The sequence below is a fragment of the Oncorhynchus kisutch genome, linkage group LG18 (assembly GCF_002021735.2).
Source record: "Oncorhynchus kisutch isolate 150728-3 linkage group LG18, Okis_V2, whole genome shotgun sequence".
Classification (NCBI taxonomy): Eukaryota; Metazoa; Chordata; class Actinopteri; order Salmoniformes; family Salmonidae; genus Oncorhynchus; species Oncorhynchus kisutch.
The window spans coordinates 62,566,270-62,710,448 of NC_034191.2; the positions used below are offsets into that span (position 1 = coordinate 62,566,270).

At 42.3% G+C, this 144,179-nt stretch overlaps 3 protein-coding genes across 15 annotated transcripts in view; 2 read left to right on the top strand and 1 right to left on the bottom strand.

Moving 5' to 3' along the window:
- Nucleotides 1-4,985, bottom strand: part of col11a1a (collagen, type XI, alpha 1a) — an 89,168-nt gene extending 84,183 nt beyond the window's left edge. For 2 of the 5 annotated variants that reach the window (XM_031796442.1, XM_031796441.1), the window contains exon 1: nt 4,485-4,863. In XM_031796442.1, the coding sequence (XP_031652302.1) occupies nt 4,485-4,599 (115 nt within the window). In that variant the 5' untranslated portion in view covers nt 4,600-4,863. Of the gene's footprint in view, nt 1-4,484 lie in introns of all 5 variants that reach the window. The other 3 variants (XM_031796444.1, XM_031796443.1, XM_031796445.1) reach the window with 2 other exon arrangements.
- A 29,389-nt stretch (nt 4,986-34,374) lies between these two features.
- Nucleotides 34,375-49,009, top strand: rnpc3 (RNA-binding region (RNP1, RRM) containing 3). Of its 9 annotated transcripts, none has more exons than XM_031796446.1 (16): nt 34,375-34,485; nt 36,358-36,517; nt 38,760-38,807; nt 38,908-39,017; nt 39,109-39,198; nt 40,287-40,398; nt 43,102-43,170; nt 43,488-43,627; nt 43,976-44,101; nt 44,628-44,788; nt 46,516-46,695; nt 47,178-47,272; nt 47,439-47,497; nt 47,665-47,797; nt 48,034-48,109; nt 48,336-49,009. In XM_031796446.1, the coding sequence occupies exons 2-15, from the start codon at nt 36,362-36,364 to the stop codon at nt 48,103-48,105; spliced, it is 1,551 nt and encodes a 516-aa protein (XP_031652306.1). In that variant the 5' UTR covers nt 34,375-34,485; nt 36,358-36,361; the 3' UTR covers nt 48,106-48,109; nt 48,336-49,009. The 9 variants fall into 9 exon arrangements, with proteins under 9 accessions (XP_031652306.1, XP_031652308.1, XP_020364663.1 ...); XM_031796448.1 differs by having other exon boundaries at nt 48,885-49,009; XM_020509074.2 differs by having other exon boundaries at nt 46,519-46,695.
- A 283-nt stretch (nt 49,010-49,292) lies between these two features.
- LOC109909964 (pancreatic alpha-amylase) lies at nt 49,293-73,133 on the top strand. Its single transcript, XM_020509071.2, has 12 exons — nt 49,293-49,431; nt 59,078-59,359; nt 61,379-61,576; nt 62,131-62,277; nt 69,238-69,444; nt 69,613-69,843; nt 70,570-70,703; nt 71,057-71,179; nt 71,257-71,356; nt 71,536-71,657; nt 72,003-72,128; nt 72,374-73,133. The coding sequence occupies exons 2-12, from the start codon at nt 59,354-59,356 to the stop codon at nt 72,564-72,566; spliced, it is 1,587 nt and encodes a 528-aa protein (XP_020364660.1). The 5' UTR covers nt 49,293-49,431; nt 59,078-59,353; the 3' UTR covers nt 72,567-73,133.
- Nucleotides 73,134-144,179: the final 71,046 nt, after the last annotated feature.

Below are 144,179 nucleotides of genomic sequence, written 5' to 3' on the forward strand. Positions count from 1 at the left end.
AACTGAACTGAAGAGCTCTTTGTGAGTGAGTTTTATTCCAAGAGAGCACCTCTCTCTCTCTCAGTCAGCTCTAACTGTCTCAAGGCCTCATATATTCCAGATGGGTGGTAATTTGGCCAGTGGGCGACCCCCTCACCCAGGTGCCAAAAAAACGTCAATACACCCGAATCCATTAAAACACCAAATGAGTGTGTGAAGTCTCTAAAACCACCCATCTGATGAGCTGGTGTGAGTTTGCTCATGGCCGCTGTGCAAATAAGGACACATATCTCCCAGTCCAAATCCCTAGGTGGCACGGGAAGGAAAGGGGCCCTACATAATCCGAAGGGGAAAAGGGCCAACTCATAGTATCCACATACAGGGGCCTCCACTGTTGCTCAGTTATTGGCTGTTCAAAAAGATCTACCAGTGGAGGCTGCTGAGGAGAGGACGGTTCATTATAATGTCTGGAACGGAGCAAATGGAATGGAATGTATTTGATACTACTGCACCTATTCCACTCAGCCATTACCACGACCCGTCCTCCCCAATTAAGGTGCCACCAACCTCCTGTGAGACCTACGGTGTGCTAATTGATGAGGTTGGGGGGGGGGGGGGGAGAGCTAGGCAACATTAGCATAAAATATACATGGGTTGCAGGTTTTCATGTTACCTCACTTGTCAAGTTAACACATGCATATTCATGCAGATGTATAGACAAGACAACAGTGTGTTTCTGGCAGTTCTACAAAGACTAAAACATAGTTCTGGGAACAGAGGCCAAAAAATGTGCTCTTCGGGTCTTTTTTCATCACAAAACATGCCAGATCATCAGTCAGATATGAGGAGCATGTAAGAAGGATATATTATGTTCCAGACTTTGTTGTTTTTGGGAGGTGAAATTGGCTGGTAAAAAGAGAATACCTTTTCACCTGCTGCTCCCTGAGACTCAAATAATGTATTCAGACAGAATATCTCTCCCTCTACCCCTACTCTCTCGCTCTCCCTCTCCTCTCTCACTCTCCCTCTCTCACTCTACCCCTACTCTCTCGCTCTCCCTCTCCTCTCTCGCTCTCCCTCTCTCACTCTACCCCTACTCTCTCCCCTATTGGACTTCCACACTCCAGGCTCAAACAACACTGCTTTATGCTGGTGTGTCATACCAAGGAAAATTCACTGAAAACGATCCATGTTTCAAAGTGTGTGTTTGTTCTGCTCTCTTTAACTCTTTTAATTCCACTGCATAAATATCAAAACTGAATATCACCTTGCGGACTTCTACTTCAAAAATACCCCCAAAAGTCTAAATATATAGCCTAATTACAAGGCATGGCTTATACAGTCCAAACAACATGTAATCATGTCGAATCAAAATCACCATCATGAGGTAAAGGGGGAGTGATCATGATGAACGACATAAATAATCCCCATCAATATCCCCAACAGGCCAATGTAAATCAAACTAGTCATGGATGAGACAGTCGGCTTGAAACTACCTACAACAAATAGAACAAAAGTCCCCTTCACTTTAGACCTGATTGTCCATGTTTCCTTACCCTTCAGAGAGAGAGAGAGACAGAGAGAGAGAGAGAGAGAGAGAGAGAGAGAGAGAGAGAGAGAATAAAGCCTTTTGAATTGAATTGAAAGAGAGAGATGTGTTTCTGAGGGCAGAGATCAGGGTAGAGTAGAGTAGAGTGGGTTTTGAGGGTTCTGTTTGTCTGCAGGAATGCACCAGAGAGGAGCCCATGCCCCAGGGGCTGTGAAAACGTGTCTGTACACTGCTAGCTCAGAGAAGGCACCCTTCAGAAACAGCCTAATGCTCCATAAACACCAGCAGAGAAACTCACAAAGACATAAAACACATACTGTATATACAGTAGGCTATAGGACAGAAAAATTGATGGAAGTGAATAGTAAATAGCGACTTATATGGGTTTCAACCATGACGAGTTCTGTGTAGGCCTTGTTCTGCTCTGGACGGCCATTAGCAAATATTGAAATACTGAATGGGGGCGACGCATATACATGAACAAATATAATACATTGACTGTTCCCAGAAGTACAATCATCAGAATGCAAGTAAGAAGAGCCATAAGAATGAAAAAGACCAATGTCATCAACGGTTTAGATTCAGTCTGATAAATCCCTCTTGATGAAATATCTACAATAGCATAACGCTATAATAAAGTGTGTAGCCTAAGTAAAAGAAAGATGCATGTATCCTAGAGAAGTAGTTTAATTATAAAGAGGTCTATGATGTTGAAGACCTAGAGTCAGTGACTCACTCACCCCCCACTATGGGAGTAAGACTGGACTGTATGCTGCTGGCCTATATACTATTGGCCGGCCCTTTGAAGCCTCTAAAATAATAGGGAAGTGCAACGAGAACCATCATCAAATAACTGCACAGCACTTAGACTGGAAACATTCCCACCATGGAGGGAGTGCGCACCGCTCCGAGCTCAGACAACACGGCCTTGTCTCCCCAAACCAAACATGCAAGTGCAAAATTCAGGGGGAAATGTTGGCCACGAAGTTGCACAAGCCCCTCCAGTCTCTCGCTGGTCTTCAGTGCGGACTAGGGCAGTGTGGAGAAAGGGTCCTCCTTTTGGCAAGTCAGTGATGTGCTGCTTGACCACTCTGAATCTATCAGAAAGTCCACGGGCACGGACAGCACAGGGGCAGACTGGGACCAAAAATCGGCTCACACATTTCTAACACATTTTTTCCCTCAAAGCTCCCATTATTAGCCAGATAATGATAATTCTGTGCAAAAATCTGAAGTTAGACAGGCCGGCCCACTGGGCTACAAATAGACCAGCCCATCTGGTATTTGAAATACCAGTTGGCCAGTCCGCTCCTGGGCCACCATACACCATGACCCGAAATAATGCCAGTAAATTTGCAGTGCCAGGTAAAAATGCGAATAAATAAAGTCTAGTTAAATAATGAACAATCTCCTTATTACTAATGAAAATGTAGCCATGACACACCCTTCCCCAGTGGATGAGTCTCAAGGGTCTGCCACACTGCACAACTCCCCAATGTCACTGATCAATCCATGCCAATATTCAATATCATTTCATTGTTAAAAATGGATTCCAGCTTGCAATGACCACACTTTCAGAAATAGATGCATTGTCTAGGCTACAGGGGGTTAAGAGAGACAGGTAGAGTAGCGGTTGGGCTAGTAACCAAAAGATTGCTGGTTTGAATCCCCAAGCCTACTAAGTGAAAAATCTGTTGATGTGCTCTTGAGTAAGGCACTTAACCCTAATTGCTCCTGTAAGTCGAAGAGCGTCTGGTAAACTGTATGGAAATCAGGGCCCAGTTTTTCAAAAGTTACGAATCTGGATTTCGCCTATCAGGTAGGATTAAATGCATAGAAATATAATGAATAGAATGGGGGTCCCCATTCAAGTCAATGACTCATCCATTCTATTCATTCTTTCTATGCATTTAATCCTATATGATAGGCGAAATCCACCTAGATAATTATTGAAAAACTGGGTCCACATGAAATAGAATTCAATACCTAGGCTATAATGTGCGCAGTATAACGGATCTAAATGGACCATTACTGTTTTAATTTATTATAAAACAGTAATGTGACCATTGACAATAACTAATAAGGACTATATTAAATGATACCGGGTGCTTTAGAGAGATTCGGATAGCCTACCCCGGATTTAGGTCTTGAAATTTCCCGTGCCCCGGAGCCATGAATAAAATTGACAGACACCTCTCCTCTGGCTGCATAATTATTTAACAAACTGTGAGGCTGCAATCTCAAGCCGTGCGGAATTCCACACACACCTAACGGACCACTAATTCTAACGAGTTTTTTTTTCAGCATAAATCTCTAAAGCTGTCTCTAAATGGGGTGCTAGACAAATTATTTAACGGCTCCTTCGCAACGAAACTAAGCGAAGTACCTGAAAAGAAAAGCATGTGCACCGAATAAACTTTGTGCATAATAATTGTGCGATATGAGATAACTGTTTCAACTTTATGGTGGATATAAAAGCTATTTGATCATGCATAAAACTGTCGTGGAAAAACAATTAGAGGGTATATTAGCTACAATGCATTTCAATTAATGTAAAATAACAAAAATCGTCATAACCCTTTGAAACACTTGACATAGTGATAACTACATCTATTTGGAACCAATGTCAATAGTATGCAACGTATATTTGGGTCAATATCTTTGAACTTAAATGTTCAATAAAATATGTGATTCGCTTTACTTTGGTTCAATTGTAACTTGCCTTGAGTTAATTGGTAGCTATACATCCACAGATCGTTTGACGGAATCATATAGCGTCAATCTCTTTCCTACCTTTCTTCTCACATCTGTTTGCGTTGCTCATTGAAAATACAGTTGCCAAAACCCGACCCTTTTGTTTTCCCTGATCTCTCCATCATGTTTTCTGACCAGACCCACGTTTTCTGCCGCGGTTGACTTTTACACGCACTTTTTTGGATCCTAAAAGTATTCTTACCTGCTCTGACATGTGTAGCCTGCAGAACCAGGGTTAAAGTGATGAATGCGGTTACAGTGGAATCCATAATCCACCTTTTCGTTTTCCACCTTGTGGACCACCTTTGCATCTCCATGGTCGGCGCCCACAAAAGTGAACAAAACTTGGGCGACTTCAACTGATTTTAAATTACTTCCCTTCCACAATCCCAAATGTGATGGATAATTACACTAAACAGCCATAAGTAAGTGTTTAGCCTCTTCTCTCAGCCACTCCAGGCCCCTGTACGGTCTTCTTTTCCAGTGCCCAGCCTTCTGACTGAAGGTATTTGGGCTTTAATCAAAACTCCCAGAGAGCACTCGATACCCTAGGAGCCACACCGACAGGAGGGCTGGGCAAGCACCACAAACCAAACCCACGGTTACAGCGAAATGACAAGGGGAAAAGCCCCCGATTAGCAAATCACGGGGCTAGAAATTCTCATTGGGATCCACCCATCAGTTTTGCAAAGCTGATGTGAATTCTTCCCTGAGCGCTCGTCCACGTATATATATATTTTAAATAAATGGTAAGATTAAAAAAAAAACGGCTTCGACTTTCTGGAAATGTCCCGGGAATTAACGGAATGCCATTGGGGTGAGAGAGAATTAGACATGTGAGCAATTCTCAGTGTTGGACAGTGTCTTGTGTGTCTGCCCTGTCCCACATAGAATATTGTTCTGCTCTGGTCACCTGCTGCCGTTAGTGTTGGTTGTGTTCACATAGGAGACAATATTAGTTTATTAGAGCAAACAAAGTCATATTTTAAGATTGAGATCACTTTATTAACCCAACCCCTCAGAAAGACACATGTATATACACTTACATATATCGTTTTTTTGGAGAGGTGTGGGGGGCTGCCACAGGATTTGATACAAGCAACCCACTGGTTGCCACCTCACTTTATTATATTATTACATATTTTCTGTGGATTTAAGCATCACATCATGCATGAGCAATGCATGTCATTGATTCATTTTCACTCTTGTTCTCCATGTAAAACCTTGACAGACTGAATCATATTCTCCAGAAATATCAGACTTTTCTCTTTTCAGGAGAGTTCCAGAAATCCTACTGGGCTGGTCAATTATAGCTGACTGAGGGAGAGGTAGAAAGAGAGAGACAGAGACATCGAGAGAGCAAGGGAGAGAGAGAGGGAGAGAGACAGAGAGGGGGGGGGAGCTAGTGAGTGAGAGAGAGAAAGAGAGAGAGCGAGTGAATGAAAGAAAGAGAGAGACAGAGAAAGAGAGAGAGAGAGCTGTCAGATAGTGTTGCTTCTCACCTGACATCCCCCACTGAGACCTTTCATCTGATCCAGTTGGCCAGCTGCTCACATGACCTCACAGGAAGGGCACAGGCAGGTTACATATCCCCTACCCCCAGCCTCACTCCAGCCCAACTTATACCCCATACCCCCGGCCTCACTCCAGCCCAACTTATACCCCCAGCCTCACTCCAGCCCAACTCCATATGCCTCTACCTCCTACCTCCAGCCCCACTCCTCCCAAATGCATAGCCACAGTCTCAGGATGAGCAAGGGAAACGTCCTCTGACAGAATGCTACTTTTTAGGTCTTGTCTGGTCAATATTGTCTATTCTCCATTGACTCCATAAGATCTGATGCAACCAGGCACACTCTATCATGGACAGGTACCTATTAACAAGTCTGGCCAGTCGGAAGCAGGGTGTGTGTATACCCACTACAACGCTCTGTCTCTTGGCTGGCCTCAAAACAGTAAGACAAGGACCCAGACCAGATCACATCTGTCAACATGCTTGTGTTGTCTATCCTGAGATACACAGCTGCATCCTAGATGGCACCATATCCCCTGTATAGTGCACTACTTTCTACCAGGGCCCGTAAGGAATACGGTGCCATTAGAACATAGACACATAGTCTTTGGGTTGATCCTGAGACTAGCCAATATCCTAGCCAAGTAGTATCAGACGGACTGTCAGGCCTCTTCACAGACAGACAGACACAGATCTGGGTAATGGTCTTGTGGTGGATTGGTGTCCAGCCAGTACAGGGAGAGCTGCCCAGAACATCATGCTTCTCCACGGTTCAGAGACCACAGGCCTGAGACAATGTATGCATCCCAAATGGCCCCCTATTCCCTATTTAGTGGACTACTTTTGCCCAGAGCCCAATGGGCGTCTATGTAGGGAATAGGGGGCCATTATTAGATGAAGCCAATAGCATGGAACTGGGTAGCACAGTTGGAGGATTCATGCAAGTGATTGTTTGGTGTATTCAATAATGCAAGGCTATCAACCATTTTACCATTGGCTTATTGTCACGCCCTGACCTTAGTTATCTTTGTTTTCTTTATTATTTTGGTTAGGTCAGGGTGTGACGAGGGTGGTATGTGTGGTTTTGTCTTGTCTAGCGTTTTTTGTATATCTATGGGGTTTTGGTTTGTCTAGGTAAATGTAGGTCTATGGTGGCCTGAATTGGTTCCCAATCAGAGGCAGCTGTTTATCGGTGTCTCTGATTGGGGATCCTATTTAGGTTGCCATTTTCCATTTTGGTTTTGTGGGTTATTGTCAATGTGTAGTTGCATGTCAGCACTAGTTGTTTATAGCGGCACGTTTGTTTTTGTTAGTTTGTTTAAGTGTTCTTCGTTAAATAAAAGAAGAATCTATTCACGCTGCGCCTTGGTCTCCTCGTTATGTCGAATGTGACAGAATAACCCACCAAACAAGGACCAGGCAGCGTGAAAAGGAGGAACAGCGCTTAATGGGGAAATGGACTTAGGAGGAGATATTAGATGGAGCAGGACCCTGGACACAGCCAGGGGAGTATTCGTCGTCCTAAGGAGGCAGCGAAAGCGGAACAGCGATACTACGAGGAGAAATACCGGAGGAAGAGGAACAGCGACAATATGAAAGTACACGGCTAGCACGGAAGCCCCAATAATGTTTTTTTGGGGGGGCACACAAGGAGATTGCATGAGTCAGGTTGGAGACCTGAGCCTACTCGTGCTTACTGTGGGGAGCGTGTAACTGGTCAAGCATCGTGTTATGTGGTAGAGCGCACAGTGTCTCCAGTGCGCTATTCTAGCCCGGTGTGCTCTATTCCAGCTCCTCGCATTTTTCGTGCTAGAATGGGCATCCAGCCAGGAAGGAGGGTGCCGGCTCAACGCTCCTGGTCTCCAGTATACCTCCTTGGACCAGGAAATCCTGCGCCGGCTATGCGTACTGTGTCTCTGGTGAGTCTGCACAGCCCAGTGTGTCCTGTGCCAGTGCTCTGCATTTGCAGGGCGAAAATAAACATCCAGCCAGGACGGGTTGTGTCAGCTCTACACTCCAGCCATCCAGTGCGCCTCCACAGTCCAGTACGTCCTGTTCCTCCTCCCCGCACTCGCCCTGAGGTGTGTGTCACCAGCCCGGTACCACCAGTGTCGGCAGTCCAGAGCGCCTCGGCAGTCCAGAGCATCCGGCGACAGTACCCAGTCCAGAGCGTCCGGCGTTAGTACCAAGTCCAGATTGTCTGGCAACAGTACCCAGTCCAGAGCGTCTGGCGACAGTACCCAGTTCAGAGCGTCCGGCGACAGCACACAGACCGGAACCTCCGGCGACGGGCCACAGTCCGGAACCTCCGGCGACGGGCCACGGTCCGGAACCTCCGGCGACGGGCCACGGCCCGGGGTCTCCGGCCACGGGCCACGGTCCGGGGTCTCCGGCGACGGGCCACGGTCCGGGGTCTCCGGCGACGGGCCACGGTCCGGGGTCTCCGGCGACGGGCCACGGTCCGGGGTCTCCGGCGACGGGCCACGGTCCGGGGTCTCCGGCGACGGGCCACGGTCCGGGGTCTCCGGCGACGGGCCACGGTCCGGGGTCTCCGGCGACGGGCCACGGTCCGGGGTCTCCGGCGACGGGCCACGGTCCGGGGTCTCCGGCGACGGGCCACGGTCCGGGGTCTCCGGCGACGGGCCACGGTCCAGAACATCCGGCGATGATCCACGTAGCGAGGGTCCCCAGCCCGGGGCTACGGCGAGGAGCCGCAGTCCAGAGCCTCCGTCGATGATCCACGTGTCAGTGTAACAAAAGCGGACTCAGCGTAAAGAAGGGGGGCGGCATCCAGAACCAAAGCCGTCACCAAGGTTAGTTGCCCACCCAGACCCTCCCATATAGGTTTAGGTTTGCGGCCGGGAGTCCGCACCTTTGGGGGGGGGGGGGGGTGGTACTGTCACGCCCTGACCTTAGTTATCTGTGTTTTCTTTATTATTTGGTTAGGTCAGGGTGTGACAAGGGTGGTTTTTGCATTGTCTAGGGGGTTTTGTATGTTTATAGGGTTTGCCTAGTCTAGGTGTTTTTATGTCTATGGTTACCGAGATTGGTTCTCAATCAGAGGAAGCTGTTTATCGTTGTCTCTGATTGTGGACCATATTTAGGTAGCCATATTCCTTGGATAGTTGGTGGGTTGTTATTCTATGTTTAGTTGCCTGTTCTGCACTAGCCATATTACTTCACGGTTCGTTTAATTTAGTTCTGTTCAGTGTTCTCTCTTTATTAAAGAGTTATGTTCACTTACCACGCTGCGCCTTGGTCTCCTCTTTATGACGACCGTGACACTTATAGAATAACCAACTCCTCCATATCAATATTAGACACGTGGCACTGTCTTGCTTGTTTCCTTCTTAAAGATAAAACAAGGGAAATAATGGAGTCACACTTTATCTGGATAATCCCGTGTAGATGGTCATACTATCAGCAAAATATTTGTTGATAAGCAACTGCTTGCTAAGGTTATGGTTAGGTTTAGAATAAGGGTTAGGGAAAGGGTTAAGTCTAGGGCTAGTGGATAGTTAGTTGAAATGTTATTGAACATCTACAAACCATTTACAACCCCTCTACTTGGGACTATCAAAACAAAGAAAAATATGGAAAATAACCTGATACATTGGGTAAAAGTTTGTGAAATTGGGTTACGATTTGGGTATTCACAATGTTGGATGTGAATGACACATTTTTTAAAAGTCCAGTTGGACTGGAGATTATCAACAAAGCAAATACATTTGACTTGGTGTTCATGACCTAGTTGGTCACATATGGTCTATTTATGGCTGAATATTATGAATGACACAGAAAACAAAGCAGCTTTTCCACAGGAATGTGAGTTTTGGATTTAAACAGATTCCCTGTTTTGTTTTTTTACTCAAGTGTTTCGACTATGGGACCTACTGCCCCTGTCACACCAAACATGTGGTAGTGGGCCTGTCTATCTCTCTATGGACCTCTAGACCAGGTAAAATACCATAGAATAAAAGGCTATTAATGTGATTGTCTCTATGGTAGTATGTAATTCCTGTATGTATAGTAATGGTTTACATTGTATCATTTAGTGGGGTTGTTGGTACCTTGCAAGATGTTATTACAAGGTTATAGGACACAGCTTTTTATTATGTTAGTATACAGTATTTCACATTAAAATAAACACAGATCCTTGGTTGGGTACTTTCTAAATGTAATCTGTTACAGTTACTAGTTACCTGTCCACAATTGTAGTAACATAACTTTTGGATTACCACTGGCTGTCCACTGGTTTCAAAAACAATAATTGATGGGCATCTTAAACTTCTTGAATTCAACCATTATTGAGTTCAAATATACATTTAGATTTGTGAACAGCCATCCACAACAACCACAAACCTTAAGGCGCAAATAACTAAATGAGAGAGCAGCAGTGTGATTCACATCAATACGCTACGTATATATCAATAATAAGAGTACACCACTGCTGTCATTCTTACCGCCAAGCGTTTATTCAATTTGAATAATCTTTTGATGCCGACGGCAGTTGCACCAGTGGAGTACATAGTTTGGACTGTAGTTCGGCTCTTTTCCCTCGATCCATCAAACATATTTGGTGTGTCATCATAGTGGTCTCTGATTTATGGTCAGACACGCTCAGGAGGAAGAAAATTTAAATTTGCGCCTTTTTTCATTGCTGATTTGAATGTCATTGAAAACAGAAGTGTCAAATATTTTATTTCGACAAACATGCTTTCTGAATTTAAAAGTAATCCTTGAAGTAATCAACTCGTTTTTCAAAAGTATTTAATCGGATTACAGTATTTTTGCGTGTAATGTAACGTAACGGATCACAGTTACTGTTTTTGTAATACCTTACATGTAACGGATTACATGTAATCCGTTACTCCCCAACCCTGCATAGATTTTATATGATCCCTGTAATCTGAAGTTTTGATGGTGGCTGTATTTTGGTACTGTCTTATTTTGAGTTGGTTGTATTTACATGCACACAGTAAGATCTTAAGCACCGCTACTTGAAAAAAAGTTGTCTGTATATAAAAACAATACTACAAAAACGTAATTCAGGTTTATAATGTCTGCCATGTGATTTAGCATGCAAACTGCCTGCCAATTTATGACACAACTACAGTATAATTATTCTAAAATTAGTATACGGAAACGATACATAAGAATCCTGCCAAGTCTGTCTGTCTCTCTGCGTCTCTCTCTCTCTGTCTGTCTGTGTCTCTCTCTTTGTCTGTCTGTCTGCGAAAATCAGGAGAGAAAAAAGCATAATTTTAGGATCCACCTGGTATGTTTTTAAGTGTTTCAGTCGAAATGATGTTCAAAATGTAGACATTGGAACCTTTTCAAGAAGATATATGGTTACTCAGGTCTTCATCCCCGTCTTTAAACAAATAGAGTATACCGACGCCCTTAGGCAAATATTTAACTTTGTCTCCTTTCTCTGAAGTATTATTAATATACACACATGTTCCTGCACATATATATAAAAATAATAATAATAACGGTCACACTTTAAATAAAGAGACTTTCACTGCAGAACTTTATAAACAATATATCGTGGTTCCGAACATGCTTTATGTTTCCTGTTACACCGCAAGTGACTGTATAAATGACATGTAATCTGATTACAAAAATCTAATAGTAATCAGTTATGTTACCAGCAAAAATATTGTAATCACTTTGTTCCATCTGAGCATTCTAACCACACTTTAGAGACCTCAATGCTGACACACCAAATGTGTCTGATGGATCCTTTTTGTCTTCTTCTAATGCCTCTGAAAGGGAAATAAATAAATAACTGAAACTAATCAGATTACTTTACTGAGTTTGGATAATCCTTAAATTAAATTACTGATTACAATTTTGTACAGGTAACTAGTAACTGTAGCAGATTACATTTAGAAAGTAACCTACCCAATGCTGAAAGTGAATTACAAATCACCTACAAAGAATACAAACCCTATAATTATTTACCTAAATAGAATGTAACTTTTACTCAAATAAATGCTCCTTTAGATATGAATATCACCAGGGAGCGCAAACAAGGGAGTTCAAATATATTCCCCCTTATAGTAGGGAGGACGGCAATATTTTAGGGCTGTTGACACTTTCACCTTTGAACTCAGAGTCAAAACTTGTGTTTTTTAGAACCTGGAAGAGCAGAGTCACTGTCACTGCTTAAAACGGACCCTACGAGGACTAATGACAACAGCACCAATTGAAAGATTGAAAGATAATTGACTTCAACTGTGGCACCATGTTCCAAACATTTCCTGGCAACAAATTAGCGAACAGCGGCCATAACACTAGTATCTACCTAGCCTTTTGAAGAGTACATAGTTTGATGGTGAATTCTGCCAGTTGGAGACTAGGTTGGTTGGTTGCACAGCATCCGTTTAAAAAGCTCATTAAGCCGAGAATGGCTCTTTTTATTCAACGTGTGTATGTTTGACCTGGTGTGGTATCGTAAGAGAAGCGCTTTTCACAGGCACACTCAAGCTAGCCACCCGCCACTGTCCGTCAGTGTTTAAACACACACGGCTGGGCTGAGGCTCCAAGGAGCATAAAGGGCTCTTTCTCTAACAGACACACAGTGGCCTGAATACAGGGAGGGGAATTCAGTTCAACTTCAGCTACACTGTCTGTCTGTCTGTTACTTGTATTTCCCTTCATATTCACTGCTGAAACATATGTTTTAATATCTATATTTCACTAAAAAGAAAACAGCAGTGTTAATATTCTCAACGGCAGGTTTCAGAAGTGTTTAAGGGTTCTACGACTCTTCAGGAGATTTCTACAAGGTGAAATGTCTCCATTGATGTCATTGAGTTTAATCTGCCACTGACTACCTTGTAGTTTCATTGTGGTCTACCATGCTAAACACCAGACTGAGCATTTGGTTAAAGCCTACATCCATTTTGAGACTGCACATATAGGCATATAACATGCAATTGTCTCAAATTTGAGTCAGAGAAGGGAGTGCTGCTAACTTTATATAAGTAAATGCACACAATTATGACACACGTCTGTATAATATGTTGAACTGGGAAAACAGAGGGATGGATGCATACAACTGGTGTTTGTCATGTAAATAGCCTTCCAGCCACATTGGTTTATTGTCTTGCCAATACAGGCACTCTAAACTGAATTCCTGTTAGTCAACATCAAGACATGGATTAGAGACACTAGGAGCTGAGAGAAAGAAAGCTTGACACGACCACATCGGTCTTGGGTTTTGGCTGACCAAAGTTCATATTTCCTTTAAGATTATTTTTCTTTTCAATCCTTTTATCGAAACGTGCAAGTGCATCATTGATTGAGCTCCACCCTTAATTGTTCTTTTAGGAATTGGGTACTAATTGGTAGCCTAAATAACAATGTGGTTCAAACGCTTTCATCATTCCTGAACACTTGTGGGCTCTCTCCCTTTATAGAATATATAATAAATATAATAAGAAAGTAATCTTGATCGTAAAACAGTACTGTAGCTAGATACAGCACTTCCACAATGTCAACCTCTCTACTTCAAAGATGGGCGCCCACTGTGCTGTTCAGCATGTGTGTTCTAATCTGAAGCAGACTCGTATAGAAGCCAGAGACTGTGTCCCAACTCACACTCTATTCATTATATAGTCCACTACTGTTAACCAGAAGCCTCTGGTGCACTAAATTTGGAAAATGGATGAAGACAGGGTCTGTGTGTGAGGAGAGAGGGGAGGGGAGCAGATGTTTGAAACTGGGAAGAGCATCTAGTGTCAGACATGCAGTCCATGCCGCAATGCCTTAGACAGGAATGTCATTCTGTCTGAGCACATCAATGCCGGGGGCATCTACTGCGATGGGATGGCCACACTAGACACAAATACCATCCTGGGCTTTATAGGATCTACAATGAGAGACTCTGGCTTCTGAAATACTACTGTCTCTGTCTGTGACAGTCCTGTATAAAAGTGATGTATATATTTGAATTCAAAGGTGATATGACGTGCATTCTGAGGGAATAATGTCAGTTTCAGAACAATATGTGAAGTTGGGGTGAATTTCATATTCAGTTTACTTTTTCTTCCAGTTATAAGGCATATTTGATGAGCCAGTCCATCTTGGAGAAAAAGGGGATTCCTCTGGCTGTTTCACCTTGGTCTTAAAATGACGCTCTTTGGTTCCAGGCTTAGCTGGCCTCTGCCTTGTAAAGAGAGGGGGTGCCCAATTTCAAGTCCTCATAAACATCAAATGGCCAAGCAGGGGGAATCCCAGTTCTCAAAGTAAATGATATGGTCAGATAACGACCAGAAGGGTTCATGTAGAGTCAATGGGTGTTTAAACAGTCAATCAGAACTATTACTGTGGAGGGTGGGTGATAACCATACTGCCTCACCAATTTCCCTCACTCCACGAAACAGTTAAAACACTCTAAAACCTAAAGGCTTCATTAGCACTGAGCCAATAGAAGTGGAGCTTGAGGTAGAGCTGTCAGGTCGCACCACTCGGTTAGGGCGGAACTGCAATAACCAACAAGAAAAAAAGTGAAGCTGGGGTTTGCTGGAGATTTGGTATGCAGGCTGGTCCCTACCTACTAAAACCAGATGAAGAAGCCATACAGCTACATATATAGTGCATTACTAAATACAGCCCTGAGTTTCCATGGTAAAGGTTGTTTGTCAGCAGCACAGAAGTTGTGTGTGTGTGTGTGTGTGTGTGTGTGTGTGTGTGTGTGTGTGTGTGTGTGTATACGTGGCTGGACTGAGGTTGGTTGCCATAATCTCCTCAACTCAACCTGGCCCAGTTGTCGTCATAGAGCTCATGAGACCACCAGGGAGCCAAAAAGGGGTGGTGAGTTGGTCGTTGGGCATACAGAGGTCACTGCAAAATGATCCCAGATGGGCTACTACTGACCACAGGGGTTGACGGTGTGGAAAACAGGGAGCACCCCGGGAGGGTGGCTGGATAGATGACCCACTGTGAGTTGCAGGTGGGTGGTCTGGTCTGGTCTGGGCAGAGGGTGGGCATTGGAGGGGTGGGGTAGGTGGAACTAATATACTCCCAAACTAGCTGACAGAGCAGTGAAGGCTCCATCTGTCAAGACCCCATAGTAGTTGATATATGATACCGTCACTGGAAGGTATGCCAAGCAACCACAGCATGGGTGTGGTCTTACTTCAATAGACCCATTGGTATCACCCTGCAGTGGAAATGGAACAGCAATGGGAAGATCTACAAATGATTGGAACTGCAATGGGCAGATCTACAAATGATTGGAACTGCAATGGGCAGTCGCTGGTGAATCAGCACTTTTATGTATTGAAAACTCAAGCGATTGAGCTTTTAATTGAGGAAGGTTATAGCTAGCCTGAGTTACCATAGAAGCACGCACGCACACACACTCACCCTCTCACACACACACGCTCGCATGCACACACACACACACACACACACTGTATTATTTCATATTGTTTTACAGAATCACTTTTTAAATTTTTATTATTAGTGAGTATTAAAACATACAATCTACCTGCAGTCATCTAGCAGACTCCCATCCAGAGCGACCCACAGAAGCAACCAGGGTCAAGCGCCCCGTCCAAGGGCATGTCGACAGATCTCCCACCAAGTGAAAACGGGGACCCAAACCAGTGACCTATCGGCCACCGCCCCAAGCTCCCACCCGCCAGATCCCCTCCACAGTTCCCAGAGAGCTGCCCCTCAACCATCTGAGACCCTCTGATGAGAAAATGAAATAAAACAGAAAAGAACAAATGAAAAACAACAGACAACAAAACTCTAAACAGCAAGGCCAACTGGATATGTTTGACTGCATGTGTGGCACTATTTACATGTGTGTATGTGTGTGTGCGTTGGTGTGTGTGCACGTGTGTGCGTTTGAATGCGTGCATACGGACGTAAACAGTGTTGCCCCTCAGTGTCATTCAAACAGACTTTTGTTTGTTTATTTTGACTTTACTTTTTTTTTAATCCCCTTGGCTTGTGATGAATGTGTAATGGTTGAAACATTAAGCACTTAGAAGGAGAGGTGAACAAACCCTTTAAAACAAAACCTAATGTACCGTTTTACACATCCCAGCTGATGAGAGTCGGCTGAAGTCTGCTTGTCTCTCACTGTTTATTTGAATCACTTCCTCAGTAAACAGACGTGGACCACCCATTGTATTCCCATCTGGACAACGCTTGTGCTTCTATATTTATGTCTTACCAGAAACACACAGCCTTTTACGAGTAACTTAAAGAAACACCAAAATAAACAGAACAAGATCTATTTCACCTCTAATTTAGATCATATATGTAGAGACAGACATCATTTATGGAGAGACTCTCATTAAACTCTTTCTGAAGTATTGGAAATAAGTATACCAAATCAAATTCAATATTTGTCAAATAGTCCGAATACAACAGGTCCAGTAGATCATACAGTGAAATGCTTACTTACAAGCTCTTTCCCAACAATACAGAGTGAAAATAAGAATGAAGCTATATATAGGGAGTACCAGTACAATATCAATGTGCAGGGTTAGAGTAGAGTGACTAGACATCGGGATAGATATAATAAGATAGTAGCAGCAGCGTATAAGATGAGTGTATGTGTACATATGTGTGAGAGTGTGTGTGTGTGTGTGTGTGTGTGTGTGAGGGTACATGTGTGACGTCAGTACACGTGTCTGTGTGTGTGCATAATGTGTGTGTGTGTGTGTGTGTCAGTGTAAGTGTGTGTGAGTGTGTGGGTAGAGTCCTGTGAGTGTGCAAATAGTCCGTGTATATAGTCTGGGTAGAAATTTGATGAACTATTCATCAGTCTTATGGGTCGGGGATAGAAGCTGTCTTGGAGCCTGTTGGTCCGAGACCCTATTCTTCGGTACCGCTTGCCGGAGAACATTCCACTGCTTGGGATGCTGAAGTCTTTTCCAGGCCTTCCTCTAACAGCACCTGATATAAAGGTCCTGGATGGTTCAACCTCACGCATGCATACAGCACGTTCTAATGAATGTCTTCTGTGGATGACGGGCCAGACATTACACAACCAATAATGGTGAAGATTTCATAGATTAACAGTTGCAGTCTTTTGCTTGAGAACACACAAGTCAAACAACTAAACTTATTTTAGCGGGGTAACTAATCTTTTTAATAACGTTGAAAGCACTTCATTTTTTACAGTGACCAGGGAAGAGATGGGCATTTCTCACTGGAAGCAGACCACTTATTTAGGCCCTGTCCTTACCAAGATATTCCAGGCGTTCCAGGTTCAACCCCTCCCTGTTCCTCTCCTACCCCATTGTTCCCCCTCTCCCTCCCTGTCCGTCTCCTATCCCATTGTTCCTCCTCTCCCTCCCTGTCCCTCTCCTACCCCATTGTTCCTCCTCTCCCTCCCTGTCCTTCTCCTACCCCATTGTTCCTCCTCTCCCTCCCTGTCTCTCTCCTACCCCATTGTTCCTCCTCTCCCGCCCTGTCCCTTTCCTACCCCATTGTTCCTCCTCCCCCTCCCTGTCCCTCTCCTACCCCATTGTTCCTCCTCTCCATCCCTGTCCCTCTCCTACCCCATTGTTCTTCCTCTCCCTCCCTGTCCCTCTCCTACCCCATTGTTCCTCATCTCCCTCCCTGTCCCTCTCCTACCCCATTGTTCCTCCTCTCCCTCCCTGTCCCTGTCCTACCCCATTGTTCCTCCTCTCCCTCCCTGTCCCTCTCCTATCCCATTGTTCCTCCTCTCCCTCCCTGTCCCTCTCCTACCCCATTATCCCTCCTCTCCCTCCCTGTCCCTCTCCTATCCCATTGTTCCTCCTCTCCCTCCCTCCCTGTCCCTCTCCTATCCCATTGTGCCTCCTCTCCCTCCCTGTCCCTCTCCTATCCCATTGTTCCTCCTCTCCCTCCCTGTCCCTTTCCAATCCCATTGTTCCTCCTCTCCCTCCCTGTCCCTTTCCTATCCCATTGTTCCTCCTCTCCCTCCCTGTCCCTCTCCTATCCCATTGTTCCTCCTCTCCCTCCCTGTCCCTCTCCTACCCCATTGTTCCTCCTCTCCCTCCCTGTCCTTCTCCTACCCCATTGTTCCTCCTCTCCCTCCCTGTCCCTCTCCTACCCCATTGTTCCTCCTCTCCCTCCCTGTCCCTCTCCTATCCCATTGTTCTTCCTCTCCCTCCCTCTCCTCTTACTGTGCCTCTCCTTTTACTGTCCCTCTCATCATTCTTCTTCTCCCACACCTCTCCCACCCCGACCCTCTCCCACCCCATCGTTCTTCCTCTCCCACCCCGGCCCTCTCCTCTACCAACAGAGGCTTCTTTCATACCTCCCTCCTCCTAATGAACCCCTCCTGTACATCCTGTACCAGCACACAGTGCTGCATGTCTATGGAGCTGCACTAGAATACCAGCAGCAGGGTCGGGCCGCAGTGGAGAAGATGAAAAGCTTCAAGTTCATCTGCGTTCACATCACTGACAATCTTAAATGGTCCAACCACACAGACAGTGTGGGGAAGAAGGCACAACATTCCCTCTTCAACCTTTAGGAGGCTGAAGAAATTTGGCTTGGCCCTAAGACCCTCACAAACTTTTACAGATGGACCATTGGGAGCATCCTGTTGGGCTGTATCACCGCCTGGTACAGCAACTGCAAAGTCTGCAGGGCTCTCCATAGGGTGGTTCATTCTGCCCAACGTATCACTTGGGGCACACTGCCTGCCCTCCAAGACATCTACAGCACCCGGTGTCACAGGAAGGCCAAGAAGATCATCAATGACGAGGTCAGTACAGGTGCATCAAAGCTGGGACCGAGAGACAGCTTCTATCTCAAGGCCATCAAACTGTTAAATAGTTACCACTAGGCCAGACTCCACCAAGTACTGTGCCCTGAACTTTATTCACTGTCACTAGCCGGCTACCACCCGCTTACTCTACCATACACTGTAGAGGGTGCTGCCCTATCTATGTAGTCATAGAACACCGGTCACATTAATAATGTTTACATACTGTTTTACCCACTTCATATGTACAGTATATACTTTAATCTAGTCAAGGCCATCCTATTCAACTATTGCTGTACATATACTATTCTACCCCACGTATTCTTCTGATATATTACATATTCTATCTGCTAAACATCTGCTAAAAATGTGTTTGCGACCAATACAATTTGATTTGATTTGATTTTTTATATGGATGTCAGTCTATAACGCTGGGTTTATGGACACTGTAAGGGGTGTCTGTTAAGACATTGAATCAAAATGATAGGGTGTGAGTGAGAGGCATGCACACTGGAATTTTTTTTATGCATGTTTGTTAAGGGGCTCCACCGACAACCGGTTTTGACTAGATGGGATAAAGCTTTTGTCAGATTTTACTTTTTGTAGCAGGTTAGGAGAACTTACAAAGCAGGTTAGGATAATTAAAGTAGCAGATTATGATAATTAGGTTAAGGTTATTAAAAGGGTTAGGGTTAACGAAAATGTAACAACAACAACAAAAAAATCTGTTTTTGACATTAATTTGACAAAAGCTGATTCCCTTATAGAAATGACTTTGACAACCCTATAACTACTGTATGATCTGCGGGCCTACAAAAGAGGATGATCTGGATGATCTAGATTCATGAATTGGTTGTCTCAACAGTATCACTGCACTGGACCTAGCTCTTGGTTCTTCTCTCTTGGTTATTCTCCTAGAGTGGGGATTAAACAACTGTGAATAGGAATGCTGACATTCCCCCCAGCTTAGGTCGGCCTTCCCTTCTTGCAGCTAGCTAGCGTACCAAACCCCTTTGTAAATTAAAACACATCCTGGGGGCTGGGAGGTGCCCCTTCTCCCTTTTTTCACACTTTTGAAATATGTAAGGGTAGACTTAGTCATATGTCTTGTTTGTGGTAGACCACAAGATCCCATTAATTTGAATGACGTTTCAAACGATGAATCACTTGATTTGGAAGGAATTTACACACAGAAGAATGATGTAATTGTTTTTTGGTCACCTCTGTATCGCTAGTATTTTAGTGTTGTTTCTTTTAAGTGCATATGGGAACACCCATTGCTTTCAGCCCTGTCCAAACCCCCTTTAGCAAGTAAGCGCTCTCATTTCTTCAGAGAAACCATAATGTATATGCTTCCACATACATTTCTATTTCAGCTAAAGTACTGGTAATCCTGCTTTGGCTGCAGTACTCTCTGCCCTGTCTTCTCGCTTGCAGACGCTTTTGATGTTTATTTTTTCCACCTCGCCCAATCCACTGGTTAAAGCCATGCTGCCCTTTCTCAAGTACCAATTATCTCTGTCTAATACTGGGCCCCTCCCAGAGATATGTGGGGATCATATGGAACCATGGAACCATACAGAGCCGGCCACAGTCATAAGCGACATAGGCGGTTGCCTAGGGCCTTAGGCCTCTAGGGGGTCCCCGACCAATAACACATATCTATCTATATACAGTACATGACCAAAAGTATGTGGAAACCTGCTCATCAAACATCTCATTCCAAAATCATGGGCATTAATATGGAGTTGGTCCCCCTTTGCTGCTACATCATCCTCCACTCTTCTGGGAAGGCTTTCCACTAGATGTTGGAACATTGCTGCGGGGACTTCCATTCAGCCACAAGAGCATTAGTGAGGAAGGGCACTGATGTTGGGCGATTAGGCCTGGCTCACAGTCGGCATTCCAATTCATCCCAAAGGTGCTAGATGGGATTGAGGTCAGGACTCTGTGCAGGCCAGTAAAGTTCTTCCACACCGATCTCGACAAACCATTTCTGTATGGACCTCGCATTGTGCATAGGGGCATTGCCATGATGAAACATGAAAGGGCCTTCCCCAAACTGTTGCTACAAATTTGGAAGCACAGGATCGTCAGGCATGTCATTGTATGCTGTTGAGTTAAGATTTCCCTTCACCGGAACTAAGGGGCCGAGCCCGAACCATGAAAAACAGCCTCAGACCTTTATTCCTCATCCACCAAACTTTACAGTTGGTACTATGCATTGGGGCAGGTAACGTTCTCCTGGCATCCGCCAAACCCAGATTTGTCCGTCAGACTGCCAGATGGTGAAGTGTGATTCATCACTCCAGAGAACGCATTTCAACTGTTCCTGAGTCCAATGGCGGTGAGCTTCACACCACTCCACCTGACTCTTGGTATTGCACATGGTGATCTTAGGCTTGTGTGCGGCTGCTCGGCCATGGAAACCCATTTCATGAAGCTCCCGACGAACAGTTCTTGTTCTGACATTGCTTCCAGAGGCAGTTTGGAACTCGGTAGTGAGTGTTGCAACCGAGGACAGATGATTTTGACACACTATGCACTTCAGCACATTCTGTGAGCTTGTGTGGCCTACCACTTCACAGCTGAACCGTTGTTGCTCCTAGATGTTTCCACTTTACAATAACAGCACTTACGGTTGACCAGATCCCCGAGCTGAGAAGGTAAAAATCTGTCGTTCTGCCCCTGAACAGGCAGTTAACCCACTGTTCCTAGGCCGTTATTGAAAATAAGAATTTGTTCTTAACTGACTTGCCTAGTAAAATAAAGGTAAAATAAAAATAAATAAAGATTGTTTCAACAGATTGTAAATTAAAGATGAACATTTTTGCTAAGAGTATTATTATATAATATTGATCAATTGACTATGACTTTTCAGATCACCCAGCTGTGCTATTTGCAGATTTAATTCCAGGTTAATGTTGAAATTCCTCCGCCATTTCTGAACCAGTACCAAAACAAATGATGGAATGATCCTGTCTCTTTGCAGAAAAATCTGCAAAGGTGGGATGGTTGTATCCCCCATATATATAACATTCTATTGGATGCAATAATTTGTCAAATAATAATTTAAATTGAAAAATGTAAAGTTTGAATTTGCAGTTGTTTTGTGTATCAATTCATACACCATGGGGTCTCAATTTGCTGTTGATAGGTAGAATACGGGCCTCCTGAGAGACGCAGCAGGTCCACAAAATGCTAGGCCCTGGAACCATACATCTGGACCACAACAGGGGTCTCCTCCAACACTTGGCAGGGGTCAAGGCATATGACTCCTGGGTTGTGTTGGGTGACATGGACTGTTTTCTTAAAATGAAATGTTAATGTAACCCCTCTCTACCCTTTCCCATTAGATTATACACGGACTGGACCCTCATTGGATTCCATTTTCACCCCTCCTTTTCTGAGCAGATATATTAGATCTCTATGGTAAACTTTGTCTAGTCAGCTCTGCCCTCAATCTGCTAACATTTACAGACGCTCGGCAGGGAACTCAACAAGTTCAAAAAGAGAAAAATATCTGGTGTTAAAACAACCAAAACCCTGCAACGTCATGTAAGCATACTAAATGCATCACCATACCATGAGATGGTATCAGTAAAAAAAGGACTCCACATAAGCAGACCATTCAACTCATTAAATTATTCTTTACACCAGTTCCCAGCTTTACACAACTTCCCATAACCATGCTTATCTAGAACATATTCTGGAATATTTAAGTATCGGTGACAGGCCTTTTCTGACATCTATTACCTATAGGCCACATCATGTCCCAAATATAGAACTGTTTTGTTTTAATAGGATTGGTTAGAAGTGGAGAACATGTTAACTTAAACATATTTCTCTGTACTGTCAAAATAAATATTGCCATCATCTTGGGTGAAAAGTTAACTTCCAGACACTGCATTTGACAGTTTGAAGCTGGTCCTCTTTGTAAATGATATCTAATGTGGACAGGAGTTGGACATGCAGAGGCTTGACGCTCACATATTTCATGAACTTTGAGAGTAGAGTACCCTACAATTCCACTTTTCTCCTGCTACGGGGCTGAAAACAGATGACATCACAGTTGATGTAGATTTCAGTGAAGTTTCTCTTTCCTGGAGCGAGGAGGTGAGGTATGGGAGGACCGATCCATCTTGACGAAATAGTTACTTTCCTATTGACTATTCTCTGTTACAGCAATCAGTATAGATAAAATAAAAAATACAAATGAAGTATTACGTCGTTACTGTATTGGAACCTTCATGTGTTCTCTTTCAGCATAAGCTTGTCTTTCTTGGGGTAACAGCAGAACAAGAAGCCTGAACTTTAAAATAACGATCGGTCACATATTTTTAATCCCCCTTCACTGTACAAGAGTCAGTCAGTCAGAGCCAACAGGAGCTTCATTTTTAGGAGGGATATACTGAAGGGAATGAGAGAAACATGTACGGAAGTACTATAATTACGCAGACAGTTGAATACATTTCAGAGACACTGTGCTCCGGCTTGCTGTTTGCGGTCTAGGCCAGGTTAATGTAAAGCACGTTATGACAACTGTTGAGGTAAAAAAATAAAAAAAACAATTGACCGATTGATTGACTGTATCTACAGGTTATCAAAATGAGCACCAATGTTATTGGATCCGCCTCAGGCAGAAAACATTTGGAGGGGGGGGGGGAAGCGGAATAAACATGCACCTACTTCTCTTTCTTTATTAAAACTCGGTTCTGATCAAAAGTTTCTCTTTGCCACTAATTGTTGATTACAGATCTAGGGGTAATATGAGGGTGCCTCAGAGTGCAACCAGCCATTATCTGACTGGCAGAATGCCTGACCATGCCAGGTAGGCTTGTGGCTCCACATGAAAGGCAGGTGATACACTGTCATACACTTCATTGTATACAGCAGACTGTGTTACATTTAAAGACATGTTGGGTAATGATGACACAATAAACCTTATTCCTGCGGGGTATTCTAACACTTTTTAAATCTCACGCTGACATTTATGTAATGACAATTGTTCACTGCAGCGGGAGGTAGAATTTGATGGCGATTAAAAACAGGGAAGACTAGGGGCAAATAGTCACCTGGAAGTTAAGAGGAAAGAACACGCAGGGCAAGCTGAAACGTGTGTCTTATCTAACCATACACCTGCAGAAGTGAAGGTCTCTTTTTTTGTAAATAATAATTTTTCTGTCCATTTGCTTTTTGGCAGCACACTCAATCACAACACGGGGCTTGTGGTGGAAGGTGGAAGTGAGCCCTGGCGCTGGTGCTGGAGGCAACGAGGGGGGCATTGCTGGGATGACACAGCCCAGACATGGCAGAGCAGGTCTGGGCAATACAGAGACAGGCAGCAGTCTGATGCTGGAGGTAGTGAACCAACCAACATGAAGTGGAAGCCTTGATCCTTGACCCCAACATGTTTCACCTACAGGCTGGGAGGTCAAAGGCTCTAGAGACAGCTGCACACCAACAGAGACGCTGCAGCACCATGATAACACTACGCTGGTTGAAATAATGTAGTCCCTGCAGCATAGAGGTAGTTCTAACAACCCCCTTCAGAGTGAAAGAACAATTCTGGTGACTCCTGGTGACTATGCACAATCATTAAAACAATCCTGGTGACTATGCAATTACAGTGACCATGTTTAGACAAAATTGTGATTTCTGAAAACCATTATTGCACTAATTTTGGGAGCGTTTGGAGGGCAACGATGTGATTATGCTGCACAGAGAGAGTACCTCCCTATTACTGCTGTTAAAGAGCTGTGTCTTTCTTCCAGGCATTCCAAACAAGGATTGAAACAATCTCCCAGTGACAATGTTCATATTTAAGCTACTCCTATTCTCCACATTTTCCGTGTTTGCCAGACACCATCAAAACTTTGATTCGTTTCACTCACAATGTGAGTAAAACTCAGATTTTACTCAACTAAGACAACTTGGGCATGTTGGTTTGTGTCTGAACTGCGCCTAGCCATTGCCTTGACATGCTGAGAGAGAGAGAGAGAGAGAGAGAGAGAGAGGTGTATAGGCTACATCACTCAATTTGACAATGCACTATGAGGTAAGATTTAGCAGCTCAAGGCCAAAAACACCCTCCTTTGAAGCTTAGGTACCAGGTATGTAAGTCAGTAGCCTCGCAAGAGCCTTAGCTTGTGCCAACCAGAATGGCTAATAGGAGTCTATCTACTGTAACATGAGGCAGCTTGAAGTACACCATCTGGACAGGAGGTCCCATTTGTACAGACTTTGGTATGACTCAGCCAGGATAGCCACTCTCACCACTATTCCACTCACCTCAGTAACACTGCATGTCAAATAAAACAATTGACTAGCAGCAGTCCTTTCACTGTTTATTTCTGTTTCAGGTGTTTGGATACACTTGCCAGTATGAAGGATGGAGTGAATTGATCCTCTTGGTAAAATAGGGTTGGGTGGCATAATCCCATAGCAGAGCAGCATGCAGGAAGAAAGAACAGTGTTAATGCTTTTCTTCCTCAAGGGGAGAGACTAAATGGCCTGAGCAGATTAGTTCAACAAGCCCACTGAGACTGCTGCCGTTCTCCTCTGCGCTCAGTACGCTGCTGGAGATGGGTTCTCTTCTTCTTCATCTTCATCTTCTTCTCTGATAATGAAAACAACTTCTCCAAATAACGGAGACATTTATTTGTGTTGAGATCAGCCTACTTCTGATAGCCTTTGTAAAAAAGTACCTTGGAGGATTTTGCTATACATTAGGCATATAGGCTACTATACATGAAAATCCTGTTCTGGCAATTGGCTCCTAGACATACAATTCAGGGCTTCCCCAAGTACAATCTCAATGACACTTAACAACGATGGCCACTTTTCTTGGGAAAAACCCTGTATCATATAACAACTAAATCACAGGTAGACTAGCATCATGATACAACTACAGCAGTTTGCTTATTGTGTCGCATTTGGAGAGGGCTAGATCCTTTTTCTCAGGGGATTCACCTGTGCTAAAGAATAGTGTTTTACAGTGCATTACAGCAACCTCTGAGTAAATGTCACTCATTATCGTTCATGCCTATGTGGCAGATGGAGACTCTAGGTGAGCAGTACAGAGAGTCCATTGTAGCCCGTGTCAGGAGCAGCCTTCATGACTGGGTCCTTGTTGTAAGAGAAAATACTGATTCCATGTGAGGGCCGAAAATGCACCTCAAAATAGAGGTCCGTGGAGAGGCTCTATACCATGTCCCAACCTTACCCCCACCATGCCAAGAAGGCTGCCTTTCTCTATGCACACACTCAAACAAAAAACGACATAATGTACCATATATGCCTGATAAGATAAACCTTAAAGGCCAGACTTGGCCAATGAGTGATTAGGTTACCTTTCAAGTGAGATTCACTGAGAAAAATTGGCAATAGAAAGGATCCTTTTTTTGTTAACCAGGTAAGTTGAATGAGAACACATTGTCATTTACAGCAACCACCTGGGGAATAGTTACAGGGGAGAGGCAATGAATGAGCCAATTGGAAACGATGATTAGGTCACCATGATGGTATGAGGGCAAGATTGGGAATTTAGCCAGGACACCAGGGTTAACAGCCCTGTTCCCCAGGCACCGAAGACATTGATGTCAATTATGACAGCACTCCACACCTCTCTGATTCAGAGGGGTTGGGTTAAATGCAGAAGATAGATTTCAGTTGAATAACTGACAAAGTATCCCCCTTTCCCTACACTTACGCCATGCCATGGGACCTTTGGTGACCACAGAGAGTCAGAACACTCGTTTAACATCCCATCCAAAAGACAGCACCCAACACAGGATAATGTCCTAAATCACTGCCTTGGGACATACAATTTTATTATTTTTTAGACCAGAGGAAAGAGCGCCTCCTACTGTCTCTGCAACACCACTTCCAGCAACATCTGTTCTCCCATCCAGGGACCAAACAGAACCAACCCTGTTTAGCGTCAGAAGCGAGCCAGCAGTGGGATGCAGGATGGTATTCTTCTGGTGGTAGGCTGCTGGATACAAATGATCATAATTATAAATGTTTTTTTTTTCTTGTTTCTTGTTGAGGTAGCTAAGTTAGACCTAGTTAGATTAGCAATGTTAGACCCTTTAAACTATGTCTATGTTGCTATTGGGAGACATATTTTACTGTCGTGCTTCAACATGCTGAAACTATTTGATAGCCTGAACATCTATTTGTTGTTTTCAAAAAGTACCTTATGTTTGTTTTGAACTTCTCTTCTTACAGGCAATGATAAACTCTGATACAATGCAGCAAGATCCCTTGGACAAATCCTGGGTCTTTTTTCTACTGTAATGTGTTGGTATGAAACCATAACTCCACATCTCAGGTCTCTGTGGTCTCCCCAGACTGAGCCAACATGTGTCAAACAAGGACTTCATGAGTTGATTAGAGAGGCAGTGTCTGAAAATGTCAATGTCTGGCACGAAGGCCTACGCTTGTCATCTCACAATGTTGTGACGTATTTAGTCCGTACTATTGGGGGCCTCATATAGAGCTTTACTATCAAGAGGGTGTGGTCCAAAATTTGCTTAGATTTGTTTCTGTTCTTGGATGACATAATTGGATCTAACTACCCATTTATGTATTAACATGTTAACTCAAAACATTAGGGAGTGAATTTTGGCCATTCCTAACAAATATATATATTTTTCTTCCTATCCTTCCTTGTCAATACCATGGCCGTGTAGAATGTCACCAGGAATGACACCTGGTGGGCACTACTTTATACCTCACCCACAGGGTCGCTTAGTGACCAAATAAAAGGAACTCAGTCTGAGATTTTAGGAACTCAGTTGGGGTCTAAACTTACTGTTGAGAGTTAGAATAGTAGAATAAACAAGGTGCCAGCTATCTAAACTTGTGCCCAGGGGCCCTGATCCCCAGGGGGCCTCCATTGATTTTGTTAGTGACTCATACTCAGATACGCTATATATACAAATGTATGTTGACACCCCTTCAAATTAGTGGATTCGGCAATTTCAGCCACACCTGTTGCTGACAGGTGTATACAATCGAGCACACTGCCATGCAATCTCCATAGACACACATTGGCAGCAGAATGGGCTTACTGAAGAACTCAGTGACTATTAACATGGCACCGTCATAGGATGCCACCTTTCCAACAAGTCAGTTTGTCTACTTTCTGCCCTGCTAGACCTGCCCCAGTCAACTGTGCTGTTATTGTGAAGTGTAAAAGTCTAGGAGCAACAACGGCTCAGCTGCAAAGTGGTAGACCACACAAGCTCACAGAATGGGACTGCCGATCTCTGAAGCGCGTAGCGCGCAAAAATTCTCTGTCCTCGGTTGTAACATTCACTACTGAGTTCCAATCTGCCTCTGGAAGCAACATCAGCACAATAACTGTTAATCTGGAGTTTCATGAAATGGGTTTCCATGGCCGAGCAGTCGCACACAAAACAAAAATCACCATTCGTAATGCTAAGCGTCGGCTGGAGTGGTGTAAAGCTCACCGCCACTGGGACTCTGGAGCAGTGGAAATCCGTTTTCTGGACTGATGAATCACGCTTCACCATCTGGCCGTCCAACAGACAAATCTGGGTTTGACGAATGCCAGCAGAACGCTACCTGCCCGAATCCATAGTGCCAACTGTAAAATTTGGTGAAGAACGAATAATGGTCTGGGGCTGTTTTTCATGGTTTGGGCTCGGCTCCTTAGTTCCAGTGAATATTTTTTTTATGCTGAAACATACAATGACATTCTATATGATTCGGTGCTTCCAACTTTATGGCAACAGTTTGGGGAAGGACCTTTCCTGTTTCACAGATGTTCGACGAGCAGGTGTCTACATACTTTAGGTCATGTAGTGTATACAAACATGGCATAAGTAATCGTAAATTGTGTAGAATTGCAGCAAATTTGCTTTGAAATTGCAATATTTTCTCTGCGTCCCAAAATGATGGTCAGGGCCCCAAAAAGTCTAGGGCCGGCCACGCTCCAAAGGGAGAATATACCGGAAGAACACAAGATTTAGGTTGCTTCATCATTGATTATCACTAAGGCCCCTTGAATACACAAGGAGGATATGGGCCTAACATGGATAACATCTAGGACTGGACTTTGTCTGTCTGCAGTCAGTCATCTATACTGGCTTCCAGTGTAGTTAGTGCGTGTAGCCAGGCTAAGAGACATGAAATCAGGAATACAGAGATTCCAGCACAGAAACCACAATCTCATTCAAATAAATGAAGATGAAATAAATACCGGGACACTATCAATTTGTATATGACTGTTAGCCTCAGTACAAAATGTCATAATCCTCTTCCTGGTCGAAGCAGTGTAGGCCACCTTTCCCGGTTCAGTTCTGTTGTTGAAAGCAGATTGAAGAGAGCAAAGAAGGGATGAAAAAAAGAAACCCTTTTAAAAAAGTCCTGCCTGGCGTAGATTTTTTTTCCATCAAAAGAAGTGAAGCACATCTGCATGGCACATTACCGTGGAAAACCATTGGAGCAGGAGAGTTCATATCCTCTGGACATGCTTCTCATTATGCTCTCTGAGATTAACTAAATGTGTGAAAACACAGATATGGCCCTGTTTTGCCCCATTTAATAACAAGCAACCCATGTAATAGTATGTCATTATTAAATATTGGTTGTGATCCTACAAATACCTTCATTGTGTGTGGATAACTCAGCTAGGCTGCATCTTGTAAGCACCCTATTTCCTATAGAGTGCACTTTTGACCAGCAGGATAAGCTAAAAAAAATATTTAAATCTTAAATTACCAAAAAAAAGACTAGTTTCATGCATAAAGGTCTTATCGTGTTAAATCAACACAAATACAAACCAACCCTGTGAACACCATGGAAACTGCACTCCCAGTTCCCCACTTCCTGTCCAGGCTAATGAAAGGACAATGTATCATGGATAGAAACTTCAGTTTCCATAAAGGCCATTATAAACACACTGTCTGGCCCCTACTTACCTGAGGGTACTCTCTCCCCTACCTAGATCCAGTTCTCCCATAATGAAAGACCTCACTCTGAGGCTGGGGATGACCTGGTTTACTGTTTGGGTCTGGGCTGAGGTTGCTGCACCAACGACCTGCTGAAGGAGCACTCAGGGAGCTTGAACAAACAGTACGACCCAGGCCAAGCTCAGAAATATGGAACCTTCAACCTTTGGAATATGGAACCTATTTTAATATCTCTCTCTCTCTCTGCAACTGGATATTGAACTTCCTGACTCCCCAGGTGGTGAGGGTGGGCAACATTTCTTCCCCCATGCTGACTCTCAATGCGGGGGCCCGACAGGGGTGTGCGTTTAGTCCCCTCTTGTACTACCTGTTCACCCACGACTGCGTGGCCACGCACGACTCCAACACCATCATCAAGTTTCCTGACGACATGGCGGTGGTAGGCCTGATCACCGGTGAGGATGAGCCTACAGGGAGGTCAGTGATCTGGCATGGCACTACTTGGTGCCAGGGTGGTGCGTTCAGCCCAGTATATCACTGGGGCCGAGCTCCCTGCCATCCAGGACCTCTATAACAGGCAGTGTGAATGGAAGGCTCAGAAAAGACCACCCAAGCCATAGACTGTCCTCTCTGTTTCCGAAAGGCAAGCGGTACCGGAGTGTCAAGTCTGATACCAACATGCTCCTGAACAGCTTCTATTGCCAAGCCATAAGACTGCTAAATAGCTAACAAAATGGCTACATGGACTATATGCATTGACCCTTAGATTTTTATTTTAGACTCTACACACACACACACACACACTTAATTTGCTCACACAAACATAACAAGCACACACATTCATACGGACTCTCCACACACGCACACACACTCAGGCATAATCATAATATACACTGCTGCTACTCTGTTTATCATATCTCCCGATGCCTACCCTACCCCTATACATACTGTATCTACTCCTACTACAGTAAAGGTGCTATCTTAGAAAATGTTCTATCTAAAACCATAAAGTGTTCTTCGTCTCTCCCCATAGGAGAACCCTTTCTAAGAGTGTACCACTCCAGTATCCCTGCACATTGTAAATATGGTACTGGCACTGATCCTGGAACTAGCTTACATACTTTCTTGTGTTATTTTGTTTTTACTTTACTTTCCTTTATAGTATAATATTTTTTTACTACTGATACTGACTACAGCATTGTTGAGAAAGAGTTTGCAAGAAAAGCATTTCAGTGTACTTATGCACATGACAATAAAACTTGAAACTTGAATCAGGAACCTTCTCAGAGGACTTCTAACCTGCTGGTCCCAGATCAGTTTGAGCTGTCTTACCAACTCCTAAGGTCGCTGTGTGAGAATTACAGCACGAACAGATCTGCAACCAGCAGGCTTGTGGATCTCTCCTGAAGTTCCCACCCACTGTTAAGAAAGTGACTGAGAGATGTCAGATCTGAAACATCTGCTCCACAAAGCTCTAAAACGTAAAAGTGGGCAACTACAGTTCACCCCTCAAAGAAGAAACAATGTGACATTTTCTGAAATAATGATGCAATATACTTTTTGCAGGTGGACATGTATTTCCGTGTACATATATCTCCAATCATCGGGTTCAAGTCTAAGGACGCAGAGCTGAAGCCTTGATGGCTTTTAAAACATGTATTGTATATAATGACCAGCAGTCATGTTAGAAGACGTTGAATGTTTTGGGATTTGAGGTTTTCCTTCAACCAGAAACAGGAGTCTTGGTTTAGAGCTGTCCTATATATTACTGCATGTGGAATGTGCTCCTTAAACGTTGTGTGGATTCAGACTTACACATGAACTGCATCCTGGCTAATACGCTGATTCCCAGTCTCTTGTCCCCCACACTCCAATGGATGTTTATTACTGGCAAACATCTCCAACTTTGTCTGGTCTCCCAGTGGAGAACGTTGAGAAACCATGGTCTGTCTCTTTGGGGAGAGGAAGAAGAGGATGAACCAGTGTCATTGAACACACCAAGACCTTGCCAAATACTGAAGAACATGGCTTTTCTACTTAGGTCCTAGACAGCAGGCCCAAATCTTTACTGTTGGCTACTGTCATATACAGCTAAGAAAGTATTTCTCAACGTGACCAGCTTACTAATAGAGTTGAAGTTGGAAGTTGGCATACACCTTAGCCAAATAAATTTAAACTCCGTTTTTCACAATTCCTGACATTTAATCGTAGTCTTAGGTCAGTTAGGATCACCACTTTATTTCAAGAATGTGAAATGTCAGAATAATAGAAGAGGGAATGATTTATTTCAGCTTTTATTTCATTCTTCACATTACTAGTAGGTCAGAAGTTTACATACACTCAATTAGTATTTGGTAGCATTGCCTTTAAATTGTTTAACTTGGGTCAAACATTTCGGGTAGCCTTCTACATGCTTCCCACAATAAATTGGGTGAATTTTGGCCCATTCCTCCTGACAGAGCTGGTGTAACCGAGTCAGGTTTGTAGGCCTCCTTGCTCGCACACGCTTTTTCAGTTCAGCGCACAAATTTTCTATGGGATTGAGGTTACGGCTTTGTGATGACCACTACCATACCTTGACTTTCTTGTCGTTAAGCCATTTTGCCACAACTTTGGGAGTATGCTTGGGGTCATTGTCCATTTGGAAGACCCATTTGCGACCAAACTAATATCTTGAGATGTTGCTTCAAAATATCCACATCGTTTTCCTACCTCATGAAGCCATCTATTTTGTGAAGAGCACGAGTCCCTCCTGCAGCAAAGCACCCCCACAACATGATGCTGCCACCCCCGTGCTTCACGGTTGTAGATGGTGTTCTTCGGCTTGCAAGCCTGCCCCTTTTTCCTCCAAGCATAATCATGGTCATTATGGCCAAAAGGTTATATTTTTGTTTCATCAGACCAGAGGACATTTCTCAAAGAAGTACGATCTTTGTCCCAATGCAACCTGTAGTCTGGCTTTTTTAATGGTGGTTTTGGAGCAGCCCTTCAGGTTATTACTGTGGATATAGATACTTTTGTACCTGTTTCCTCCAGCATCTTCACAAGATCCTTTGCTGTTGTTTTGGGATTGAATTGCACTTTTTGCACCAAAGTACGTTAATCTCTAGGAGACAGAATGTGTCTCCTTCCTGAGCGGTATGACGGCTGCGTGGTCCCATGGTGTGCATACTTGTGTACTATTGTTTGTACAGATGAACGTGGTACCTTCAGGCATTTGGAAAATGCTCCCAATGATGAACCAGACTTGTGGAAGTCTACAATTTATTTTCTGAGGGCTTGGCTGATTTCTTTTGATTTTCCCATGATGTCAAGCAAAGAGGCACTGAGTTTGAAGGTAGGCCTTGAAATACATTCACAGGTACACCTCCAATTGACTCACATTATGTCAAATAGCCCACCAGAAGCTTCTAAAGCCATGACATAATTTTCTGGAATTTTCCAAGCTGTTTAAAGGCACAGTCAACTTTGAGTATGTAAACTTCTGACTCACTGGAATTGTGATACAGTAAATTGTCTGTAAACAATTGTTGGAAAAATTACTTGTGTCATGCACAAAGTAGATGTCCTAACCAACTTGCCAAAACTATAGTTTGTTAACAAGAAATTTGTGGAGTGGTTGAAAAACCATGTTTAACGACTCCAACCTAAGTGTATGTAAACTTCCAACTTCAACTGTACATTTACACTGCATCTGTCAGTTTCATGTATGATTTGAGACAAAATGATTTTAATTTTCTACTGTAAAGTGATATTGCTCTAATCACTGTAAATATATTTTACAAATAAATCCTTGATGGTCACTGTGAGAATGTCTCTCTCTCAATTCAATTCAATTCAAGGGCTTTATCTCTTGGTCATGCTATCTCTCTCTCTCTATCTCCTCTCCCTCACTCTCTATCTTTGTCTCCTTCTCTATCTCCCTCTCCCATAAAATTCCACCCAACCTCTACCAGGGGCTTGGGCTGAGTGCGTAGTCCTGGGATGGGAAAAAAGTATACCGTTCCTCCCCTCACCTGTGAAATTTCAGAGGGAGCCAGGGTGAAAGGGGGCATTGTTTCCCCCCTAGAGGAATGCCCCGTGTTGTCCTCAAATAAAGGCTTCATTTGCACAGGAATTTGGAAGCTCCTTGAGACTTGAGAACATAGAGGAGATCTTGGATTAATGTCCTCTGGTGGGACTGGTCACTAACTGGTCAGTGGGTTGTGTAACTGTAGATTTATATGCCCTAATTTGCAATGAGATATGAGTATGTGACAGTAAGGAACTTCTGTGATGATGTTATCTGATGAGTTATTTTTCGTCATATTCCAGATGACATTATCATACATTATAACATCCCAGATAGTAACCAACTGTTTGAGAGGCATTTTCAAAACTGTCTCTAGAAGCTTGCCTCTATGAAAGATGAAGTGTGACACAGGAAACTAGTTTGGCCTGGAATGAATGAGTGACAGAAGTTGACCATTTTACTTGGCCAAATGCCAACTATACAGGCCCCTGAGAGAGAGAGCCACTGCGGACAATACACTGTGGTACTTAGGACAACTGGGGTAGTTGAGGAAATATATATTAATACTGGATTCATTGTCTTGTCTACAAGAGTTTCAGGGGTTGTTGTTCCTCATTACCCAGACCAACTAAGTAATAACATTTACTTTCAGTTGTCTGTGTCTTCTTAGTAGTATCTCTAGACAATCAAAGACAAATAAAACGGTGAGTATACCTACAATACTGTGATGTGCTTTGTGCAATGGGTTTCAAACTAAAACCTCGAATTTCTCATAGTTCATCAACTTTAGGGACCTGACTATTTTATTGATAATGTTGACCTCTACTGGTGAAAGGAAAGCGATACACTCAAGTAAATAATCCTAGTGATGGACATCCTGCTTAACCAACAGACTTTGAACGCTTGGTAGGCGGTCAAATATGTAAACATCCAATCATCGATCATTTTGGGCGGAAGTGGTTCGCATGCGCTCCTGGCTGCAAGAAAACCTATATTAGCTAGCAGGTATGTGGCAAAAACAGTTCTTTAAATTCATAAATGTATTTCATTACAATGAGCTACTCATTGAATGACTTGTTGTAATGTTATAGCAACATGTACGACATTAAATGGTGGAGAATGTGAATTAAACGCTAGTTACAAATATCAGCTTGTCTAGCTGATGCAGGTCCAATAGCTATCTAGCTAGCTACCTACTGTACTTGCCTCGGAGTCTGAATTGAGTTAATCGACAAAATGTTAGGTCTGTGTCTGGACGCTGTGGGATATTAGCTATCAGAAAGGAATAACCAAATAAATCTTTGATATGTTGGATATCATACCGGTGTGGGTTTTGTTTGGCAGGCCGGGAGGATTTCAGAGGATGAACTAGCTGGTTTCATTTCGCTGATCAATGTATAGGTAACGTTAACGGGTGGGGATAATTTGTGGAACGCTCGAACAGGAATCTGTTGCAAAAACGTCGTAAATAACAAGGCTGCCAACAAACAATGCATACAAAGTTGTATAGCGCAGAATAAGATACCCGGTAACGTAGGCCGTGGGCTTTTTAATTACGTTTTTCACTCCCAACGTATATTCCGAAAAATGTTTGTCCTCACTCTGGTAGTCTATGGACAAACGTTAAGAATAAGCGACGTGGTTAGTTGATGCCTATTCTGCAGCTAGTTAGCTAGGTGACTTGGTCATGCTACTTTGTATGCGTTGTTTGTTGGCAGCCTTGTACTTTACGAAGTTTTTGGAACAGATTCCCGTTGGAACGTTCCACAAATTATACCCTGACAAGATAATGTTAACGCTTGAGTAAATGTGGAATACAAGGTCTATTGAAAGCAGGTTCGTCCAAACAGGTGTGGTTATTTAGTTGTTTAAAGGAAAATTCAATTTAAGATCTATAACTTTAAGAATACAGTTGGTATGATGCATTTTGCATCATATGATGCTGCGTTTTCAAATACAATTGTATTGGTCGCATACACATATGATGCTGCGTTTTGCGTCATATTATGCTGAAACGTCATTCCAGCTGTATTTCTGTTTTTGAAAGCTATATCTCTTGAATGCTGACATGCAAAACATTTTGGGACTATATCAACAATGGACTAATGAACGAATACCAAACGGTAGTTTATGGGTCGAGTTTTCATTTAAGCAATTAACATACATCATGCTTAGGGTCATGTATTAAAATGCTGTACAGGTCATTATTTTGGTCATTCGTTTTTGCTACCATGGCTATGCCCCCCCCCATCCACAGGTCACTGAATGGTTTGATTAGCATGAAAACGATGTAAACCATATGCCATGATGATCTCAGTCACCAAATCTCAACCCAAATGAACACTTCTGGGAGATTCTTGAGATGTGCCTGAGATGGCGTTTTCCAACAAAACACCAAATGATGGAATTTCTTGTGGAAGAATAGTGTCGCATCCCTCCAATAAGAGTCCCAGACATTTGTAGAGTTTATGCCTAGGCACATTGAATCTTTTCTGGCTCGTGGCCCAACACCATATTAATAACACACTTTATGTTGGCGTTTCCTCTATTTTGACAGTTAACTGTACACAACAGCAACTAGCTAGCCAGCACAGGTTAGTCTCTCAATAATGTAGGTTATTTCCCAGCCTTGTCATTGATTCTTCTTTATCTGCACTCTGATCTGGAACACAGGGTAGGTAAAAGCCCAGTTCCTATAAATCACTACAGATAAAGTAATCGAGACAAGAGGTTCACACCATTGCAGATGCATACTTGCAAGCCACCATGTTGCATTCATCCCTCCCTCAACCGTAACATTAAGTCTCGTAGCTTTCTTTTTCTATCCCCAGGTAATGTTACCGGGTTAGTCAACATATTCTGATCTGTCTCTGACAGCGCTATGGCGGGTGAGGACGAGGAGTTGGTCCAGTCGAGGAAAAGTAGAACTCTGATCATCCGCCATCTCCCTGCTGACCTGTCCAGGGATGAGAAGCAGGATCTACTCAAGTACTTTGGTGCCGTGGGAGTCAGAGTGTTCTCTGATAAAGGAGTACTGGTAGGTCAGACCATGTAGCCCACTGCCGTATCTTCAGTCTTAGGTGGCTACTGTCTTAAAACAGTAGATTTTTCACCATAACACCATCATGACAACAAAACATGACATCAAAAAACACAATCCAATAGCACATTTAATACATCACTGAAGCTGGAGACTCATATCTCCCTCACTAACTTTAAGCACCAGCTGTCAGCAGCTCACAGATCACTGCACCTGTACATAGCCCATCCAACTGCCTCATCCCCCATACTGTTATTTATTTGATTTATTTTTCTCCTTTGCACCCCTGTATCTCTACTTGCACACTCATCTTCTGCATATCTATCACTCCAGTGTTTAATTGCTATATTGTAATTATCTCACCACTATGGCCTATTTATTGCCTTACCTCCCTTACCTCATTTGCACACACTGTATATAGGCCTTTCTATTGTATTATTGACTGCATGTTTGTTTATCCCATGTGTAACTGTGTTGTTCTTTGTGTCGCACTGCTTTGCTTTATCTTGGCCAGGTCGCAGTTGTAAATGAGAACTTGTTCTCAACTAGCCTACCTGGTTAAATAAAGGTGGAAAAAAAAACTTTATTTTTTATTTTACAACAATTGTACATTAATTCAAAACCGCTGGGCCTCGATGGACCACCTTCAAGCTAATGAGCACTCATTCTGACTGCAGCATTCTAACAGTGTAATTTATATATGTCATAGCCTATAAGTGCAAAGTGGCCTTAATAAATAGTGAAACTCGGCACAAATGTAATAATTGCATTATAATTAATGTGTCGATATGATGGCAGTCAAAAATAGTCAATTGTCAGCTACGTGCTTGTATTGTGTACATCTTCAGGCAATGGCATCATTTGGATTTCATTTAGCTGTTATCCCTTGTCCTAACAGTTGACACAAATTTCGTAACTTTCACTTCCTTGACACACTTTGACATACTTTTGTTTGGTTGTAGTGCATAATAGTCTCCGGTTTTCTCTTTGTGTTCCCGTTCATTCTTCGGCACGTTTGTGCCGGGGTGCCTTATGCACAGCGGGAAGGAGCTTGCCTCTCACTTTGTTCATGGTGCCGGCCAGACTTGTTTCCTCTGCAAGCAACTTGTTCGCCAATGACAGTGAAGTTAAGAAATTGTCCATGGTGACATGGACTCCGACATTCGCTCACCTGCTGCCCGATGTAGATATTTTCACAGATATTGAAAGCCGTTCAGCATTTACAATTCCGCCTACTATAACCTGTGTAGCCTACTCCAAGTATGGCCAGAGTAGACTGATAAGACTGCTTTTATTTAGTGGACTGAAGTAGGGTACATACCATTTTAAGATTAGAATGGATTAGTACAATAATTGGTGATGACATAATTATGCATCGTTCGCTTCCCCTCGCTCATCAACTCACCCATTCTCCCCTTTTCTCCCCATCATACTGGAGAATGCATTTCCACTTCTCCATAGTCCAATGGCGGTGAGCTTACACTACTCCAGCTGACTGTTGGCATTGTGCATGGTGATCTTAGGCTCCCGACGAACAGTTCTTGTCCTGGCGTTGCTTCCAGAGGCAGTTTGGAACTCGGTAGTGAGTGTTGCAACTGAGGACAAACGTGTGGCCTACCACTACGCGGCTGAGCGTAGTGGTAGGCGTTGTTTCTCCTAGACATTTCCACTTGACAATAACAGCGCTAACAGTTGACCGGAGCAGCTCTAGAAGGGCAGAAATTTGATGAACTGACTTGTTGGAAAGGTGGCATCCTATGATGTGCCACGTTGAAAGTCACTGAGCTCTTCCGTAAGGCTATTCTACTGTCAGTGTTTGTCTATGGAGATTGCATGGCGGTGTGCTCGATGCTATACACCTGTTAGCAACGGGTGTGGCTGAAATAACCAAATCCACTCATTTGAAGGAGTGTCCACATACTTTTGTGTGAAATTAATTTTGGTATAGTTTAGATTCAGTTTTGAGGCAATTATTGGTGTGATTATCAGAGAAGGAGAGGCAGTGGGGAAAACAATACAAAAAAATGACTTGTCGTCCTCCTCAAACTGGTTCTGGCTCTATTTCTTTTTATGATATTAAGATTTTAGCACCAACGGTGTGTTTAGACTTATTTAGGAAAAGTCAAGGGTGGATATTGACTTAAATGGCAGAGTAATAAATAACTACAAAATCATGAACAGTCACAATGACTGCTTTAGCGGTTCCCGTGCTAATGCAATTCAATCCTTATACCTCCAGAGACACACAGCCTTTGCAACATTTGCGAGTGAAAAGTCTGCAGCAAAGGTAGGCTAATTGTTTCTGTCTTCAGTAGCAGTTAATTATTATATTACATGATGTAAATTAGTGTTCTAGTAAAACCTGTATTCTCTCCCCTGTCCTGCAGGCTCTGAGCAGGCTTCACCAGCTACAGATCCTCAACCATACCCTGGTGGTGGAGTTTGCCAAAGACCAGGAACATGTGACAGTGCTGAAAGACCCACCTGTGTCAGACAGGTAATTTACTTCAACTAGGTGAGGCAGTCAAATACGTTCAGTTGTAAAGCAAAACTTGTCTAGTGTGTATTAACCCCTTTATTTTTCTCAGTGCAACAGATGGCAAAGATGTGAAGAAGAAAAAGGAAGTGACACAACCGAGTATACCACTAATAGAGACTGGCACTGCACCCAAACTCGGGTAATTGTGTGCGTGCATGTGTGTGTCTTGAGACTGATGCTGTGTGTGTGCGTGCATGTGTGTGTCTTGAGACTGATGCTGTGTGTGTGTGTGTGTGCTGCCTGGGGGGAGACTGACTAAGACTCGGCCGGAATCTCCAATGAGGAGCTGTCAGCATTCTCATGTCCAATTATAACCCCAGGTCTCAGGTCTGTGGCTGAGCACATCAGCAATGGCAGGTCAGGTCTGTGGCTTGGTGCTCGGCAGTGACATCAGCAGTGGCAGGCCATCTGCCGCTGCCAGTTGGTGGCACCAGGTGGCCTTTGATAAAGACACTCAGGGCTGAGGTGTAAGGTGTCATGCCACTATGAGAAGTCACCTATCCTACACATCACACACATTGGAGGTTGATTTGTCTGTCAGTTATTTGAGGGTATGTGCATAATCGTTGTTGGATGAAATGCATGTGTACAGTCATTTTTTGTAATTCCTTGGCTTTGAAGCTCCAGTAAGCCTACAGCAAGACTTGCAGCAAGTTGTGCTTTAGGGACGGTTTCTCAGTCCTATACTGAAAGTGTTTTTTAGTCCAGGAATAGGCTTATTCCAGGAAAGCGGCCCAATGAGTTCATGTTCCCTGCACATTCAGTTTCAAAGTATAATTTTTAATGCAGGTAATGGCTTTTTAAAATTAAAAGCCCCCCATATCCTGAGTGTAAATAGACTTTGAATTGAATGAGTTTCAGCCTCTATGGCTGGCCCAGCACAGAACAGGGCCTAGCCTAAGCTCGGACCTTAGTCATTACACGAGAACAGACCTTGAATAGATGCTGAGATGGCATACTGTTCCCAACGTCCCTGAAGAGGAAGTGTGATATTGAGTGTATTTCAGGCGCATGCTGTGCAGGTTGTTAAGGAGAAAGGCAGCCAAAGCCCGCTACTAAACCTCGGTTGCCTGCTTACGTATTTATGCGGCCCCATTATTTAGACATATTGGTTCTGGTATTATTTTTGCGTGTTAGGAGACCATACGTTTGTAGGTAGCGCTTGACATGTTTTATGTGCTAATTATTCTCTTTCCTGTTGCCTTTTTTGTCCCTCATTTGCTGCAGGTTGAAATTTCAATCAAATCCCAGTCTGAAATATTTATATCCACCTCCTTCGAATGGGATTCTGACAAACATAACACATGCCCTTCTGAGCGTACCAAACTTTTACGTTCAGGTGAGTACATCCTGCAAAGTGACTCCTTCTGTGTTGGGTTATTTCGGAAATCATGCTGGGAAATGTATTTATTCAAATATATATTATTCCTCATATCTCTGCTTTTATCTATTCCACAGTTGGATGTCCTTCTTTTAACCTTAGAGAAAAACAATTGTGTTAACAAAATAACATTTATATATTGTTATAAGAGGTCCAAGTTGACTTAGAACATTAAAAAAAAACGTTATCCCTTGTGTGTTTTTTTGACCACATCCAACACACTTTAAAGATCTAACAGAAAACATTTGCCTTGGAAATTACAATTGAGGGTGCGTTGCAAATTTTAATATTAAGACTAAGTGGGAGGCATGAGTAAAGGGTTTAACATTTGCCTCCATGCTGCTGGGCTGCCCTTCTTACTCTGTGGGAACTATTCACATTTGCAGTAGCTCATAATGGTCTCTTGGTGGCGCTAGTGTGTTGTGGAAGAGCAGGCCATTGTCCTAACAATGCAGGCACTCTCCTCAATCAGTACCTCACCCACTATATAGTTCCATGGGTAAATGTTGCAGACATATGCTCTCCTTGCAATCTGTGTTGCATATGGAGCTGAGGTCACAATGACAGTGTGTTTGTGTTGCTAGCATAGATGTCAAAACCAGTAGCTGGTGATAATGCTGCTTAGAGGTCGACCGATTATGACTTTTCAATGCCAGTACCGATTATTGGAGGGCCAAAAAATGCCGATACCGATTAATCTGACCATTTTTTAAAATATGTATGTTTGCATGTGTAATAATGACAATTACAATAATACTGAATGAACACTTTTATTTTAACTTAATATAATACATAAATAAAATCAATTTAGTCTCAAATAAATAGTGAAACATATTCAATTTGGTTTAAATAATGCAAAAACAGGGTTGGAGAAAAAAGTAAAAGTGCAATATCTGTCATGTAAAAAAGCTAACATTTAAGTTCCTTGCTCAGAACATGAGTCTTCAATATTCCCAGTTAAGACATTTTAGGTTGTAGTTTATTATAGGACTATTTCTCTCTATACCATTTCTATTTCATATACCTTTGACTATTGGATGTTCTATTGGATGCACTTTAGTATTGCCAGCCTAATCTCGGGAGTTGATAGGCTTGAAGTCATAAACAGGGCTGTGCTTCAAGCATTGTTAAGAGCTGCTGTTTGAATGAATGCTTGTGAGCCTGCTGCTGCCTTCCACCACTCAGTCAGACTGCTATATCAAATCATATACTTAATTATAGGATAATAAACACACAGAAAAATGAGCCTTTGGTCATTAATATGGTCAAATCAGGAAACTTTCATTTTGAAAACAAAATGCTTATTCTTTCAGTGAAATACGGAACCGTTCCGTATTTTATTGAACAGGTGGCAGCCCTAAGTCTAAATTTTGCTGTTACATTGCACAACCTTCAATGTTATGTCATAATTATGTACAATTCTGGCAAATGAATTACAGTTTTTGTTAGGAATAAATGGCCGTTCAACAGTTCGCAACAAGCCAGGCGGCCCAAACTGCTGCATATACCCTGACTCTGCTTGCACTGAACGCATGAGAAGTGACACCATTTCCCTAGTTAATATTGCCTGCTAACTTGAATTTCTTTTAACTACATATGCAGGTTTAAAGATTATACGTGTATCGATTTTAAGAAAGGCATTGATGTTTATGGTTAGGTACATTATTGCAACGATTGTGCTTTTTTCGCGAATATGCTTTTGTTAAATCATCACCCGTTTGGCGTAGTTGAAGTAGGCTGCGATTCGATGATAAATTAACAGGCACTGCATTGATTATATGCAACACAGAACAAGCTAGTTAACCTAGTAATATCATCAACCACATGTAGTTAACTAGTGATTATGGGAAGATTGTTTTTTTATAAGGTAAGTTTAATGCTAGCTAGCAACTTACCTTGGCTCCTTGCTGCCACAAGGTTCTTTTGATGCTGCACTCGCGTAACCGGTGGTCAGCCTGCCCACGCAGTCTCCTCGTGGATTGCAATGTAATCGGCCATAATCGGCATTCCAAAAAGGCAGACTACCGATTGTTATGAAAACTTGAAATCGACCCTAATTAATTGTCCATGCCGATTAATCGGTCGACCTCTAGTGCTGATGTCATCCACGTATTCCTATTGAAAACTCCCATTGGCGCATGAAGCCAGAAGTATTTCAATTTGAATTGTGCCATATCTAGCAAAGGATCATGGTCGATGTAATTGTTTCATCCTGACAGAGATTCAACTATAGTCTCCTCGAAGCCTACTCACTCACCCGTGATTTGTTTGTGTCAGCATGTATGACGACAAATGTAGTAGTCAGAATGGATCACTGTTTCATAAAATATTAAAATTTGTACTGAATGTTCAAATAATTCACTGTGGGGATTGAACTCGATCATAATAAACAAACTTTAAAATCCAAAACGGCAGCCCAAATTTTTGGGGGGGCCGATCTGGCGATCATAATTTACGCATTAGCCGCCTAGCAGAGTTTGTGACTTCGCGCTCCAGACCGGACACTGGGGGCCTGGTTGCTAGTGTATGTTTGTGATATTAGCACAGTCACGCCAATCCGCCCAGACGTTTTACAATAAATCATTTGATTCAGAGCTAAGCCTTTAAGAAGTGGAGCATTGTAGTCTGGGTGCTACAGTACAGAGTGTTGTCATCCAATAGGTCCTTCACCTGATGAACAAGATGAACCTACCGTCTCCGTTCGGCCCCATCACAGCAAGACCTCCGATGGTGAGATTACCGGATCACACTCCAACACACAGATTAGTAGATTATATACTAGCTTCATTTCATATTCTAGAACACAGATTAATAATCTATAGATTGTTCAATAGCTAGATTACGGGAACCATACTCCGAAAGATCCAGATTATTGTCACAACTAGACTGTCCAATACCTGTATATTATACACTAGTTAGATTTCAAACCCATCTGTGGATGTAGACTAGTGTTACAACTTTGTGTGTGATTGTATGAAAGATTGTGTACTGTAGCAGGTCTTGTAAATTCAGGCCTCAATGAATATACTCTCTCTTTCTACCCTTAGTATGAGATGCATCCTGCCCCCCCTCCACCAATGCCGCCCCCCTATCCTCCCCACTACCCCCCCTTACCAGCAGATGAGATAGACCTCTCCAGCGCGGAGGGGTCTGAGTATGAGAGTGGAGATGACGAGGACAAAGAGAGGTGAGGGACCAATCACACAACTTTATTGGCGATTGATTGAAATTTCAACCAATAAAGTCAGTTTAGAGGCTGCCCCCGTCAATGCATTTTGGTCTCAAGCCAAATGATTACAAGAGAGATGAGATTTTGGTGTTTTTGTGTTGTACCTGTGTTTTTTTTCTTCGCCGCTAGGAATTTGCTCGAGCATATCCAAATGGGTTGTTGCAATGAATGTTGAGTCACATTATTCTGACAATATTTCACAGTATACCACTATTTCCCCTGTGCCATTTCTAGAGCAGTCATCATTTGCACAGTGGCATGAATGTCTAGGCTGCCTTTATTTTCTTTTGTTGATTTCTTCTCCAGGATGATTCGCCTGATGGGTCTGGTCAACCAAGCATGCAAGAGACCTCTGAGAACTAAAGTGTCCTCCAAGAGAAAGAAACCCAAGTTCAAGGACCTTCTCTTTGTCCCCAAGCCCGAATCTCAGAGGTACCCAGCCGCTCATGCACATCAACCCTCTCCCCTTTCTTCTTAATCTATTCTCAACTTTAAAATATGCAGTTTTCTGTTTGAAATGTACAGGGTTGTCTGTCTGAAGGGCCAGACAACACAACTAGCTGTGAAGGATTTATCCGCCTTCCAGACATTTCTCACTCGTAATAGTCCGCCAATGTGGCTTTGACTGCATATTGGATATCTGCCTGCACCTTGTGTAACCCCAAAACAGATCAGACCACAAACTCAGTTTGAAGAGAGTAGAAATACAACAAATGCACCCTAAAATGTTCCCTAAGTCTACTCAGTGGCCTGGGAAATATCAAGCTGACCAGAAAAAAAGATAAACTAGCTAGATTCACAGATAAATACAGTTTACTGTGCCCATTGCCAGACCCTGGTGTTTAGTGGGGTATGTTAGCTTTCTTGTACCAGACCCTGGTGTTTAGTGGGGTATGTTAGCTTTCTTGTACCAGACCCTGGTGTTTAGTGGGGTATTTTAGCTTTCTTGTGGTCTCAGTGCTCCAGGGCCCATCTTGCAGCCATCAGATGTGTTTGAGCAGCCCCAGCCCTGCGGACAGAAGAAGATTGAGTTCCACATTTCAGCAGACGTGTCAGCCATACTGGAAGGAGGAGGAGGCAACTCCACCCAGCCACAGGAGCCCACTAAGGAGGCTGAAGGTAGGGCCTTCGACTCGGACTCGCCACAGGGCCAGGCTGCACAGCTCTGGGAAACACACCAACTACCTACAGTTTCAGTAGTCTAAGGTTACATCCAAAATGGCACCCTATTTCCTATATAGTGCACTACATTTGGCTTTGGTCAAAAAGAGTGCACTATATAGGGAATAGGGTGCCATTTCAAAATGAATCCATAAGTCATTTACAGTACCAGTCAAAAATTTGGACACCTACTCAAGAGTTTTTCTATATTCTTTATTGTAGAATAATAGTAGTAAATGTAGCCACCCTTTGCCTTGATGACAGCTTTGAATACTCTTGGCATTCTCTCAACCAGCTTCATGAGGTATTCATTTAAATTAACAGGTGTGCCTTGTTAAAAGTTCATTTCCGCATCATTTAGCAGACACTCTTATCCAGGCAGTAACCGAAAGGTTGCTGGTTCCAATCCACGAGCTGACTAGATGAAGAATCTGTCAATGTGCCCTTGAGCAAGGCACTTAGCCCTAGGAGCAATTAGGGCTAAGTGCCTTGCTCAAGGGCACATTGACAGATTCTTCATCTAGTCAGCTCGGGGATTGGAACCAGCAACCTTTCGGTTACTGCCCCAATGCTCTTAACCGCTAGGGTACCTGCTACCCCTAGATGAAGCTTCTATTCCTTGAGACTTGGAAGAACAATTCCAAGGGGGAATTTAACATGTCAACTTAAAAAATTGAGAAGATAATATTATAGGCCACACAAAGGTTATAATACAGCTTTAGCATATTTTAGCACATTTTGAATGGTAATAATGAGTACTCATAGAATTATGTAAAAGGAATTTTAATTGGAACATCTGTGATTCCATGTTTACAATACATGGATTAATTTCAATCAGTTGCCGCACCCCTAGAGGAATCACAGGATATGCTGTATTATATTTCAAGGCTTCTATAGAATGCACTATAGAATTATCAAAGCAGGAAGGTGTTTCACTATCAGGATTAAAGAAATGTCATCTTTTGGCACTGTTGTCGTCACCTGCCACCCTGACTGGCTGTCTCATCTTGTCTTATCTTCCGTCTCTTATAAGCTACCCTCTTCCCATGAATCCACTCTCGTCCCAACTCCCGAGAAATAAAACGTATCTAAACAAATCCAGGGCAAAAGATTGTCTAACGCATAGAAGACAAACTGTGGCAGGTTGGTTTTTGGATTAGTCTTGTTTTGGGGCACTGATAAACAACCCGTTTTAAATTATGTGAAAGGGGTTGTGGTGTGATGAGGAGGATCATTTGGAAAAAATGATCTAGTTCTCTACTGAGAACGTATCAGAACAGCCCTGGCGTTCCGCCGTGGTGGGCGAGCACACGCAAGCTGGATGTGTGTGACAAGTTTCCAGAGGATTTGTATAAGCTCGCTGCTCTTCATCATTGTGTGTGTGTGTGTGTGTGTGTGTGCGCGCGCACACCTCCGAGTTAACCTCCAGGCTACAGTTCCAAAATACTTTTTTCCTCAGCCTCAAGTGAAAGTTCCATGGAGCAGTGCCTGCTGAATGCTCTGTTTTAAAACTGCCCGCATAGCAGTAGCAGTCAACCAATGCTTTAACAAACATATCATTTATTGCAGCTTGTCCACTCATTACAGTAGACTGGTTCAGCCTAAACACATACGATTTCCAATGTGTTTATTACATAAGCCAAATTTAACATGACATTTGAGACTAAATATATTATTTGTCCCAGTAGCAGCTGAGGAGATGCAGGCCACCACCACTACAGAGGAGGATCCAGGGGAGGGCTTTGGGAAGATCTACCCTGCCGCCCAGGCCTCCCAACTGGAGGAGGACAGTGATGAGGACGAGGATGTCCCCTCTGATGTCATCTCCAGGAAGGAACTGGATAAGGGACGGCTGTCCAGAGACGGTACACTTACCTACCAGATCACTAGTCTGTTACTACAGCATTTGATCAACAGACAGAGACAGTACACTTCACCCAGACCACTACACCACTCTGTCTGGGTAGCTCAGACGCCACTCTAACCATTTCAAAGTTTGAAAGGGCACCATTACTTGAAAAGTCTGAGAGAAATGTGTAGTGTCTGGATTTGTAACTGTTGTGAAGCGTTGTTGGCAATGGGTCTGCCAGGCTGGCTGTTTGGTTCCAGCTCACTTGTTTATAAAGATCAAATGGAAAAGAAAATGGGGGTGTTGAGATCAAACATGCCTTTTTAATGTAGCAATGTGTTCTGACTGTAGGGAGTGACTCAATGTTTGGCCTTGAATTGAAATAAGGTTTGAATTGCCATCAGATTGGCAGAGGCACCCCCGTGGTCTTCTGTAGCTGTGTTTATTGAAGTAGGACTGGGGTTGACTGGGTTCTTCTCTTACCTCCTTTTAAACCAGAGATAAAAAGGATGTCTGTGTATAAAAATTATGAACCTGGAGAGCCGACCAGCAGACTTTACGTGAAGAATATAGCCAAGTCAGTAGAAGAGAAAGTAGGTACCTTTATACTATAGAGTTGACAAACTTTCAATATGTATGTTTAGTTTACACACATTTGCTTCTCGTCTTCTGCTTCTACCGTCTAATTGCATCAAATCATGTACAATGTGGTGTTAAGATGACTATGTTGATGGTAGCTGTTTGTTCTCCATATTGCAGGATCTGAAATACATCTATGGGCGATACATCGACGTTTCATCTGAGGCAGAGAGAAATATGTATGTATGAAGACATTTCTTGCAGTGTACGGCGCTTCAAATCACAATCAAATATTTAGGTTATCTTCATGAGAATGAACTGCGTCACTTCTCTCCCCCAGGTTTGACATAGGGAATGTGTAGACTAGGTATCAGTGAGAATAACCTCTCCCTTGTCTCTGCCTAAGGTTTGACATAGTGCTGATGAAGGAGGGTCGTATGAAGGGCCAGGCATTCGTTGGTCTCCCAAGTGAGAGGAGTGCAGAGAAGGCCCTGAGAGACACCAACGGTTACGTCCTCTATGACAAGCCCCTCGTCGTCGTATCCTTTACTTCTAATCACTTATAAAACAGACAAATATATACTTTCAACAATCATTAAGAATATACTTGTTTAGTTCATTTAAAACATGTAATCACAACAGTTTTAACAGTTTATAAAGCTAGGTTGGTTTTGAAATTCTTCAGAGATGCATATTACGCTTAGTGGATCACAGTTTGTGTGATGCTTCCTGTACAATATTTGAACTCTTTCAGACCTTAACTCAGACCTTCCAGTCGTTTGCCAGGTCTGCCAGACCTAAAGCGGACACCCCGGACCCCAAGAAAGGACCCAAACGAACCCGATGAACAGGTGAGAAGGGTTCTTCTGCTCTTCTAGGTCCAAATTACGTTGTCTCACCGACTTTTGAAAAAGAGAAATGGAACTCTTGAAATATAACTCCTGTGTTGATTCAAAGATAGCTTGAACTTCTCAGATTAGGCCTATTTATTTGTGAAATTATAATAGTTCTGTATCTAAAACATGATCCCTATATTTATCTAAAACACTATCTGTATCTTTAAATTTTTTGTTGAAGATATTGATGTCAAGTTGAAGTTACATGGTGATAGTGTGGCCCAGCAGTCAGTACCATTCGTATCCTTCTGATTCTGTCATATCCTTTCCAAAGCACATCATACCATCACAATACCTGTGTTTTCCTCCTCTTTGGTACACATTAGACCCATAGACAACCATGCCGTTTGGAAATGATCTTGTAGTTGAAACGCCAAACATTAAGCATAGCTCTAATATCCAGTGAAATCAAGTAGTTTTATAATGATAGGTTACAACCTAACTGCCTAACATACATTTTTTTTAAAGAAATCACAGTATACAGGCTTATGGGTTTTTCTTTTCTGATGGGACATAATACACACCTGTTTGTATCCTTCCAACATGCACACACACTGATTCTTGCATAAATTGTAGCGCCTGGAGTCAGTGTTATTTATCTGAAATGTTCTTCTCCCCTGATAATAAAAAAATATCTATGTATATATGTTGCTGTGAGATGTAGTATTTTTTATCTGTGAAAATCAATATTCAATATTTGACATCTCCCCTGTTTGGTTCTGAACTACAGGTGATGGAATCCTCTGCCAACTGAAGACAACACGTTAGGAATATAATTTCTTCAGGTTTTAAAAAAAATAAAATATTTTTTATATATGTATTGTCTGTCTATAAATGCCTTCTAGTCCACTGTAAGGTCTATGTGTTTTCTTTCATACATGTTACATAATCACATAATGTCAAAGTTGCCTAATTAGAACATATAGATATGAATTTACACAGTTTTGTATTATTGGTGAACTATCTGTAGGGTCACAGGAATTTTTAACCTCAGAGAAAGTGAGAACTGAACAGGAGAGAGAGTAGGTAAATATAGACAGTGAAAGCAATTTGAAATCTGAATTGGCTGTGAGCTGCAGCAACAGATGGTGGTGTCAACGCTGTAGACTAGAGTAACACACTCCTGACGAGATGAGACAAACAAACAAGCAAACAAACACGGACTGTGAAAGATGCTGGTAGGCAAGAGACTGAGTCCGTCAACGTGGCTGTACCCTGCTGGCTGTACTCTGGATTCATGATGATTGGGGATTGCGCAAAGTGCACACTGGAGGAAGGTGAGCATTGTAATTAAAACAGATATTGTTTATTATTAAAATCACGTTTCTTGTATTGTCAGTTCCATGCACCGAGGTAAAGTGTTTCGATATTCGACGGATATTCGCTCTTTCAAACCTCAATAGCTTTCAAACCACTTGAGCCACAGACTCCAAATAAGTGTCATGATTTTGGAAAAATTGCGCACAACATTGCACAGGACTTATTTTCACGAATTAGACATTCATGTTCTAATAAACGTGTGGAAATGTGAGCAGCGTCTTGTATTCCTAGTTGAATTAGTTAGGGCGCGTGAACAAACTTTTTTACATTCAAATTTCAATAGCTCCTAGGTCGTGTGACTTCAAACAAGGTTCAGAATGTCCACTCAGTGGGTCTACACATTGCACACTGATGTTTGTCTACTTTCATCTCATGCTATTAGACTTAAATCTGTAAGCTTTGCAGGCCTTCATTTTACATGGGTGTTTAAAAAAAAACTTAAGTCAACAAATGTTCCATCCTCACAATAACTATTTTTCACATGGACACTAAAAACATATGCAAATGACTGTATGTGGAATGGATCAAGGACAGGAGAGGTGTTCAGAGGTGCTTAAAGGAAGGTGCACAGGTAGGCCTCATGAAAAACACTTTCATATGCTCTTTTTAATCACGGTAATAGGCAGTGATTTGTCAGTCACAGTGAGCTTGAAAACGTGAAATAACCTTTTATAGCATCACTTTCATATACTGTACATTAAGACAAATCCTTCTACTTGAGTATTAGAACGCAGTTGACAACCTGATAATGACTTGATATTTGAGTGCATTCACAAGCCACAACTTACAAAATGCAATATTGCATTTGAGGGTTTGTTTTTCTGATGGAAATAGTTATTTGATCCATGGCCTACTATTTCTAACTGGGGAAATATATTCCTACTTCTTTTGTGAGTAAAATCCTTTTTCCAAAATTGATTTAGGTACATTTTTGTGAAGAGGTATGAGGGTTGTGATATGGGTCATTTAATAGTAATATAATTTAAGGGATCAATACATTTCTATATTGCTTCCCCAGTATCTGCATGAACCATCAGGCCAAGTGTTTTTGGTTGACCCTGCTGGACAGAAAGAGAAGGGGGAATCGGAACACACTGCATTCCAAATCAGGTCTTAGTTATTCCATTGTACTGGATCTAATACATATTTGCATTTACATTCATAAGTGTAATACTTTTTTATGACATACTGTGAAAAACGATTGGCTGTTGGCTCTGTCACTTTCAGACATGCACAGAGCAGACTTGAACCACAGGGGTTCTCTGTAAAGAGAGAGTAATCCAAAAGGCACAGACACACCCCTTGATTTTCAATTGGCACAGTTGACCTGTATGTATTCTCTCCTGATTGGCTCGGTGGTGCACAGTCTGGCAGTCTGACTAAAGTGCCAGAGGTATGAGGAGAGACATCCTCCTTTGGATTTATGGGAACAAATATTTCCTGACACTTTGGATCATATTCTTGGACAGTTAGAAGACAAAATGCATCAATGCAAAAAAAATATGTATTACTAATTACTGTCAATGAGTAACCTCAACCTTGTGGGTCTATGGGTTTTTGGGCCAATAAAGTGCCAACTCAATTCTACCACTGACTAGTCTCTCATGCCCCTATGAACGGGGACTCAGGGCAATAGTTTTTAATCTAAACCTGACCTTATATACTGGGGTACACTAACCCCTAATTGGGGCTCTTTTCTTGACACACAGTAGCAGTTTACCAGATAAGTCAAGAAGAACAAAAAGTAGATTGTTGTAAGGGTGTATTACATCCTGTGCTGGCTCCATTGTCAAATCCATTCTGGATTCTGAGTGGTAAAATCATAGCTGAAAAATGCCTTTATGTATGTGTATACATTTTCCGCCAAACAGAACTGCCAAAGGGGGTGGAGTTGTAATCTACTGCAGAAACAGCCTGCAGAGTTCTGTCATGCTATCCAAGTCTGTGCCCAAACAGTTTGAGCTTCTAATTTTAAAAATCCACCTTTCTAGAAATAAGTCTCTCATTTTTGCCGCTTTGTACAGACCCTCCTCAGCCCCCAGCTGCGCCCTGGACACCATATGTGAATGAATTGCCCCCCATTTATCTTCAGAGTTTGTAATGTTAGGTGACCTAAACTGGGACATGCTTAACACCTCGGCCGTCCTACAATCTAAACTAGATGCCCTAAATCTCACCCAAATTATCATGGAACCTACCAAGTACAACCCTAAATCCGTATACTCAGGTACCCTCATAGATACCATACTGACCAACCTGTCCTCTAAATACACCTCTGCTGTCTTCAACCAGGATCTCAGCGATCACTGCCTCATTGCCTGCGTCAGTAATGGGTCCGCGGTCAAACGATCACCCCTCATCACAGTCAAACGCTCCCTAAAACACTTCAGCGAGCAGGCCTTTCTACTCGACCTGGCCCGGGTATCCTGGAAAGATATTGACCTCATTCCGTCAGTAGAGAATGCCTGGTTATTCTTTAAAAGTGCTTTCCTCACCATCAAAAAATGTAGAACCAGGAACAGATATAGCCCTTGGTTCACTCCAGACCTGACTGCCCTTGACCAGCACAAAAACATCCTGTGGCGTACTCCATTAGCATCGAATATCCCCCGAGATATGCAACTTTTCAGGGAAGTTAGGAACCAATATACACAGGCAGTTAGGAAAGCTAAGGATAGCTTTTTCAAACAGAAATTTACATCCTGTAGCACAAACTCCAAAAAGTTCTGGGACACTGTAAAGTCCATGGAGAAGGAGGAGGCTAGGAAACACTGTCACCATCGATAAATCTACGATTATCGAGAATTTCAATAAGCATTTTTCTAAGGCTGGGCTTGGTTTCCACCTGGCTACCCCTACCCCGGTCAACAGCTCTGCACCCCTCACAGCAACTTGCCCAAACCTCCCCCATTTCTCCTTCACCCAAATCCAGATAGCTGATGTTCTGAAAGAGCTGCAAAATCTGGACCCCTACAAATCAGCTGGGCTAGATAATCTGGACTCTCACTTTCCAAAATTATCCGCCGCAATTGTTGCAACCCCTATTACTATCCTGTTCAACCTCTCTTTCGTATCGTCTGAAATCCCCAAAGACCCAAACTGTTACAAACCTATATCTATCCTACCCTGCCTTTCTAAGGTCTTCGAAAGCCAAGTTAACAAACAGATCACCGACCATTTAGAATCCCACCGTACCTTCTCCGCTATGCAATCTGGTTACTAAGCTGGTTATGCGTGCACCTCAGCCACACTCAAGGTCTTAAACGATATCATAATCGCCATCAACAAAAGACAATACTGTGCAGCCGTATCCATCGACCTGGCCAAGGCTTTCGACTCTGTCAATCACAGCATTCTTATCGGCAGACTGAACAGCCTTGGTATCTCAAATGACTGTCTCGCCTGGTTCACCAACTACTTCTCAGAGTTCAGTGTGTCAAATGGGAAGGCCTGTTATCTGGACCTCTGGCAGTCTCTATGGGGATGCCACAGGATTAAATTCTCGGGCCGACTCTCTTCTCTGTATACATCAATAATTTAGCTCTTGCGGCAGGTGATTCTCTGATCCACCTCTATGCAAACGACACCATTCTGTATACTTCTGGCCCTTCTTTGGACACTGTGTTCACTCACCTGCAAACGAGCTTCAATGCCATACACCTCTCCTTCCGTGGCCTCCAACTGCTCTTAAATGCAAGTAAAACTAAATGCATGCTCTTCAACCGATCGCTGCCCGCATCTGCCCACCCGCATAGCATCACTACTCTGGACGGTTCTGACTTAGAATATGTGGACAACTACAAATACCTAGGTGTCTGATTAGACTGTAAACTCTCCTTCCAGACTCATATTAAGCATCTCCAATCCAAAATTAAATCTAGAATCGGATTCCTATTTCGCAACAAGGCATCCTTCACTCATGCTGCCAAACATATCCTCGTAAAACTGACGATCCTTGACTTTGGCGATGTCATTTAGAAAATTGCCTCCAACACTCAAATTGGATGCAGTCTATCACAGTGCCATCCGTTTCATCAACAAAGGCCCATATATTACCCACCCATCGCTTCATATTCGTCACCAAACCCACTGGCTCCAGGTCATCTATAAATCAAATCAAATCAAATGTATTTATATAGCCCTTCGTACATCAGCTGATATCTCAAAGTGCTGTACAGATACCCAGCCTAAAACCCCAAACAGCAAGCAATGCAGGTGTTGAATCACGGTGGCTAGGAAAATCTCCCTAGAAAGGTCTAAACCTAAGAAGAAAGAAACCTAGAGAGGAACCAGGCTATGAGGGGTGGCCAGTCCTCTTCTGGCTGTGCCGGGTGGAGATTATAACAGAACATGGACAAGATGTTCAAATGTTCATAAATGTCCAGCATGGTCAAATAATAATAATCACAGTAGTTGTCGAGGGTGCAGCAAGTCAGCACCTCAGGAGTAAATGTCAGTTGGCTTTTCATAGCCGATCATTAAGAGTATCTCTACCACTCCTGCTGTCTCTAGAGAGTTGAAAACAGCAGGTCTGGGACAGGTAGCACGTCCGGTGAACAGGTCAAGATTCCATAGCCGCAGGCAGAACAGTTGAAACTGGAGCAGCAGCAAGGCCAGGTGGACTGGAGACAGCAAGGAATCATCATGCCAGGTAGTCCTGAGGCATGGTCCTAGGGCTCAGGTCCTCCGAGAGAAAGAGAGAATTAGAGAGAGCATACTTAAATTCACACAGGACACCGGATAAGACAGGAGAAGTACTCCAGATATAACAAACTGACCCTAGCCCCCTGACACATAAACTACTGCAGCATAAATACTGGAGGCTGAGACAGGAGGGGTCAGGAGACACTGTGGCACCATCCGACAGGGCCAAAGAGGAAGGATATAAGTCCTTGTTAGGTAAAGCCCCGCCTTATCTCAGCTCACTGGTCACCATAGCATCAGCACCCACCCAAAGCACGTGCTCCAGCAGGGGTATATTTCACTGGTCACCCCAAAAGCCAATTCCTCCTTTTTTCCGCCTTTCCTTCCAGATCTCTGCTGCCAATGACTTGAACGAATTGAAAAAAATCACTGAAGCTGGAGACTCATATCTCCCTCACTATCCTTAAGCATCAGCTGTCAGAGCAGCTTACAGATCATTGCACCTGTACATAGCCCATCTGTAAATAGCATATCCAACTACCTCATCCCCATATTGTTGTTTATTTTATTTGTATACTCTCTTCTGCACATCTCACTCCAGTGTGTATTTACGAAATTGTAATTATTTCGCCACTACGGCCTATTTATTGCCTTACCTCCCTAATCTTACTTAATTTGCACACACTGTATATAGACTTTTGTATTGTGTTATTGACTGTACATTTGTTTATTGCATGTGTAACTCTGTGTTGTTGTTTGTGTCACATTGCTTTGCTTTATCTTGGCCAGGTCGCAGTTGTAAATGAGAGCTTGTTCTCAACTGGCCGACCTGGTTAAATAAAGGTGAAATAAAAAAATACTGTATGTGGGAATGTCTTATGTCCGTCCTACATGTAGTGTTGGTACATGGGATATTCCTCAACTGCATATATCATAAATTTATATTGTAAATAGAACTATTATGTTCAACAACTGACATTTTCAGATATTATTTTGACAAACACACTTTGGTGCTTACAATTTGTTCTCTATTTTCATAGATTTGGTGGGCACTGTCATCTGTGATCTTTGTGATATGACTTTCTTTAAGCACGCACTGATGAAACTGTCACTTAATATTTTTTTCTTAAAATCTACAAACGCTCTACAGTCGTGGCCAAACGTTTTGAGAATGACACAAATATTAATTTGCTGCTTCATTGTCTTCAGATATTTTGTCAGATATTACTGAAGTATAATTACAAGCATTTCATAAGTGTCAAAGGCTTTTATTGACAATTACATGAAGTTGATGCAAAGAGTCAATATTTGCAGTGTTGACCCTTCTTTTTCAAGACCTCTGCAATCCGCCCTGGCATGCTGTCAATTAACTTCTGGGCCATGTCCTGATTGATGGCAGCCCATTCTTGCATAATCATTGCTTGGAGTTTGTCAGAATTTGTGGGTTTTTGTTTGTCCTCCAGCCTCTTGAGGATTGACCACACATTCTCAATGAGATTAAGGTCTGGGGAGTTTCCTGGCCATGGACCAAAATATCGATGTTTTGTTCCCCGAGCCACTTAGTTATCACTTTTGCCTTATGGCAAGGTGCTCCATCATGCTGGAAAAGACATTGTTCGTCACCAAACTGTTCCTGGATGGTTGGGAGAAGTTGCTCTCGGGGGACATGTTGGTCCATTCTTTATTCATAGCTGTGTTCTTAGGCAAAATTGTGAGTGAGCCTACTCCCTTGGCTGAGAAGCAACCCCACACATGAATGGTCTCAGGATGCTTTACTGTTGGCATGACACAGGACTGATAGTAGCACTCACCTTGTCTTCTCCGGACAAGCTTTTTTCTGGATGACCCAAACAATCGGAAAGGGGATTCAGAGAAAATGACAGTACCCCGGTCTTCAGCAGTCCAATCCCCGTACCTTTTGCAGAATATCAGTCTGTCCCTAATGTTTTTCCTGGAGAGAAGTGGCTTCTTTGCTGCCCTTCTTGACACCAGGCCATCCTCCAAAAGTCTTTGCCTCACTGTGCGTGCAGATGCACTCACACCTGCCTGCTGCCATTCCTGAGCAAGCTCTGTACTGGTGGTGCCCCGATTCCACAGCTGAATCAACTTTAGGAGACAGTCCTGGCGCTTGCTGGACTTTCTTGGGCGCCCTGAAGCCTTCTTCACAACAATTGAACCGCTCTCCTTGAAGTTCTTGATGATCCGATAAATGGTTGATTTAGGTGCAATCTTACTGGCAATCTTAATATCCTTGCCTGTGAAGTCCTTTTTGTGCAAAGCAATGATGGCAGCACGTGTTTCCTTGCAGGTAACCATGATTGACAGAGGAAAAACAATAATTCCAAGCACCATCCTCCTTTTGAAGCTTGCAGTCTGTAATTCGAACTCAATCAGCATGGCAGAGTGATCTCCAGCCTTGTCCTCGTCAACACTCACACCTGTGTTAACGAGAGAATCACTGACATGATGTCCTTTTGTGGCAGGGCTGAAATGCAGTGGAAATGTTTTGGGGGATTCAGTTCATTTGCATGGCAAAGAGGGACTTTGCAATTAATTGCAATTCATCTGATCACTCTTCATAATATTCTGGAGTATATGCAAATTGCCATCATACAAACTGAGGCAGCAGACTTTGTGAAAATTAATATTTGTGTCATTTTCAAAACTTTTGGCCATGACTGTAAATGTATTCACTCTGTGATTGGGTTGGATCCTATATGCTACTTTTATTGTCCTGTAAATGGTTCAGTGCCTATAATTTAGGCTGTGTGTGGAATGGGGCATACAGGAAATGTCCTCTACTAATAAATTACTACTAGATTATAGTGATATGGAAAACAGCATACAAATTCGGCTTGTGTATTCATTTGCTTATAACTAATCATAATTCCATTATTTTTACATAAAAAAGAGAATACTTCAAAATGAGAAGATCCTGCCATGGAAAAGACGACTGGGCGGACATAAAGTGTAAAGGAGGGGAAATAACTCCCACCATGCAGCAGGACACCTTCAGCTGTGTGGTCTTTGTAATGCAGGTTTGATAGTTATATTTTCAGTAATGAATGGTTAGCTGTTATGTGACAATTAGGTCAAAAACTCTATTGCTCTGAACTTCTCCAACATCCCCTCCCAAATTGATATGGAACCTTCAAAAACACATGGAGCAACTGCGAAAAGAAATGGCTGAGGATATACAAAAAATGTCTGGTATGTAATGATATTTAATTCAAAGTAAATGTAAATTCTTTATTTTTATGTAGTTGTGTGGGACAGCCATATGTTCACTTCATGACTATGATTTCAGAGTTCAACAAAGCCAACAACTGCTTCATGTGTGCCACTGATAAAGAACATGGATGTGGCCCAAAGACTGACTGGGTTAGTAATTTTATTTAACATGTTTATAATATTTTGACAACAGCGACAGCATGTAAGACAATTTATGATATAACACAATGGATGGCTAATTTGTCATACTGCATTGATATTTGATATTATTTACAATGTGTTACACTTTGTTTTGTTTTGATTGAATGTTTTGCATGCCAACGGTGGTTCCATGTGCTGTGCCTAGGAATGAAGACAAAAGAGTTCAACAGAGTAAAGAACACAAACTGGAAGTGCAGTCTTTGTTGTTGAAAATGTATGCTATACCCCATCCACACTGAAGAGGCTCTGACATGTACATCAACCAGGGATAAAGAGAAAGTTAACACGGTGAAATGTTTCATACTTAATTGAAGTTAAGTGTCTGTTGACATGTTGGAAAAGCTTAAAGGTCTACAATTTGTTTAATTTGTCAATATTATATTTGTATTAATTGATTTACTGGCCACCATTACTGTGGTTACATGTTCAGTATATGTATTGACCAGTAAACCCACTGCAGCCTACCTCACCAGCTCACTCTCCATCCCTGTTCAGTATATGTATTGACCAGCCTACCTCACCAGCTCACTCTCCATCCCTGCTTTGGACAATTAATAGCATGACTCTCGTACTTTGCCCTTTTCCTTTATGGTTGATATTAACGACGAAATGAGATATTATCTGTCTCTCTCCTATTGTTAAATACTGTGGAAAAATACAAATAAATATGAAAATAAGTACTTAGAACTACCAATTATTGTAGATAAATATTAAAGAAAAGGGCAAACACAACACTGGACTGAACCCCCTAATTGTCAAACTAATAATAATGTACAACAATATAGAAGATACATGACCAGAGGTTATGCAATATGGGTGTATATCCACTGCATGCTTCTTAGGTGTGTAATTGACATGACCAAGGAGCTATTGCAATTTTGAAACTATGAAAAATGTGCGTTACACTGTATGATTTTACAGTACACAAACAAGAGTGTGCAATATAGAAGGGCAGTCAGCGGACATTAGGTCACATGACCAAGGAGCTATTGAAATTCTAAATGTTGAAAAATTCATGTAAAACCACGTGAGATGAAAATGGACAAACTAAAGGGTGTGCAATGTGTAGGGCCACTGAGTGGACATTCTGAACCTTGTTTAAAGTCACCAGGTCACATGACCAAGGAGCTATTGAAATTCTACATTTACATTTTTGGGGTGTAAAACCATGTGAGATAAAAGTGGGCAAGGGTAGACAAGGGTAGACAGTGGACATTCTGAACCTTGTTTGAAGTCACTAGGTCACATGACCAAGGAGCTATTGAAATTCTACATTTTGAAAAATTATTTTAAATTCTTGTGAGATTGAAAATGGACAAACTAAAGGGTGTGCAATGTGCGTCTATGCCATCGGGTTAGCTACAACCAGTGTTGAAAGTGTTTGGAGTAATGGTTTAAAAGCTATTGAAATTTGAAAAATGTAATTTGTCACTATGTTGACGGTCCCTAACTGTTGTTGGTGGACGTGAGGAAAGCTACAGGCGAATATCCCACCTGAAACTGTTTTTACCTCTGTGTTCCATGCAGATAATCAGTCATCCATTCATATCTTAAGCACCTATATATGGTATTCGCAATGTATGGTAGCGTTTGCATGACTTGCAACTACTGGTAGAGATACTGACCCGGGTATCTTGGTTACTGCCCTGCCCAACGAGGGTGCCTGATCTGTGGGCTTCAGAAGAGGAACAGCTCCCTGCTTTAAGGGCCTGTTATAAACAAACCCCTTCAAATGCTGCACAGACTGGCTGTGTTGTCTGAGAAGCAGCTTGCAACTGGACTGCATGGATCTGATGAGCAAACATGAAGGTGAGCCATTTAGAACTATAGGCTACTGCAGATGTGGTATTGAATGAGATACTAACACACTAGTTAGAAATATCTGGTGTGACAGGCCTTTACCACTGCCAAAAATTGTGAACAGACCAACTAGTATCCTTTGCAAATGAATGATTATTTTTCTTGATTTGATGTTTTCTATTGCATTGACACATTTGTTCAATCATTCCCATGTAATTGGTTGTAGGACTTATATTCGTGTTCGTGGGGTTTCCTTATCTCACGTTGAGGTTTCACTACAGGCCTTATGGCTGCAGCAACTTTGTCTGTAAAATGTCCCAATTTTGACTAAACGTAATATTTGCAAGACAAGGTGGGATCTTTTTTTGTCGCTGAAATGGATTATGCGACAATTGCGGTGGCAACGCTTTTGTGCGGATTTGTTCATATAAAAACCATCACGCGATGTTTCATGTTACCACCACGTGGAAAAAACATGCAGCGTTTATAGACAGATGGAATACATTATGAACTTTATAACTTATTTCGTGACTTAATTTATGGTGGTTAGGTGCACGGCAATGAGCTTCATTCACATTTCCACTAAATATCGAGGGTGGGCTATTTGAATTATGCTGGTGACATCGGTGCTTGGCTACCAATAATAAAATAGAAGTGATGGCTGATGGCGATATTGAGTCGTTTCATTTGATTGTCCAAGTGAATGCATGCAGATGGCTATACACTTTTATCCGCTGTGGATCGGTTCGTGAATAAACAGTTTTCATTCAGGCTCCAAAGACATATATTTCCTCCTAAATTCGATTGAATGAAAAGGCGGAAAAATACGGAAAATATGACTACTTGGTGATACAACATTTTCCACCAGCATGTGGAAAATGCCTAGTCCCGGATATTACGTTCAGTCAATCAGGTTGCTGAAGTCTGTTGTTTACCCCTGGCTGAACTAGGGAAGCATTAGCCATAGCACGGTGATGGAAAATTGTGCTTTATAAAGAACGTATGCATATTTCCCTTTTTTTTTAAATATATTTTTGTCTTCTCGCCATTAAATCGAGTTAAGGAGGTAATCGTCATCTTTGCAGCCTGAATAGAGAATGGTTTATGTACAAACCGGTCCACAGGGGAAACGAGTGTATAGCTCATATGCATGCATTCCCTTTGTACAGTAAGATAAGACAACTTAATATCGCTATCTGCCAGCCTTTTTATCTATATCAGTTTTTGTGACAAAACCATTGGTAGAGTTGAAAATGGAAATCAATTTAACTTAGATTTTTTTTATTGCATACATGGGAACTTAACCACAAAAGTGTGTATGTATTTATTTTAATGTTTTTTTGTAATTATTATAATAAAAAAATTTTTTTATTGCTCTTACTGCACCTGGTATTCCCATGTGGTCATCGTACCAGTACTATCATATTTTTTTTACCCGTTTTCTCCCCGAATTTGATCCCTTGGCTCATCTCTGTAACTCCTCAATGGGCTCGGGAGAGGCGAAGGTCGAGCCATGTGTCCATCGAAACATGACCCACCTGGTCGCCTACTTCTTATCACACTGCTCGCTTGACCAGGATGTCAGCCGCACCAATGTGTCGGAGGAAACACAGTTCAACTGACGACCGGAGTCAGCTTGCAGGTGCCGGCCCTGTCACAAGGAGTCGCTAGAGCATGATGTGCCAACAAAAGCCCCACCGGTCAAACCATTCACTACCCCGGACAGCACTGGGCCAATTGTTCGCAGACCAATGGGGCTCCCGGTCACAGCCGGTTGTGCGGTGCAGTGCTTTTGACCGCTGCGCCACCCAGGACCAAAAGTTTTTTTTTAAATGTATACTGCATTATCACTCACAGCCTTTTATACACAACAAGTCAGTGTTGATGAACACACCTCTGGAGGGAACATTTGCATATAGTTTTTATACAGATTTTAGAATATTCACATGAAAATCTCTTTCGCCAGTTGGATGGAAACCTAGGTATTGTAATCAATTAATCATTCACTTGTGTCATTGCTTCCACCAGGTAAAAGCTAAACTATGTGGCTGCCTGTTGGCCCTGGGTCTTGGAGTAGGCCTCTCCCAGTACCAGTCTAAAAGTCACACAAAGCATCACATCCAGCAGGGCAGGTCAACCATAGTCCACCTGTTTGAGTGGCGCTGGAATGACATAGCTGAAGAGTGTGAGCGATATCTGGGACCCAATGGATTTGATGGAGTGCAGGTCGGCTCATGTGTTTTTCTACCAGGCAACAGTACAGTAAAATCACATTGTATTTCTGTTGGAAGACCGCTTCTACTTTTAAAGTCTATTACACCATTTAGGTATAAGATCTGATGACCCAGCCTCCACTGTTAACACTACTGATAATATAGATAATATGTACATACAGTATAGATGCACATCAATGGAGGCTGCTGAGGGGAGGACTGCTCATAATAATGGCTGGAATGGAGTCAATGGAATAGTATCAACCACTTGTGTTTGGTACCATTCCATTAACTCCATTCCAAACATTAAGATAAGCCGTCTTCCCTTCAGTAGCCTCCACCGCTGGAATGGAATAAATGGAACAGTATCGAACACATCAAACATGGAAACCACGTTTGACTCCGTTCCATTCATTCCATTCCAGCCATTACAGTGAGCCCGCCCTCCAATAGCTCCTCTCACCAGCCTCCACTGATGCACATGCACAGTAGGTATTCTTCATAGAAACTGACTGATAAGTGATACATTTTACAGACTATATTCTTCATAGAAATGTCTTGTACTAGATCTCCCCTCCCAGTGAGAACGTGGTGGTGACTAAACCATGGAGACCGTGGTGGGAGAGGTACCAGCCAGTCAGCTACAACCTCTGTTCCCGCTCTGGAACCCAACAGGAGCTCCGAGACATGGTCTGCAGGTGCAACAATGTCGGGGTAATGATGATGGAACAGGATTCCTTTGAATTCATTTATAGAAGGAAAAATGGACAAGGTTATATACATTTTGAGAAAGATGTCTCGGCTTAATCATTTCTCATCTCATTTGTTATCATCTCATTGGTTATGCAATGGGTTATTGCATAATGGGTTATGCAATGGATTGCTTGAGAGGAGACATAATTTAACTCATTTGTACGAGAGGGATGTACCAAATTTCTGTTTTAATTGTTAAGGAAGGAAGGAACAGGACTGCCTACAGATACTGCATGCGTTTTGACCTCATTGTGTAAATATATTTGAATAGTGTGAACGAGAGCCTTAAATTAAGACAACATGTAGTATTCACACCATCTGACTTTTTCCACATTTTGTTGTGTTACAGCCTGAATTTAAAATGGATTAAATTGAGATTTTGTGTCACTAACCTACACACAATACCCCATAATGTCAAAATTGAATTATGTTTTTAGATTTTCTTTTACAAATTCATTAAAAATAAAAAGCAGAAATTTGTCAATAAGTATTCAACCCATTTGTTATGGCCTAAATAATTTCAGGAGTAAAAATTTGCTTAACAAGTAAGTTGCATGGACTGCAATAATAGTACTTAACAGGATATTTGAATGGCTACCTCATCTCTGTACTTCACACATACAACTATCTGTAAGGTCCCTCAGTCGAGCAGTGAATTTTAAACACAGATTCAACCACAATGGCCAGGGAGGTTTTCCAATGCCTCGCAAGGAAGGGCACCTATTGGAAAGAAGGGCACCCATTGGTACAGTAGATGGGTAAAACAGACATTGAATATCCCTTTGAGGATGGTGACCTTATTATTTACACTTTGGATGGTATATCAACACACCCAGTCAATACAAAGACACAGGTGCCCTTCCGAACTCCTTGTCGGAGAGGAAGGAAACCGCTCAGGGATTTCACCATGAGGCCAATGGTGATTTGAAAACTTTTGGAACCTCCCATCCCGGATCCGGGATAATTGTCATCAACTACGCTAAATAGCATAGCGCAACGGTCAAATAATCTTACTAGAAAATATTCAAATTCATGAAATCACAAGTGAAATATAGCGACACACAGCTTATCCTTTTGTTAATCACCCTGTCGTCTCAGATTTTGAAATTATGCTTTACAGCGAAAACAATACAAGTGTTTGTGCAATTTTATCGATATACCAACAAAACATTATGTACACCTAGCGGCAGGTAACTTGGTCACGAAAATCAGAAAAGCAATCAAATTAATTGTTTACCTTTGATCTTAGGATGTTTTCACTCACGAGACTCCCAGTTAGACAGCAAATGTTCCTTTTGTTCCATAAAGATATTTTTTATATCCAAATACCTTCGTTAGTTTGATGCATTATGCCCAGGAATCCACCGGAAATAGCGGTCACGACAACGCAGGCAAAAAATCCAAATAATATCCATAATATCGACAGAAACATGTCAAATGTTTTTTTAATCAATCCTCAAGGTGTTTTTCAAATATCTATTCGATAATATATCAACCGGGACAGTTGGCTTTTCACTAGGACCGGGAGGAAAAATGGCTACCTCTCTGTTTTGCGCAAAAATCACACTGAGAGCCAACAACTGACCACTTACGCAATGTGGACGTTTACGCTCATTCTTCAAAATAAAGGCCTGAAACTACGGCTAAAGGCTGTAGACACCTTAGGGAAGCCACAGAAAAGGGAATCTGGTTGGTCAATAGGGATGCATAGGAACACAGAGGTTTCAAAATAAGAGTCTCTTCCCGATTGGATTTTTCTCAGGCTTTCGCCTGTACTATCATTTCTGTTATACTCACAGACAATATTTTTACAGTTTTGGAAACTTTAGAGTGTCTTCTATCCTAAGCTGTCAATTATATGCATATTCTAGCATCTGGTCCTGAGAAATAGGCCGTTTACTTTGGGAACGTTATTTTTCCAAAAATAAAAATAGTGCCCTCTAGCTTCAAGAGGTTGTGATAAGAGAGAACTGAGGATGGATCAACAAAATTATAGTTACTCCACAATACTAACTAAATGACGGATTGAAAAAAAGGAAGCCTGTACAGAATAAAAAATATTCCAAAACTTCTATCTTTTTTTGCAATAAGGCACTAAAGTAAAACCGCAAAAAATGTGGCAAAGAAATTAACTTTCTCCTCAATACAAAGAGTTGTTTGGGGCAAATCCAACACATCACTGAGTACCATTCTTCATATTTTCAAGTTTGGTGGTGGCTGCATCATTTTATGGGTATGCTTTTCATTAGCAAGGAATAGAAAGGTTTTTTTTTGATAAAAAGAAACAGAATAGAGCTAAGCACAGGCAAAATCATAGAGGAAAACCTGGTTCAGTGTGCTTTCAACAGACACTAGAAGACAAATTAACCTTTCAGCAGGACAATAACCTAAAACACAAGGCCGTATACAGTTGAAGTCAGAAGTTTACATACACCTTAGCCAAATACATTTAAACTCAGTTTTTCACAATTCCTGACATTTAATCCTAGTAAAAATTCCATGTCTTAGGTCAGTTAGGATCACCACTTTATTTTAAGAATGTGAAATGTTAGAATAATAGTATAGAGTGATTTATTTCAGCTTTGATTTATTTCATTACATTCCCAGTGGGTCAGAACTTTACATACACACAATTAGTATTTGGTAGCATTGCCTTTAAATTGTTTAACTTGGGTCAAACATTTCGGTAGCTTTCCACAAGCTTCCCACAATAAGTTGGGTGAATTTTGGCCCATTCCTCCTGACAGAGCTGGTGTGAGTCAAGTGTGTTGGCCTCCTTGCTCACACACTCTTTTTCAGTTCTGCCCACACATTTTCTATAGGATTGAGGTCAGGGCTTTGTGATGGCCTCCCCAATACTTTGACTGTGTTGTCCTTAAGCCATTTTGCCACAACTTTAGAAGTATGCTTGGGGTCATTGTCCATTTGGAAGACCCATTTGCAACCAAGCTTTAACTTCCTGACTGATGTCTTGAGATGTTGCTTCAATGTATCCACATAGTTTTCCTACCTCATGATGCCATCTACTTTGTGAAGTGCACCAGTCCCCCCTGCAGCTGAGGGGGTGCTTCACAATTGGGATGGTGTTCTTCAGCCTCCCCCTTTTTCCGCCAAACATAACAAAGGTCATTATGTCCAAACAGTTATTTTTTTGTTTCATCAGACCAGAGGTCATTTCTCCAAAAAGTACGATCTTTGTCCCCATGTGCAGCTGCAAACCGCAGTCTGGCTTTTTTATGGCAGTTTTGGAGCAGTGGCTTCTTCCTTGCTAAGCAGCGTTTCAGGTTATGTCGATATAGGACTCGTTTTACTGTGGATATAGATACTTTTGTACCTGTTTCCTCCAGCATCTTCACAAGGTACTTTGTTGTTGTTCTGTGATTGCTTTGTACTTTTCACACCTAAGTACGTTCATCCATAGGAGACAGAACGTGTCTCCTTCCTGAGCGGTATGACGGCTGCGTGGTCCCATGGTGTTTAAACTGGCTCACTATTGTTTGTACAGATGGACTTGGTAGCTTCAGGCATTTGGCAATTGCTCCCAAGGATGAACCAGACTTGTGGAGGTCTACAATTTTTTTCTGAAGTCTTGGCTGATTTCTTTTAATTTTCCCATGATGTCAAGCAAAGAGGCACTGAGTTTGAAGGTAGGCCTTGAAATACATCCACAGGTACACCTCCAATTGACTCAAATGTTGTCAATTAGCCTATCAGAAGCTTATAAAGCCATGACATCATTTTCTAGAATTTTCCAAGCTGTTTAAAGGCACAGTCAACTTAGTGTATGTAAACTTCCGACCCACTGGAATTGTGATACAGTGAATTCTAAGTGAAATATTCTGTCTGTAAACAATTGTTGAAGAAATTACTTGTGTCATGCACAAAGTAGCTGTCCTAACCAACTTGCCAAAACTATAGTTCGTTAACAAGAAATTTGTGGAGTGGTTGAAAAACGAGTTTTAATGTCTCCAACCTAAGTTTATGTAAACTTCCAACTTCAACTAAATACACTGGAGTTGCTTACCAAAACGTAATGAATTTTTCCTGAGTGGTCTAGTTACAGTTTTGATTGAAATCGGCTTGAAAATTATATGGCAAGACTTGGAAATGACTGCCTAGCAATGATCAACAACCAACTTGCCAGTGCTTGAAGAATTTCAAAACAAATATGTGGAAATGATTTACCCAGACTTACCCAGAAAGACTGACCGCTATAATCGCTGCCAAAGGTTATTTTAAACATGTATAGACTCCAGGGTGTGAATACTTATGTAAATGAGCTATTTCTGTATATTCATTTTTCCAAACATTTGCAAAAATGTCTAAAACATGTTTTCACTCTGTCATTATGGGGTATTCTGTGTAGCTGGGTGAGAATTTGTATTTACACTGAGTAATAATATAAATGCAACAATTTCAATGATTTTATTGAGTTACAGTTCATAAAACGAAATCGGTCAATTGAAATAAATTCATTAGGCCCTAATCTATAGATTTCACATGACTGGGAATACTGATATGCATCTGTTGGCAACAGATACCTGAAAACCAGTCAGTATCAGGTGTGACCACCATTTGCCTCATGCAGCGTGACACATCTCCTTTCGCATAGAGTTGATCAGGCTGTTGATTGTGGCCTCTGGAATGTTGTCCCGATCCTCTCCAATGGCCGTGCGAAGTTGCTGGATATTGGCAGGAACTGGAATACACGTAAATCCAAAGCCTCCAAAACCTGCTCAACGGGTGACATTTCTGGTGAGTATGCAGAGCATGGAAGAACTGGGACATTTTTAGCTTCCAGCAATTGTGTACAAATCCTTGAGACATGGTGAAAAGTTAGGTGACGGCGTTGAATGAATGGCACGACATTGGACCTCAGGATCTCATCACGTTATACTAGTTACATGTCCAAAATTATAATCAGTAACGTAACTTTCGGATTACCCAAACTCATTAACGTAATCTGATTACATTCAGTAACTTTTAGATTACTTTCCCCTTAACAGGCATTAGAAGAAGACAAAAATGTATGTCACCAATTAAACAACATCTATTGCAGGATACATTAATGTTAAAGTTCATATAGCAGGCCATATATGGATGTTACATTTTACTTTATGGGTTGGTTATGTAGGCTTCTTCTAACCCATCGCTTTCTACTACATTTAATAATACGATTCAATTATATCTTTACATTAAAAACCAAAGTCTTTCAGAATTCCAGTCATTCCAATAAATGTTGTACCCCTTCATCTTCAAAAATAGGACTTGGAAATATGGAAGTATACATTAGCCAAATTGTTTTACCTGAGCATAACCCCAGAGCTAAGGACTTATTAGCCAGGCCTACTCTGTTTATGATTTTGTCGTTATGGAGGACTGATTGGGCTCATCGATTTGAGTTGAAAAATAATTGTTGTGCTCGTGGAATGGCATGCTTTGAGCACGACTGCAAAGGGCTATTTACATGTTAAAAATGAATGCCATATGCTGTATTTGCTATAGGCTTATTGTTTACCTTTTTGTTGGTGACACTTTGATATCTTGATAATGCACCTATTTAAAGGGCACATTTACAGATGAAGCAATAACAAAACGGTCGACCCGCCTCTGTTTTGGTAAAACGCTGAGGAATGGGCCTGGAGAAATGTAACCACTCTCAGATGAATAGACAGAGCTATGGATGCAAGGACTGACCTTCCATTATATCAAAATTATGGTTTTAACCAAGTTATGAGGCTATACATTGTTTGTTTACATTTACAATGTTTACAAACATGTGTTATATATATATATATATATATATACACAGTGCCTTGCGAAAGTATTCGGCCCCCTTGAACTTTGCGACCTTTTGCCACATTTCAGGCTTCAAACATAAAGATATAAAACCTTATTTTTTTGCGAAGAATCAACAACAAGTGTGACACAATCATGAAGTGGAACGACATTTATTGGATATTTCAAACTTTTTTAACAAATCAAAAACTGAAAAATTGGGCGTGCAAAATTATTCAGCCCCCTTAAGTTAATACTTTGTAGCGCCACCTTTTGCTGCGATTACAGCTATAAGTCGCTTGGGGTATGTCTCTATCAGTTTTGCACATCGAGAGACTGAAATTTTTTCCCATTCCTCCTTGCAAAACAGCTCGAGCTCAGTGAGGTTGGTTGTAGTCTGCGTTTGTGAGGCTGGTTGAGCGTACTGCCAAATTCTCTAAAGCAACATCGGAGGCGGCTTATGGTAGAGAAATTAACAATACATTATCTGGCAACAACTCTGGTGGACATTCCTGCAGTCAACATTTTTCCTTTCCTGCAGTCAACCAAATGTACGCTCCCTCAAAACGCGAGATATCTGTGGGTTTGTGTTGTGTGGCTAAACTGTGCATTTTAGAGTGGCCTTCTATTGCCCCCAGCAGAAGGTGCATTTGTTATAGTGATCATGCTGTTTTATCAGCTTCTTGATATGCCACACTTGTCAGGTGGATGGATTATCTTGGAAAATGAGAAATTCTCACTAAAAGGGATCTAAACAAATTTGTGCATTTTGTGCATATGGAACATTTCTTATTTCAGCTCATGAAACATGGGACCAACACTTTACATCTTTCTATTTTTGTTCAGACTGTAACACAAGAAAATGTGGAATACGTCATTGGGTGTGGAATACTGAAGGCACTGTATAAGATATGAATAATATTTAAATATAAAGTTCTGGTGTGAATTTCAGGTATGCATGTGGATGTGAACACTTGCAGGTGGGAGCACGGCTGCACTGTACTAAATGCCTTTAGGTCTCTCATTGTAGGTCCATTAAAATAGCATGAACTACAGCCATGAATGGATGTAATATCCGTTTGAATAGTGAAAAACATTTGTGCATCAGTATTAGTGTAGTTATGAACACATCTCCCTCTGCAGGTGAAGATCTATGCAGACGTGGTCATTAATCACATGTGTATGTCTGGCGCGGGCGAGGGGGAGGGCAGACACCGTTCGACCTGTGGCTCATACTTCAATGCCAGCAAGAGGGAGTTCCCATCTGTGCCCTACTCCGCTTCCCACTTCAACGATGACAAATGCACCACCAGCAGCAGAAATATTGAGACTTACCAAGACATTTATCAGGTATTATTTCAGAGAGAAAATAAGAAGCATAACTCCTTGTAAATACCACTAGACACTGATGGAGACGTATTGTGTTCTCTCTCTGCAAACTTCTTTAAAAAAAATAATGTAATGTAATATAAACCCAGAGATCATACACTGTATTGCTTTGGCATTTCAACCCACCAGGTGCGTAACTGTCGTCTGCTAGGTCTTCTGGATCTGGCGCAGGACAAGGAGCATGTGAGGGAGAGGATAGTGGACTACATGAACAGACTGGTGGATATGGGTATAGCAGGTTTCAGGGTGGACGCAGGTAAACACATGTGGCCTGAGGACCTGAAGAACATCTACAGCAGACTTCACAACCTCAACACCACCTGGTTCACACAGGGATCCAGACCACTCATTTACCAAGAGGTGGGATTGAGAAATGTCCATATGTTGATTTATTGTTGTCACGTTCTGACCTTAGTTCCTTTGTTTTGTCTTTTGTTTTAGTATGGTCAGGGCGTGAGTTGGGTGGGTTGTCTATGTTAGTTTGTCTATGATTTTCTATTTCTGTGTGTGGCCTGGTATGGTTCTCAATCAGAGGCAGCTGTCAATTGTTCCTGATTGAGAACCATATTTAGGTAGCCTGTTTTCCATTGTGTTTTGTGGGTGGTTATTTTCAGTCTTAGTGTGTCTGCACCAGACAGAACTGTTTCGGTTGTATCTTTGTTGTTTGTTATTCAGTGTTCAGTTTTTTTATTAATTAAGATGAACATTTACCACGCTGCGCTTTGGTCCTCACCTTCTTCCACCGACGACAGCCGTTACAATTGTACTTGTATTAAGTATTTAAGTAGGCTATGTATTCTGTTGTTTTGGCCTGAATGGGATCAATTTTGATTGCTTCCAATATGTTTTATGTACTGTGATTTGTCCAACATGCAGGCTAGTCTAGCAAATATTTTTTATATATATATATATATATACTTTTTGTCATGCGTTTCCTGTAAGTGTCAATTAAACATTAATGCTGCATATTTAGGAATTTATTCTGACACTGAAGCTGTAGGTCTACTGGGGGCACCACATTTACTTGTGGGATTTAGCAAAAACACTACATATCCAACAGCAACACATTCCCATTTTCTCTTCAAGGTTATCGACCTCGGTGGCGAGCCGATAAAAGCGACAGAATACTCTGGACTGGGCCTTGTCACAGAGTTCAAGTATGGTACTATGCTGGGTTCTGTCATCCGCAAGTGGAACCAAGGGAAACTCTCTGACCTCAAGTATGATATAGCATGCCTCCCAAATGGCACCATATTCACTATATGCCCTATGTTCCCTGCTGGTCAAATCTAGTGTATTATGAATGGAATATGGTACCATTTTGGGGGGGGAACACACTTTACAACATATTGCCATGGTCTAAGTATATAAATATGGCAGATTGTATATCAGAACATTCTCAAATATATGTTGAACCCTCCGCATTAATGACTAAAGTATATTGTCTAGGTTACTACGTAACCCTGGTTTTCTGATGGAGAGAACAAAACATCACTGATGAGAACCAGCTTGTGATACTGTGAGAATTCAGACTATTCTGAGGTGAAAATTAGCTTCTAGTCTGTTGTTTCAGGACGTGTGGTGAGAGCTGGGATCTGCTGCCCTCAGGCGAGGCATTGGTGTTTGTGGATAACCATGACAACCAGAGAGGGCACGGTGCAGGAGGGGCCTCCATCCTCACCTTCTGGGAGCCCAGGTTGGGACAAATACTGTAGAATCTGATTATAGATGTTGTATAAGTATAGACAAATGATTTCTATCATATATCCTCAGAATGTATAAAATGGCCGTGGCTTTCATGCTGGCCCATCCCTATGGAGTTACGAGAGTGATGTCAAGCTACCGGTGGGATCAACATGTTGTGGATGGGAAGGTATGCTTTTGACAGTCTAAAACTATATAAAGAAAGGTTCTGGTGACTTAAACTGTTAAACCGCAACACTAGATCCGCAACACTAGATCTTAAACCTCTCACATTGTGTATGACTATGGTCAATGTGACCGCTCGCCTCACGGTTGGGCTGTTCGTCTTGCTACCTGTCTGTCTGTCAGGACCAGAATGATTGGATAGGTCCTCCCAGCTTCCCTGATGGCTCCACCAAGCCTGTCCCCATACAGCCAGACGGCAGCTGTGGGGAGGGCTGGGTGTGTGAACACAGATGGCCCACAATCAGGTGACAGTTTACACCTCCAGATCTCAGTCAGTCAATCATGTTGAATAGTATTGTGTTGACCTACTGTAAAGGGTAACACTTTATTTGAAGGGTACTTTAACAAGGACTTCGTTCGTAAGCAATGTGTAAAGCATTCTTTTAAAAAGCATGTAAGCGTCTCAAAAATGTGGATGTTGACATAAGCATCTTATGAAAGTGTTATATGAAGTTTTAATGTAGGTCCCCTTCGAACAAAGCGTTGTCCATCCAGTAATGTGAGTATTTTGGCCTGGTCAATGTACAGTTATTTTGTATGTGTGCTTGATGGTGATTATTATTTTGCCCAACTGCTCTCTCTCCTTGTAGAAATATGGTGATGTTCCGTAATGTTGTCGATGGAGAGCCCTTGTCTAACTGGTGGGACAATGGGGGTAACCAGATAGCTTTTGGACGAGGCAACCAAGGCTTCATAGTTATCAACAATGATAACTGGTACGTTTCACCTTATGGAAGAAGTTGTAGATAAAACATTAGCATATATTTAAATGAATGCCATTAATTCATTTGTTAGAGGACATTTTGATGGTCCATTTTTGATCGGAAGAGAAGCACTGTTTGACGGAATTGACAATTACTAATAAGATGATCTCTGAATGGGTAAGGAAATCAATTCCATAACCTAGTAGTCATCCTACAGTACTTGTTTGTAACACTTTGAGCTATTTCCTATTATTCAGTTCCCTGGATGTGACGCTGTACACCGGCCTTCATAGAGGAACCTACTGTGATGTCATCTCCGGTCAGAGGTCAGGGGGGCGTTGCTCGGGGAAACAGGTGACCGTTGGAGGGGACGGGAGAGCACACTTCACCATCAGCGCCTCTGACCTGGACCCTGTCATAGCCATTCACACGCACTCTAAGCTAGAGTAGGAGCTAATAACACTGCACTTTATACCACACTGTGATATTATAGTGTGTGTATCATTACTGTATTTCAAGTGGTCTTTCTATCGAGGTTTGGAAAAATGATGATTAAGAAATAAGGCACGAAGGGGTGTGGTATATGGCCAACATGTGGTATATTGGCTGTATACCACAAACCCCCAAGGTGCCTTATTGCTATTGTAAACTGGTTACCAATGTAATTAGAGCAGTAAAAATACAATGTTGTCATACCCATGGTATACGGTCTGATATACCACGGCTGTCAGCCAATCAGTATTCAAGGCTCGAACCGCCCAGATTATACTACAGTGGTGTACTGAGATATAGAAATGTCATGTGTTATTATGGCTCATCAATTTGGGTCGTGAAATGCAAACAACAGCTGTGTAAAAACATCATCAATGTTAATTTCATGTCAGATGTGATCATGCACTATAGATTCTGCATGACTCTTCAAATGTAGCGCTAATATACATACATTTACATTCATTATATACTGTATGTATGTGTTCTCATTTGTCAAATACAATTAAACGTCCAGTTGGAAATATATCAAGTTCCGTTTGTATTTTTACTGACAACTCTCATGTAGTTTTTCTAAAGCTACCTGGCCATGGCACAATGACGACATAACCAGTTTTACAACCCCTCCTAATATTGCTGATGTGGCTTCACATAGTGTGTAAAGAGAACCCAGCTAACTCTAGAGAGTACTCTTGTAATCAGTTTAACAAGACTTTCCTGGAGCAAATCTGTCAATTCCAAGGTGTGCTTATTCATTATCCAACGAGTGATGGCTTTACTATGCATATTTTATGGCTTTAAACCCTGCAAGTTTCATGAAGTTGTCCAAATGAGTAGCATTTAAAACTGAAATGAAGTCATTCATTTGAATCATTTATAGTGGATGTCTCTGATAAGCATTAGCACCATGGTCATCTGTTTTTGCTTCAGCCAGGAGGTGCTTTTCAATAATGCTGCCCATTGATAAACAACTTTGTAGTCACGGAAAGAGAGAGACACACAGAGACACAGACAGATGGAGAGAGACACACAGAGACACAGACAGACAGAGAGAGAGAGACACAGACAGAGAGATAGTCACAGGTAGAGAGAGCGTGAGAGACACAGAGAGAGAGAGATACAGAGAGATAGTAAGTCACAGAGGAGAGAGAGTGAGAGAGACACACAGAGAGGGAGTGAGAGAGACACAGACACAGAGATACCGAGAGAGTGAGAGAGAGACACAGAGGGAGCTTCCTCATTCAACCAAACATGCTTCTTATGTATTCAGAAGGCTTGGTATAGACATAACACCATAGCTGTGGTACAGTACAGGGCTTGAATTATGCAATCCTTCACCAGCAAAACAACAACACATGGAACAGACATGTCACACTCTACAGTAAACTCAATGCATGTGTTGAGAGTATAATGGGGTGGTGTTGTCACATTAGGCTGAGGAATATTCTCACTAGACCCAGCTTGGGAGCACACACAGGCAGCATCTGTGATGCCTTCACACACACATATCAACACACACAGCATGCTAACGATGCTAACGCTACACGGCCCAACACCAGTCCCTTCCTCATCACTCGTCCGGCGCTGTCTGAACCGCCAACTAAATCTCGGCCTCATCTTATCCACTGTAGCCTTGCTTATTCCCCGTAGTGGCATTAGTAGAGCTGTAAAAGCATTTATGGGGGGACAAATGTGGAAGAGGCAATATAAGGCAAATATATATGTCCTGCCTGTTGATTTCTCAGGGCCAGAAGGGTGTGGGCAGTGATCAGTATGGATATAACTATTCCCTGGGTAACTCTTCAGGACTAACGTAAGGCGACAGAGCAGCATGCCAAACAGCACGGCAGTGTGTGTGCCCGCTGTGACACCATGGTTTTAATATGGCTCAGGTGGCCTTCGGCTCCAAGACAGCCGGTAAGGCGGGCCAGTATCCATCTATGAGTGTGTATCATTAGCCCAGGCCTACTGGGCCTGACTCAGCTGTGAGTGTGTGTTATTGTTATTTTATTAGGATCCCCATTAGCTGTTGAAAATGCATCAGCTACTCAACCTGATACAGAACAATAATAGACAAGAACAGCACCACACACATTTAAAATATATATTTTTATTTTATTTAACTAGGCAAGTCAGTTAAGAACAAATTCTTATTTACAATGACTGCTTACCGGAAAACAATGGGTTAACTGTCTTGTTCAGGGGCAGAACGACCGATTTTTACCTTGTCAGCTCAGGGATTCGATCCAGCAACCATTTCGGTTCGTAGACCAACGCTCTAACCGCTAGGTTACCTGCCGCCCCAAAATAAAAATATAGAAATGAGAAAGGTCCTGTAGTAACACTGAGAAAGCAGGAAGATCTATGTTCTCAGCCCGCATTCATTCACATCTATCATAGATACATATCTGTTTACATGCAAGTTATTCAAGTGTGTGTGTATTTGTGTCAGGGGTTAACATAGCCATTTGTTTTACAAGATGTTCAGTTTGACCTGAAGAACAGACTGAGTCCCAGGCCTGACTGTGTTTTGAATGTCTTACAGGCATGATAACACTCTTGGGAATGGGAGTTACCACCCACTGGCTCTGTAATACAGGCATAACAACATAGAAATACAATTCACCAAAATAGTCCAGTCATTTCTGTCGAGCCTGTTCAAACGAGAACGATCAAACTGATAGGGAGTGCAACTGAAGGTATTGCATGAATAAAAAATATTGCTATTTCCTCTGACATTATACAACCCACTATTTGCTATCTACTAAACCATATGTAGCACCAACTACCGTAGTGCAACATGTCGCCATTGAATATTGTAATCAATGAGATAGTGTCTCCAGCGATTCCCTTCAGAGCACAGAGAATAATGTTTTCCCACATCTGAGAAGCAAATGCTTCCTTTATTAATGGGATGAATTATGGAACATAATGTTTATCTTTATCTCCCACCTAAAGGGGGATTCCTCATAGGGGATGTATGAAGATGACCTGACAGCATACTGATGAAGAGAGAAAGGGAAGGAGAGGATGGGAGAAGGAGAGGGAGACCGCGTAAGAGAGGAGGAAGATTCTTTCTTGAGAAATAGCTCTTTGCCAAGAAGCTATTTTTGTTTTGGTCCATTTTAATTGAAAACAATCACAGTAAGGTACTTCATTTTTTACCCAGAGATGATTTGATATTGAGATAAAAACGGCTGTATTGGACCTGGAGAGATTTCTAGCTTTCTAGCTCCCAGCATGCAAAGCTCCAGACAGGTATGCATTACTTTGGGGCCTCAAACCTCAACAGAACTTTGGTAAACTTTTAACATTGTGCTCCGCTCTCTCGCAGCGTGTGTAGAGAGAGCAGCCGGACGGCCTGGTTTCTTATAGAAGTTGGGTAGGAGCCATCGCAGGGTGATGATGTAACCTGGGATTTCCACCCTCAATATTGTCCAGGAGATCGATGTGGTGAGTTAAGCCTTCGTTGCACAGTGTGCAATCGGCTGTGAGCCTAAAAAAATAAAAATGTCAATTGAAATAATCCAACAGGTTTTCTTTCGCTGTGCCAGAGTCAATAACAAAAGGGTAATCTAGGCCCACTGGTAGAATTAGATATGAATCCTTAAATAAAGATGAATTAAAGCATCAGGAACGCAGAGAGACGTATGACCTTGAAGAGTGAGATGTTTGAGGAAAGTCCTACTCATTTCTCTGGAGGGAGTAAAGTTTCTGCTCGTAACGCATGTACAGGATTCGGACCTGGGTTCAAATACTATTTGAAATGATTTCAAATTCTTTAGCTGTCCTTGATTGAGCTTGCCCGTTGCAAAGGCTACAGTTAATACTCAAAGTATAAAATAAAAATTCTAATAGTATTTGAACCCAGGTCTGACAAAATCCTATCGAGTTCCTACAAACTCACAACTTCATTTCTGTGCATTACATTGTCCAGCCTGATGGTGTTAACCTCAGCACCCATATGAAGTTCAACACTGTTTTCTCAGTCATGAACAGTACTCCAGTCTCTGCACTCATCTCCTAGGCCAACAGGTCTTTGTAAAGTCTGCTCGCCTCACCAACCATGTTGATAGACAGTCGACCAGCACCTGGTAATTAGCCATGAATATCAGCTGGGAGGGAGCAGCCCAGCCTGGGTAATTTCATCTAATGCTCATCTAATGCATTTACATATTCCTGTTAATTTACCACTGTGTGATTGAGAAAGCTGTGTGTGTGTGTGTGTGTGTGTGCATACTTTGTATGTGTGTGTGTGTGTGTGTGTGTGTGTGTGTGTGTGTGTGTGTGTGTGTGTGTGTGTGTGTGTGTGTGTGTGTGTGCGTGCGTGCGTGCGTGCGTGCACACTCCCACTTCCAATGAGACCCCCATAAATCCTAGGTCTTTGCTCTGTTATTATTTAGGAGCTGGCTGGGCCAGACTCGGACTCAGACATATGAAGGGGAGAAGTCAATCACACATTACATTAGGGCTAGTTGAGCTGCTCTTAGCTCTATATGAGACGGGTAGCTGAGCTGTCCCTTTCATTTTGATGAGATCTAGTATCCCCTTCCTGTCTGTTTGTCTGTCCATGTCTGTAGGTCAGGCAGTTTCCCAGCCAAACAGGTTTATCATCTAAGCCTCTAATAATCTTCCTTGTTTATGAGAGGTCAAGTTAAATAAAATGGCAGATCAATTTAAAGGGCTCCGCTCTCTTGTGTTTCTCAATCGTCTGTGGCCTCAAAGTCACAGACATACAATTTGTTTTGCAATATTGAGAAATAATAGCTTTTCCGTGGTCGTCAGTGTGTGTGTCAGTTACCCTCAGAATTGCATTACGGAGGTTTGTTTAAACGGGAGCAAATCGATACCATCTACCTTCAGATACCCCGACCGTCTCTCTCTCTCTCTCTGGTCTGCCATAGCAACCAGGCGTATTGATCCAGGTCTGCTGCACATATGGAACATCCCACTGTAGCATCTCCATCTCTCTCTCTCTCTGTCCGTCACGCTCTCTTTTTTGTTCTTTCTCTCTCTCCTTCTCCCTCCCTGTCTGCTTCTCTTCCTCTCTCTCTCTCTTCTCTCTGCTTCTCTTCCTTTCTCTCTCTCCCGCTCTCTATCTCTCTCTACTCTCTGTGAAAGGGAAGATAGCATCAGGCAGACATTTAGCTGAACTGGGAGTCACTGACATCAAACATGAGTGGGTATTAAGCTCAAGCATGACACAGTAGATAATTGTTCTACTGCCAATATGAACAACTCATACACATTATGTCCATCAAGAAAGGATTCTCATAGAGGAGTTATTACTACTGGGTTTGTATGCATGCGTATTTGTTCGTGTGTGTGCATGCCTGTATGTACAGTTGTCGGAAGTTTGCATACACCTTAGCCAAATACATTTAAACTCAGTTTTTCACAATTCCTGACATTTAATCCTAGCAACAATTCCCTGTCTTAGGTCAGTTAGGATCACCACTTTATTTAAAAAATGTGACATGTCAGAATAATAGTAGAGAGAATGATTTATTTCAGCTTTTATTTATTTGCTTTTACACTCAATTAGTATTTGGTAGCATTGCTTTTACATTGTATAACTTGGGTCAAATGTTTTGGGTACCCTTCCACAAGCTTCCCACAATAAGTTGGGTGAATTTTGGCCCATTTCTCCTGACAGAGCTGGTGTAACTGAGTCATGTTTGTAGGCCTCCTTGCTCGCACACGTCTTTTCAGTTCTGCCCACAAAGTTTTGATGTGATTGTTGTCCATAATAAGCCATTTTGCCACAACTTTTGAAGTATGGTTGGGGTCATTGTCCATTTGGAAGATCATTTGCAACCAAGCCTTAACTTCCTGACTGATGTCTGGAGATGTTGCTTCAAAATATCCACATAATTGTCCTTTCCTCATGATGCCATCTATTTTGTGAAGTGCACCAGATCCCTCCTGCAGCAAAGCAACCCACAACATGATGCTGCCACCCCCGTGCTTCACGGTTGGGATGAGGTTCTTTGGTTTGCAAGCCTCCCCCTTTTTCCTCCAAACATAACGATGGTCATTATGGCCAAACAGTTCTATTTTTGTTTCATCGGACCAGAGGATATTTCTCCAAAAAGTACAATCTTTGTCCCCATGTGCAGTTGCAAAACGTAGTCTGTGTTTTTTATGCCGGTTTTGGAGCAGTGGCTTCTTCCATATAGGTACTTTTGTGCCCGTTTCCTCCAGCATCTTCACAAGGTCCTTTGCTGTTGTTCTGGGATTGATTTGCACTTTTCCCACCAAAGTACGTTCATCTCTAGGAGACAGAACGCGTCTCCTTCCTGAGCGGTATGATTGCTGCGTGGTCCCATGGTGTTTAAACTGGCTTACTATTGTTTGTACAGATGAACGTGGCACCTTCAGGCATTTGGAAATTGCTCCCAAGGATGAACCAGACTTGTGGAGGTTAAAAAAAATATTCCAGATGTCTTGGGTGATATCTTTTGATTTTCCCATATTGTCAAGCAAAGAGGCACTGAGTTTGAAGATAGGCCATGAAATACATACACAGGTACACCTCCAATTCACTCAAATTATGTCAATAAGCCTATCAGAATTTTCTAAAGCTATGACATAATTTTCTGGAATTTTCCTAGCTGTTTAAAGGCACCATCAACTTAGTGTATGGTCCACTGGATTTGTGATACAGTGAATTCTAAGTGGAATATTCTGTCTGTAAACAATTGTTGGAAAAATGACTTGTGTCATGCACAAAGTAGATGTCCTAACCGCCTTGCCAAAACTATAGTTTGTTAACAAGAAATTTGTGGAGTGTTTGAAAAACGAGTTTTAATGACTCCAACCTAAGTGTATGTACAATTCCGACTTCAACTGTATGTACAGTACAAGTCAAAAGTTTGGACACACCAACTTATTCATGTGTTTTTCTTTATTTTTACTATTTTCTACTTTGTAGAATAATAGTCTAGACATCAAAACTATGAAATAACATATATGGAATCATGTAGTAACCACTTCGCATTCTCTCAACCAGCTTCGCCTCAAATGATTTTCCAACAGTCTTGAAGGAGTTTCCACATATGCTGAGGCTGCTTTTCCTTCACTCTGCGGTCCAACTCATCCCAAACCATCTCAATTGGGTTGAGGTTGGGTGATTGTGGAGGCTACGTCATCTGATACAGCACTCCATCACTCTCTTAGTCAAATAGCCTTTACACAGCCTCAAGGTGTGTTGGGTCATTGTCCTGTTGAAAACCAAATGATAGTCCCACTAAGAGCAAACCAGATGGGATGGCATATTGCTGCAGAATGCTGTGGTAGCCATACTGGTTATGTGTGCTTTGAATTCTAAATAAATCACTGACAGTGTCACCAATGTCACGAACCGGCTCGAAGCCCGTAACAAAAAGGGAGACGACGTGGAGATAAGGAATAACAAAATATATTTATTAACTAAAGTAAACTAAATTCAATTAACAATCGTGTGTGTATTCAGTAATCAGTAAGTGAGTGTGAATGAGGGGTGTTGAAAGGTGTCAACGCAAACAAACAAAAACAGCCACAAAAATGCCACAACCAAAATCTATCAGTGTCTGCATGGAGAGAGTCTCCTCAATGAATGGGGAAGAGGTGCGTTTATCCTGGGACACACCCAGGTGTGCCCCATTTCGCTGACGACCCTCCCGGCTCCACCCACCGACATCCTATTAAGGAAAACAAGAGCAAAGAGAAAGAATTAGGCAGACAGAGTGGGAGGGTCGTCACACCAGAAAAAGAACCCCACACCATCACACCTCCTTCTCCATGCTTCACGGTTGCAACCACACATGGAGATAATCCGTTCATCTACCCCGCATCTCACAAAGGCGGTTGGAACCAAAAATCTCAAATTTGGACTCATCAGGCCAAAGGACAGATTTATACCAGTCTAATGTCCATTACTCGTGTTTCTTGGCCCAAGCAAGTCTCTTCTTATCATTGGGATCCTTTAGTAGTGGTTTCTTTGCAGCAATTCGACCAAGAAGGCCTGAAAAGTTGGAGACTTTTATTTCCCTCACCAACTTTAAACATCAACTATCTCAGCAGCTAACCGATCGCTGCAGCTGTACATAGTCCATCTGTACATAGCCCACCCAATCGATCTACCTCATCCCCATAATGTTTTACTTTTCTGCTCTTTTGCACACCAGTATCTCTACTTGCACATCATCATCTGCTCATTTATCACTCCAGTGTTAATCTGCTAAATTGTAACTATTGGCTCCTATGGTCTATTTATTGCCCACCTCCTCATGCCTTTTTGTTGCCTCTGTGTTGTTGTCTGTGTCACACTGCTTTGCTTTATCTTGGCCAGGTCGCAGTTGCAAATGAGAACTTGTTCTCAACTAGCCTACCTGGTTAAATAAAGGTGAAATATATATATTTTTCTTTTTTTTTACAACAATTGTACATTAATTCAAAACCGCTGGGCCTCGATGGACCACCTTCAAGCTAATGAGCACTCATTCTGACTGCAGCATTCTAACAGTGTAATTTATATATTTCATAGCCTATAAGTGCAAAGTGGCATTAATAAGTAGTGAAACTCGGCACAAATGTAATAATTGCACTATAATTCATGTGTCGATATGACGGCAGTCAAAAATAGTCAATTGTCAGCTACGTGCTTGTATTGTGTACATCTTCAGTCAGTTGGATTTCACACACACAATCAAATAAAAAATGCACATTGTCTTCTCTGAACAATTGATATTGAGATGTGTCTGTTACTTGACCTCTGTGAAGCATTTGGGCTGCAATTTCTGAGACTGGTAACTCTAATGAACTGATCCTCTGAAGCAGAGGTAACTCTAATGAACTGATCCTCTGAAGCAGAGGTAACTCTGGGTAACTGATCCTCTGAAGCAGAGGTAACTCTGGGTAACTGATCCTCTGAAGCAGAGGTAACTCTGGGTAACTGATCCTCTGAAGCAGAGGTAACTCTGGGTAACTGATCCTCTGAAGCAGAGGTAACTCTGGGTAACTGATCCTCTGAAGCAGAGGTAACTCTGGGTAACTCTTGGTCTTCCTTTCTTATGACGGTCCTCATCAGAGCCAGTTTCATCAAAGTTCTTGACATTTTCCGGATTGACTGACCTTCATGTCTTCTATTAATGATGGACTGACGTTTCTCTCGTTTCTCTCTTATTTGAGCTGTTCTTGTTATAATATAGATTTGGTCTCATACCAAATAGGGCTATCTTCTGGTTACCACCCCTACCTTGTCACAACAGAACTGATTGGCTCAAACACATTAAGAATGAAAGAAATTCCACAAATTAACTTTAACAAGGCACAACTGTTAATTGAAATGCATTCCAGGTGACGCTAGATTGAGAGAATGCCAAGAGTGTGCAAAGCTGTCGTCAAGGCAAAGGATGGCTACTTTGAAGAATCTCAAATATAAAATATATTTTGATTTCATTAACAATTTTTTGGTCACTACGTGATTCCATGTGTGTTATTTCATAGTATTATTCTACATTGGGAAAATAGTACAAATAGTGAAAAAACATTGAATGAGTAGGTGTGTCCAAACCTTTGAATGGTACTGTATGTATGTATATATGTGTGTGTGTATTCATCTATGCTATCCAGTACACATTGGCTCACTCTCCTATGATTCTAACATTGTGCCCCCTGCTAGTTAAACATCTGCATTAAGACGATGTATCAGACCTCCCCTCCCAGTCTGAAGCATGCCTGATGCATCTCTACTGCTGTGAAGCCTTCCAGAGCCTAGTGTGTACAACTATAAGTCATTAGTGTAGCAGGGAACCCCCCCCCCCCCACACACATCTCACATCTCTGTTGGGGTACACACACACACACACACACACAGTGGCATGGTGGGCCTCCTCTTTCTGCAGTGGGTCCCAGTGTGATGCGCCATAATGACCTGTCAGAAAGGCTGCCTGATGCCAGCGTCTAAACGCGGCCTCTGAACAGAGATAATCCTATAGGGCCTATCCTCACTTAATGAATTGTAGCAGTAGACAGTACTATACGGCCCAAGGCCCCTGATGGCAGCCTTATAATCTATTCTCCCTTCTCGTATCATATCTGACAGGAATATAGGCCCACTAAAAGACCCACCTTGAACATGCAGCTTTTTGACAATATTCTGTGATAGTTGTTGGTGTTTGTGGAACAGTTTGTGGAAGTAATGCATTTCGGTATGGGCAGAGTATGCCACCATAGCTATATTAATTTTCCACTCTAGTCTTATGCTGTAATAACTCAGGACTTGGTCACAGTGTTTGACTCTTGGCAGATGACAGTCAATCTCATTGATGGCTTTATGTGCCTTTTTCCTAAGTCTTCATAATGACATCTGTCATACAGTTTAACAATAGCTCTCAGACATGTCAGAAGCCTTTTCACACACCACTAACACACACACACTGACGACCACAGAAAAGCTATTATTTCTCAATATTCCTCTACAGTCCAATAATGAAGTTGTCACTTTTTAGAGGCAAGCATACGTAAGGGGGTGTGGGATGTGTGTGTGTGTGTGTGTGTGTGTGTGTCGGGAGGGGGGATTAAAGAGACACGTATGGATTAGAGAGGGGGGAGGTGATCTCTGGCATCCGCACCTCTCTTCACTCAACCCCATTTGTCATGGTGAATAATATAGCCGTCAGCCATGACAGTTAGAGCCATTATTGTCAGTTAAACCCCAGAATGAATGGAGAGGAGAGGCATTGTCTGGAGGATTGACAGGAGGTCCCATGATACACAACAATGTCGAAACCGAGCCCAATCCTGTCTTTGTCGCTGTCTCCCTCTCTCCATCTCTCAGTCTCCCTCTCTCCCTCTCTCCATCTCTCCATCTCTCAGTCTCCCTCTCTCCCTCTCTCCATCTCTCCCTCTCTCAATCTCTCCATCTCTGTCTCCCTCTCTCCCTCTCTCCATCTCTCCCTCTCTCAATCTCTCCATCTCTCCATCTCTCAGTCTCCCTCTCTCCATCTCTGCATGTCCCTCTCTTTCCCTCCCCTCTCTTTTTCTCTCTCTCAGGGGGGGAGTATTCTTCCTGCGGTCTACCACTCAACGGTGACAGTCTACGACAGCATCTGCTTGCTGTGGCACCTGTGTGGCACCGTGCCACTTCTCACAACAATGACTCGTCTAATAGGGACCTGAAAACACACTGAAAACACACTAGACTCCTGAAAACACACTGCATGATCTGTCATTACAATAGATGGTTTTGGTTGTAGGAGTTTACAGTTATTATTTGTAGGCCATACTCTAAACTTTACTGTGCGATCTCAGAAACAGCTGATGTTTACGAATATGAAACATCACATAATTTATACGGTTTACTGTGATACTGCCTTGTAAGTTCAATAACACAGCCCCTCAGATATACAGTGCATTTGGAAAGTATTCAGACCTCTTCCCCTTTTCCACATTCTGTACTGTTACAGCCTTATTCTAAAATGGATTATATATATATACATATATATATAGTCAGGGAGGTGACCAAGAACCCGATGGTCGCACAGAGCTCCAGAGTTCCTCTGTGGAGATGGGAGAACCTTCCAGAAGGACAACTATCTCTGCAGCACTCCACCAATCAGGCCTTTATGGAAGAGTGGCCAGACGGAAGCCACTTCTCAGTAAATGACAGCCCGGTTGGAGTTTGCCAATAGGCACCCAAAGGACTCTTAGACCATGAAAACAAAATTCTGTGGTCGGATGAAACCAATATTTAACTCTTTGGCCTGAATGCCAAGCGTCACGTCTGGAGGAAACCTACGGTGAAGCATGGTGGTGGCAGCATCATGCTGTGGGGATGTTGTTCAGTGGCAGGGACTGGGAGACTTGTCAAAATAAAGCGAAAACTGAACGGAGCAAAGTACAGAGAGATCCTTGATGAAAACCTGCTCAGGACCTCAGACTGGGGCGAAGGTTCACCTTCCATCACGACAATAACCCTAAGCACACATCAAAGACAACGCAGGAGTGGCTTCGAGACAAGTTTCCTTGAGTGGCCCAGCCGGAGCCCCGGACTTGAACCCAATCGAACATCTCTGGAGAGACCTGAAAATAGCTGTGCAGTGATGCTCCCCATCCAACCTGACAGAGCTTGAAAGGATCTGCAGAGAGGAATGCGAGAAATTCTCCAAATACGGGTGTGCCAAGCTTGTAGCGTCACACACAAGAAGACTCAATGCTGTAATCCATGCTAAAGGTGCTTCAACAATGTACTGAGTAAAGGGTCTGAATACTTATGTAAATGTAATATTTAATTTGTTATTTTTGCAATAATGTGTAAAAACATTTTTTGCTTTGTCATTATGGGGTATTGTGTGTAGATTGATTAAAACAATTTAATCAATTTTAGGATAAGGCTGTAACGTAACAAAATGTGGAAGAAGTCAAGGTGTCTTCGTACTTTCTGAATATATTGTAGGTCTCCTACAGTAACGGTATAATACCGTCCCATAACGCAGCCCCTCAGATATTACTGTAGGTCTCCTACAGTAACGGTATAATACCGTCCCATAACGCAGCCCCTCAGATATTACTGTAGGTCTCCTACAGTAACGGTATAATACCGTCCCATAACACAGGCTCTCAGATATTACTGTAGGTCTCCTACAGTAACGGTATAATACCGTCCCATAACACAGGCCCTCAGATATTACTGTAGGTCTCCTACAGTAACGGTATAATACCGTCCCATAACGCAGCCCCTCAGATATTACTGTAGGTCTCCTACAGTAACGGTATGAGGGTATAGTGTTATTGTTTTTTAATTTCAACTTTCCCTCCAGTCCTTAGCCTTCAGTGGGAGGCCATGTCGGTTTCACCTGAGTGCAGTTGTGGCACTCACCATTTGGGCCCCGTGTTGGGGCTCACAAGCAGCAGATTGCTGAGTGAAACATCCCCCCCCCCCCCCCCCCCCAAACCTCAAGAGGGACACTCTCCCAAGGTCACTCTCCCATGCCACCTCCTCTTCCTCCTCCCCTCCGCCTCCTTCTCTCATCGCCCGTCGCCGTGAAATCAGGCATCTGTGTGGCCGAGTCGTTCCGCAGTGTTTGCTCTGAGTGGCAAGCTCCATATGAGACGCGCGCACACACACACAACGATGCTGTGCTGCATATGAGGTGAAACAGCAAAGGTGAAATTCAGCATGACATTCCACTTTGTCGTCATGGCAACCCAGGCCCTGATGAAAAGCTGAAAAACAATAAAACATCCTTAGGAGAAAAAAATAAAAATAAAGGTCTGAAAGGGAGATAGGAGAGGAAGAAAATAAATCAGTGCCGCGGCTGACAACCGACGAAGACGTTGCACCTTTGGGGAATTGAGAGGAATATGTTTCCGGACCGAAGGAACGCGGGGGAAAGTAGTTGGACATTTTCTCCCGTCTAACATTTGATGACTCCTACCAAGCAAGCAGACGAAGGACACTGCAGCCATTTTAGAGAAGTACCTCTCTCTCTCTGCCTGAACATATTGCACCTGTTCAATAATTGAACGGCCACTCTGTGGCTGGGTCCTGAGCCACAGTGAAAGCTGTACCTACCGATTAGAGCCTGGCTTGTCACTGGAGCAGGTCAGACTCTTAGACCTGCCATTCTGCTGAAAGATGCCTTCGGCCACATTATGGGGGAAATGTCATTACCTCATTGTACACATGTCATTTCCGCAGTGGTGCATCTCTCTCTCTCTCTCTCTCTCTCTCTCTCTCTCTCTCTCTCCCTGTGTGTGTGTGTGTGTGTGAGTGACTGTGAAGAGTGTGTGTAGTGTAAGTGCACAGTAGCATTGCATTAGGCCCCACTGCGCAGAGCAGGAGGCACCCCGTTCACAAACTCTGAGGTATAAACAGACTCTTATCACCAGATCCTGGGGTGAGATCACCCTGCCACTCTCTGTCAGTAACTAACAGTCGCACACACACACACACACACACTCTCCCTGGCTCGATAGGCCTCCTTTCTATGTTTCCTTTACTTTCTGAACACTGATTTGAAAGGACTTGACATAGGAGATTGAAATGTCAGAAAACTCTTGTTGTTTCGTCTATTGATGGCTATAAGGGTAAATAAACTATAATAGATGCTCAAAGCTCTTATGGAAGCTGTACATACATTGCTGTTCATCTGTATGGAGACAGAACTTGCATATTATGTCTCGTTCACAGAGTTCCACCCTCAATTCATTTATTAGAGAAGACATTCTCAATCTCTTCCAGGCAGGAGATGTAATGACATCACTCGAACCAGCTTGGCCCGCGTGGTTTGACGGTTTGGTACTGCGTTATAGTCTTCTCAATTCTCAACTGTCTCATTCATATTTGATATTTGACGCCAGATTGCTTTGTACACACGGGAGAATCCCTTCCTAGAAGCTCAAGTCCTGGATCTCCTATTCATACTAGGAAAGACCATCTCTTTTCCTTGAACTAAAAGTCCATTGCTTCCCAGGCAACCATCTGTGATAGAGCTGACCATCTTATCTCCACTGGGGGACAGTGTTGATGCAGATATGATCTTGGTGGTTCCTCGCCCCCAACAGGAGAAGGCAATGGTTTTAACCAAAGCTCTGGGTTCGTAATTTGGGGTTACACTTTCTTAAACTGCAGTTTGTTACTGAGAACCATTAGAGTGGCGAGGTCTCCCTTTTCCCAGGCCTGCATTTGTTTGGTCGGGGTGAAGGGCTTGAAGAGAGCAGAAGGAAGGACAGTGTGAGGGAGTGTGTGTGTGTGTACTGGGGGCCTGGGAACCATCAGGCTGTCTTTCTTTCCCTTACTACTCTGACAGTATAACTCAACACATCTATTCCTACATCAGCAAACAGTTTATTTCAAGATGGACTGTGTTTATGGTGTTAATGTCTGTTCTCAGTTCCAGGCATAGATATGCAAATGACTGTGGAGTTATTAATCTGAGTGTCACAGGGATTAAGCAAATAATTGAGACTGCGAGAGGAGAGAGAGGAAAAAGAGGGAGAACGAGAGAGAAGGGAGAGAGAGGGGGGTGAGAAAAGAGAGGGAGGGAGGTAAAGAAATGGACAGAGAGAGAAGGGGAAAGAGAGGAAGAGGTACAGAGATGATAGATCAAGATGGAGAAAGAGAACGTGATGGAGAGAGACACAGAGAGAAAGAAGCAGAGTGAAGAGAAGGAGTCTCCCCAGCATTGATGACACACAACAGCACCATGTAATTGTTGAAGAGTATGACAACCCTTACAGTCTGAAGTGGAACATGGGGCACTGTTATCGGGTGACTCAAAGTATCTTCATCCTCTTCAGTCTTGACACCTGTCTGAGATGTTCAGTACTAAAACAGTTGGGGCCCCCAAAGTGGATGTGGTCTCATCTGACGGATGTAACCAGGCTACCCAGAACTGTAGATCTGTCTTCCTGTCACAACAACCCTTTCCTCTGGGTCCAAACACTGTGCTGTCTATCAGGGAATAAATACTGTGAGAAAAACAATCAACACTACCGTATCATTGGGTCCATGGAAACAAAAACAAAAAGTTTTATATCCCTGTTAGTGAGCATTTTTCCTTTGCCAAGATAATCCATCCACCTGACAGGTGTGGCATATCAAGAAGCTCATTAATCAGCATGATCCTTACACAGGTGCACCTTGTGCTGGGGACAATAAAAGGCCACTCTAGAATGTGCAGTTTTGTCACACAACACAATGCCACAGACGTCTTAACCCTTGTGTTGTCTTAAGGGTAAAAAAATATCCGCCACTATGTTTAACAGCAGAGAAAACCCCTAAAATTATATATTTTTGCTTTTCCTAGAGTGACCTCGACATTAGAAAAAGTGAAACATCACCTTTGTTCATATTTTCATGAACGCTGGACACCGCCAGGGTACAATAATTGTCTTAGGATCATTTTTGACCCGGCAGTTATAAAATAATTTATACACCAGAAAAACCACAAAGACACAACAAACACACACACACAATAAGAAATTGAGATTATGTGTGCTACTGATTGAACTCAGACAAAACTACAACTTTCTTGTGCATGTGCAGCATCTCCCCTCTACGACCCCACACTCAAGTTCACAGACAAAATAATAACAATTTCAGACAAAGCAAACATTTCTCGAAAGCGTTGTTTACTAATTAGGAATGCAGTCAGAGGTGTCATGACGTGCCCTGGGGGGAGGATCATAGCCCCCCCACCCCCTCTTTCGCTCCACAGTTTTATGACTTTACGACAGGTCATAAATACCTGGTAGAAACTGCCATGCAGTGATGAGGGAGAGAGTCTACCAGAACAAAGAGCTTCTCTTAGTTCAAAACTCCTAATCCCCAAAATGGGAGAACTAAACAATATTTATACTTTTGAGAATGTGGGAATGGTCCGTGGACCCTTAAGGGACAGTCATGTCGAGTGTGTTTCATTTGGTGATCTCATGAAAGACATTTCCCAGCTGTCAGGTTGAAACTATTTGTGAAAATATGTAATGTTATGTTAACCTTCTAAATGGGAGTCTATTAACATTTTCCCGTGTTGCCCCGACTTCCTAGTTAATTCAAGTTTACATGATTAGTTTAATCATGTAGTAATAATAGCACATAGAGAATTGATTTGATAAAACAACAGTCTTCACATTTCATGATAATCACAGACACAACAGAGGCTATGAAGGTGCTGCAGATGACAGTCCCCCCAGTTCTCTCTTTGATGAAGCTATGAGTGCACATTTCAGTGCCCAACAGGTCATAAAATCAGATTATTTCAGATGTCCAGGAGGAACAAGAGAACACTGATTTAGAAGACGAGGAGGTATCTGAAGAAGAAGATGGGGAAGAATACAACCCAGAGCACGATGCATCATCTTCAGATGAAGAAGAAAATCCCCAAGCTGAAAGAGAGACATTTTGTCAAAGAAGAGTAAAATAACATGGTCCTTGTCACCATATGACAACCAGGGCAGGATGGCAGCACAAAATGTCACAAGGATAACCACGGGGCCCACAATACATGCAGTTGCCCATTCCCAGGGCATCGCCTCAACATTCTACATGTTCATTACACCAGCCATCGAAAAAATCATCTTTGAGATGACAAATTTGGAGAGTTTCCGTAAATATGGAGACAACAGGAAAAGGATGGATGAGATTGACCTGCATGCCTACATAGGGCTGCTAATCTTAGCGGGTGTGTATAGATCCCGAGGCGAGGCTACATGTAGTCTCTGGGATGCAGAGAGTGGAAGGGTGATTTTCCGTACCACGATTCCACTGAAAGTCTTTCACACTTTCTCAAGAATGCCACGATTTGATAACCGTGAGTCAAGACCTGCAAGACGTGTGAGAGACAAACTGGCGGCCATAAGAGAGGTCTGGGTGAAGTGGGTGGAGCGTCTGCCATACCTCTACAACCCTGGGCCTGCAGTAACAGTGGACGAGTGGATGAGCAACTGGTTCCATTCAGTACATTTTTATTTTCACATCTGTAATGTAAGTGATTTTCACTGTTCATTTTATTATGTATTGCTGTAATGTCATTGATTTATGTGATTGTTTTATGTGACACTGATAATAATTCCTGATAGTAATCTCTTTGTCAAAAGGTCACTGTCCTTTCCGGAAGTATATGCCCAGTAGCCAGCAAAGTATGGCATCAAGATATGGCTGCCCTGAGATGCACAATCCAGCTACGCTTGGACGATGCAAGTCTATACAGGGAAACTGACCAGTGGAGGCCCGGAGAAGAACCAGGGGATGTGGGTTGTGCTTGATGTGACAGATGGACTGAGGGGGCTCAAAACGGCTGAGATCAGTGATCGTGAGGACAGGAAGCCAGCCATCATCCTGGACTACAACCACAACAAAGGAGGCGTGGACAACCTGGACAAGGTGATTGGAACTTACAGCTACAGAAGGATGACTGTCCGCTGGCCCCTGGTCATCTTCCATAACATCATTAATGTGTCCTCGTACAATACCTTCATGATATGGAACAAGATTAACCCTATCTGGATGCCTGATAAGCGGAACAAGAAAACGGTTATCCTGGAGCAGCTGGGAAAGGCAACTGTAACCCCACACATTCAAAGAAGCGAGCGCCTCCCCCGCACAGCAGTCTCTGCAGCGCTTGTGAAAACTGTTCAGGGGGCTGAATCTTGTCCTGCTCCACCTGAGGCTGAAGCTGGGACACTGTAAAACAGTACTATGTGCTGCCCATGTGAGAAATACATCTGCAAAGTCCATGCACACACACTTGCATACAGTCCTACATGTGCTAATTAGAGTTGATTGATTTATGTTCTTCACGTTTTTGTTTTGTATCAATTATTTTATTTTATTCTTATTTATTGTTGTTGTTTATACACCTTGTGGGTGGGGGCAATGATTTAAAAAAATGGGAGGAGACTAGTATTTTGTAGATGAATTCCTCATTGTACAGTATATAACAATATATCACTATGTACCCCAAAAAGGTCAAGACTGATATTGTTTCACTTCAATAAAATGCATTCAAAACTACTTTCTGCACATTTCTGCTACTTTATTAGGCTGTACAAGTTATATCTCTTGCTTAAAAAAAATGTTTACACCTATGCAGTACCTTTAGCAATAATAAAAAATAATAATAAACCTCTACTTTAGTAAAGAAAACAATTATGAAAGGTGTGTTGTAATAAAAACGAGTGGTGTCCACTGATTAAATGCAGTCTTTCTGCATTGTGAAGAGGGAAAACACAGATATTCACAAAGTTTGTGATGAATGACAGGTTGTGTCACGGCCGTCGAAAGAAGTAGACCAAAGTGCAGCGTTGTGAGCGTACCTTTTCCTTTTTTAAATTTAAAATGTTGCCAACAAAACAACAAACGAAAACCAACTGTGAACGCTTACAGGGCTATAGTGCCACCAACAAAGATACCTACCCACCTTGAAGGAGGGAAAAAGGGCTACCTACATATGATTCCCAATCAGAGACAACGATAGACAGCTGTCCCTGATTGAGAACCATACCCGGCCAAAACATAGAAATTAAGAATCATAGAAAACAAAACATAGAATTCCCAGCCAACATCACACCCTGACCTAACCAAATAGAGAAATAAAACGGCTCTCTAAGGTCAGGGCGTGACAGGTTGTTTCTTCATGCAAAATAGATTTGGCGTTTAAAATTCAATTAAGCTGCTTTATTTTAGGGGTTTAGTGAAGACGGGTCTTTTTTTACCCTTAGGACAAGGGGAGTATACAGAATGTTAAGACTACACAAGTGTTAAGGTTTGAGAGAGCATGCAATTGGCATGCTGACTGCAGGAATGTCCACCAGAGCTATTGCCAGATAATGTATTGTTCATTTCTCTACCATAAGCCACCTCCAACATAATTTTAGAGAATTTGGCAGCATGTTCAACTGCCTCAAAACCGCAGACCATATTAACACGCTAGCCCAGGACCTCCACATCCGGGTTCTTCACCTGCAGGATCGTCTAAGACCAACCACCCAGACAGCTCATGAAACTATGGGTTTGCACAACGGAAGAATTTCTGCAGAAACCGTCTCAGGGAAGCTCCTCTATGTGCTCGTCGTCCTCACCAGGGTCTTGACCTGACTGCAGTTTGGCGTCGTAACCGACTTCAGTGGGTAAATGCTCACCTTCGCTGGCCACTGGCACACTGGAGAAGTGTGCTCTTCATGGATGAATCCCGGTTTCAACTGAACCAAGCAGATGGCAGACAGCGTGTATGGCGTTGTGTGGGCGAGCGGTTTGCTGATGTCCACGTTGTGAACAGAGTGCCCCATGGTGGCAGTCGGGTTATGGTATGGGCAGGCATAAGCTACGGACAATGAACACAATTGCATTTTATCGATGGCAGTTTGAATGCCAACGTGACGAGATCCTGAGGCCCATTGTCCGCCATCACATCATGTTTCAGCATGATAATGCATGGCCCCATGTCACAAGGATCTGTACATAATTCCTGGAAGCTGAAAATGTCCCAGTTCCGGGCCTCCCAGGTGGAGCAGTGGTCTGCATCGCAGTGCTAGCTGTGCCACCAGAGACTCTGGGTTCGAGGCCAGGCTCTGTCGCAGCCGGCCGCGACTGGGAGGTCCATGGGGCGACGCACAATTGGCCTAGCGTCGTCCGGGTTAGGGAGGGTTTGGCCGGTAGGGTATCCGTGTCTCATCGCGCACTAGCGACTCCTGTGGCGGGCCGGGCGCAGTGCACGCTGACCAGGTCGCTAGGTGTACGGTGTTTCCTCCAACACATTGGTGTGGCTGGCCTCCGGGTTGGATGCGCGCTGTGTAAAGAAACAGTGCGGCATGGTTGAGTTGTGTTTCGGAGGACGCATGGCTCTCGACCTTCGTCTTTCCTGAGCCCGTACGGGAGTTGTAGCGATGAGACAAGACAGTAACTACTAACAATTGGATACCACGAAATTGTGGAGGAAAAGGGGGTTAAAAAAAGAAAATGTCCCAGTTCTTCAATGGCCTGCATACTCACTATACATGTCACCCATTGAGCATGTTTAGGATTCTCTGGATCGACATGCACGACAGAGTGTTCCAGTTCCTGCCAATATCCAGCAACTTCGCACAGCCATTGAAGAGTAGTGGGACAACATTCCACAGGCCACAATCAACAGCCTGATCAACTCTATGCAAATGAGATGTGTCGCACTGCATGAGACAAATGGTGATCACACAAGATACTGACTGGTTTTCTGATCCACGCCTCTACCTTTTTTTTCAGGTATCTGTGACCAACAGATTCATATCAGTATTCCCACTCATGTGAAATCCATAGATTAGACCCTAATGAATTCATTTAAATTGACTGATTTCCTTATATGAACTGTAATTTAGTAAAATCTTTGAAATTGTTGTATGTTGCGTCTATATTTTGGTTCAGTGTAGTTGATATTTCAAAATAGTTAATAAAAAATGGTTTGCATTACTCAATATCAAGTAGCACAACTCATAATAGCCAGAAACCCATGCATGCTAGGAATCGCCATCTCTCTGGGAACCAAACTTCAGAGGCAGAGAAGATTTAATCACAAAACCCCATGTGACAAATATACCTCAGAGCAGAGATTAATATATAATATGGCCATCTTCTCTTGTGACATTTATTGGGCTGTTACCCGCAAGCTCCATGAAACCCCTCCAAGCCAAGCAGCTAGACTACCTCCTCCCTCCCTCTCTCTCTCCCTCCCTCCCTCCATCCTTCCCTTTCCACTCTAATCTAGCTGTAGGACCATACAGATTGGAATCAGAATACATGTAGAAAGCTGCAGCTTCCTCCGGCCATTCATCGTGCCGTGCGGTGGCCCGTTATTGGCAGGAGGAGGCCCCCGACGTGAAGGGCGAACGAATGCATTTCTAGAGATGACTGGAAGGCAGGGAAAGATTGAATTCTCCCCACTGTGCTGTGTGGAGGGAAGGAAGGACAGAGGGAGAAAAGGGTGAGTCTCCCAGAAATAGGCAATGATAGATGAGGTACATGGTGCAAGACAGCCAGCCCCGCTCTCCAGCCAGGCTGAATCAGGAGAACTGTCTGCCAGCTAAATGCCTCTCTCTACCTCCCTCTCTCTCACACATTCGCTCTCTACTTTTCTACTCTCTACACGTCTCTCTCTCTCTCTCGCAACACAATCTGTTTTTTAGTGCTTACCAGCCGCAACAGATATGAAGATTGTTCTCTGAATCATTGCTTAATGAGCACACATTCTGGCAGGAACATTTTATTCTCTGGTGATCCAGGTGAACCAAGGATTTTATCCCCTGGGTTTCTCTAGAGAGCCGAAACTTCTGTGGGCTGTGAATTGTAAATCATAACTGTTAATGTGGCGCTGTAACTTTTACATGTCACCAGTTTAAAAAAAATCATGTTCAGTCCTACACAAACTTATCAACATGGTCTCATTAGAATATGTCAAAGTAATGATAGTAAACCATTGTACTTATAGTGCATTCGGAAGGTATTCAGACCAGTTTTTTTCTACATTTTGTTACGTTACAGCCTTATTCTAAAATGGACCAATCTACACACAATGCCCCATAATGACAAAGGGAAAACAAAATACATAAATACCTTATTTACATAAGTATTCAAACACTTTGCTATGAAACTTGAAATTGAGCTCAGGTGCATCCTGTTTACATTGATCATCCTTGAGATGTTTATACAACTTGAGTCCACCTGTGGTAAATTCAATTGATTGGACATGATTTGGAAAGGTACACACCTTTCTATATAAGGTCCCACATTTTACAGTGCATGTCAGAGTGATAATCAAGCCATGAGGTTGAAGGAATTGTCCGTAGCGCTCCGAGACAGGATTGTGTCGAGGCACAGATCTGGGGAAAGGTACCAAAACATGTCTGCAGCATTGAAGGTCCCCAAGAACACAGTGGCCTCCATCATTCTTAAATTAGAAATTAGTTTGGAACCACAAAGACTCTTCCTACAGCTGGCTGCCTGGCCAAACTGAGCAATTGGGGGAGAAGGGCCTTGGTCAGGGAGGTGTCCAAGAACCCAATGGTCACTCTGACAGAGCTCCAGAGTTTCTCTGTGGAGATGGGAGACCTTCCAGAAGGACAACCATCTCTGCAGCACTCCATCTATCAGGCATTTATGGTAGAGTGGCCAGACGGAAGCCACACCTCAGTAAAAGGCACTTGACAGGCCGCTTGAAGTTTGTCAAAAGGCACCTAAAGACTCTCAGAACATGAGAAACAAGAGTCTCTGGTCTGATGAAACCAAGATAAAACTCTTTGGCCTGAATGTCAAGCATCACGTCTGGAGGAAACCTGGCACCATCCCTACGGGAAGCACGGTGGTGGCAGAATCATGATGTGGGGATGTTTCAGCGGCAGGGACTGGTCAGGATTGAGGGAAAGATGAATGGAGCAAAGTACAGAGAGATCCTTGATGAAATCCTGCTCCAGCGCGCTCAGGGCCTCAGACTGGGGTGAAGGTTCACCTTCCAACAGGACAACGCAGGAGTGGCTTTTGGAAAGTCTCTGAATGTCTTTGAGTGTCCCTGCCAGACCCAGGACTTGAACCCGATCGAACATCTCTGGAGAGACCTGAAAATAGCTGTGTGGTGATGCTCCCCATCCAACCTGACAGAGCTTGTGTGGATCTTCAGAGAAGAATGGGAGAAGCTCCCCAAATACAGGCCTGCCATGCTTGTAGCGTCATACCCAAGAAGACTCAATGCTGTAATCACTGCCAATGGTGCTTCAACAAAGTACTGAGTAAAGGGTCTGAATACTTATGTAAATGTCATATTTCATTTTTTTATATACATTTGCTGAAATGTAAAAATATATATATTATTTTGTCATTATGGGATATTGTATTTACAAAATAATTGTGTTCATTTTAGAATAAGGCTGTAATGTAACAAAATGTGGAAAAAGTCAAGGAGTCTAAATACTTTTCGAATGCACTGTATACCATACACCCCCGTCTCCCATGGTTATGGAAAACATCATTCTATGAGTCAGAAAGGTTGATTATTGTCCTTCATTACCAGTGGAAGTCTTCCTACAGGCTTCTTTTCTTCCTCTTGGTTTAGTCATCACTCACTCGTCACAGTCGCCTGGGGAGGAGAGAGGGAAGCCGCTGCCTACAAGCTCCGCTAAGCTAGACCACAGGTTGCACTCTGACCTATTACAGGGCTGTATCGTCTTCCCAGGGATGCCCATTCCACAAGGTTCAACCTATTACAGGCCTGTTGCCCTTCCCAGGGACGCCCATTCCACAAGGTTCAACCTATTACAGGCCTGTTGCCCTTCCCAGGGATGTCCAATCCACAAAGTTCAAACTATTACAGGCCTGCTTCCCTTCCCAGGGATGCCCATTCCACAAGGTTCAACCTATTACAGGCCTGCTTCCCTTCCCAGGGATATCCAATCCACAAGGTTCAACCTATTACAGGCCTGCTTCCCTTCCCAGGGATGCCCATTCCACAAGGTTCAACCTATTACAGGCCTGCTTCCCTTCCCAGGGATGCCCATTCCACAAGGTTCAACCTATGACAGGCCTGCTTCCCTTCCCAGGGATACCCAATACACAAGGTTCAACCTATTACAGGCCTGCTGCCCTTCCCAGGGATGTCCAATCCACAAGGTTCAACATACAACAGGCCTGCTGCCCTTCCCAGGGATGTCCAATCCACAAGGTTCAACATACAACAGGCCTGCTGCCCTTCCCAGGGATGTCCAATCCACAAGGTTCAACATACAACAGGCCTGCTGCCCTTCCCAGGGATGTCCAATCCACAAGGTTCAACATACAACAGGCCTGCTGCCCTTCCCAGGGATGTCCAATCCACAAGGTTCAACATACAACAGGCCTGCTGCCCTTCCCAGGGATGTCCAATCCACAAGGTTCAACATACAACAGGCCTGCTGCCCTTCCCAGGGATGTCCAATCCACAAGGTTCAACATACAACAGGCCTGCTGCCCTTCCCAGGGATGTCCAATTGAAAAGGTGTGTTTTTCTTTGGGCTGTTTTCTATTGTAGCCTGTTGTTTCCCCTTGGGCATCCTTTATTCATTGCTTAGATAGATGTACATGACCCTTAAAAACAACAGAAGCCATCCGAGGGTAAGTATTTGATGTCTGTGACATTCTGCTAACCTGGAATGGCTGAGGCAAGATGAGTGAGAGATGGAGGGGGTAGAAAGAGGGGGGCAGAAAGCAGCGCATAGGGATCAGGAGAGCAAATCAGGCAAATTAAATCAACGTTACCAGACAGAACAAAAGGTTATGCACAATATTAGAGAGAAAAAAATGTTTGTACATATTTTCTGTCAAGGTAATACGCTTTGGCATGACTTCACACGGTTCTTTTTTTATTGTATTTCTTTTTTCCAGGGGAGAGCTTTCTATACCTTTCTATACCTTGTTGATCATGGTATCTCCCTCAGTATACACTGTCAAGTTTGATGGTTACACACGCACTGTAGTTGAGACGTTAAAACACATGCGTCTGACCATGCTTCATTTGATGTACCACCACACGGAGGTAGAATTAGCATGCTGTCTGTTGAGGATGGAAGAAAAGGAAAGATTCCCTTGAATATATTGCTTCTCTTCTCCTCCTTCCTCTCAGATGACTACTTCTCATCAACCATCCCATATTTAATTAGTGGAACTTAATGCTTTACAAACAGTCTCAGGAAATTTTAATGAGAGTCCCTAATTAGCCATTGGTGAAGTCCTAATCACTTCTGAAATGCGTTAAGCTGTAGGTCTGTTAGCAAAGTAATGAACTGCTCTGGTCCACCCAGCCAGCCACCATCTTCTCTGGAACTGTCATGTTCAAAGGGAGCGATGAATAGCACTCACTTTGCTCTTATCTCTGGATCCTCCACTCCCTGGTAAATATAAAACGCTCCATGGTAAACACTCCATGGTAAATATAAAAAGACTTGGACCTCCAAACTGAGATGAGTGTGTGTGTGTTTGTTGTCAGCAGCGGTTGCAACCTGTTCAGGGAACAGAACAGAAAACGGTAAAATAATTAAAATGTTAATGAAACAGAACCAGAAACTAAAATTATCTCTAGTGTTCTGGAACAAAACCATAATTTTCTTGAGAACCGGTTAATAATGTTATTTTTTGTTAAAAAAAATATTCCTAATGTCTAGTATATAATTCTGCAAGTTATGATGCTAGTAATAGGCTAAACACATTTCAAATCACATCATGTCAACCATGTGCCCTCCATGTCCACCACTCTTCCTCTCCCTCCTGTGAGGGCAATTTCTTTTAAACCTTACCGATGCTTCTGTACTACAAACTGTTAAAGAAACTAGATCATACAAGACAGAATTGTGTGTGTATTAGTAAAGGCCTGTTTTAACTGTTGTTTGTGTGTGTGTAGAATAAGAACCTAACTAGGGAAGTATGTCCCATGATGTTCTTGGGACACAACCAAGAGCTGACAGGCGAGACCTATGGTTTCCTGTCAGTCAGAAGAGAATGAACTGGTTCCTCTTAATCTACTGAAAACAGAGCAAAGTGTTACATCCTACACACCAGTTGAAAGCTGTTGTCCTGGCTAGGGCCTGTTGCTGGACAAAAGGTTCATGCTTGTGTTTGTGTGTGGGTGTGAAACCCCACATCATCTAGGTAGACAGCGAAAGGCTCCTGCTTGCTCAGTACAGGGAACCGTTGACTTATTGAGAGACACTGTGTCTGGAGAGATTTCCTGTTGTTCTGACACCTATTAGAAGACTAGTATAACCAGCAGCTGCTACAGAATGAGACAATCTTTTTCACCGTTTGTCTGTACCTTGTACCCCAGTTTCGTCTCATCTCGTCCTCCACACACATACACATACCAAGATCATGTGTTTGGTACATGCTTGCATAAGACAAGTTGACTATACAGTGCCTTGTAAAAGTATTCATCCCCCTTGGCGTTTTTCCATTACAACCTGTAAGTATTTTGCAAGTTAAATGGATTTTTATTTGGATTTCCTGTTATGGACATACACCCCCTTTGCTATGAAGCCCCTAAATAAGATCTAGTGCAACCAATTACCTTCAGAAGTCACATAATTAGTTAGATTGCACACAGGTGGACTGTATTTAAGTGTCACATGATCTCAGTATATACAGTTGAAGTCGGAAGTTTACATACATTTAGGTTGGAGTCATTAAAACTCGTTTTTCAACTCCACAAATTTCTTGTTAACAAACTATAGTTTTGGCAAGGCGGTTAGGACATCTACTTTGTGCAAGACACAAGTCATTTTTCCAAGAATTGCTTACAGACAGATTATTTCACTTTTAATTCACTGTATCACAATTCCAGTGGGTCAGAAGTTTACATATGCTAAGTTGACTGTGCCTTTAAACAGCTTGGACAATAACAGAAAATTATGTCATGGCTTTAGAAGCTTCTGATAGGCTAATTGATATCATTTGAGTGAATTGGAGGTGTACCTGTGGATGTATTTCAAGGCCTACCTTCAAACACAGTGCCTCTTTGCTTGACATCATGGGAAAATTAAAAGAAGTCAGCCAAGACCTCAGAAAAAGAATTGTAGACCTCCACAAGTCTGGTCCATCCTTGGGCGCAATTTCCAAACGCCTGATGGTACCACGTTCATCTGTACAAACAATAGTATACAAGTATAAACACCATGGGACCATGCAGCCGTCATACCTCTCAGGAAGGAGACGCGTTCTGTCTCCTAGAGATGAATGTACTTTGGTGCGGAAAGTGCAAGTCAATCCCAGAACAACAGCAAAGAACGTTGTGGAGATGCTGGAGGAAACAGGTACAAAAGTATCTACATCCGCAATAAAACGAGTCCTATATCGACATAACGTGAAAGGCCGATCAGCAATGAAGAACCACTGCTCCAAAACCGCCATTAAAACCGCCATACTTTTTGGACAAATGTCCTCTGGTTTGATGGCCATCACAATGACCCCAAGCATACTTCCAAAATTTTGGAAGTATGCTTGGGGTCATTGTCCTTTTGGAAGACCCATTTGCGGACAAGCATTAAATACATGACTGATGTCTTGAGATGTTGCTTTAATATATCAACACAATTTGTGGGCAGAACTGAAAAAGCGTGTGCGAGCAAGGAGGCCTACAAACCTGACTCAATTACACCAGCTCTGTCAGGAGGAATGGGTCAAAATTCACCCAATTTATTATGGGAAGCTTGTTGAAGGCTACCTGGAACGTTTGACTCAAGTTAAATAATTTAAAGGCAATGCTACCAAATGCTAATTGAGTGTATGTAAACTTCTGACCCACTGGGAATGTGATGAAAGAAATAAAAGCTGAAATAAATCATTCTCTTTACAATTATTCTGACATTTCACATTCTTAAAATAAAGTGGTGATCCTAACTGACCTAAGACAGTGAATTTTTACTGGGATTAAATGTCTGCAATTGTGAATAACTGAGTTTAAATGTATTTGGCTAAGGTGTATGTAAACGTCCGACTTCAATTGTACACACCTGTTTCGAACAGCCCCAGAGTCTGCAACACCACTAAGCAAGAGGCATCACCAAACAAACAGGTCAAGGACAAAGTTGTGGAGAAGTACAGATCAGGGTTGGGTTATAAACAAATATCCAAAACTTTGAAGATCCCACAGAGCACCATTAAATCCATTATTTAAAAATGGGAAAGAATATGGCAACACAACAAACCTGCCATTGGAGGGCCGCCAACCAATACTCACAGACCAGGCAAGGAGGGCATTAATCAGAGAGGCAACAAAGAGACAAAAAATAACCCTGAAAGAGCTCCACAGCGGAGATTGGACTATCTGTCCATAAAACCACTTTAAGCCGTACACTCCACAGAGTTGGGCTTTACAGAAGAGTGACCATAAAAAAAGCCATTGCTTAAAGAAATAAATAAGCAAACATGTTTGGTGTTCACCAAAAGGCATTTGGGAGACTCCCCAAACATATGGAAGAAGGTACTCTGGTCGTATGAGACTAAAAGTGAGCTTTTGGGCCATCAAGGAAAATGCTATGTCTGGCGCAAATCCATCACCTCTCATCACCCCGAGAAGACTATCACCACAGTGAACCATGGTGGTGGTAGCATTATGCTGTGGAGATGATTTTCATCGGAAGGGACTGGCAAACTGGTCAGAATTGAAGGAATGATAGATGGTGCTAAATACAGGGAAATTCTTGATGGAAACCTGTTTCACTCTTCCAGAGATTTGAGACTGGGAAGGTGGTTCACCTTCCAGCAGGACAATGACCCAAAGCGTACTGCTAAAGCAACACATGAGTGGTTTAAGGGGAAACATTTAAATGTCTTGGAATGGCCTCGTCAAAGCCCAGACCTCAATCCAATTGAGAATCTGTGGTATGATTTAAAGATTGCTGTACACCTGCGGAACCCATCCAACTTGAAGGAGCTGGAGCAGTTTTGCCTTGAAGAATGGGGAAAAAAATCCCAGTATCTAGATGTGCCAAGCTTATAGAGACATACCCCAAGATACTTGCAGCTGTAATTGCTGCAAAAGGTGGCTCTACACAGTATTGACTTTGGGGGGATGAATAGTTTTGCACGCTCAAGTTTTTGGTTTTATTTCTTGTTTGTTTCACAATAAGACATATTTTTCGTCTTCAAAGTAGTAGGCATGTTGTGTAAATCAAATGATATAACCCCCAAAATACATTTTAATTCCAGGTTGTAAAGGCAACAAAATAGGAAAAATGCCAAGGGGGGTGAATACTTTCGCAAGCCACTGTATAAGGGTTCTGTACTCCCAGTGTCATTCAATGTCTTTACCTTCCACCTCCGAGTGGATGTCTGACTAGCTACATTATTGCAATTCTTATTAAATGAAGGTTGATTGTTTGAAGAAATGACGAAGTCTGGTTAGTTAGACTTGGTTAGACTTTCCACGACATCTGCTCAATTAAACATGTAAACAACTAGCTTACCCATTCCATAGCAAGCTTCTCTATCCATGCTAATTGATGGGGTAAAATAATGCTCTAAATGTATAAACTTTGTTGATTTCACAGGTTCATAAATGGGTTCGAACCGGTTCAGAACACTGGAACAGAACAAAACAAATAGCTGTTCGGAACGGAATTATTAGAAAATCCTTTCAGTTCCAACCCCTGGTTGTCAGGATAAAAATTCTAGTTGCCCATTAAATCTATGAGTAGCCTCTCGATGTCCCTCCTATTAGGTTAGCGGCCACCATAAAGCAGGAGAGACCTTCTACTGAGGCTTAGGCCAGTGGATGTAACTCAGCTAAAGGCCCGTCCAAATGATTGAATAATCTATGGTTCACTATGACCCAGCTCTGACTGTTGTCATGGTCTAGGCCTGGCACTGAGGGAACGAACAGATAAGGAATGAGCATATAACGAGAGGTTTGTCCTTCACATGGTCAGTAGATTGCTGCGAGACTCTTCGGAGGATTGTGTCTCTCTCCGAGTGCACGCACTGGTCTGTCTATTAAACCTTTTAAAATATAGAATTGGTTTGCCTTATCCTGGTATCCAGCATTTCCACACTTTGGGCAAATTGACGATTCCTAACAGTGTTTGCGTGTGTGAGTGCGTGCGTGTGTGTGTTAGGACCTTCTCTCTGACTAAACTAAACATAGTTTATCGTTGCCGAAGCTGATCCGTGTTCTCATTATCAGATTGCACTTTGAAACGGAGACTTTCAGGAACACTCTGAAACCAAATGTGAGTGAGAGAGAGGACACACAAGGAGAAGAGGAGAAGGGAGAGAGAGGGAGAGGAGAAGAGGGATGGGGAGATGTTTACCAGTCAGGCCTCTCAGGAGATGGTGAGGTAACATGAAAAGCTGCCATCTTTCTTTTAAGCTTACTAACTGTAGGTGCAGCCTAACAATAAATATCCCAGCTGGCACAGAATGATCAACACCTAACATAAGTTCTTGTAGACTGTGAAGAAAATATTGGCAGTTTCAGCATGCTGTGAATACTCCCACAGTCTGACATAAACATTTATGTAAATTTCTGTCCCTAATAGCGCAACATGAAATCCTAAAATGCTAACAGCCCACAAAGATTCAGGCTCCACATATGTTCAGTATTTTTTCACACACAACTTGTTTAAGGTCTCAGCCTGGTCTTACAGACCTGACGTAACATAATAAATGTATATCCAGGACACTCAAATCACTATGATATGTTACACGAAGTGGAAGAAGCATTTTCCTTTAACGAGTCCGACGAGAAGGATATACTGCTCTCCCGGGAACAGGCCCAGATGCCCATCATTTGCGTGAAGAATCCATAGGCGAGCAAGTAAACGCCCACTGCCTTCCGTTCTACTTGATAACGATTACGATTATCCTACCAACGGGACATTAAAAACTGTAATATCTTGTGTTTCACCGAGTCGTGGCTGAACGACGACACAGATAATATAGAGCTGGCGGGATTTTCCATGCACCGGCAGAACAGAGATGCTACGTCTGGTAAGACAGCTGGTGCACTAATGAAGTCTCAAGGTATTGCTTGCCTGAGGTAGAGTACCTTATGATAAGCTGTAGACGACACAATCTACCAAGAGAGTTCTCATCTATATTATAGCGGGACACTAATCTGGATGGTTATAAGAAATCCTGCTATGCCTTCAGACGAACCATCATACAAGCAAAGCGTCAATACAGGATTAAGATTGAATCCTACAACACCGCCTCTGATGCTCGTCAGATGTGACAGGGATTTATAACTATTAAGGACTACAAAGGGAAACCCAGACGTGAGCTGCCCAGTGACGTGAGCTGACCAGACGAGCTAAATACCTTTGATGCTCGCTTCGAGGAAAGCAACTCTGAAGAATGCAAGAGAGCCCCAGCTGTTCTGGATGACTGTGTGATAATGCACTCTGTAGCAGATGTATGCAAGACCTTTAAACAGATCAACATTCACAAAGCCGTGGGACCAGATGGATTACTCAAAGCAGGCACGGACCAACTGGCAAGTGTCTTCACTGACATTTTCAACCTCTCCCATTTTCAACCTCTCTCTCTCCCTGAGTCTGTAATACCTACATGTTTCAAGCAGACCTTGTGTCCCAAGAAGCAAAGGTAACCTGCCTACATGATTAACGCCACGTAGCACTCACGTCGGTAGCCATGAAGTGCTTTGAAAGGCTGGTCATGGCTCACATCAACAGCATCCTCCCGGATACTCTAGACCCACACCAATTCACATACTGCCCTAACAGATCAACAGATGACACAATCTCAATCACACTGCCCTTTCCCATCTGTACAAAAGGACACCTAAGTGAGAATGCTGTTCATTGACTAGAGCTCAGTGTTCAACACCATAGTGCCCACAAAGCTCATCACTAAGCTAAGGACCCTGGGACTAAACACCTCCCTCTGCAACTGGTGGTAACAGTAGGCAACAACACATCTGCCACGCTGATCCTCAACACTGGGCCCCCTCAGGGGTGGGAACTTAGTCCCCTCCTGTACTCCCTGTTCGTCCATGACTGTGTGGCCAAACATGACGAAGGGCAGGTAGTTTGCCCCTGATGATGCATTGCACAGACCGCACCACCCTCTGGAGAGGCCTGCAGTTGCGGCGTGTGCATTTGCCGTACCAGGCACTGATACAGCCCGATAGGATGCTCTCAGTTGTGCACCTGTAAAAGCTTGTGAGGGTTTTAGGTGCCAAGCCTAATTTATTCAGCCTCCTGAGGTTGAAGAGTTGCTTTTGTGCCTTCTTCTCCACACTGTCTGTGTTGGTGGACCATTTCAGATCGTCAGTGATGTGTACGCCGAGGAACTTGAAGCTTTCCACCTGCTCCACTGCGGTCCTGTCGATGTGGAGAGGGGTGTGCTCCCTCTGCTGTTACCTGAAGTCCACTATCAATTCCTTTGTTTTGTCCAAATTGAGTGAGAGGTTATTTTCCTGGCACCACACTCCCAGGGCCCTCACCTCCTCCCTATAGGTTGTCTTGTCATTGTCGGTAATCAGTCTGTAAACTTGTTGATGGAGTTGGAGCCGTGCATGGCCACACAGTCATGGGTGAGCAGGGAGTACATGAAGGGGCTGAGCATGCACCCTTGTGGGGCCCCTGTTTTGAGGATCAGGGAAGTGGAGGTGTTGTTTCCTACTTTCCCCACCTGGGGGTGGCCCGTCAGGAAATCCAGGACGCAGTTGCACAGGGAGGGGTTCAGAACCATGCCCCGAGCTTAATTTTGAGCTTGGAGCATACTATGGTGTTGAATGCTGAGCTATAGTCAATGAACAGCATTCTTACATAAGTTTTCCACTTGTCCAGAGGGTCAAGGGCAGTGTGCAGTGCGATGGCGATTGCATTCTCTGTGGATCTATTGGAGCTGTAATCAAATTTAAATGGGTCTAGGGTGACTAGCCACTCAAAGAACATCATGATAACAGAAGTGTGTGCTATGGGGTGATAGTAATATAGTTCAGTTACCTTTGCTTTCTTGGGTACAGGAACATTGGTGGACATCTTGAAGCATGTGGAGACAGCAGATATGGATAGGAAGAGATTGAATACACTCCAGCCAGCTAGTCTATGTATGCTCTGAGGACGCGGCTGGGGATACCGTCTGGGCTAACAGCCTTGTGAGAGTTAACACGCTTAAATGTCTTACTCACGTCGGCCAAGGAGAAGGAGAGCCCACAGTCCTTGGTAGCGCCTTCCGCGTCGATGTCCGTGACGTGGCTGGTTTTCCCTTTGTAGTCTGTGACTGTCTGTAGCCCTGACACATACGTCTCGTGTCTGAGCCATTGAATTGCGACTCCACTTTGTCTCTATACTGACGCTTCGCCTGTTTGATTGCCTTATGGGGGGAATAACTACACTCTTTGTATTCAGCCATATTCCCAGCCACCTTGCCATTTTTAAATGCGGTGGTTTGCGATTTCAGTTTTGCACGAATGCTGCCATCCATCCACAGTTTCTGGTTAGGGTATGTTTTAATAGACACAGTGGGGTACCACATCTCCTATACACTTCCTGATAAACTCAGTCACCGTATCCGTGTATTCAGAGGCTACCCGGAACATATCCCGTTCTGCGTGATCAAAATAATCTTGAAGCATGGATTCCGATTGGTCAGACCAGCATTGAATTGTCCTTAGCACGGGTACTTCCTGTTTGAGTTTCTGCCTATAGGAAGGGATGAGCAAAATGGAGTTGTGATCAGATTTGCCAAAGGGGGGGGGGGGAGTGCCTTGCAGGCATTTTGAAAAGCTGAGTAGCAGTAGTCTAATGTTTTCTCAGAGCGGGTGGTACAGTCAATGTGTTGGTAGAACTTCGGAACCTTTTTCCTCAAATTTGCTTATTTAAAATCCCCAGCTACAATAAATGCGGCCTCAGGATATGTGGTTTCTAGTTTGCATAAAGTCCAGTGAAGTTATTTTAGAGCCATGGTGGTATCAGCTTGAGGGGGAATATACATGGCTGTGACTATAACCAAAGAGAATTCTCTTGGGAGGTAATACGGTCTGCATTTGATTGTGAGATATTTCGTGTTGGGTGAACAAAAGGACTTGAGTTTCTGTATGTTATCACAATCACACCATGAGTAGCTAATCATGAAACATACACCTCCGCCTTTCTTCTTCCTGGGGAGTTCTTTATTCCTGTCTGCGCGATGTACTGAGAACCCATCTGGCTGTATGGACAAAGACCGTATTTCCTGAGAGAGCCATGTTTCCATGAAAGAGTACGTTACAATCTCTGATGTCTCTCTGGAAGGAGATTCTCGCCCTGAGCTCATCTACTTTATTATCCAGAGACTGAACATTAGCGTGTAATATACTCAGAAGCTGTGGACCTCTTCTCCTCTTCTCCTTCGGCTGTGTTTTGGATCAGCCTCTGGAATTAGTTAAATTCCCCTAGGGGGTACGAACAAAGGATCCAATTCGGGAAAGTTGTATTGCCGGTCGTAATGCTGGTGGGTTACCGTCGCTCTGATATTCAAAAGTTATTTCCGGCTGTATGTAATAACACAAAACCTTTCCTGGGCTAATAATGTAAAAAATAACACACAAAAAACTAAATACTGCAAAGTTGCTTCGGAGCTCGAAGCAGAGATGCCCAATTGTTGGCGCCATCTTCACGCTCTAAAGGCAAAAACTGAAGTAGGGTGGTTGGTCGGGTATATAACGCGAACGTCTAGAAACCCAAAGGATCGCAAGATTAAATCTCATCACGGACAACTTTAGCATTTTAGCTAACTTTTCAACTACTTACTACTTTTCAGTTACTTTGTAACTACTTAGCATGTTAGCTAACCCTTCCCCTAACCAGCTAGCTGATGTTAGCCACCTAGCTAGAATTCATAACATATCATAAGTTTAGCAAATTCATAACATATTGTACGTTTTCCAAATTCGAAACATATTATACATGCTGTGCTGAAAAAAACACATTTTGCCCGCTCTACAGATGACTATATCGGTCCGCTAATACAGGACTAGTAAAGGCCCAGTGCACTAAAAAAGTGTTATATTTTTCAGATTTTTCACTGGGTGTTGCAGCACCCTTAGCACCCATACCTAATGGCTATGGCCAGAGTTGATGTTGTTGTAGCGTCCTGCCTGCTTGTTTCTCTGGAAGGCTTCCTCGTAGCTCAGCCTTCTCAGTTGAGTCCCAAATGGCACCCTATTCCCTATGTACTGAAGTGCACTACTTTTGACCAAGGCCCATTGGGCTCTGGTCAAAAGTAGTGCACTACATAGGGAATTGGCCACCATCTGGGCTCTTGTCAAAATTGGTCGCCGTAGGGCTCTGGTCAAAAGTAGTGCACAACTTAGGGACTTGATGCCATTTGGGACACAACCTCTGTCTCTTTGTGCTAAACTTAGTGAAGGGTGGCTTTGATTGACAGAGTTGGATGGTTGTCTGTTGTTAGCTACCCACTGCTTTCTTCTGTCATGATGGAGGGCCATTGCCAGAGGCTAGAACTTCTCACTGCCTCCCTAATGTAAAGGAATGGTACTTTCATGGTGCCTTGTGCAAATGGATATGATACAGGCTAGCAGTTGATCATGGAATCATACAGGTAACTGCTAAAATAAAGGAAATAATAATAACTTCCATCATTTGGTGTTTTGTTGAGGGTGGTGGAAAACGCTGTCTCAGGCACCGCTCCAAAATCTCCCATAAGTGTTCAATTGAGTTGAGATCTGGTGACTGAGATGGCATATGGCATATATTCAAAAATAGTTTTCATGCTCATCAAACCATTTAGTGACCTCTCGTGTCTTATGGATGGAGGCATTGTCATCCTATGGGGCCATGGTAGGCAAAATAATGGATGGTGTACCATCCTTGATACGCAAGAAAACTGTTCAGCATGAAAAACCCAGCCACGTTGCAGTTCTTGACACAAACCGGCGCGCCTGGCACCATACCCCACTGAAAGACATTTCAATATTTTGTCTTGCCCATTCACTCTCTGAATGGCACACTTACACAATCCATGTCTCAATTGTCTCAAGGCTTAAAAATCTTTGTCTCCCCCGCTACATCTACACTTATTGAGGTGGATATAACATGTGACATCAATAAGGGATCATAGCTTTCACCTGGATTCCCCTGGTCAGTCTATGTCATGGAAAGAGCAAGTGTGTGATTTGAGTGATTTGCACACTCAGTGTACATGACCGCAATCATAAAGTGCATTCGGAAAGTATTCTGACCCATTTACTTTTTCCACATTTTGTTACGCTAAAGCCTTATTCTAAAATGTATTAAATAGATTTGTCCCCTTATCAATCTACACACAATACCCCATAATGGCAAAGCAAAAACAGGCTTTTAGAAATGTTTGCAAATGTATTAAAAATATTTAAAAAACTGAAGTATTCAGACCCTTTACTCAGTACTTTGTTGAAGCACCTTTGGCAGATTACAGCCTCGTCTTCTTGTGTTGTGACGCTACAAGCTTGGCACACCTGTATTTTGGGAGTTTCTCCCATTCTTCTCTGCAGATCCTTTCAAGCTCTTTCAGGTTGGATGGGGAGCGTCGCTGCACAGCTATTTTCAGGTCTCTCCAGAGATGTTTGATCGGGTTCAAGTCCTGACTCTGGCTGAGCAACTCAAGGACATTCAGAGACTTGTCCCAAAGCAACTCCTGTGTTGACTTGGATTTAAGGTCATTGTCCTGTTGGAAGGTGAACCTTCACCCCAGTCTGATGTCCTGAGCGCTCCGGAGCAGGTTTTCACCAAGGATCTCTCTGTACTTTGCTCAGTTCATCTTTCCCTCGATCCTGAGTAGTCTCCTTGTCCCTGCCGCTGAAAAACATCCCCACAGCATGATGCTGCCACCACCATGCTTCACCGTAGGAATGGTGCCAGGTTTCCTCCAGACGTGAAGCTTGCCATTCAGGACAAAGTGTTCAAAATTGGTTTCATCAGACCAGAGAATATTGTTTATCATGGTCTGAGAGTCCTTTAGGTGCTTTATGGCAAACTCCAAGTGGGCTGTCATGTGCCTTTTAGTGAGGTGTTGCTTCCGTCTGGCCACTCTACGATACAGGCCTAATTGGTGGAGTGCTGCAGAGATGGTTGTCCTTCAGGAAGGTTCTCCCATCTCCACATAGGAATTCTGGAGCTCTGTCAGAGACCATTGGGTTCTTGGTCACCTCCCTGACCAAGGCCCTTCTCCCCCGATTGCTCAGTTTGGCCAGGTAGCCAGCTCTTTGGAAGAGTCTTAGTGGTTCCAAACTTCTTCCATTTAAGAATGTTGGAGGCCACTGTGTTCTTGCGGACCTTAAATGCTGCATACATTTTTTGGTACCCTTCCCTAGATCTGTGCCTCGACACAATCCTGTCTCAGAGCGCTACGGATAATTCTTTCAACCCTTATCTCTTGGTTTTTGCTGTGGCATGCACTGTCAACTGTGGGACCTTATATAAACAGGTGTATGTCTTTCCAAATCGTGTACAATCAATGGAATTGACCACAATTGGACTCAAATCAAGTTGTAGAAACATCTCAAGTATGATCAATGGAAACAGGATGCAGATGAGCTCAATTTCGAGTCTCATAGCAAGGTATTTCTGTTTTTATTTTTAATACATTTGCAAACATTTCTAAAAACCTGTTTTTGCTTTGTCATTATGTGGTATTTTGTGTAGATCGATGAAATAAATAAATATTTAAACTATTTTAGAATAAGGCTGTAACATAACAAAACATGGAAAAAGTCAAGGGGTTTGAATACTTTCCGAATGCATTGTAATGGGATGGTAATTGCTCATTTAAATCAGGAACCACACCTGTGTGGAAGCACCTGCTTTCAATATACTTTGTATCCCTCATTATCACAAGTTTTTTCATTATTTTGGTAGCTACCTGTAGCTATCCAGCTATAGTGAAGGGGAGGGGAAATGTGGATGCTGTATGTTTGTCTCTAATGAGCCCAATCCCAGGACAGTAGAGTTAGCATCACACACATGCATACACACACACACACACACACACACACACACACACACACACACACACACACACACACACACACACACACACACACACACACACACACACACACACACACACACACACACACACACACACACACACACACAGTGAACCCGGGAGGGAGAAACAGAGAGTGTTTAATTTTACCAGAAGGGTTTTTATCAGCAGTCACTGTCGACACTACCATTATAGTGCCGATGATAATAAATCTCAAATCAACTAGCGTGTAATAGCTGAGTCAATGGGAGAGGGTGGTTAAGCATTGATACTTGTGTAAAAGGCCATCAGGCTGTATTGACAGGTGGGGGAGATGGACAGCATAGCATTGGTTCAGCAGAGAAGGGGAGGAAGAGGGAGAGGAAGGGAGGAGTGATGAAGAGATGGCTTAAGGGCTTGGTTGATATTCTTAGACCAGCTGTCATTGGTGAATCAGCTCACTCTCTCTCTCTTTCTCACTCTCTCTCTCTCTCTCTCTCTCCCTCTCTTAAACTGTTTGCTCTATACAGATAACAATGTCTGAAGGGTATTCTACTGGAAATGTGCTACCCTAGAAAACCACATCCAGACCAGTAAGCACACTTTAATCCTATGTGTTTTTTTTAACCCTACAGTGCGAAGTCAACCCGGTCAATCTGGTAATCCTGCTGTTCAAAGACCATCCAGGGGAGATGAGATGAGTAAGGACTTATCCATTGGTCCTAATTATGATGCTCTCTAAACCTGCAGCATCGGATGGCTAAGTGGCAGCAACAGGCAGACCTCTGCTGATAGCAGCTAGTTTGTAACACTCCCAATCAGACTGATTGATTAGGTCCCATGGTGCTCCTGAACTGTGATTGACATGTTAACGACAGGGGGAGAGCAGAGTAGCCAAGTCAGGTCAACATCTGTCAGCATAGTGACAGTTAGCTGACCGCCTCAAGTTTTGCCGTCGGCTACAGTGTTGTCTGGTAGGTGGGTTCTGCTGGGTTGTATGTAATTTGTTTTCCCTTATTTAAAAGGTGCACGAAACACAGTCACATCCATTATGGCTTCTTAGGACAATATGGTTTATCAGGATCTTCCCCTTAAGTTTCCCTTATAGTTGTAAAATCCATCTGGATTAGGTGGATTTGTGGACCCAATCTTCCTATCCAATAAATAGATTTGACTTTGAATGCAACATTTCTGTCCTCAACAAAAAAGCAGGCTGTCTTCTAGAGCACCGCACAGGAAAACATAACAGTGACAAATTTTCAAAGATTGGCCAAACAGTCTGTCGATTAGGCAAAATGATCCATCTTAGGACAATTCTTGGAGTGATATAAAAATCCATCTGCGTCCGCCTCCCATAGGCAGGTAATAGAATTAGCCTTTGAGTTGAGCAATTAGTCTGCGGGTTGTGTACATCTTGCCTTGTAAAACCATAAATCAAAGCACCGTCGGACTGTCAGGACGGGTGTAGTTTTAGGCCACTGCGCCCTTCACTCTCCATTCAACAGGGACCCTGAGTTTACCCGGTGCCTATAAGCATGACAACAGCATCTGTTTTTTTTTATTTTCATCCTCTGCTCTTGCTTTGTTAGTCCTTGACGACAAAGAAAAGCGTAAATGACTCGCTCCAGTCCGGTCGTGATAACGAACACCAACACCTCTCTCTCCCTAAAGAAGGCAGGTAACAGAAGGCCTAATTATCTTGTGTTGCCACACATCACAACAGACAGACACCTTTTTATGAGGCAGGGTGACTGCATAGCGGTTTTAGTGAAGGTCTATGCTGTTTAAAATAACAGATGTGTTGTATGTATGTCAATTGAGTGGAATTGATGCATGTTTTACTGGTGAATATCTTCATGGTATCTAAGCAATTATTCCTAAATTGATGTTCTATTCACCAAGTCATTATAATATCTTATGGTGGTCCTTCAACAGTCTGGGGTGCAAATCAAACCTATCTTACATCAATATCTTATCATGACTTTGATTGTTTAGATGTAATGCTTTTTATCACTGATGATTTAAATACAACTATCTCTGTTTGGGTCTGAAGCACAATGATCCTCCTAAAACGTTTCAGTTATAATCAGGGGATGAAAATAAAATGTTATCTTTAGAGCCGAGTCATCTGAAATCTCTTTGATGTTGGCTAATTCAATATGGATGTAACCTGGGGCGTCACTGATAAAGATTGAGTCCTGATAAAAGTCAGTCTGTGGAGCGCCAGCACAGGGTGGACACGCCCAGTAAACGCTAATCCTCTAGAGTCTCTTCTTTGAACTTTTCCGATACACTTTTCCAATACACTTTTTCAATATACTTAATGTGCAGGATATGAACGTTCCTCGCATTCTATGGCTACTGAGTCACAATCCTATTACATTTCAAGAGCACTAAAACCCACAGAACAGTTGTAATACTAGTAGTAACATAGAATTCATGCACGATGCATCAGCTTCACGCTACGTAAACAAGCCTATGGTGCTCTTCATCATATCACAAATAAACACATCTGATGGTTGCTCAGGTAATGCCGTTAAGATTCCAGAAAGGATTGAGATAATTCTCTCTCGAATTGCTGTATCAATCCCTCTTCTAATTCATTCAGCACATTCTGTACGTGTGGATGATCAAGCTTTTGCAGGCACAAGACATTAATGCATTGATGGAAACAGATCAGGAGAAGAGAGGAAGAGGAGAAAAGGTGACAGTCCTATGGGCACTGATTCAAACCTGTGCACTATAAAGGGAGTAAAGTGTCATTTGGAACGTAGGGATATTCTGGAGCAGATTGACTTCCATATGACTGGCCGTGGGGTACAGTTGTAATTAACCCTCCAACTCTCCATGGGACCGCTTTTATCACCTCAAACTACCCACAACCCTTAGCTCTTACCAGCATTTTTGGGGGAATATCCAAGGACACACAGACTATAGTGGCAATTAAATCAATGTAAATGTGATGGATGGTGAGCTCGAGCGTAGATGCACAGCATTTAACGTTGTGACCTTGTCTTTCTCACTGAAGGATATTTTGAGGCGGGATTGTGCATGAAATGTATGGTAAAACATTTACTTTATAATGTGAGATATGGTCACCTAATGTTGACCTCCTACATATTTTGAATAATGTATTATTACTAAACAGCTTATATCAGATGGATATCTCCAAAAATTTTGAATCCAATTGGAGAAAGATTTTCCTGTGAATATTCTGAACTCTGCATTAAAAATAATACGAACTTTTTCCCACCAAAGATGTTTCCATTAAATTGATGTGTGATGGATAAAAGGCTGTGCGTGATGATGTAGTGCACATAACAATACCTATTGGGCTTAAATTCAATTTCCACTCTACGAATTGTAATTGGCACGTGCGCTCTAGCCAACAGCTAGCAGATACAGTGCGGGTATAGCCTACATGATGATGAGGTATAGCCGACATGATGATGAGGTATAGCCTACATGATGATGAGGTATAGCCTACATGATAATGAGGTATAGCCTACATGATGATGAGGTATAGCCTACATGATGATGAGGTATAGCCTACATGATGATGTGGTATAGCCCTAATGATGATGAGGTATAGCCTACATGATGATGAGGTATAGCCGACATGATGATTAGGTATAGCCTACATGATGATGAGGTATAGCCTACATGATGATGAGGTATAGCCTACATGATGATGAGGTATAGCCTACATGATGATGAGGTATAGCCTACATGATTATGAGGTATAGCCTACATGATGATGAGGTATAGCCTACATGATTATGAGGTATAGCCTACATGGTGATGAGGTATAGCCGACATGATGAGATTATTGTGGACAAAAGAAAAATATTATTTTTACTTGTCGAACGGCAGCCAAGCATCGATCATCATGTCACCAGAATAAGTCCCTTGATATTTATTGGAAAGAGGCATCAAGCTCATCACCTTGCGCTGTCACCACCCTGTGAAGTTCATCATAACTTATTTCATATGTAGCTAATAAACTGCATGCTTTCCCGAGTCGTAGTGCTTCCACCGCCATTTCTCACATAATTAATTTTGCAGACAAAAAGATCCAACCTTGTGTAGTGTATTTTGTTTTCAAATCAAATCAAATCAAATCGAATCAAATCAAATTTTATTTGTCACATACACATGGTTAGCAGATGTTAATGCGAATGTAGCGAAATGCTTGTGCTTCTAGTTCCGACAATGCAGTAATAACGAACAAGTAATCTAACTAACAATTCCAAAAAAACTACTGTCTTATACACAGTGTAAGGGGATAAGGAATATGTACATAAGGATATATGAATGAGTGATGGTACAAAGCAGCATAGGCAAGATACAGTAGATGATATCGAGTACAGTATAACATATGAGATGAGTATGTAAACAAAGTGGCATAGTTAAAGTGGCTAGTGATACATGTATTACATAAGGATGCAGTCGATGATATAGAGTACAGTATATACATATGCATATGAGATGAATAATGTAGGGTAAGTAACATTATGTAAGGTAGCATTGTTTAAAGTGGCTAGTGATATATTTACATAATTTCCCATCAATTCCCATTATTAAAGTGGCTAGAGTTGAGTCAGTGTCATTGACAGTGTGTTGGCAGCAGCCACTCAATGTTAGTGGTGGCTGTTTAACAGTCTGATGGCCTTGAGATAGAAGCTGTTTTTCAGTCTCTCGGTCCCAGCTTTGATGCACCTGTACTGACCTCGCCTTCTGGATGACAGCGGGGTGAACAGGCAGTGGCTCGGGTGGTTGATGTCCTTGATGATCTTTATGGCCTTCCTGTAGCATCGGGTGGTGTAGGTGTCCTGGAGGGCAGGTAGTTTGCCCCCGGTGATGCGTTGTGCAGACCTCACTACCCTCTGGATAGCCTTACGGTTGAGGGCGGTGCAGTTGCCATACCAGGCAGTGATACACCCCGCCAGGATGCTCTGTAGAAGTTTGTGAGTGCTTTTGGTGACAAGCCGAATTTCTTCAGCCTCCTGAGGTTGAAGAGGCGCTGCTGCGCCTTCTTCATGATGCTGTCTGTGTGAGTGGACCAATTCAGTTTGTCTGTGATGTGTATGCCAAGGAACTTAAAACTTGCTACCCTCTCCACTACTGTTCCATCGATGTGGATAGGGGGGTGTTCCCTCTGCTGTTTCCTGAAGTCCACAATCATCTCCTTAGTTTTGTTGACGTTGAGTGTGAGGTTATTTTCCTGACACCACACTCCGAGGGCCCTCACCTCCTCCCTGTAGGCCGTCTCGTCGTTGTTGGTAATCAAGCCTACCACTGTTGTGTCGTCCGCAAACTTGATGATTGAGTTGGAGGCGTGCGTGGCCACGCAGTCGTGGGTAAACAGGGAGTACAGGAGAGGGCTCAGAACGCACCCTTGTGGGGCCCCAGTGTTGAGGATCAGAGGGGTGGAGATGTTGTTGCCTACCCTCACCACCTGGGGGCGGCCCGTCAGGAAGTCCAGTACCCAGTTGCACAGGGCGGGGTCGAGACCCAGGGTCTCGAGCTTGATGACGAGCTTGGAGGGTACTATGGTGTTGAATGCCGAGCTGTAGTCGATGAACAGCATTCTCACATAGGTATTCCTCTTGTCCAGATGGGTTAGGGCAGTGTGCAGTGTGGTTGAGATTGCATCGTCTGTGGACCTATTTGGGCGGTAAGCAAATTGGAGTGGGTCTAGGGTGTCAGGTAGGGTGGAGGTGATATGGTCCTTGACTAGTCTCTCAAAGCACTTCATGATGACGGATGTGAGTGCTACGGGGCGGTAGTCGTTTAGCTCAGTTACCTTAGCTTTCTTGGGAACAGGAACAATGGTGGCCCTCTTGAAGCATGTGGGAACAGCAGACTGGTATAGGGATTGATTGAATATGTCCGTAAACACACCGGCCAGCTGGTCTGCGCATGCTCTGAGGGCGCGGCTGGGGATGCCGTCTGGGCCTGCAGCCTTGCGAGGGTTAACACGTTTAAATGTCTTACTCACCTCGGCTGCAGTGAAGGAGAGACCGCATGTTTTCGTTGCAGGCCGTGTCAGTGGCACAGTATTGTCCTCAAAGCGGGCAAAAAAGTTATTTAGTCTGCCTGGGAGCAAGACATCCTGGTCCGTGACTGGGCTGGATTTCTTCCTGTAGTCCGTGATTGACTGTAGACCCTGCCACATGCCTCTTGTGTCTGAGCCGTTGAATTCAGATTCTACTTTGTCTCTGTACTGGCGCTTAGCTTGTTTGATAGCCTTGCGGAGGGAATAGCTGCACTGTTTGTATTCGGTCATGTTACCAGACACCTTGCCCTGATTAAAAGCAGTGGTTCGCGCTTTCAGTTTCACACGAATGCTGCCATCAATCCACGGTTTCTGGTTAGGGAATGTTTTAATCGTTGCTATGGGAACGACATCTTCAACGCACGTTCTAATGAACTCGCACACCGAATCAGCGTATTCGTCAATGTTGTTATCTGACGCAATACGAAACATCTCCCAGTCCACGTGATGGAAGCAGTCTTGGAGTGTGGAGTCAGCTTGGTCGGACCAGCGTTGGACAGACCTCAGCGTGGGATCCTCTTGTTTTAGTTTCTGTCTGTAGGCAGGGATCAACAAAATGGAGTCGTGGTCAGCTTTTCCGAAAGGGGGGCGGGGCAGGGCCTTATATGCGTCGCGGAAGTTAGAGTAACAATGATCCAAGGTCTTTCCACCCCTGGTTGTGCAATCGATATGCTGATAAAATTTAGGGAGTCTTGTTTTCAGATTAGCCTTGTTAAAATCCCCAGCTACAATGAACAATGAATGCAGCCTCTGGATAAATTGTTTCCAGTTTGCAGAGAGTTAAATAAAGTTTGTTCAGAGCCATCGATGTGTCTGCTTGGGGGGGGGATATATACGGCTGTGATTATAATCGAAGAGAATTCTCTTGGCAGATAATGCGGTCTACATTTGATTGTGAGGAATTCTAAATCAGGTGAACAGAAGGATTTGAGTTCCTGTATGTTTCTTTCATCACACCATGTCACGTTGGCCATAAGGCATACGCCCCCACCCCTCTTCTTACCAGAAAGTTGTTTGTTTCTGTCGGCGATGCGTGGAGAAACCCGTTGGCTGCACCACTTCGGATAGCGTCTCTCCGGTGAGCCACGTTTCTGTGAAGCAAAGAACATTACAGTCTCTGATGTCCCTCTGGAATGCTACCCTTGCTCGGATTTCATCAACCTTGTTGTCAAGAGACTGGACATTGGCAAGAAGAATGCTAGGGAGTGGTGCACGGTGTGCCCGTCTCCGGAGTCTGACCAGAAGACCGCCTCGTTTCCCTCTCTTTCGGAGTCTTTTTTTTGGGTCGCTGCATAGGATCCGCTCCGTTGTACTGTTTGTAAGGCAGAACACAGGATCCGCGTCGCGAAAAACATATTCTTGGTCGTACTGATGGTGAGTTGACGCTGATCTTATATTCAGTAGTTCTTCTCGACTGTATGTAATGAAACCTAAGATGACCTGGGGTACTAATGTAAGAAATAACACGTAAAAAAACAAAAAACTGCATAGTTTCCTAGGAACGCGAAGCGAGGCGGCCATCTCTGTCGGCGCCGGAAGTCACATTTTCTTTACATTTGGAAAGTTTACCAACAAATTAGCGGTTTCCATCAGGCCTGTCGTGACCTTTTTTTTAAATCTGAAATGTTCTTTTCTCGCATAAAAAGTTTGGATGTTAACCTGGTTTCTGTCACTAATCTATGTGACCTCTTACCAACTGACATGTGCACTTGAAGATTAACCTATTCCATCTGTTGGCTATAGAGAGTCAGATAATGTTCTCATCATTAGGAGAGACTGAATGACTCTGGAAGTGTGACTGGGAGTTAACAGGTTACCTCAGGGTCGGTAATGAAAACCAGTGTGACTGGGAGTTAACAGGTTACCTCAGGGTCGGTAATGAAAACCAGTGTGACTGGGAGTTAACAGGTTACCTCAGGGTCGGTAATGAAAACCAGTGTGACTGGGAGTTAACAGGTTACCTCAGGGTCGGTAATGAAAACCAGTGTGACTGGGAGTTAACAGGTTACCTCAGGGTCGGTAATGAAAACCAGTGTGTGGTCAATATGGTCACTGCCTGCATGCAACCTGGGATGGAGGGAGGGATGGTGTGGGATGGAGAGATGGTGTGGGATGGAGAGATGGTGTGGGATGGAAAGAGAGGGAGGGAGGGTGGGAGAAAGAGGGAAGGAGAGAGAGAAGGAGTTGTAATAGATGAAGAGCAGAGACCAGTTTTAATGAAACAGCTCCAGTAACTGTAACTGCAATTATTCACTCTAGGAGACGAGGAGACAGGCATTGTCACAAATCTAGCAAGGGACAGAGCCCAATCAGAGATAGATTTTTTTCACTATTTCTATTTTAAATTCATATGCAGTCAAAATTACTGCATCGACATTTCTAGTGATAAACTAATGGACATACAGTGGCTGTACTGTGAGATTGCAAATTTATTTTTTAGGCATGGTTAGCATTTTATCGTTGGTTGTGAATGTGAAGTTAAGTTCAGGTGTGTGCAGCCTATCTGACACTGATCCAGGACCTGTGACAAGAGAGTGTGATCCCATGTAATTCCCACTCAGTATGATGCCCATGTAAAGGATGTCACACCACATGTGCTACACCCACTCCTCACAGTACCCATAGTGCCCCGCCAGCGGCAAGCTTATTAGAGGCTGTACTCTTCAGACTGACATATAGGAACCCTGAGGATCATTATAAAAGTAGTTTAGACTCACATTGAAAGTTACACAGTTATGCTGGACTGGTAGTTAAATACACTGTATATGCACAACAAACCTGTGTGGAAAATTGAGGAGTGGTCGAGAGAAGAGGAGACAAAATGAACACACGAAAAACACGACGCAAACATTTTAATGTAAATTCATGAGTGTGACGTAATATTGCTGTCTGACAATCACCTGCCTGAGCACTGAGCTTGATTGACAGCTCAAACACACACAAAAAAAAATCAATCAGTCTTGTGTATACCGTGTGCCATATGCTGCAATATGTACAGGACATTGTGCTGTCTCTGAGATATTCTCTGTCACTGCATGTTTATGATTTTATTTGAATGAGTAACACAAGGAACCAAGCAAGTGCTTATAGGGTTGAAAATTCAGTGGAAATTTTTATGACTCATTTGATGGCAACTAGGTGATGAGCCAAGCGACAGGAAGGTACATAAACACCTGTTTACTTTTGTTATACAGCCACAAATTTGAGACATTTTTGAATGCTGAATTAGTGAATATTTGACTTGCGTATGAGAGACATGCAGTGACCCAGCCTGTCTGATATAATGAAATGAACACAAATTGTCCCTGGTGCCCTTGTCATATGCTGAAGTCTTTGTCTCCAGGAGACAGATTATGTCTACGGTGAGAAAGTGAAGACATGGCAGCAACATCAGGACTGGTAATAAAGTGATACACTGCCCTACATTCTGGAACTAATTCAGGAATAGAAACGGATTATTCTTTCTCTCTCTGACTGCCAGAGAGAAGTTAGGAAACGTCTATGAAATATTTAAAAAGCTGTTTTTTTGCTTGGATAGTCATACATCATCTATATATAGAGTTTGTTTCACCCTCTTCACACATCATGGATGGTTCCACATTCCCAATATGTATCCTTCCAGACAATGTGATGAACAGTAGACTGCCTGATGTCCTCAACTTCCTGAAATATTCAAGCCTCTACTTAGTCACAGGCGGCCATCTTGGAAGTCAAACGGAATGGTGAGTGAACCATGCTTCTAAGGGAGGGATGGTGTGGTGATATCCTGAAGCGGAATTCAGATATATCTGAATTCCTGTTTTCAAAGTAAAATGGTTTCTAGCTTATTATTTAGGGTAGGGACAAAATAGGGATCTGAACATTTATTTCAATGGTTTCAGAGGAAAGTGGGCACAGGAAATCTCCTAAAGCAAATACCAGTAGGAGCAGGAGAAAGATGGGTAAAATGACAGTGTGTTAAAGTAATCAACACCTCGATACTAGAGGGGACACATCTCTGATGACATTCAGTCCCAGACCCACGCAGCCTGACGCAGGCATATAGGAAAAGTAGTGCTGAACGACCAGTACTTTCTTTTTAGGTCGGTCCAGTTTCGGTTCCATCATTACAAAATTATGTTTTCGATTTCGGTTTCAAATGTTTTTTAAACATTAAGTGCATTATGAATTATAATATTAACATTATTTTATGACTTTTTAATGGAAATTCTAAAGCCAAAAATAGGGAACATTCAATTGCCAAAACATTGAAAATATTCCAGGGTCTCTGTCAGGTCCACATTGGGTAGACATCAATAGAAAAATAGGAAATTAATGTGAAATAATAATATATTTCAGTGTATATCTCAAACACATAGATCCCCTGAATGCAGCTCACTCCAGATTCCAATCACCTGAATTCTGATCACCTGTTCACACACCTGTATGTCATTATCACACACTATTTAGTTCAGTTCTTTGCACGCCATCATTGTGAGGTATTGTTTGTTTTGTGACACACTTCTATTCGGAGCTCTGGTTTTCCCATAATTTAATCCTCCCGTGTATGATAGTTTTTGCCTGCCTCACTAACGACGCCTTTTGCTTATTCGGATTTCCTGTTATCAACCAATTGCCTGATCTCCCGGATGACGTTACTAGCCTTTTCCCTGCCTGTAATGTTGCCTTTTTGGACCCCCTGTGTATGACTCTCTGCCTGCCCCTGGACCCAGCTACCTGCCTCCTCCTGTGCTCCTTTACAATAAACACCTGCTGCGCCCTGCGCTTGAAACCATCTCTCTGTCTCCCATTGTGTTCATTACACCCATACTGTACTGTCTTTAGTTATCCAATTTAACTAGGCTAGCCTGCCTAAGCATGCTGCAGATATGTCTGCACAATCATTTCTGTAGTTCTTCAAAGTAGATAAGGCATACTTTCACAAAGTGCCTCTATCCCTCTCATCGTTGTGTTGTATAATTTCCTCTGTCATACGGTCTGTGTGTATCTAACCTAAAGTAGCAGGCATAAAAGTGTATCCATCTGTCTGAGCCAGAAACAAGTGGCGCAATGGATTATGGTCATTGTAGTTCATTAATTATCACGTTTCTGCGCTGAACTCGGCTGAATATTTGCTTAACGAAAACTATAACTCCCTTCAGCCCAGCATCTGTTCTTTTGAAAGTTTTGATTCATCTCTAGAGAAAGGATAGCTATAACCAGATCCATGTACAACCAATATGTTTCAATGGAGCAAAATGCCAAAAGCTTGAAATCTGAATATACCAAATTTTCTCAAGAAATACAGTATACTTATTTAACTTCCTTATCGGGTCCCTATATCACCTTTCCCTCATTCTTTGGCCTATCCAACTCTGCTGTTAACCCTCCAAGAAACCATTGGCAAATGCTTCCTTGTTCATAGTCCTGAATAGTCTGGAAGACTTTGCTTTTATCTTTTCTGGACTGATCAACACCACTTTCAAAGGGCTTCTCTGAGACTACTCTGGGCTTTGAAGAGTCAACTTCCTCTCCCTGTTGGATCAATAAGGTCCTGGCCTCTGCCTGCTCAAAGGAGGGGTGGGCCAGAGTCTTCCCTTGAACCGCTGGTCAAACTCATGCACACACTACTACTCAAACCATATGGGAGATACCAGGGTTGGACCGGAAACTTTATTTCGTAGTGTGATGGATATCTTTTTCAAAAGACCTCCAGAAGTAGGCTATGCTGCTGCTCAAGGTTTTGGACACGTCCTTTCCTCATCTGCTTTCCTGTTCAACATGGTTCGCCTCAACTTTCTTACAACACAATTTATACAGTAATACTTTACTTAATGGTAATGATCACACATCCAAGAATAGAACACTTTCAAAATGGAGGTACATTCAATCCCTCAAAAATAGGGTTCTTCTGTATTCATAGGAGGATATCTATGTTCATTATTAGAGATGGGCAATGAACATCCTCCAGACTCCTACCAATCATAGTAGCCTGTCAAAGACTGTGGCAGAAGGGAAAAGAAAATCCTTGTGCAGCAGTTTGGAAGATTTCCCCAAAGGCTCTCTCTCTCACCATCACCAGGTCACACCTATCCTCTTTTCTTAATTGCACCTTACGGTGAAGAATCATTTCCTCAACATCTATGATAGAGCTATGGTTGAATTCCCTTTAACAACCTCTGTCTCGGCCTGCCACATTCACAGACAAGGGGGTAGCTATATTACATTAGGCTTTAATTAATTCTGAGACTGGCCAGGCTCAAAGGTAATGGAGTGTGTCGGAAGTGGTACATCGCTGTGCAGCAGGAGTGTGTAGGTACCTTTGCGTGTTTCTGTGTGTGTTTCTGTGTGAGTGTGTGCATGTGTGTGTGGGTACCTTTACGTGTGTCTGCGTGTGAGTACGAGCGTGTGTGTGGGTAACTCGGCGTGAAGGTGTGCTGGTCCACAGAGTTTTAATGGTCAGAGTTCAGAGCTGATGCTCAGGAGGAGAGGGTTCTGACTCCTGATTGGAGGTAATCCTTAGGAGACTGACGCTGAGTGTGCCGGTGTGTGTACGTGCATGCGCGCATCTCTGCTTGTTTGTGTGTGCGTGTGTGTCCCTCTGTGCTACAAATAAAATGATTAATTCCTGGCATGTTCTGTTCTTTAGGCTGCCTTTGTGGTGACATTGATCAGGGTGAATATTCTGTTCCAGATTCATGTTGGGTAGGGTTGTGATGGAAGGGGAACAGTGGCAGGAATAAAGAAGTTCATTGTGCCCCTGTGGAGTACAGCGTCCAACCCCTGCTGAGCCTGCTTGACACTGAGTGTGTGTGTGAGTGTGTGAGTGTGTGAGCGTGTGTGTGCGCGTGCGTGCGGGCATGTGTGCGTGTGTGTGTGTGTGTTTGCTCACTGAGGCATGTCTCTGAGGCAATGGACAGAACAGAGGTAGGTTTAAATATATGTTCACATGTATAGTCCTTGTGATACAGAGAAATCAGTGTTGAAAAGAGCAGCGGTAGCCTATCTTCACACAAGTGTCCGACATGAAATGTGCAATGTCTAATCTGTAATGGACTCTGGCCGAATAACTTCCATCGTCAAGCTATCAATACAGCAACACAGTTTGAGAGTAGCTGTTCTCTCTTTGTCAGTATTGTTAGAGGCAACACAAGTTGAATGTCTCCTGTTTTCCCATGCAGCCTGATGGTTGTGGCATGGAGTAAAGCTACCTCTACTTTGCCTCTGGCTGTAATTGCCTTCTCTACGTCCTTGGGGAGTGATACACCACCTCTCCATTCTATAACTCATATCTAGGAAACATTGTCCCCTCTATCCTTACGACGTTACATTAGCCGTGCTGAAGGAATCGCAGGTTAAGTAATCAGGTATTGTTTAGATATGCCCTGTTCCTGGCAGTAGTTTTCATTGGAGTTCCTTTAGACTGAGTTTGACTCCAGGTGGAGAGGATGGCTGAGCAAAATGTGGTTGGTGGTTGAGTATTTTTGTCTTTCTCGCATTGATACCACCTGCAAAAGAGTTGACATACACCTGTTGTACCTGACAATGATTTGATGCTGAAATGTACCACATCTTGCTGAATCATTGTCAAGTTTCTACCCGAGAAAGAGTTTGTTGTACCTAACTCCATATGCAGCCAAAGAAGGTCACAGAGTCAACTTAACAGCAGCATTAGCCAGTAACCTCAGGTCTGTAACACCAGTGTTTAATCAACTGGGATTAAATGGAAAGACATTTTGATTTACCTCCACTTTGGCAATATCTGTTCTCTTTCAACAAGCTTGCTATCACTGATGACATTGCCTGTGTATTTGTGTACCCTGCCGGTGTCCTTACCCCACAATCCAAGGAGCCCTATTGCAAACGTCAATGATTTAAAATAAAGGTGAATACAGACACACACACAGGCACGGACGTAGGCACACACACACGCGCACACACACCTTTCGGATACAAAGATAGTGCTATTGATGGAATGGGTCACAATGCAATTTAGAGGCAATTAAAAGGTAATTAATGTGTTCGAATACAACCTGTGCCTGGAGGGCTTTTCCTGTGTGTGGTAGAGAGATGATGTGCTACTGTGTGTGTGTGTGTGTGTGTGTGTGTGTGTGTGTGTGTGTGTGTGTGTGTGTGTGTGTGTGTGTGTGTGTGTGTGTGTGTGTGTGTGTGCGCGAGTGTGTGTGCGCGAGTGTGTGTGCGCGAGTGTGTGTGTGCGCGAGTGTGTGTGTGTGTGTGTGTGTGTGTGTGTGTGTGTGTGTGTGTGTGTGTGTGTGTGTCTGTGTGAGTCTTGAGGCCAGAGGAATAGATGACTAAAACAACAACAAAGAGAGGTCACGATACAATCATTATAATGGTCGGCTCAAAATGGCTACTACATAGTAAGTGCCTTTGAACAAATTTAGCCCATTGAGCCACATTCTATTTGATGGATGATTCAATGTCGCAAATGTGAATATAATGTACAAGTAAACAACAAAATAACTTAATGGTCTGATTTATTCTCCTTGCTTTTATCACACCAGGAGGTGGGAGAAACAGCATGACATTGAGTTCAGTTGTGAATGCTGTGCCGGTGCTATCATAGCTCTGCAGTGACTGACCCGTTCTCCCCTTATCTTGACAGCACACAGACGACTATCCGACACACTGTGACAAATTCATTTTGAGCAAATTACCTTCTCAAGCAGAACGGTCGGTCTCCGTATTATTATTCCCTCCAACAATCAATTAAAGTCAGTACAATACACAGGGAACCTCAGGGAAGCTAGCTAGCTCCCATGCTCAATACAAGCCTTTGAGAAAATGTGACTTGTTCACCCTGGAATTGTAGCCATTTTAGATAGGGAAGGCTTATCATTATGTGGGTGATTTAGCTTTGCACAAACTATCGATTTGTCTTGTAGGTGTGAAAATACCCAATAATACCCAAAATACCTCTCCTTTTTATGGAATCAATGCTATGGAGTCAATGCTATGGAGTCAATGCTATGGAGTCAATGCTATGGAGTCAATGTATTCAACCATCCATTCCTTTCCACACCACTGATATTACAAACTGTGTTCAGATTCATACCATTGATCTATATCATAGTCATTTATGCAGGCATGTATGTGCCATAGGATGAGTATAGTTTTAAAACACTTTCAAATGTTATTACCAGGTGTTCTAAGTGTAACCCTCCCCAGCCTAGCAGACCTTACCAGGTATTCGTTTCCAATAGTCTTCCTGGGTATTTTAGTTAGAGAGGAATCCTTGTTATGTTAGGCAGATGGCAGAATCCTCCGTCTTTTGTTAAATTCACACTAATTAAAATCCTCAGTGCAGCTCGTTCCAACCAGAATACCTAATAAGGGGGCCCTGCTTAGCCAAGTAATAAGAGACCTGATGCCTTGACGACGGTCTCACCTTGAAACTTTGGAGCTTCAGAATAGAAGCTAGTCAATTCCTCACCAACAACTGTTGCCAGCTTTCAGCCATCTCTTAGAATTCATATAGGGGCAGAGTGTGATTATGTTCATCTTGGCTGCCCTCTTGGATTGGTATTGCTGGCTGTTTATGTGTCTGTTTGGGTTTACTTTATTTACTATAATAAACAGTTGTATGTGCAGTACATGGGATGGCATGGGGTGGGTTAAGAGGTGAAAGAGTTGCGGTACTTGATTTAGTATCAAAAGGACACTAGATACTATTTGGTGCCTGGTGTACTGGTTTTTATATACACTGAACAAAAAAATGTACGCAACATGCAACAATTTTACAGTTCATATAAAGACATCAGTCAATTAAAATAAATGAATTAGGCCTTAATCTATGGATTTTACATGTCTGGAAATACAGATATGCATCTGTTTGGCACAGATACCTTTAAAAAAAGGCACGACAATGGGACTCAGGATCTTGTCACAGTATCTCTGTGCATTCAAATTACCAGTAATAAAATGCAATTATGTTCGTTGTCCATAGCTCATGAATGCCCATACCATAACCCCACTGCCACCATGGGGCACTCTGTTCACAACGTTGACACGACGCCATACATGTGGTCTGCGGTTGTGAGGCCGGTTGTAATTCTTTAAAATGACGTTGGAGGCGGATTATGGTAGAGAAATTAACATACAATTCTCAGGCAGCAGCTCTGGTGGACATTCCTGCAGTCAGCATGCCAATTGCATGCTCCCTCAAAACTTAAGACATCTGTGGCATTGTGTTATGTGACAAAACTGCATATTTTAAAGTGACCTTTTATTGTCTCCAGCACCAGGTACTCCTATGTAATGATCGCACTGTTCAATAAGCTTCTTGATATGCCACACCTGTCAGGTGGATTGATTATCTTAGCAAAGAAGAAATGCTTATTAACAGGGATGTAAACAAATTTGTGCACAACATTTGAGAGAAATAAGCTTTTTGTGTGTATGGAACATTTGTGGGATCTTTTATTTCAGCTCATGAAACATGTTACCAACACTTTACATGTTGTGTTTATAATTTTGTTCAGGATATATTTCAAATGTTGCTTGTTAGGGGGAAATACACCAAAGACTATGTTGACAAAAAAAACACCACAGTTGGATGAGCTACTCAATCAAAATCGAGCTATGGAAATGTAGGGGAGACTGGGGGTGGTTGTCACAGTGCTAACAAGCTGTGTGGCCTGCATGTCTTCTCCTTCACAGGGAAGCCCTCCACATGCCGTCTCTCTAGCTGTCCCCAACACTCTTTGAAACCAGCGCTTTGAGAAGGGTTTTCAGAAGGCTTTTAACGGAGTCCATCAACAAACACAGATGGCAAATCAAAGCAAATTGAATGAAAATGGAACTCAATCAAAAATGGCTTCTTTCCCTAAATAGACTGGCAAAAAATATACCGCCTGTGGTGTAGCCTATGCATATGCAAATCTTGATTTAAAATGCCAATTTTAGTAGTTGAAGGCTAGGCCTTAGCCTGGGAATGAACAACACGTGACAACACGTACAGACACAAAGACAGTTTTTACTCTATACCGGAACACATGTCAAAGTAATCATTTGTACTCATGGCATATAGTTTTAGCGTTTCACTTTTGCATTAACAACCTTTATTTATATGTCTAACTTTTCCAATATTTTACGTAATGCTTGATGGTGCTATATGTAATGCTTGATGGTGCTATATGTAATGCTTGATGGTGCTATATGTAATGCTTGATGGTGCTATATGTAATGATTGATGGTGCTATATGTAATGCTTGATGGTGCTATATGTAATGCTTGATGGTGCTATATGTAATGCTTGATGGTGCTATATGTAATGATTGATGGTGCTATATGTAATGATTGATGGTGCTATATGTAATGCTTGATGGTGCTATATGTAATGCTTGATGGTGCTATATGTAATGCTTGATGGTGCTATATGTAATGATTGATGGTGCTATATGTAATGCTTGATGGTGCTATATGTAATGCTTGATGGTGCTATATGTAATGCTTGATGGTGCTATATGTAATGCTTGATGGTGCTATATGTAATGATTGATGGTGCTATATGTAATGCTTGATGGTGCTATATGTAATGCTTGATGGTGCTATATGTAATGCTTGATGGTGCTATATGTAATGCTTGATGGTGCTATATGTAATGCTTGATGGTGCTATATGTAATGCTTGATGGTGCTATATGTAATGCTTGATGGTGCTATATGTAATGATTGATGGTGCTATATGTAATGCTTGATGGTGCTATATGTAATGATTGATGGTGCTATATGTAATGCTTGATGGTGCTATATGTAATGATTGATGGTGCTATATGTAATGCTTGATGGTGCTATATGTAATGCTTGATGGTGCTATATGTAATGCTTGATGGTGCTATATGTAATGATTGATGGTGCTATATGTAATGCTTGATGGTGCTATATGTAATGATTGATGGTGCTATATGTAATGCTTGATGGTGCTATATGTAATGCTTGATGGTGCTATATGTAATGATTGATGGTGCTATATGTAATGATTGATGGTGCTATATGTAATGCTTGATGGTGCTATATGTAATGATTGATGGTGCTATATGTAATGCTTGATGGTGCTATATGTAATGATTGATGGTGCTATATGTAATGATTGATGGTGCTATATGTAATGCTTGATGGTGCTATATGTAATGCTTGATGGTGCTATATGTAATGCTTGATGGTGCTATATGTAATGCTTGATGGTGCTATATGTAATGCTTGATGGTGCTATATGTAATGCTTGATGGTGCTATATGTAATGCTTGATGGTGCTATATGTAATGCTTGATGGTGCTATATGTAATGCTTGATGGTGCTATATGTAATGCTTGATGGTGCTATATGTAATGCTTGATGGTGCTATATGTAATGCTTGATGGTGCTATATGTAATGCTTGATGGTGCTATATGTAATGCTTGATGGTGCTATATGTAATGCTTGATGGTGCTATATGTAATGCTTGATGGTGCTATATGTAATGCTTGATGGTGCTATATGTAATGCTTGATGGTGCTATATGTAATGCTTGATGGTGCTATATGTAATGCTTGATGGTGCTATATGTAATGCTTGATGGTGCTATATGTAATGCTTGATGGTGCTATATGTAATGATTGATGGTGCTATATGTAATGCTTGATGGTGCTATATGTAATGATTGATGGTGCTATATGTAATGCTTGATGGTGCTATATGTAATGATTGATGGTGCTATATGTAATGCTTGATGGTGCTATATGTAATGCTTGATGGTGCTATATGTAATGCTTGATGGTGCTATATGTAATGATTGATGGTGCTATATGTAATGCTTGATGGTGCTATATGTAATGATTGATGGTGCTATATGTAATGCTTGATGGTGCTATATGTAATGCTTGATGGTGCTATATGTAATGATTGATGGTGCTATATGTAATGATTGATGGTGCTATATGTAATGCTTGATGGTGCTATATGTAATGATTGATGGTGCTATATGTAATGCTTGATGGTGCTATATGTAATGATTGATGGTGCTATATGTAATGATTGATGGTGCTATATGTAATGCTTGATGGTGCTATATGTAATGATTGATGGTGCTATATGTAATGCTTGATGGTGCTATATGTAATGATTGATGGTGCTATATGTAATGCTTGATGGTGCTATATGTAATGATTGATGGTGCTATATGTAATGCTTGATGGTGCTATATGTAATGCTTGATGGTGCTATATGTAATGATTGATGGTGCTATATGTAATGCTTGATGGTGCTATATGTAATGATTGATGGTGCTATATGTAATGATTGATGGTGCTATATGTAATGATTGATGGTGCTATATGTAATGATTGATGGTGCTATATGTAATGCTTGATGGTGCTATATGTAATGCTTGATGGTGCTATATGTAATGATTGATGGTGCTTTAATGTGCATCCTTGCTGAGGCATCTTTCTCTGGCTGTGCTAGCTGAATTATTTGATAGGAACTCACATTTATTTTCACTGTCTCACCTCAAGGCAAAGATATGATACTTTGTGGCAGAAAACATCTGTGAAATAACATTTAAGCTAAGAAAATGTGTGTCACTATTTTTTAACACAGGCCATAACAACCGCCATAGCCCTATTTATTACCATGCATTACGAGACCTTTCTGTATTTATACAACCAATAGCTACGTTGAAGTGATGTGGGTGGGCTTTTGAGATAATCGGAAATAATTGTGCATTCTAAATTGAGATATATTGATTAAAGGTACTGTAGAAAGGCATTGGTATATTTAAGCAACAAGGCACAAGGGGGTGTGGTATATGGCCAGTATACCACAGCTAAGGGCTGTTCTAATGAAACCCTTTTTTCTAAGAGGGTAGTTGACGTCAATGGAATAGTCCACACATGACAGACTCTCAACATCTGCCACTACTAGCCAATCGTGCTGTTTAGATATTATTTTTAACGGAATTATCTGAGGTTGCTCTGAAAAACCAATCAAAACTATCATATCTAATGATTAATTTTCAAACTCATAGGATTCGTCCATCCTCCATACTAGTCTATGGTTTGCCTTAGGAAAGGACAGTGTATATAAATCAGCAGCATTTTCTCCTGTGCAGATCGATCCCAGTTCAATAACTCTGAGTCTCTCCTGTGTACTAATGGCCACTGCAGGCTTTACGGAAACAAACATATCCATCCTGATGCCTAGAATAAAGACTTTCTGCACTCTGTCTGTGCTTCTCTCCATTTCACCAGTTGAACCAACCGACCTATGGACCAACCCTATGAACCGACCCTATGGACCAACCTATGGACCGACCTGCCTGCCTACCTACCTACCTACATACAATGGGCTCCGAAATTACTGGCACCCCTGACTGGCAATGCACAAACAATACTTTAAACTCAAAATACCAACATGTGAGAAATATTGTACTTTATTAATGTTTCAATGGAACCAGCCAAAATCATACAATTATTTAATACAAAATACATTTCACCAAAATAAAGGTTTCATAATTATTGGCACTCCTCATTCAGTACTTAGTGCAACCACCTCTGGCAAGGATAACAGCATGGTCTTATCCTGTAATGTTTGACAAGGTTAAGGAACACATTTGGAGGGATTTTGGACCATTCCTTTACGCAGATCCTTTCAAGATCCTTCACATTCTTGGGTTTGTGCTTATCAACTGCCATCTTCAACTCAGCCCACAGGTTTTCGATTGGATTGAGGTCTGGCAACTGAGCTGGCCATGGCAGAACATTGATTTTGTTGTCACAGAACCATTTCTGTGTGGATCTTGAGGTATGTTTTGGGTCATTGTCTTGTTGGAAAGGTGGAGTCTGATGGTGCTTTTGCAGGCCACCAAGGCCTGCAATTCTTTCACAGTGATTCTTGGGGATTTTGTTGCTTCTCTCACCATCCTCCTCCCTATCCTGAATGCATTTGTGTCCTCTACCCGTGAGGTTTTCAACTGTTCCATATCTTTAGAATGTTTTAATAATGGACCTGCCAGTGCTCAGTGGTATATTCAATCATTTGTGGATCTTCTTGTAGCCATTACCAGGTTTATGAAGGTCTATGACCATCTGTCTCTTTTGAACTGCCAGTTCTTTTGTTTTCATCATAGTGTTGGATGACAAAGGGATATTGCATGTATGTTAACTCATTTTTGTACTAGTGAAACAGGAAGTGATGTAATGGCTCAATATAGTTCCTTAAGATTTAGATCAACTTAAATTAGTGGAATTTAATTCCTTGTTTAATTTTGGTAGATGCTATTTTCAAATAATCTTTAAGGGTGCCATTAATTGTGAAGGAGGACAGACATTTTTAATTAAATCAATAAATGATTTTGGAGGGTTCCATTGAAACATAAATAAAGTACAGTATTTCTCACATGTTGGTATTTTTAAGTATCGTTTGTGCATTGCCAGTCAGGGGTGCCAGTAATTTTGGAGCCCACTGGAGATACTTTAGCAAATCATCCTTAGGCATAGACTTTGCACTTTTTACCAAAAATGTATTTTCATTCTTCACCATATAGCTATTTTACTAGCAGGCTTAATGAATGATACTATTGATGATACTATGATACTACTATGGATTAGTCGCTTATCGATGACATCAATCGAAACCCATCATTGATAAGGTTAACCAACAAGTGTGATCTATAACAAGAGGCCTTAGTCAATCAAAACTGGTATCTACTGTACTGTATTTAGTGTAGTACCGTTTATTCTGACCCTTCCATTCACCCTTCCATTCAGTATAGATGATGTTCCATGTGTATTTCAACTCCATCCCAAGTTATAAGGTGTCACTGATTTGAAGGAGTACAATATGAAGATCATAATTAGAAAGAATGGTCTGCTACTTCATTCAGTGTACTTTAAAAAAAATATAATTAATAATGGGTGCTGAATGGAATTTTATACCTGATTCATTTTCATAAATCTTTTTAATGAAGTTCATTCCCCTGTTGGCTCTAAATGTCATGCCTTGAACTGGGAAACATGGCTTCCCTCTCAAAAACCAATTAATCTTTGGGCTGAACTCAAAACTGAAGAAAAAAAACCGCTCCCTGATAACAACGTGTCTGTACAGTCTGTCTCCCATATATTTGATGAGCTAATAACATGTTAATATATGACATAGTCATTCAAACTGTTAGAAAGTTAACATTTTACATTCATTTCTGGTCATGAACCACTGATAAACTTTAGGCACTTGATAGTGTAAACATAAGAACTGTTGTTCACAAACAAAACCAGAAAAGTCTACTGAAACCAAACATTGTCATTACTTCTTCTTTGACTTAAATATGACTTTTTCACATTTAGTTCTGAGACTTTGGTGGAGCAGCACCATTATTAACAAAGACCTTTAACATGCAAAGCTAAGGTCACCTAATTATTTGACCGTTAAATCTTTGAAGCGTCTGAAAAAGTCTGGCAAGAGAACGGTGAGTTCAATCTCTTTTTTTCTCCTCCCTGTTGCGGCCCTGAATTCAAATCCCCGAGGATAATGAGGATATTAAGGAATGGAGTGTGAGGAGGTCTCGTCTTGAAGTGCCGCTCACATTTCCTCATGAGCCAATTTATTTTGAGGTAATTAAGTCATAGGTTGGAACAAGTTGGGGGTGGACTTCCTTACTTCCTAGACATAAGGCAAGGCACTAAGAACAGAAAAAAGAAATGCAACACACTGCTCTAGCACATCTCTGACCTGTTTGGTCTGTTTTGGTCTTCTGGACAAATTAAATGGTATAATGAGAGGAGATGCAAAGCGATCTCGCCCTGCCATGGCCCCTGTTCAGCCACAATAAATAGGCCTGGCCTTCAGCATTCATCATATTGATTTTCCTTTAATGATATGCACAGGAAAGTAATTTCCTCGTCTCATCGTTGTCACAGTGACTAATCAGGTTTTCCCAAGACTACTAATTCTACACCTAAAGGAAATGGTTGTGCTAAAGACACTGGTCATCAGGGTGACAGAGACATGACCAGAACAGATAGCCCCCACCCACACACAGGTGCAATCTCTGGCTGAGCGATGGCCTTATAGAATGCTAAGTGTGTCCATAGATGTGGTTTCTATCACTTGGTCCTTTATGGTGTGTTGAATTTCAACATGTACTTTAAACCTATTCACAGGAGTGATAAAACATTACAAAATAGAATAATAGGGGAGTTTATCATATCCGAGAGAAGCTACTGTCAGAACACTGCTCAGACTACGATGTATACATTGGTGTTGGTGCTCAAACCTGCTGAACTGGCACAGTTCCACAGACTAAAGGGGGGAGATGTGTCTTTTAATAACTAACTGCTGTCCATATGAAGTATTTTTGTAGTTAACTGCTGTCCATATCTTCTTTAAGAGGTATCCAAACATCCCCCTGGTAGCTCATTAAGGCAAAAATAAACAGCAAGATGTTCCACCTGGGAATATATTATGACAGTTAAGATCTGAGAAGCAGCACTGAGGTTATTTGAGTGATATTTGTTTTCTGCCCAATATCCACTAGACTGGACTCCTACCTAGAAGAAATGTTATTTTCACAGCATTGCTAAATAGGGAAGGAATACAGTTTTCTAATTAGACTATGTTGTAGTAAAAAAAAGTCAACATTTTGTGTAGTGTTGCCTGGTTTGACATATACCAGTTCTACATATTTAACAACAGTTAAGGGATATCGGAATGTTCAATCAATTCCCAGAATTAAACTTGAATGCTAATCAACATTGCCTCATTATTATTTTACAACGTGGTGCCATTTAAAAAAGTCACTTAAAAACAGTGTACCAACAACAACACAATCGATGCTTGCCTCCTTTTCCCTCTAAATGTTTCATTACTGTAAATACAGCAGGAGAGATATGGATTTGGGGAAGGAAGTTGTGGTTTTGACAAAGTAGATTGATCAACAATGTGACAGAATATCCTGGCCCCTGGTCTAGGTCTGCTCTGGAGCTGTGACTGTGGCTTACTGGGCCCTGATCTCTGGAGCCAGCCTGCGACCTCTGAGGTTGGCCTCCTATTGCTATTGATGGCACACCAGATAATGTTACCCCACCACTGGGACTCGTCATCTTTCAATAAGACATTATTGTGTTCATGTTACTATTATCAGGCCATATAATATCTGTGGTTGACTGCTCTGAAGCTAATTATGAAAAGGGAGAGGCATGTATTGGGACACTGTAAAGGGATGCGAAATGGCAAAAACAAAAACACTTTTTCCTTAGAGGTCACAATAATGCATTGAAAACGTACAAAAATGATTGCTGGTTGTGTCGTGGTATGGCACATCTATCTGGAGAAGAAAAATACCAGCAGATGTCACTAAAGCCAAAAGGCTTGACAACTAATGGTTTGGAACTGTGAGAAAAAAAGAGATGTTAATTCTGACTCTCTTTTTACCTTTCCCTACCTTCTGGAGCTAACAAGGTCCAGTTCAATCATAACCAATACATTTAAAATTGTCAGAAGTCTCTGTAGTCTCAATGAAGACTGTTGTTTTGACTAAACGATAAAACAAATGAAATACCACTATGTAATACAACTGATTATACCGTAACTGATTCAATGCTTTGTTAAAGGGATCTGCCACTTTTTTTCAATTTGAACCTAAAATGACATACCCAAATCTAACTGCCTGTAGCTCAGGCCCTGAAGCAAGGATATGCATATTCTTGGTACTATTTGAAAGGAAACACTTTGAAGTTTGTGGAAATGTGAAAGGAATATAGGAGAATATAACACAATATATCTGGTAAAAGATAAAACAAAGAAAGAAAACAACTGTTCTTTAGTATTTTTTTTGTCATCTTTGAAATGCAAGAGAAAGGCCACAATGTATTATTCCAGCCCATGTGCAATTTAGATTTTGGCCACTAGATGGCAGCAGTGTATGTGCAACCTTTTAGACTGATCCAATAAACCATTGCATTTCTGTTCAAAATGCTGTATCAAGACTGGCCAAATGTGCCTAATTTGTTTATTAATAACTTTTCATGTTCAAAATTGTGCACCCTCCTCAAACAATAGCATGGTTTTCTCTCACTGTAATAGCTACTGTAAATTAGACAGTGCAGTTAGATTAAGAAGAATTAAGATTTAAGATATGTCTATGTCTGGGGAAATGTTCTTGTTACTTACAACCTCATGCTAATCGCATTAGCCTATGTTAGCTCAACTGTCCCAAGGATGGGACACTGATCCTGATCCTGTCTTTGTTGTTTTCTCACAAATTTATTTGACTTATTTTATTAAATCGCAAACATTCTTACCAGCTATTTCACATACTTTTTACAACTTGATTACAGTGGGTAAAACATAATTCAGAAAATTCAAGGAAACAAATCAATCTGATATAAAAAATGGTCAATGTTTTTTATTTTTTATATCAGTTTTAAAAAAACAACACAAAACCTATTTTCCCTCAAAGAAACAAACGTTGGTAATGATATGTAATATCAAGTGGTACCAATCAATTCCACTCAAGTGAACTCAACATTAAAGACTTCGAATTGCAACTTTGAAATGTATTCATCAAACACTCTGAAGACCTATTCAGAAAACAGGTAAACATTAAGTATGTGTTAGATTGAATTCAGTCTTGTGAGAACGTCATTTGAAGCACTTCACTTACTCTTCACATCCCAATAACATAGGTAGTTGCCTTGCACCTTCATAGAGTATGTCATCAATACTTGTGATATGTGATAGAAATGTGACCAAAATTGTCCCTTTTTCTGTAACATTTTCACATAAACTGATTTAATTTACACTGAATATAAAGTGGGACCTGTAATTCTCCAAGCACAGCTATGTCATTTTTGGGCTTTCCTGTTGTTCCTCCCCCACCACCCACATCCAAACCCTGGTTGTTACCCATCCCTCAGCTCTCTCTCTCTCTCCGGTCCATCTCACAGTTCCTTGAAATACACAAATAAACCACTGCCAAAGGCATCAACAATTATCAATCACCTCTAATCCTGTGTTCCGCCAAAATAAGAGCTCCTAATGCAGTTGGACTATTAGTCCATGGCATCTTTATGACTAATACAGTTTACTCTGGCAAATGCAGCTCGAACATGATGCACAGAGGGAAATTATATTTGAGTTTCAAATCAATTACATGCATTTCTATCGCTTGCCTTATACAAATAGAAATTGTGTCTTTGTGTCTTCGTTAACACTTCATTTTGTGGAGTCCTTATTACAGCGTTAATACATACTGTATGTAATTACACTGTAACAAGTATTGTAATTAATTGTAATAATTCATGCAGTAACGAATGCTTATTACCATGTTTGTCACAAATGTTCAAGCATCTGCATCTAAACGCACCATTTAACAGCCTGCACAAACAAAGTTATAAGTGTTAGCCAACTAAAAATCAACTACCTCATTGATACAACTCTGCTATAAAGGCCTTTGGCGTCTGATGCCCAGGCCCAGAGAGGTATACTACAAAGCATGTCCATGGAGTTAGCCAGCTATCTTGTCTAAATAATCTAATATAGCTTTTTATTTTGTAGACAAAGAAGCTTGAAATGGTCTAATCGATTTAACAAACAAAATACATATCTACATTGAGCTTTTTTAATTAACTATTAAATCAATTGTTATTTCTGGTTGTTTATCAAAGTTAGCTGGCTAACTCATTTATCCTACTTTGTAGTTTACCCCTCTGGTCAAGCTTTCATTTGAAATGCATGGAAGCTTACATTAATAAACAGTTTTGGTTAAATCAAATCAAATTTCAAATCAAATGTATTTATATAGCCCTTCGTACATCAGCTGATATCTCAAAGTGCTGTACAGAAACCCAGCCTAAAACCCCAAACAGCAAGCAATGCAGGTGTAGAAGCACGGTGGCTAGGAAAAACTCCCTAGAAAGGCCAATACCTAGGAAGAAACCTAGAGAGGAACCAGGCTATGTGGGGTGGCCAGTCCTCTTCTGGCTGTGCCGGGTGGAGATTATAACAGAACATGGCCAAGATGTTCAAATGTTCATAAATGACCAGCATGGTCGAATAATAATAAGGCAGAACAGTTGAAACTGGAGCAGCAGCACAGTCAGGTGGAAGTTGAAACTGGAGCAGCAGCATGGCCAGGTGGACTGGGGACAGCAAGGAGTCATCATGTCAGGTAGTCCTGAGGCATGGTCCTAGGGCTCAGGTCCTCCGAGAGAGAGAAAGAAAGAGAGAAGGAGAGAATTAGAGAACGCACACTTAGATTCACACAGGACACCGAATAGGACAGGAGAAGTACTCCAGATATAGCAAACTGACCCTAGCCCTCCGACACATAAACTACTGCAGCATAAATACTGGAGGCTGAGACAGGAGGGGTCAGGAGACACTGTGGCCCCATCCGAGGACACCCCCGGACAGGGCCAAACAGGAAGGATATAACCCCACCCACTTTGCCAAAGCACAGCCCCCACACCACTAGAAATGTGTGAGATAGTCATACAGTTTTTGCAAAATTGTGAGCTGGTTAATTAAATAATATATATTTTTATATATATCTTTTTTTTTTACAGTAAATGCTCTTAAACTGGTCATAAGACAACTTCCTATTTCATCATGTAACCTTGCAGGGCTTTCACAGTTGAAGAACATTCTCACTTTTGGATGAGCTACATTGGTCCTATTATTTATTTTTCCAGTAGTTAAGGCATCATATCAAGATATGCCCATCTGCGCAATGTGCTCGAAATAGCGATAACCTTATTAAATGTGCCCACAATTTCTGTTGACACTGTGATTATAGTGCACAAAGAACTGGGAACGAGAAGGTTGTGTGCAAAATCCAGACATAGGAGATTGCCACCAAAGAAACAAAGTGTTGTAGATGAGACAAAAACATCCACACAGGAGAGAGAAGGTAGATTTTCCATGCAATTTGTTTTGCTTTTTGGATACTGAAATCATGCTGGATGATTCAGCATAGTTACCTAGTTAGCTAGGTAGCTAGCTAGCCTAGTGTTGGCTAGCTAATGATGGCTTTCTATCTGGCAAATATTAGCAAGCTAGACAACTACCTATGCTAAATCATCCAACAGAATACCAAAAACTAGCTAGGTACTATAAAGCTAGCTCGCAAACGTTAGCTGATGATTTTGGTAGGCTAGCTAAACCCAGCTAGCTAAATTAGTTTACTTCTGAAGAATAGACTTTTGGGATTAGCACATTTCTAGCTAAATAGATAGTTTTCTAACCTTGACAACTTATGTTAGCTAGCTAGCCAACTACCTTTAGCTGGCAAATAGCTAGCTAGCTGATCTTATCTTCCCCGAACCTTGTTCTCGGGGTATCAGTACTCAAGGGTCAAAGATACTGGTAACTAACCATTTTTGTCTGTGGTATTACGTGAGACACACCCAGCACGTTAACTTTAGCTAGCTAGCTAGCTACTTGTGTCAACACACCTAGTTTAAAAAAAATGTAAACCTAGCTATCTTATTAGTGCTAGAAAACACCATTATTAGTATAATGATAGCTGGATAACACAACAACTAGGTAGCTAAGGCAATGTAATATATAAGTACACATTAATTACAAGTAAGTACCCATCAAGATACACTTCATTTTAACTAGCTAAATAACTAGTAACTACATTGTACTTAGGCAGATATTACATGTAGTCCTACTCTGTGGTGTACTAGTGTGTTTATCCTCCTACTTGGATGGTGCTTCCAGAAGCTTTAAGATGAGGGTCAGACTGTCTGGATGGGTACTGTATTGTATAAGTACACATCAATTGCAAGTAAGTACCCATCAAGATACATTTAATTTTAACTAGCTAAATCCTCTGTAACACCATTAGATACAGTCATTGTAAATAAGAATTAGTTCTTAACTGACTTGCATAGTTATATAAAGGTTAAATTAAATAAATAAAAATACTACATGTAGGCCTACTCTGTGGTACTAGTGTGTTTATTACATGTACTCTTTGCTGTACAGTGAGTTTATCTTCCCACTTGGATGCAATGAGGTTCAGGCTGTCATAATGGGTAACGTACACATTAATTATACGTTTATTTCTAAATGATAACCTGGGATGAACTCCGTATGCCAGATGCCAGTCAGCCAGTCAGAGGCTGACCAATATCTGATCTGTTTCTGTACACTCAACCAAGTCAAACGTTTGGGGGACAAATGGTAACAACATCATTGAGTGGAGATTCTGAAGTACGCATTCACAGGTAGGTGATTAGAGCCTATTGAGCTTCCAATCTTTGTCATCTTGAACACCCAGTTGTTACTGAATCGGATGCACCTGAGAAGAAAACAAAACACTACGTTTGTGATCTTGGACATTTGTAACAAGCATGGTAATGGTAACAAGCGTTCATTGTTACACCTATGTAATTACATATTGCAATTACCCTCAGTTACGTAATGTTTTTACAGTGTACCTTTGAGTTATTACATTTAACTACAATACTTGTTATAGTGTCATCACTTGTAATAACACATGTAATTACACTGAAGTGTTACCAATGTGTCACATGTCGGTCTTCCGTGGTCTTGGTTCATATTGTAGAGCGAGACATTCACACATATGTCCACAGCGTCCAGTAGGAACTGTTATAGAACTATAACAGTGGCAGTGGATATACAATAGCAGAAAAATATAACCTTGTCCGATTAGATCTCAACCCAGACACTGACTTATTGAGACATTCTGCACATTTAATGGCCTTAAAATGGTTCTATTTGATCACATGATAAGATCCGATATTGATCCTGTTTCAGAATGGGCTCTTGAAGATATGGGTTTTATACTGTCAGTGCAGTGGCAATACAGCATGTAAACTATGCAGTTATATGTAATACCGTACCTGTTTCTAGTGCAGTCATTTGCAAATCCATGTAAATTGCAATATTCAAATGAGAATGGTGCTGTTGATGTTGTAATGTTCATTGCATTACAAGCTTATTTTAATAACTTGGGGCATGTACAACATAACACATGCACTGTGCATGGCTGAAAATATGTCTGCTTGAAGTCAAGTTTAATACTCACTTCCTAGATAATTAGAATTATGCAGATACCCCTAATCTAAGTGTTGTTTATCATTTTAGTTCTTGACACAGACGAATAGCCCATTGACATAAACACACGGAACCTACAGTCTTAGTCTGTCTGTGCCCTTGTCATCAAGATCCAACATCCAAATGTCATCAGAAAATGTATAAACCAACCATACATTCCTCAGTATAAACATGGACACCTAGTTTGGTCACAAACCAGAGAAATACTCCCTTTAAAGTATAAATCAGATTTTCCCGATCTAACACCTGTCTTTGGGCATTTTTCCAACAAGCAATTCCGAGACCCTAAAGGCAACTGTTTATGCGAGTTGCATAATTTGAGAAGCACTACAAGCAAAACGATTAGACTCTGTAGGCTTGTTTCTCACCTGAGGGCATTTGTTTTAGCATGCATATTGTTTTGTTTGTTTTTACTGTATGCACTCGCCTCATACATAATGCAGAGAGACTTTACCGACAATTACAACGAGAAAATCACAATAGAAAATGGATGCCGAGGCAGAAGTCCTCCTCTCCAATAAGAAGTGTCCGCTCAGAGAGGAATTCTGAGCAGAGTGGACTGACTTTTAATTAGCATAGTTTGTGCTGGCGTCAGAACAGCAGATTGGCTGGTTAGTTTGGTCGTTTCATGATGTAATGTATCCATAGAAACCATAGGGGAGGGACCAGTGCTTGAAACCAATTGGCAGTTCAACAAACAGTTAGCCATAGTAAACAGAAGAGGACCATTTGAAAGTGACTTCAGAAGAATCCAAAGTTGGTGAGATCAGAGGGAAGTATGGATGCTATTATGTTGCCATTTGTGATCCTCAATCCATCTCTACAACATCAGTAACGTTTTTGCTGCTTTTAAATGTGCTAATTTGCTAAGTCAATGACACGAAAACACTGATTTTGTATTTATTTGAATCATGATATTCCCCATGATGAAAACAGCTTTGTATGGATTGTGAGTAATACGTGTTTAGTTGAGATATCCAATTGGGTAAAACAGGTGACATACAAAGTTTAAGGATACAAAATACATGTAATTGTTACAAAACTCGAGAGACTGTAAGAGACCTATCTATTTTTGTATTTTTGAAAAATGCATTGTCATTTCCAGGACATGTTATGTTAATCAGTCATTGTTTCAGTAACACATGGTCAATTGGTAAATGAAAACCTTTCCAAGCACTAAGGGGCTGAGATTAGGTTCAGCGCATTCTTTTGGGGAGCTTCAGGAAATACAAGGGAGTTTCACAGGGGACTGAGGTAGATATGGGTGGAGAGGTAGGGGGAAGGCCAAAATAGGGGGAAGGGTAGGGGGAAGGCTCCCCAAAATAATGTGCTGAACCTAATCTCAGCCCCTTAGTGTTTTGCATAATGCCCCTTGTGGGACTCCCATCCACAGTTCACGAGTCACTCAGAGCAGACATCTGGAAGGTACAGGTATTAACAGAGAAGGTACAGGTACAGTAGTAACAGCCAGAGAAAAACACGTTCTGAACTCTAGGTATGGGAGTGCATTAGGGGCCTAGCTACCTCCTTTTAGATTCCGACACTCCCTCATATTTCATCTCTTACTGTGTTGCTGTTGTAAAACACCATCTTCACATGGGGCACCAGCCTTGTAGGGAAAGTTCCTATCTGTAACGATGTGTTATGAAAATATAATTACATTCCTCAGTTGTTAATTCTGAGTTATGTATTTAAATGTTATGAGGCACCAGCAGGTCCGTAGCCAGGGTCTTAGTTCTAAGGCCAGGTGTCATTTTTGCATGTACTTATCCATTTGAGATTTTTTCAAATTTTGGCCCATTAATGCCTCTGACATGTGGTTATGTCAGAAGCAATGGTAATGGTAATGATAAAAAGTAGTGTTATAATCTACAGTTTTCTTAACACTTTGTTTTAATTATTGTGATATGTTTTACTGGTACGGCGTACCTCCACTATTTATTTTGTCGGAATGCCTTACCGGACCGTACTGCCTTACTTTCACTCCTGATGTCCACAGGTAGGAGTGAAATATACTACTTTTTGTATAAATAGTTTTCTGAAATATTGTATTTTATGCAAATTAGGTGATATCTCATTAAATATGCAATATCACGCAAATCTAATTTTCGACGAACTGGATGAAGTCAGCCTAATTATTTTGGTTTCATTTTATTAAGACACTCCGGGACTGGACTTACACTAAATACTTTTTTCATCTTTCCATCTGTAACATACAAAAGAAAGGTATGTAAAATGCATTTTGTTGTTGACATTTTAGAAAAAAAATAGGACAACATATCAACAATTCCCTGTCTAAACTCAGCATATAAAAAGAAACGTCTTTCAAAGATAATTTGTTAAAATCCAAATAACTTCACAAATCTTCATTGTAAAGGGTTTAAACTCAGTTTCCCATGCTTGTTCAATTAACCTTAATGAACATGCACCTGTGGAACGGTCGTTAAGACACTAACAGCTCACAGATGGTAGGCAATTAAGGTCACAGTAATGAAAACTTAGGACACTAAAGAGGCCTTTCTACTGACTCTGAAAAACACCAAAATAAAGATGCCCAGGGTCCCTGCTCATCTGCGTGAACATGCCTTAGACATGCTGCAAGGAGGCATGAGGACTGCAGATGTGGCCAGGGCAAAAAATTGCAATGTCCATGCTGTGAGACGCCTAAGACAGCGCTACAGGGAGACAGGACGGACAGCTGATCGTCCTCGCAATGGCAGACCACGTTTAACAACACCTGCACAGGATCGGTACATCTGAACATCACACCTGCGGGACAGGTACAGGATGGCAACAACGTCTGCCCGAGTTACACCAGGAATTCACAATCAATCCATCAGTGGTCAGACTGTCCGCAATAGGCTGGGAGAGACTGGACTGAGGGCTTGTAGGCCTGTTGTAAGGCAGGTCCTCACCAGACATCACCGGCAACAATGTCGCCTATGGGCACAAACCCACCGTGGCTGGACCAGACGGGACTGGCAAAAAGTGCTCTTCACTGACGAGTCACGGTTTTGTCTCACCAGGGGTGATGGTCGGATTCGCGTTTTTCGTCGAAGGAATTAGCGTTACACCGAGGCCTGCACTCTTGAGTGGGATCGATTTGGAGGTGGAGGGTCCATCCTGGTCTTGGGCGTTGTGTCAGAGCATCATCGGACTGAGCTTGTTGTCATTGCAGGCAATCTCAACGCTGTGCATTACATCCTCCTTCCTCATGTGGTACCCTTCCTGCAGGCTCATCCTGACATGACCCTCCAGCATGACAATGCCAGCAGCCATACTGCTCGTTCTGTGCGTGATTTCCTGCAAGACAGGAATGTCAGTGTTCTGCCATGTCCAGCGAAGAACCTGGATCTCAATCCCTTTGAGCACGTCTGGGACCTGTTGGATCGGTCCCTGATCGGTCCCTGACAACTCACAGCAAGAACTGGCAAATCTGGTGCAGTCCATGAGGAGGAGATGCACTGCAGTACTTAATGCAGTTGGTGGCCACATCAGATACTGACTGTTACTT

What these genes read in the sequence shown, in the direction of transcription:
- rnpc3 (XM_031796446.1), top strand. Translation starts at nt 36,362, where the DNA reads ATGGCGGGTGAGGACGAGGAGTTGGTCCAGTCGAGGAAAAGTAGAACT. An exon ending in GTGAAAAGTCTGCAGCAAAG is followed by an intron (nt 38,808 to 38,907) that starts GTAGGCTAATTG and finishes CCTGTCCTGCAG; the next exon opens with GCTCTGAGCAGGCTTCACCA. An exon ending in TCACAGCAAGACCTCCGATG is followed by an intron (nt 43,171 to 43,487) that starts GTGAGATTACCG and finishes TTCTACCCTTAG; the next exon opens with TATGAGATGCATCCTGCCCC.
- LOC109909964 (XM_020509071.2), top strand. An exon ending in CTTACCAAGACATTTATCAG is followed by an intron (nt 69,445 to 69,612) that starts GTATTATTTCAG and finishes TCAACCCACCAG; the next exon opens with GTGCGTAACTGTCGTCTGCT. An exon ending in GACCACTCATTTACCAAGAG is followed by an intron (nt 69,844 to 70,569) that starts GTGGGATTGAGA and finishes TTTCTCTTCAAG; the next exon opens with GTTATCGACCTCGGTGGCGA.